Source organism: Carcharhinus amblyrhynchos, chromosome 24, assembly GCF_965287045.1.
Source record: "Carcharhinus amblyrhynchos chromosome 24, sCarAmb.v2.hapA, whole genome shotgun sequence".
Lineage (NCBI taxonomy): Eukaryota > Metazoa > Chordata > Chondrichthyes > Carcharhiniformes > Carcharhinidae > Carcharhinus > Carcharhinus amblyrhynchos.
This window is the reverse complement of record NC_137347.1, coordinates 22,150,762-22,294,940: the sequence shown is the minus strand read 5'-3', so window position 1 is coordinate 22,294,940 and position 144,179 is coordinate 22,150,762. Positions and strand designations below refer to the sequence as shown.

The following is a 144,179-nucleotide window of genomic DNA, read 5'->3' as shown; positions in this document are numbered from 1 at the left end:
TCTGAGTATGTGCAACAGTAACCTTTGAAAGTATCACAGCACAGTATACTTTCCTGCTTTGATGGTGATGAAATCTCCTTAAGAGGTTTAAGAGGTGTGGCACAACAACACAATAGTTAGCACTACTGCCTCACAGCACTAGGATCCCGGGTTTGACTCTGGCTTGGGTTACGGTCTGCATGGTCTTCCCATGTCTGCGTGGGTTTCCTTCAGGTGCTCCAGTTTCCTCTGACAGTCCAAAAGATGTGCTGATTAGGTGCACTAAATTCTCCCTCAGTGTACCCGAAAAGGCACTGGAGTGTGGCAACTTAGGCTTTTTCACGGTAACTGCATTGCAGTGTTAATGTAAGCCTACTTGTGAAACTAATGAATAAACTTTAAACCCATGGAACTTGGATTGATGAGATCTGTCCAGATGTTAACAGTAGGAACTAATCTGGGAGGAATGAAAGAGTTGGCCTCACATTCTCTAACAGAAAGAGTTTGCGGTTGACAAAAGTAACAACTAATGCTTAGTAAAGGGGTTTTTAAAATGCCTTGTGTTTTCCTTGGTTAAAACAACATTTTATTGTCAAGAAAGGACTTGTGCTTGAATTTTCCCCAGAATCATTGATGTCGAACAAATGTAGCAAGTGCAACAACTGCATTCTGCAATGTTGTGAATTAATGATTTGGATGTATTATTATTTACAAAAGCGTTATTTTATTTGGCCATTTGCAATATGAAGCAAATATCTCCATGATAATGAATACTGACATTAAGTCCAACAAATCATTCCTTACAGCTTCTCTTATTGTTGTAATTAACTGTAGAAACTCAAATGATCAAATTTTGAATGTCAGTTTGATACTGGCCCATTCACCCAGCCTATCTAGATCCCTCTGTAGACTCTCCCCACCCTCCGCACAATTTGCCTTTCCACCAATTTTGGTGTCATCAGCAAATTTCGACACCCTACACTCGGTTCCCTCCTCCAGATCATCTATATAAATGGTAAATAGCTGAGGCCCCAGCACCGACCCCTGGGGCACTCCACTAGTCACCATCTGCCAATCCAAATAGCACCCATTGACCCCCACTCTCTGCCTCCTATTTGACAACCAGTCCTCTATCCACGCTAACACCCTACCCCCAACTCCATGCCCCCTGACCTTCTGTAATAACCTCTTGTGAGGTACCTTGTCAAATGCCTTCTGAAAATCCAGGAAGACCACATCCACCGGCGCTCCTCTATCCACCGCCCTACACACATCCTCATAGAACTCCAGTAAATTTGTCAGACACGACTTCCCTTTTAGGAAACCGTGCTGCGTCTGCTCTATCAAGCAGTTCCCCTCAAGATGCCTCGCTATTTCCTCCTTAATGACGGATTCTAACATTTTACCTACAACAGACGTTAAACTAACAGGCCTATAATTCCCCGCCTTTTGCCTGGCACCCTTCTTAAACAACGGCGTAACATTAGCTGTTTTCCAATCTTCCGGCACTTCCCCGGAATCCAGCGACGTCTGGAAAATAACCACCAAGGCATCCACTATCACCTCCGCCATTTCTTTCAGGACCCTCGGATGCATTCCATCCGGTCCTGGGGACTTGTCCACAATCAGCCCCTCCAGTCTGTTGAGCACCACCTCTCTAGTAACAGTAATGTCATCGAGACCCTCCAGTCCTACCACCTTTCCATCTCTAACACCCGGCAAATTATTCACGTCCTCCTCCGTGAAGACCGAAACAAAAAAGTTATTCAAGACCTCCGCCATATCCCCGTCCCCTACCACTAAGTCCCCCTTCTCATCCTCTAAGGGACCAACGTTCACCCTAGCCAGCCTCTTCCTTTTCATATATTTATAAAAACTCTTGCTATCCTTTTTTATATTATGCGCTAGCCCAGCTTCATAGTTTCTCCTACCCTTCTTTATCAACTTCTTTGTCAATCTTTGTTGACATTTAAACCTCTCCCAATCCTCTTCTCGCCCACTACTCTTAGCTACTCTAAACGCCTCCGCTTTTAATTTAACACTTTCCTTCACCTCCTCCGTTATCCATGGCTGATTACCTCTCCTCCTACGGTCCTTTTTGGCAAATGGAATTTAATGTTGGTAAGTGCGAGGTGGTCCACTTTGGTAGGAATAATGGTAGGAAGGATTATTACTTACGTGGAGAAAAACTGCAGCAGGCGACGATGCAGAGGGACCTCGGGGTCCTTGTGCATGAGTCGCAAAAACCCAGCTTGCAGGTGCAGCAGGTGGTCAGGAAGGCGAATGGGATGCTGGCTTTCATCGCGAGGGGGATTGAATATAAAAGTAGGGAGGTCTTGCTGCGGCTGTATAGGGCGTTGGTGAGGCCGCAGCTGGAGTACTGTGTGCAGTTTTGGGCGCCGTACTTGCGCAAGGATATTTTAGCCTTGGAGGGAGTGCAGAGGAGGTTTACTAGGCTGATTCCGGAGTTGAGGGGGTTGAGCTATGAGGAGAGGCTGAATAGATTAGGCTTGTACTCGTTAGAGTTTAGAAGAATGAGGGGCGATCTCATTGAGACGTATAAGATGATGAATGGGATGGATAGGATAGAGGTGGAGAGACTCTTCCTGCTCAGAAAGGATAGTAGGACTAGGGGGCATAGCCTCAAGATAAAGGGGGGGCAGTTTAGAACAGAGTTGAGGAGGAACTTCTTCACTCAAAGGGTGGTGAATCTCTGGAATTCTCTGCCCGCTGAAGTGGTGGAGGCTGCCTCACTAAATATTTTTAAGACGCGGGTTGATGGGTTTTTGATGAGAGAGGGGATTAAGGGTTATGGGGAGAGGGCGGGAATGTGGAACTGAGCCACGACAGATCAGCCATGATCTTATTGAATGGTGGGGCAGGCTCGAAGGGCTAGTTGGCCTACTCCTGCTCCTATTTCTTATGTTCTTATACCTGACTGCTTATTTAACCACCCTCAAAATTGACACTTTCATGAGGGAACTACACTTAAATTTACATAACACAAACAATTGAAGCATGTCATATCAATGTAGGATGATTGTAAATGAGTGAAATGAATGGGCCTGTACTTTTAAGGTGGGCCTACCATGTAGAAGTGGATCAAAAAAGAGTACAGTGACTGACCATTTGTTGGAGGTACACAAAACTGTCTGTTCAGAAAGTGAATAGGGGATTTATGTTCTTTTGCTGACGTTGTCCTCTGGGACAGATTGCTGAACAATGCGACAGGAGGTCATGGCAACCAAAGGTTTGCACATGCACAATGGCACCCTCTGTTGCTGCAGCAGCCTTGCTGGTGAGTTAAGCTCCGCCTACTCAAGCTAGTGGCTGGAAATGGTCCAGCCCATTTTTCCTTCTCTAAGTTCATAAGATGTGAACCAACAAGCTTTAAGTACATAAGATATCACCAACAACCTATCCTGGCCCCCCCATGTCAACACTATAGTTAAGAAAACCCACTAAGACCTCTACATTCTCAGAAGATTAAGGAAATTTGGCATGTCAGCTATGACTCTCACCAACTTTTACAGATGCACCATAATAAACGTTCTTTCTGATTGTATCGCAGCTTTGTATGGCTCCTGCTCTGCCCAAGACAGCAAGGAACTACAAAAGGTCGTGAATGTACCTCAATCCATCACACAAACCAGCTTCCCATCCATTGACTCTGTCTACACTTTCCACTGCCTCAGCAAAGCAGCCAGCATAATTAAGGAACCCATGTACCCTGGACATATTCTTTTCACCTTCTTCCATCAGAAAAAAGATACAAAAGTCTGAGGTCATGCATCAACCTACTCAGGAACAGCTTCTTCCCTGCTGCTGTCAGACTTTTGAATGGACTTACCTTGCATTAAGTTGATTTTTCACTACACCCTAGCTATGACTGTAACACTTCATTCTGCAGTCTCTCGTTTCCTTCTGTATGAATGGTATGTTTTCTTTGTATAGTGCACAAGAAACTATACATTTCACTGTATGTTAGTACATGTGACAATAATAAATCAAAGAAAATCAAAATGAAATTTAGACTTGCCCAAGAAACAGATCTGAAACTCTCCCATTTTCACTCTAACACTTAGAATTTTTCTAATAAAATGCCCCCATTGTCCTTCAAGCCTGACATTAAAATAAAGTCCCATCTGCTATCGGTGGAAGTAAAAGCAAATCCCATTGTACAATTTCAAAGAAGAACAAAGGAGTTCTCCCCAAAGTCCCGACCAGCCCTCAATCAACATCAATAAAAAGGATTATCTGCTCATTGGCTTAGAATTTGCAGTATTAATGATTGTGAAACTGTCAGCAACTTCTGGAGTCCACACACGTGCAGTTAAATGTGGAAATCAGATATTGCTGTCAGTGATTCTCTGGTTCTCCAGAGAGGGTCCTGTTGAAGTGACTCAATGCTGCAATTAATTAGAAATCATTGAATTGACAAGAACATGTCTGTTTCCACTATTATACTTGCTATAAAATCCCTTTGGTAAAAGTTACATCTTCTTGAAAGAGATATAACTGGGTTTTTAACAGCATAAGAATGATGTAAAGCCTCTCTGGCCCTGATAATTACATTATATTTGTAGAATGTCAAACTTCCATTAAAATAATTCTATTGAAATAATTGCTCATTTTTAAAATACTTTTAAAATTGTTTCATGATGTTTCAGCTTTTAAATTAACCCCACATGTATGTCCCAATCATTAATATTGCTCACTATAAAATTTAGTTAAAAGTGAAGAGGAATCAGCGAATTTAATTTCTTTACAGATCAAACTGAAGCCAATGGCATTTAATGCCTCCTTGAACCACGGATGGGCAAAGATCGAGATGCCCCATTCCTACCCCATTCAAATGGTTAGCTGCAAGGTTTGGGGGTGGGACTCCAGGAGTCAGGTCTCCAAAGTCATTTTCTCAACGAGAGGGAGCTTCTCCATTTGCACAAAAATTCTGACCTGGGATTTCAGTAAAAATGGATGAAGATCCATCGGATCACCAAGGAAGGGGCTAGAAATCCATAAAGAACCGCAGTGAAAAGGGCAGGTGGAACATTTTTAAAGAAAATCAATTAAAGTGGAAATTTTTTTCAATGCAATCCAGCAATCCCATCAAAAAACAAAATGGGCAGTATTTTACAGTCTTGCTCGTCCTGAAACCATAAAATCCTACTCGACATGGTCCATCCCTCGCCCGTTTCAATTCCTGTGGTGGGCGTGCTGGTAAAATTCCAGCCAATATTTCAGTCATTGCTTCCAAAATGATCTTTGCGATTTGTCCTTATTCTGTCTGGGCAGCACGGTGGCACAGTGGTTAGCACTGCTGCCTCAGAGTGCTGGATTCAGTTCTGTGTGGAATTTCCATGTTCTCCCTATGTCTGCGTGGATTTCCTCCGGGTGCTCTGGTTTCCTTCCACAGTCCAAAGATGTGCAGGTTAGGTGGATTGGCCGTGCTAAGTAGCCCAGTAGCACCAAGGGGATTAGAGGATAAATACATAGTGATCGGTCTTGGGTGCAGGATTGACGGGCTGAATGGCCTCCTTCTGCACTGAAGTGATCCAAAGGGTAAATTTTTCCGGTCTGCCGGCCATGGGAATCGTAGCGGGCGAGGGGTGGATCTTGGAAAGATCCGCTGACCTTGTCGGAATTTCCAATTTCAGGCCAAGGGCAGCCGTAAAATCCCACCCCATGACTCTTCTACAATTCTGTCTCTATTCCTCACCTTTACTTTAAATGATGGCGGCAGCTTTGACTTCAGGTCTGGATGAAATCTAACTGAACTCTCTCTCTGCCAGAGGCTGCTGATATAACAGACAAGTTTGACGACATTTTATTTTTTTGCCCAGATCATCCTAGCGCCAATGATTCCTTTAATTTCCCAGCATGACCTGTGGGCTGAGTGCAAGACTGTGCAGCTTCTCATCTTGTCTTAATCGTTTCTGTTATGGTTTTTACCTCAACTTTGGCCTCTAAGTGCAGGGGATGGGTATTACTCGCTGTTACACCCCTCTTATTCTTCCCCCCGCTCTGTCCATGCCTTTCTCTCGCCAGCTTCACGTGTGTTGTTTTATTGTTATGTGTCGACATCACCCTGAGGCAGCATCTCTCCTGGGAATTTCTCTATTTTCTCCATTAATGTCTATCTCCTTCCAACATCGCCAAGGACATGATTTGTATCTTTAAAAAAAAAATGGCATGTTAAATATGTTTTAATGATTTACATTATTTTCAGTGAAATCAAAATCATATAAAATGGTCATTAAAAGTGATTTGTGGTTAGTTTTCAGAAACTGCATTATGTTAAGCAAATATTGGCGGAGACGGAGGACAATAACAAACTGTTGACCTCAGGCACTGCTGCACAGAGCAACATTTTGGCAATTTGAGCTGCAGAATACCCCAAATCGAGGGAGATAGGAAGGTCGAGATGGTTAACAGAAATACTCAGCAGGAGGGGCAGTGTCTGTGGGGAGAGAAAAACAGAGTCCAGGTCAATGACGGAGCGGCATGATGGCATAACGGTTAGTACTGCTGCCTCACAGCGCCAGGGAGCTGGGTTCGATTCCCGGCTCAGGTCACTGTCTGTGCAGAGTCTGCATGTTCTCCCCATATCAGCATGGGTTTCCTCCGGGTGCTCCGGTTTCCTCCCACAGTCTGAAAGATGTGTTTGTTAGATGCATTGGCCATGGTAAATTCTCCCTCAGTGGGATCCAAACAAGCACAGAGTGTGGTGACTTAGCGATTTTCACTACATTTTCATTGTAGTGTTAATGTAAGCCTACCCGTAACACTAATGAATAAACTTTTTTTGAACAATAAAAACTGACCTTTCATCAGAACCTGGAAAAGGTTTGAAATGTAATATTGTTATGAGGATGTGCTTCTTTTAAAAAGGATACAATTTCTAATTTTCCTTTTCTGGCTGCATTTTCTAAAAAATAAATAAATCCTCTCAGGAAAATGGAGACTGACAGACAGTTCTAGTATATAAACTTGCATCCCACCAACTGGGGTGAGAAACAAAATCACTGAACCTCCTGGGGAGCATGAAAGACCCCATCTCCTGTTGACTTTATACTATCCTGGAACTTTTCAAAAGTTTCTAAGGTGAGACATCAAAATGCAATGACTTGTAAAACAATGACTGCTGCATGCGTAGATTAAAAGAATTTCATTAGAATATACAGCCAACCAGGCACTTTAAGGGACTGTTCTACCAAGCAGAGATCAGGGATCAGAAGGCTGTACTGAATACAGACCTAAGCTGTTTGCACTCTCTGTCACACTCTCTCGGAGGTATTGTGTCCAGATTTGCAAAGTAACCATCCTGAGAAGAGAAATATACTGCAAGTGAAATCTTTTGATAATAAAATGTGAAAATCTCATCTATACAACTATACCCAGGAAGAAACCTGAACAACATGGCCATACTTGAATATACTTCATTGAATCTTGCCAAGGCACAACTAGTTATATATTCCTTTGCTTAATCTTCTTCACTAACTATAAAAAAAATCCTTAAACTATCCTCAGGGATAGGGACTTGAGTCCACTTCCGGCCTTGGACAACTGTCTGTGTGGCGTTTGCACATTCTCCTCGTGTCTGTGTGGGTTTCCTCTGTGTGGGATAGGCTGATTGGTCATGGTGAATTGACACTTAGTGTCAGGGGGATTAGCAGAGTAAATAGATGGGGTTATGGGGATAAGGCCTGGTTGGGATTGTTGTCAAGTGCAAGCTTGAAAGGCCTCCTCTGCACTCTAGGGATGCTGTGATTCTACTATCTGTACTAATAGTACACACAGTATGTGTGTGGGCCCAGGTGAACGTGTGTGATGTATGAATGATTGTTGTGATTTACCTAGTTTTTTTTTTAAGTTCAGGAAATAGTTTCACTAAACTTCTCCTGTGCAATGTTTAAGCTCAGAAAGCCTAATTCTTTACAATCTGCAAGCATTAATAGGGGTACTGGCAAAGCATAGCCTCACTAAATTCACAAAAAAAATCCCTGTTGTGGACTGGGAGAATAGTGAGTCTTTTTGCCCCTCTCCAGCTATGTCCAGAATTAGGGGAAGGTGATGGGATTCAGGGAGGCAGGGCAAGGGAACAAGAGGGCAAGTTTGTGATAGCATGGGAGACAGGTATTAAAGGGATGAAGATGTATTGGAAAAAAGATTGCAGTGGAACAAGCATAGAAACAAACAATGAGGGTTTCCCTTCTAGAGGAAGGCTGAATAGGAAAGGTAGAATCATTGCCAGCTGCCATCCACAAGCAAAAAACTCAATGGCTATTGTGTGGAAGTTGGAATCCGCCATTAGCCGGTGAAGGATCTGAGTCTGTTTTGCAGCATGAGTCGATCATTGAGAATGTTCCAAGTGCTGATTGTGGTTAAAGGAAATCAGGATGTTTACTGCACATTTGATACTAAAAGTATTAAGGATTCCGCACAGCTGTGTGTATCAGTGATAATAATGCAAATGAAGAATTGAAATGATGCTCAATTCCATTGTTGAAGGTACACACTGAACTGTAAGGTGCTTTAACTGGCATGTTCTCCCTCATTGGTTAAAAAATGCTAGAGCTGATACTGTTTTGCGGAAGTCTGTTAGAGCAGCATAATGAGATTCACTGTATCTGTCCTCCTTGTGAGCAAGTAATAGAGCTTAGAAGATGGAGTATTCACCGTGCATTGTCTGGTTAACCCTCAACAATGGTCAAGTTTTTGATTCTAATGTTGAATCTGGAAAGCTGTGAAGCATCTAGTCAAACAATGAAGTGTTATTAATCAAGATTCTGTTGAGTTTAACCGGGACAGTGTAAGAGGCTGAGGATAGAGAGGTCAGAAAGGGGAATGGAGAATTAAAATGACAGGCGACTGAAAGCTCAGGCTCACAGTTACTGGATGGAATGGAGGTAAAGTTCAGTAAAGTGGGCACCTTATCCCTTGTTGATCTCCGCAGTGTAGAGAAGACAGGACGGTGAGCAGTGAGTACAGAATGCTTAATTAAAGGAAGTACAATTAATGGCTGTTTCACTTGGAAGGAGTGTGTGGGGCCTTGAGCAGTGAAGAGGAATGAGATGAATTTGCAGGTGTTGCGCTTCCTGTATCTGCACGGACAGGGAGAAGGGAGATGATTGAGGAGTGAGCCAGGGTTTCAGAGGGAGAATCTCTTCGGAATGTCGAAAACTGGGGTGGTGGTGGGGGGAGGGAGCAAGGGTGGGGGACGGGGGGAGGGGGAGTGGAGGTGGGGGGAGTGGGAGTGGGGATGGGAGGTGGGAGGGCAGGGGAGTGGGGGGAGGGGAAGTGGGGGTGGGGAGGTAGGGATGGAGGGTGTGGGGAGGGGGAGTGGGGACGGGGGGAGGGGGAGTGGGGGGAGGAGGAGTCGCGGGGGGGGGCTGATATTTGGTGGCATCATGCCGGAGGTGCTGGAAATGGAGGGGGATGATCTGTTGTACACGAAAGCTGGTGAGGAAGAAGCTGAAGACAAGAAATCCTGTTATTGGTTTGCGAGGGAAGAGAAGGGATGAAAACAGACATGAGAATGGAGCAGAGGTTGAGGGGTCTGGCATCCATTGTGTGAAGTGGAGCAGAGGAATCAGCTGAGAAGAAAGAGGCCCTATTGGAAGCACTGATACGAAAGACTGTTGTCAGAACTGATGGAACGGAAAGTGAGAGAATGATGTAGAGTTCTTCCAGGAAATGGGATGGGAGGGAGTGCAGTCAAGGTAGCTAGGGTGACAGCCTAGCCCCAGAAATGGAGATATTGAGGAAGGGAAGAGCAGAGTCGGTGGTGGATGATGTAAAGGTGAGGGAGGGGTGGAAAGAGGCAGTAAAGTTAATGACATCTTTCAGTTCAGATTGAAAGCAGGAAACAACTTTGATACAGTCACCCATGTACCAGGAAAGGAGGTGAGGGAGGAGACACGAGTAAAACTGGAGGAAAAAGATTCCCCTTAAAAAGGCAGGTGAAGCTAGGTCCAAGATTGGTCTCCAAAGCAACACCTTTCATTTGGAGTTAAAGGCGAAATTGTTCAGTGTAAGAACAGGTTCTGCCGGGGTGAAGGAGGATGGTGTACTTGGGAACTGGATAACTCTCGATCTGAGGGAGAAGTGGAAGAGCCTGGTGGGGAATGATGATATGGAGAGATTACATACACCTGGGGAAAATGTTATCACAGGTCAGGAACCGGTAAGTGATAAGGTGGGGGAGAGTATTGGGAGAGCTGTGGGTGTAGGTGGGGAGAAACTGGAGAAAGGGTGAGAAAACCTGAGTCAAGATAGGAAGTGAACTGTTCTGAAAGAGCAGGCTGAAAAGAAAAGCCTTCCAGCGCAAGGTCATGTCATGTCTTATAAATAAACATTTTGGGTTTTTGGTTGTTCTTCCTATTTTTTTTCATTCGTTTGTGAGACATGGGTGTCACTGGCTGGCCAGCATTTACTGCCCATCCCTAGTTGGCCTTGAACTGAGTGGTTTGCTAGGCCATTTCAGAGGGCAGTTGAGAATCAATCACATTGCTGGATTCTGGAATCACAAGTGGGCCAGACCAACTAAGGACAGTAGATTTCGTGGCCCAAAGGACACTAGTGAACCAGATGGGTTTTTCTGACAATCAACAATGTTTTCTTGGTAATCAGTAGATTCTTAATTCCAGATTTTTAAAATTGAATTCAAATTCCACCATTTGCCATAGCGGGATTCGAACCCAGGTCTGCCATTCTCCCTTTTTATTCCTACTTTCCCATCTGGTCATGACCCCTTCAGATCAGTGCACAGGCATAGGTACCTGCCTTAGAGGTGTCAGAGATCTACAGGTGCTAGCAAATCTTCACAACCTTACTCAAGTGTATGTGCTCTGTCTGTCACCTTAATCCCTATGGACTGTGGAATGCATCAGAACTAAAACACCCCTGTCTCTAACCCTATGTTGACACACGCAGGAGTGAATCCTGACAAACTCTTCTTTCTCTCGATGGTTTCAACCAAGGGAAAAAGTCTTCTTTAAACTTTTCTGCTTTGATAAAAGCAATTACGAAACCAAAGCTTCTTTTTTTCTGAGCTTGTGACCTGGTTGAGTACTCATTTTTACAGCGGTATTATCCAGATACTGTTGATTTGGCACAATGGTTTATAAGATGTGTCAGATTAGTTATCAAACCTTGTCTGCCTCCTTTATACTTCTACCAATATTTTGCCTCCTCCCCCACTCCACATGCTCTCTCTCTCACTCCTCTCTCTCATCTTTTCCAGTTGTCATTCATCATGCAGTGCCTGCTCCCAGTGCCTGCCACATTGGTGGCAGTGCCTTTCACATTAAAGCCAGCTGAGTTTGTAATTTTCAGCTATTGATCGGCAAGGCTCCCATTTCCCTCCCAGCGTCAGAAAGCCCAGCTTCTGCTGACAGAGAGAAACCTGCCTTGAATGCAGGCAGAGAACAAAATGAAAGGGCCTAAGCAGTTCCTTATTTCTCTCTGTGTGACAGACATTCTGAGCTAAGCAACATGCTGCAAGAGGGAATCTTATTGATTGGGAGGGTGGGCATTTCAAAATGAATCACAACAGCTACAATGAGCAACGATAGACAGAGGTTTGTTCGTCTTAAAATGTTATTGCTATCCAGCCTTTGGTTCCTCTGAAGAACAAGTTTAGCTATCCAATCCATTCAATAATCATTTAACGGAGCTGGAATAAAATTCACTATTTTAAATTAAATTATTTAGAATTAAAGAATTTCTAAAGTGCAAAAGGAGGCCATTCAAACCCATTGAATCTACACCACCTCTCTGACAGGGAACATTACCCAGGCTCCATGCCTGTAACCCCACACATTTAGCATGACTAATTCCCCAAACCTACATATCTTTTGGACACTGAGGGTGGGATTTTCTGGCTGCACCCGCCCCTTGACTGGAAAATCCCACCCGAGGTCATTTCAGAAGGCAGTTGAGAATCAATCACATTGCTGGACCCTGGAGTCACGTGTAGGCCAGACTAGGCAAGGACAGTAGATTTCCTTGCCCAAAGGACACTAGTGAACCAGATGAGTTTTGCATGGTCCTGTCCCACCCGCTGTGGTTCCCGTGATAAGTAGGATGGGAAAATTCCACCCAAAGGGGCAATTTAGCATGGCCAATCCATCTAACCTGTACGTCTTTGGAATGTGGTAGGAAACTGGAGCATCGGAGGGAACCCACACAGACATGGAGAGAATGTGCAAATTCCACACAGACTGTCACCCAAGCCGGAATCGAACTGGGGTCCCCTGAGCTATGAGACAGCAGTGCTGACCACTGGGCTACCGTGCCACCCTGTTTCTGTAAGCTTGTATCTTGCTGAAAGAGCATGAAGGCTGAGATAAATGATTACAGGGGGTGGGGGGATTTTCTGGCTTCCCTGCCGCATGTTTCTCACAATGGGAGACAGCGTGCAGTTCATCAGCCACGGGATCATCTGATCCTACTGCTGTCAGTGGGATTTCCCATTGACTGCACCCCAAACTGCTGGGAAAGCTACGGCGGGAGTGGGCAGTTGGCAGGACCAGAAGATCCCACTAGGCTTGATCACCTGGAAAATTCAGGACAATTCGATGACCCTCTCCAAATGGGTGCAATTGATGCTGTTATAATATCCATTCATTCCATGTGCTGTGTAAACTGTGGAGATTGTAACACTTAGGGTAAAAGATGCTCCACTGCTTGTTCCATTTGTTGAGTTGGAAATGTGGAGCCCTCTTGGAGTGTTGCAATAGGTGACCAGTTCATTCAAAGGTCAGTGAACATCACTTCTTGGGAAGTCAGTTTGAGTCAGCCAGCAAGTATCCCAGACGACAGTCAAAGACAAAAGGGACAGAAATCGGTCCCACATAAGTTACGCAAAAAGAAAGCCGAGAAACAGGATCCAAGTTAAAGAAGGAACAGACTTTAAATGAAGTGGTCTCAGAAGAAGCTCTGATAACCAAAGAGGATTCAAAAGAAGTTCTGAAGGTCCAGAAGAAAACTGAAGGTTGGTGACTCTGTGCTGCAGACCCATGGGCCAAAGGTATGCCTCTGGAGCAGTGGTGTTCTGCTTGGCAAGGCCAAATATCTGAAATCATGCTTGTGAGTTAGTGGTCAGTGCACTCAGGAATCCAGGGGAACAAAATCACAGAAAGTGAGATTGAAATCATGCGAGGTTGGCTATCATTGAAGCTGTCGGAGTTGGAAAGTTTTCCAAGGCGAGATCTTCAAAAGTGAAGATTGGAAACCTTCATAAGGAAGATGGGATTTCAGTGAGATTGGTTGGCTCACGTTGTGATTAACGATCAAAAGGTGGATTGTAGAGAAATCCATGGACCCTGTTTAGGTTGTATCTGTCATTTATTGTGCAGTGTGGTGTGTTTGACCACAGTTTGCCTGTTAATTCACATATGCCTCATACTTACCCTGAATGATAGAGTATTCTAACTTGAAAGAAGGGAATTTGAAATAGTTTTATCTTTCTGAACTTGTAAAGTTTATTTTTCTTTGTTCAAAATCCATGGAATCTTATGGTTTTATTCACCTGGTAACCATCTTCAATCTCAAACTTTGTCAACTTTAAACAAAATGTTATTGTCCCTACTGAATCTCACTCACAACCTGGGGTCCAGCCAAGGATTGTAGCAGTGGAAACTGGCAGCATTCATTATCTCAACTGGGGATATGGCTAGTTTTGCGGGTGCACTGGCTTCATGCAAAACCACTCATAAATCAAGATTGAGGAAACACTATTTACACTCAACAAAACTTAGGCTAGATTTTCCTTGATCTCTTAAAGTTTAGAACTTTCTGAAGTTTTAAAATTTATTTCTCAGTGTCACAAGGAGGCTTACATTAACACTGCAGTGAAGTTACTTTGAAAATCCCCTTGTTGTCACACTCCAGCCCCTGTTCAGGTTACACTGAGGGAGAACTTAGCATGGCTGGAGGAAAACCACACAGACATGGGGAGAATGTACAGACTCCACACAGACAGTGACCCAAGCAGGGAATCAATCCCATGTTCCTGGCGCTGTGAGGCAGCAGTGCTAACCACTGTGCCACTGTGCTGCCCAGTTTGCACCAGTTTGGCTGATTTCATTCAGGTTTTGCTGATAAAACCAATGCAAATTTAAGGAAAGCTCAGGCCCCTATCTTATGTCCAGTTTTCCTAGCTAGTTCAATAACAGTGATATTTGCGATCCCTTCACATCTCACAAGCGGATTTTCACAGTAACTTCATTGCAATGTTAATGTAAGCCTACTTTTGACATGAATAAATAAACTTAAAATTCATCAGTTCCCAGGTTTTTCTGAGTTAACTGATCCCACTTCAGGCAGACAGAACTGTGCTTAGCATCTAAAGGAGGAGAGAAGATCAGGTATTCTCACCCCTCATTTGTGTCCAGTGATCCCTTTGGAAAGTGTTTACCTGTGAGTATCGGTTTGGGATGGAGTCAATGATCTGTCCCTCCCACTTAAAAAACTTCCTATTGTTCACTATTCAAGCTCACAGGTTTGGAGGAGAAACTGGGAGAGGGCAGGGCAGGCAAAGGGTTGGGGACAGGTATGTTTGTGAGTGCCTGAACACATAGGTTAATGTGTAGGTTAAGTGTGAAAAGGTTAATGTGCAGGATCAGTCGGCAGTTAGGAAGGCAAATGCAATGTTAGCATTCATGTCGCGAGGAGGGCTAGAATGTAAGAGCAGGGATGTACTTCTGAACCTGTATAAGGCTCTGGTCAGACCCCATTTGGAGTATTGTGAGCAGTTTTGGGCCTCCTAAGGAAGGATGTGCGGGCCTTGGAGAGGGTCCAGAGAAGGTTCACAAGAATGATCCCTGGAATGAAGAGATTGTTGTATGAGGAACAGTTGAGGACTCTGCATCTGTACTCGTTGGAGTTTAGAAGGATGAGGGGGGATCTTATTGAAACTTAAGGATACTGCGAGGCCCAGATAGAGTAGACGTGGAGAGGATGCTTCCACTAGTAGGAAAAACTGGAAGCAGAGGAGACAACTCAGGCTAAACGGACATTCCTTTAAAACAGAGATGAATGTTTCTGCAGAAGGAACTCTTCAAATGCAGCTAATGAAAATACAACAAAAATTACTCCAACTTACAAATCAAAGAAAGGGTTTAATTAAAAAAAACACATCATCGCTCCAAACTTGGAGTGTTACCCTGAGCCATTCCTAGCTCTCCACAATTGTACATAGTTCTTTATTTGTAGTGAATCAGCTGGTCAGCTGACTATTACATCATTCTGTGATTGGTTCTATGGTCAGCTGACCCTTATATCTTGTTCCCATTGGTCACATTACATCCAATATAAAGTTGTCACTGGTTACGTTCTAACACTGAGGAGGAATTTTTTCAGCCATAGAGAGTGGTGAATTTGTGGAACTGATTGCCACAGAGAGCTGTGTAGGCCAGGTCATCGAGTTTCTTTAAGGCAGAGATAGATAGGTTCTTAATTAATAAGGGGATCAGGGATTCTGGGGGAAAGGCAGGAAAATGGGGATGTGAAAAATATCAGCCATGATTGAATGGCAGAGCAAACTTGATGGGCCAAGTGGCCTAATTCTGCTCCTGTGTCTTAGGGTCTTACGATCTTATGAAAGAAAACTGGGCAGTAGTTTCTGGAAAGTCTTTTACCTCGTAACCTGGAAGCTGTTGTCACAGCTTCTGTTTTTGAAACATCTCCAAAAGGCTCAGTTGGGGTGGGACCACACTGGCTCTTTGAAAATGTTTGGTGAAAGGACATTTCAGCCACTGCAGGATCGCTGGCATTTTTAAAAATTGATTTATTTTTGAGTTTTGTTAGCATTGATGTCAAAGTTCTGTGAAACCATCCAAGCGATTTTTTTTGTGTGGTACAGTTTGTATTGTTAACTCGCTCCTTCCAACAACTGAGGCAAAATATGAAGCCAATGCCCCTTTAAGAGAAAAACAAGTAAAACTGTACAATAAATTGATCGCAATTCAAACTTTGTTTAATAACTGACAATTTCACCACTCTCTGTGGAAATTCAAATCATGATAACATGTTTGGTCAATACTTTAGTTTATCCAAAATATGCTGAGTTGGTGACCTGTATCTAGAAGCCATTAATTCCTTACAAACTGCAATAATATTTTTGCATTGAAATCAGGACTGCAATTTTTATTGTTTCTATCGGGGATGGTGTGAGTTGAGGCAAAGTGAAGCAGTACAGACGGTTCAGTGTGCCGTGCCACAGAGTAGGATGGTGTGCATCTGTGCATGTCGTTCCTCCACACACAATGTTCCTGACTTTGGTTCCACCACCATTCAAGAGGAACACCGGATCCTGCCCACAGGCAGCACGGAGATCCTTGGATTGTTGGGTTGGCACCTAGGCTTGCAAACCGATTTTCACCTGGGTCTTGGCATATAGCAACAAGGGATCGGTGAGAAAAGAAAGCATGGAACTGCCTTGCCAATTTCCCATTTAAAATTGGGGGGCAGTGGGTGGGGGAGACTGAGGAATATCCTTCAGAAACGAACATCAAAAGCACATAAAAAGTTGAAAAGTGTCCTAGTTCTCAAAGTATTAGGATAAGATTAATGGATTAACTGGCACTGGGCCATCTTCGATCGTGAGATACGTTCTAGCTAAACAAATGTACTTATTAGTCAAACTGCTTGTTGTCTAGTGTCACAACAATGACTGGATTAAGTCTGTCGATGGACCAGATTGCTTTGATCTGAAGTGTATGCACTTATTTTCCAAATGGAAGCGTTCATTAACCCCAGCAGGGACTGCTGGAATTTAATGGAACCATCATTTTAAACTCTCCAGGAACAATTTGCTCCTTGCAGAATTAAGATGCCATGTTGGGGTGGCACAGTTGTTAGCACTGTTGCCTCACAGTGCCAGGGATCCGTGTTCAAATCCGGCCTTGGGTCACTGGCTGAGTGGAGTCTGCATGTTCTCCCTGTGTCTGCGTGGGTTTCCTCCAGGTGCTCCGGTTTCCTCCCACAGTCTGAAAAATGTGCGGGTTAGGTTGATTGGCCGTGCTAAAATTGACCTTTAGGGCAGAATTTTACAGCCTCGCTCACCCCAAAACCATAAAATCCCACCCTGGGTCAACGGACCTTTCCATGGTCCGTCCCTCACCCGCTCTGATTCCCATGGCTGGCAGGGCGGTACAATTCTGGTCTTAGTGTCGGGGGATTAGCAGAGGAAATACATGGAGTTATGGGGATAAGGCCTGGGTGGGATTGTATGATTTGATGACTGTTCTCAGTGACATTAGCCTCAGTGAATCTAACCTACAAACAGCAAAGAAAACAGGTTCCAAACACTTGTTGCAGCTTACAGAGAATGGACCTAAGCAGCATCTAGCACCCAGGGAACTGCAGCATGACTCAGAAGCTCTTTATTCTGAACCCATTATGGCCAGTGAATCTTAGCAGCTAGATAAAAGGTCCACTGCATTCTGATAGATTTGTGAATCCACCCAAAGATTTGAAGGACCTCTGCACCCAGACGCTTGCTGCAAACTGTAGTCAGCTAAACGTCACCAGCGGACAGCCAATTTACCCATGGGGGAAGCGCTTGCAATCAAAAAGCCTTTATTAGCATGATAACCCTCTTCATAACCAGTGATTTTCAGATCATTACAGAACACAACCTCAATTATAGCATTCCAACTCTGACAGAGTCAACCAGACTCAAAATCTTAATTCTGTTTCTCTCTTCACAGTGGCGCAGTGGTTAGCACTGGTGCCTCACAGCTCCAGAGACTTGGGTTCGATTCCCAGCTTGGGTCACTGTCTGTGCAGAATTTTCTCCATGTGTCTGTGTGGGTTTCCTTCGGGTGCTCCAGTTTCCACCCCACCCCCCGACACTTCAAAGATGTACGGTTAGATGCATTGGCCACGCTAAATTGCCCCTTACTCCCCGCAGACATGGGGAGAACATGCAGACTCGGCTCAGCCAGTGACCCAAGGCATCCGGAGATGTATAGGTTATTGGGATTAGCAGAGTAAATGTGTGGGGCTACAGGGGTAGGGCTTAGATGGGATCGTTGCTGGTGCAGGTTCAATGGGCTGAATGGCCTCCTTCTGCACTGTAGGGGTTTGAAGATGCTGTCAAGGCTTGCTGAGATTTTCCAGCATTCTCTGCTTTTGTTTCAACTATAGCAACTTCCCAGTCCCTCCAAACTGTCCTTCTTTTCAACCAGTAACCAGTCGCTAGTAAAATGCTTTAATCAGACTACAAGAAGCAGTTTCATTCTTGAGAATACTACTGAGTGATAGCTGAGCAGGATGTCAACAGTTACAAGCCCCTTGCTTTCTCCTGTCTATGAAAATTTATTGATCACTTTGAACCAGCTTTGAATAGAAATATATACTTGCCGTTGCCTGGCAGTAAAAAAAAATCTTTGCCTCTAGTTTATGGAGTGAGCTCGGAATTGTATAAAGGGTGACCTTACAGTAAAAGATTTCAGTACAGTTTATGATGCATGTTTTCGCCAGTGTTTTTCAGTGCTCGGGAAAGTCTATTTGTTTGTCTTCAGTAATATAACTGATGTTATTTATCAAAGAGACAGGTTATTTGGAGAAAGAAATGTACCTGAGCTGCAATCATTAACATTTTAAAATTGAAAAATTACATCCGATGGACATATTCCGGAATAATGGTTTAACGGGAATGTCCTTTTGTGTGTTTAATCTGTCAGGCGACTGGAGTCAAAGGGCAAGAACAGACCCTGGGGTCCGAGCATTAAAGAAATACAGTCACTTCTTGTTAAGTGGAGGAACTGTTTGCCATAAAATTGTATTCACTTATCAGGACCTGAAGAAATGGGATGGTTTCTATAAGGCAAGCGGTCCCAGTAAGATTCAGTGATTAACAATCCAATTGTAAATAAAGCAATTGAAAGTCTGATAATTTATTTAAAGCAAAATATGAATTAATTTAATTAAAAATGAAAAAAAGCTCAAAAATAAATGAATCCTGCCATCATGGTGCTGAGCTTGTGTTGTTGAACTGTAGAGAGGTGGTTTGACCTCAGTAATGTCTGCCACTCATCTTCTGTCTCTCCTTCTTAGAATCTCTACAATGCAGAAGGAGGCCATTCAGCCCATTGAGCCTGCTCCGACAACAATTCGAACCAGGTCCTATCCCTGTAACCCCACATAATTTCCCTGGCACTAAAGGTGGAAATTTCCCATTCTGCCGCAGTGGGAATTGTAGTGGATGGACCATGCAAATGTCCATTGAATTCAAGTGGGATTTTCCAGTCTCGGGGCGAGTGGGGCCAGAAAATCCTGCCCTCAGGGACAATTTTAGCACGGTCAATCAACTTAACTCGCACATCTTTGGAGTGCGGGAGGAAACCGGAGCACCCGGAGGAAACCCAGACCTGCAGACACAGGAAGAATGTTCTGACTCTGCACAGTGACCCAAGCCAGGAATTGAACCTGGATCCCTGGCACCTGTGAGGCAGCAGTGGTAACCACTGTGCCATTATGCCACCTTTATAGACATACAGATGCAACTGGCTCATTGCATGGAACGGTTCCTGACTCTGAGTCCTGAAGGATTGCCATAATGAATGGAACTAGCCAAAGGAGGATGTGCCATTAGGAGATGTTAGAATTTGGAGAGGTATTTTTGGCTCACAGGTAACTTATTGGTCTTTTTTTTTAAAGATCTAGAATAGCAAAATCCACAGATAGTGAATTAAACTAAAACTGGAATTTGGTGATAATGTTGTAAATATACAGTTTCAACAAATCTTCTATTAAGTTATCCAACGCTTCGGATTCATTTTGTGTCTCCCCCATGAATGAATCTTGTCAACAACATCAACATGTTAAATCACTGGCTTTCACCTGTTCGAGAATTCTGGAATTTTGAAATCTTCCGGCTCCGACTGTGGGGAGAAGGGGGCTGGGGGCTGATGATCGTGGAGGCGGTGTGGTGGGGAGAAGCAGTCAATGATCATGGGGATGGGGGCAATGATGGGGGGGGGAGAGATCAATGATTGGGGGAAGGGAGAATGATGGGGGAAGGAGTTAATGCTCGCAGGGAGGGCGGAGGGGTTGATGCTTGGGGAAGCGGAGAGGGTAGGGAAGTACTGACTCCCATCGGTGCGGGTTGGAGGGGGGCCCCTGAGACCACTGTGATACGCTGGGGGGGGAGGGGGGGGATGTGAGGGCACGGGGGCAGGTTTACTCGGGTTATGAGCGGGTTGCACCTTAGAGATGGCACCCCGATCTGTGTGCAGAGGGGTTTGCTGGTGTGTTGAGGCCCTGTCCACTGCTTGATGGTGTGAAATATGCTCCCTTGATTTTTTTTTGGCGAGAATGTCATGTGATCTCGACAGAAAATCGATCGGTTTGTCTGGAGAAAAACACACCGGTTTCCTCACCAGAAACAACACTTTGCCATTTTATTGATCAGATTCCATCCTAGATATACAACTCCAATTTGCCCTATGGGTTTTGTGCATAGGAGTGGTCAGTAGTTTAGTTGAGTAATAATATTCCAATGGATTATTTAAAATCAGACCAGAACTTTCGCGATTTATGCTTCTGTTCTTTTCTCTTGCGCTGAATCGGTACGAAGTAAATCCAGTTTCTAAATTAGCTTTTGTCTCTGATATACAGCATTACGGGTTTATTAACACTGTACTGTGATTAAACAGTGTGAAGATAATCTTTCTCTTATATAATGAACACACAAGCAAAGGGAGGATAGAAAAACATTCCTGGTCCATTTATGCTGCCTACATGGTTGTGATAACTAGCCTGCGTATCACAATGTGATGCTTTTTGCCACCACATGATCTCCTGGGAAAGGTAAAACAGAAATAATAGAATCCCTGCAGAAAGAGGCCATCTGGCCCATTGAGTCTGCACTGACCACAATCCCATCCAGGCCCTTACCCCTTTTATCCCGACACATTTACCTGCTCATCCCTCTAACCTACACATCCCAGGTCACTAAGGGGCAACTTTAGCATGCTCCATCAACCTAACCCGCACATCTTTGGACTGTAGGACAAAATCAGAGCATCTGGAGGAAACTCACACAGACACGAGGAGAATGTGCAAACTCCACACAGCGACCCAAGCCGGGAATCGAACACAGGTTGCTGGAGCTGTGAAGCAGCAGTGCTAACCACTGTGCTACCGTGCCGCCCTGTTAGAAGCCCAAGCTAATTTTGGGGGGGTGGGGGAGAGCTACGGTATTCCTTCCTGACCCATCGATTGGCCAGGAGAGCTCTCAGGTCCTGAGATCTCTGCAGTTACCTACCTTTACCTGAGGTGACCTCTGACCTTCCGATCAGATAGAAGTCCAGCTTACATTAGAAGGGTTTCTGAAATGACCTCATGAGATGCCAGTCTGTTCCAAATGTTTACCCTTCTCTGGGAAATAGATTCACCTCCTGACTGCTAATGTTGATTTGATCTCAAACACTTGAGGTGACCCCTTGGTCCACTCCTGTGTTTCAATTGGAACAAACTGTCAATTGGATTGCAGTCTATTCCCTTCATTACCTTCTAAACCTCAACCAGATGAATTCTGAATCTATAGTTCTCGAAAGTGCAGAATCTCATCTTTTCTTCATAATTAGGGTATTTTGTACTGTGAATTAGCCTGGGAGAGATTTTTTTCATACCTTTCCAAAGCCTCAGTATCACCCAGCAAGGATCCCAAAGCTGGACACAATATTCCAAGTGAGGCTTGATCAAGAACCAAATAGCAAGAATGCAAAATGTTGCATTTTGGAGCAAACAAAGTGAAATTTATTGCTAAACTTATAAAACAAAATGGTAACCTACTGCAACAGTGCCTATATTCACCCATGCCCATTAAGTGCCTAAAGTTTCTGAATCTTCCTGACCCTCCCACTGTGTTGAGGTGTATCCCAAGATCCACACCCTTCTGCCTGAGGTGATCTTGACGGGTGTCCCCCTGGGAGAGCAATGACCTTGCGGGTCTAGGCTTGCTTTCGGGCATCACGGATGTTGGACTGCTGCCCTCCTCAATGTCAGGGGCTGGAAGTGTCACTTACAAAGCGTGGGGTGTTAGGCAAGCTGGAGATGCCCAGGGTCCCCTGGCTGGAGGGCCCAGGTTGTACTCCTGCTGATCCTCTTCCATTTGGGTCCTTATGGGATCCTATACTTCTCCATGGAATGGAGGGACAGCTGGAGTGAAATCCAGAAGTTGGATTCCCACTAGTGCCTGCGCCATGCAGTCAAAGCCCTCCACCATGGTGTGGACTTGTCCTGCCATGGAGGGCACATCCTGCACCAAGGCCTCCACTGCAGACGCCAACTTTACTATGTTAGCCTCAATGTACTGCAGTGTTGGCACCATCACTTTGGATAGAAGGCATTGGAACTCCTCCAATTGGTCATGCACTCTGAGGAGGGCACCTGGGCGATATAGGGGACATGGGGAGAACATTGATACCTCACTTGAGACTTGAGGAATGACAGTATATGTGTTGAGGATTCTCAGGTTTCTCTGCTGCCCCCAGTAGCTCAGGCACACTCTTCCTCCTCCCAAGCCAGCCCGAGGGCTCACTCCTCAAAACATCTGAGGATTCTCAGCTGGGACATGACTCCAGTTGGCTACTCCCGCCAACGCCTGTTATGATTGAGTTTGTCCTGCAATGACACAGAGAGGAAGAGTATAGGTGGGAGTGTTGACATTTAAGATGGTGATGAGGCATGGCAGGCATGAGGCTTGGGTGGGAGCTGGAGTGTGAGGAGCATAGCAGCTAGTGAGGGAACATGGTGATTGTGGGAAAGAGGGGGGATCCTGGTGCCTGGTGTCGGCAAAGGCCAAGGTGATTGAGTGAGAGGAAGGGTTGGTGATTTGAGGGGGTCCAATGGGAGACTGGGGGTAGTTCACTTACCTTGGCTGAGCAAGGAATATCATTTTGTCTTCTTCCATCACTGTTGTCCTGTTGTCTTCTGCAGTGTGTTTGCACTGACCAGGGCTGCCACAGCATCCCAAGCAGGGGCGGTGACCCTCCCGGAGCAGCGGTAGAATGTGTCTTGCCTCTGCTCCACTCCATCCAACATTCTTCTGAAAGATTCCACCTAATCACCAAGGACTAATAGTTTACCTAGAGCCCTTCAGCAGCTCCTACAGGCTGAGTGTGTGGCTATGCCAGGGGGAATCCTCACGCTACTGAATGTCACTTCCTGTGTACAGCTCATCACAATGTACAGAAAACACATCAGCTGGAATTCTCACACGCCCTGCCATCGCTGCCAATGGAAATGGAGAATTTGGCACCCAGCACTCAGTATTTGTTTAATATCATGGCCATGTCCTTGTTACTCATTACAATTTCTCCTGTCTCTGCCTGCAATGTTAACTTTCACTAACCTCTTCCTTTTTACCAGAATAAGCTTCAATAATCTGTTTTTATCTCTTGCTAGTTTACATTCACTCCATTCGCTCTCTATTGAATCCTTGGTCAACCTTTGCTAAAGTTTAAAATGTTCCTACTTCTCAGGTTTAGTACTCTGTTTAGCACTGCCAAAGCTTCTTTAATCCAATGTTATGATTAATTTCTCACGTTAGCCACTATTCAACTGATGTTCTTGGAGGATTTTTATTCCTTAGCAGAATGTAAATTGCACTACAAATAATGAATTGTCTGTGTAAGTGTTATCCATTGTTTATTGTTTAATATTGTTCCCCAATTTATTTTATCCAACTTGCCACTTAAACCTACATAACTTGCTAAGTTTAGATTTGAAAACCCTAGTTTCGTATTTACCTATACCATTCTAAAACTCAATATAAGTTTCTATTGTATAATGATCACTCTTCCCTAGGAAACACAAGGTTACTAATTAACCCTAGTTTTTTATTACACAGCAGTAAATCTAAAAGAGCTTGTTCCTTTGTTGCTTCCTTGTCATATTGATCTAGAAAATGAACTTGACCGTGTTCCACCTGCTACACAATTACTGCAAAAATAGTTTGGCCAGTTAATGTGAAGGTTCAAGTCCCCATGATTGCTGCATTATCTTCCTTACATGCACCTCTGATTTCCTACACAATCATTAGTCTCACTGTTTTCTGCTCCTTGTTTTCTCTCACCTCCACTGAAACTGATTCCGGGGTTGGGATTTTCCAGCCGCGCTTGCCCCAAAGACGGAAAATCCTGCCCGAAGTCAACAGACCTTTGCATGGTCCGTGTCTCGCCTGCTATAATTCCTGTGACGGGCGGGACGGGAAAATTCTGCTCTGCAATTTGATTTCTTTGTGGGGGTGGGGAGCTCAGATCCATTCTCTCAACTGTCTTTCCCCAATTCTTTAGTATCAGGACTGTCTATCACCACAAACCACCCCTCTCCTGCCTCACCCATGTCCTTTGCCATTTAGAAACATAGAAACCCTACAGTACAGAAAGAGGCCATTCGGCCCATCGCGTCTGCACCGTCCACAATCCCACCCAGGCCCTACCCCCATATCCACCCACTAATCCCTCTAACTATGCATTTCAGGACACTAAGGGCAATGTTTAGCACAGCCAAGCAACCTAACCCACACATTTTTGCACCGTGGGAGGAAACCCACATAAACATGAGGAGAATGTGCAAACTCCACACAGGCAGTAACCCAAGCCAGGAATCGAACCCAGGTCTCAGAATCTGTGAAACAGCAGTGCTGACCACTGTGCTACCGTGCCACCCTAACCACTGTGCTACCGTGCCACCCTAACCACTGTGCTACCGTGCCACCCTAACCACTGTGCTACTGTGCTGCCTGCCCTCTTTAAAAGTCAAGCATCCTGGGCTATTAAGTACCCAGTTTAGGTCACTCTACAACTATATCTGTGTATTGCTTATTAGATCAAATCCATTTATTTATGGATTTGTGCTATTATTTCATCTGTTTTACTGTGTATTTTAAAAAGTGTGCTTCTAGCTTTAACTTTTCTTTTTACAACACAGGATTTAATGGGATTATAAATTTGAAGTAGAACATTCCAGTTATAACCAGAGTGGCCTGGGTGTGTGTTGATAGAAATTCGTACTCATTTGGAGCTGGATTTTCTGACCTCTCCCACGGCTGGGATTCTTTGGTCCCGTGGCTGTGAACAGAGATTTGGCTGAGCTCCAAGTTTTTTTATTCATTTCTGGGACACGGGCATTGTTAGCTGACCAGCATTTATTGCCTATCCCTAGTTGCACCAGGGCAGTTGAGAGTCAACCACATTGCTGTGGCTCTGGAGTCACATGTAGGCCAGACCAGGTTAGGATGGCAGATTTCCTTCCCTAAAGGACATTAGTGAACCAGATGGGTTTTTCTGACAATCCACAAAGGGACAATGGTCATCAGTAGACTCTTAATTCCAGGTTTCTTTTATTGAATTCAAATTCCACCATCTGCTGTGACAGGATACAAACCCGGGCCCCATGAGCTGAGTTCCTGGATTAGTGGTCTAGCGATAATTACCACAAGGCAATCGCTTCCCCCGGAGCTGGATTATCCGACCCCAACTGCAGCTGGGACTGAGTGCCAAAGTCTCTGTCCTCTGGCTCACCTGATGAAGGAGCAGCAAGCGCTTCGAAAGCTAGTGGCGTTGGCTACCAAATAAACCTGTTGGACTTTAACCTGGTGTTGTAAGACTTCTTATTATCTTGCTGGCAGTGGCAGCAGGGAGTGCAAAACTGGAAAATTCCGGCAGTGGTCTTAAAGGCGAGTGTCGATACCATCAAGAAGCAGAATTCTACTGCACTTTGTATTCAGGCAGGATGGAGAACTAACTCAGGTACTGCATAGTACACGATAGGTATAAAGCTGAGTTCCTACTTGCAATGTCAATAGTAGTCTTGATGTGGGTATGCTGGCGTTGGACTGGGGTAAACGCAGTAAAAAGTCTGACAACACTAGGTTGGACTTAAACCTGGTGTTGTCAGGCTTTTTACTGTCCCTACTTGCAATGCAGTGACAGTGAATTTCACAATAGCAGCTTTCTTTTTCTACCACACTGATGTCTGTTTCTGTTCCCCATGCCTCCCACCTATATTGCCTATGTCTCCCAGGTTGCTCAAGCACTGCAGAATTATAGGCAGTTTTGTGCTATGGACTTGCATGCACAGGGGACTGGATGGAGTCAATCCAAAGATATTTTGTTTAGGAATCTTACTAAGCTGTCAGGGAAAGGAGGAAAAATATAGCATGGCTCGGACATGAAGATAACTGTTTAACAGAAAGATTACAAGTGAGAAAAGCAAAGAGGTTTTTACGTTGCACCCTACCCTGCGAGTCAGCAAAAAGAGGGGAGTAATGAGTTGTAATGATTTATAAGTAGAAAATAATTGGACTTCGTGGAGATGGATGGTAGGACATTTCACCTCTTTTATTGCAGAATTTCGTGGAATGATACAGAGTAGCCTCATCTATAACAGGGACTGCACTGTCAAGTACAAACACCGACACCTTCACAAAATGTGAGACACAAGACACAAAACCGTACAGCGCACACACTGTGAAATATAACGTATTTCCAAGGCCATTTCGGCATTTTAAAATTCTCCTTGGACTTAACCAGGTAACTGTAAAATGTTAAGCCGTGGTCTGAAAAACCCAAAGGGTCTCAGTAATGACCAGTTCAATAACTGGGGTTAGCTGGAGTGGAAGTAAATGACTGTTTTTTTTGGGGAATGATAATTAAATGTACTTGTTTTTATTTTCTCCTGCTTTGTCTTCTCCTGGATACTTCTCATCAAAAGTTTGCTTCCACTGGGGAATGAATTTAATATAGCAGCATAGATACCAGAAGCAGGAGTAGGCCATTCGGCCCTTCGAGTCTGCTCTGCTGCCCATTATGATCATGGCTAATCATTGAAATCAATACCCTGATCCCCCCTCCACCATTGCTCCCCCGTATTCCTTTAGCCCCAAGAACTATATCTATTTTCTTCTTGAAATCACAAGACATTTTGGCCTCATTTAAGGGGAGGGGCGGTCTGGGTAATAGATTCCTCTGACTAATAGTCAGGAAATAGGATTTGAGCAGATGAAAGGGATGGTCATTTTTCCCTCCTCTGCTTTTCTCCTTTGGGCCTAACCTCCTTTTGTTCATCATTGTGCAATGCTGTAAAAATGCAGAAACAGTTGAGCTCAAGTGTCAGGGGCAACCAAAGGGGTGTTATTTAGCCACCCCATAATATGACCATTACCTTGAAGAAGTGCAGAGCATTTAAAGATCAGTACAAATTGTTACGAAGTGACATTCAGTCTTGATTTTTTTCTTGAAACTATTTAATTTTATTTGCCCTGCTATTAAAATTAGGATTCTAAAATACGAAATCCATTTTGACTGGAGTCCAATATTGATTTAGACAACTGAATTGGTCTACCAATGGTCTTCAGACATTGAGTATCTCCACTGCAGCTTTTTAAATGTCAAACAATGCAATATTTCACAAATACCCCAGTGTTGTCTATCGGAAATCACCGGAACAGCATCTTTAGCCTTGTTAAACAAATGGAAAATATTGAAAAAAAACCACACAGCAGGTTGGTTAACATCCAGGAAAAGAAAAGGATTGCTTTTAATTTCAGTTCCAACCTTACAATAGCACTGGAAACTGAAAGACAAAAATGCATTTCAGAAGGGATTGGGAAAAAAAATTTATCGGCAAAGGAAATGGAAAGAGGTCATTTTTACCATCTGATGTGTGCCCTCTGCCAAAAGCGCTTGGTGTTTGATTAAGGGACTCGGTGACAGGAAGGAGGGGGACAGCAGAGAGCCACCCCTTGCCTCTGTAGCCCTCCCTTCCCCATGACCCTCAATTGGTGACCCCTCGCCTGCCATCACACACATGTGGCCTGGGATCCAGTGATGATCCCAGGCCATGGGTGGATGTTACACTGGCAGAAACCACAGCCTCCCTGGTAGCACCACTGTACAATGGAGCCATCAGTCTCTGATTGACCGACAGTCCTCAGTGGGCAGGATTTTGGCCTCTAGAGGCAGGAATTCTCTCATCCCGCCTGCCACTGGAATTCTAGTGGGGTTGGGGGGAGCAGGAGGGTGGAGAGACCATGTAAAGATTTATTGAAGTCGGGTGGGAATCTCCGGTTTTCAGGTGAGTGTGGCTGGATAATCCAGCCCAGGATCTTTGATCCCAGGTAGAGGTCTGCCACATCCCTCTCAATTGCCTCGGTGGAACCAGATGTAGCTACCCTTCCTGTAAAGAATTGACCCTAGACTGTCTCTCTGTAAAGACTGTAAAGACTGACTGTCTGTAAAGAATTGACCCTAGACTCTCTGATGAAAGGTCATTGAATTTTGCCCTATTATCTCTCACAGAGAGAAGAAATTTGGCATGCTAGCTACGACTCTCACCAACTTTCACAGATACACCATAGAAAGCATCCTTTCTGGTTGTATCACAGCTTGGTATGGCTCCTGCTCTGTCTAAGACCACAAGAAACTACAAAAGGTCTTGAATGTGCCCTAAGCCATCACGCAAACCAGCTTCCCATCCATTGATTCTGTCTACACTTCCATCGGCAAAGCAGCCAGCATAATTAAGGATCCCATGCACCCCGGACATTCTCTCTTCCACCTTCTTCCTTCAGGAATAAGATACAAAAGTCTGAAGTCACAAACCAACCGATTCAAGAACAGCTTTTTCCCTGCTGCCCTCAGACTTTTGAATGGACTTACGTCACATTAAGTTGATCTTTCTCTACACCCTAGCTATCACTGTGACACTAAATTCTGCACTCTCTCTTTTTCGAGAAATGGTATGCTTTGTATAGTGCACACGAAACAATACTTTTCTCTGTATGCAAATACACGTGACAATAATAAATGAAAATCAAATTAAATCAAATTATCCAGCCAGGCTCACCTGAAAACCAGAGATATGGGGGAGTGATGGTGGAGAAGGGAATCAGGATATTGATTTTAATGATCAGTCATGATCTTAATGAATGGCAGAGCAGGCTCGACGGGCTGAATGGCCTATTCCTGCTTCTAGTTTCTATGCTGCTATATTAAATCCATTCCTCAGCGGAAGCAAACTTTTGATGAGACGTATCCAGGAGAAGACAGAGCAGAAGAAAATAAAAACAAGTACATTTAATTATCATTCCCAAAAAAAAATACAGTCATTTACTTCCACTCCAGCTAACCCCAGTTATTGAACAGTTACTGCGATTTTCCGACATTTTCTGTTTTTGTTTCAGATTCCAGCATCCTCAGTAGTTTGCCTTGACCCTGGGCTTTCGCTGACTCTCCAGCCAGTGGTTGAGTCTGTCATCAGCACCACAAGATCCCACTCAAAATGCCCACGTTCACCGAGAGACAGATAACTGTGTAAGACCCCTCAGACTGTGCGGTTAATCCTAACTGTATATAACCATATTGAAGAACCACAGAGTGCAACATGACCGATGTATTTAGTTTGAAAAGAATTGTCCCCTTTGTCATGAACATATAGAAATGTTTGTAATGTCTGATTACTCAATTGAAGCTCTCAGAGTGCATCTTAATCTCTAGAGAAAATGTGAACACCTTTGTAATTCACTGTTATCACAATTTGAAATGTGTTTATAACGTTTCTTCCAGGGATTTTATATTTTAGCAACAAAAGTCAGTTTGAAAAAGAGACAAATATTGCCCCACACCCTGGTTCAGATGCAATCACCAGAATTGTATTCTCACAAATCATATGCACTCGAAATTTTACCATGCCTCCCCTGCAGACAGACTTGTCTCATATCAGCAGTCCCCACTGGAAACAGCAAGAGAAACAATAGAAGACTTGATGGCTGTAAAGTCATGCAATCAGACATTGCAGATCTGGGCCAGAATTCAACAGACATGAACGTCCTGTGACCGCTGCCAGCGAGAATGGAGAATTTGGTGCTCAGCCAGACCTCCATTCACAGCAGTGAGTCTGAAAAATCCCAGTCATGGGTGAGGTCAGGGAATTCTGGCCTAGGTTCCTCGAAAACAGTGTTAAAAAGCACAAAAATCAGGATGTCATTGTAGAAATAGGGGATGGGTGGAGGGGCAATTGAGTTAAAACACAGCAGCAGGGTAAGCAAAGTTGGGCTTACTTGCATTATTTTAGTCCTTTGACAAAGGGTCGTCTGGACTCGAAACATCAACTCTTTTCCCTCCTTACAGATGCTGCCAGACTTGCTGAGATTTTCCAGCGTTTTCTCTTTTGCTTTCAGATTCCAGCATCTGCAGTAATTTGCTCTCATGCACTATTTTAGTCTTTGTTTAATACTCCTGATCCTTTCAATATTCCTTCAAATGTGAACAGATTTGCGATCATGTGGTCATCATTTGTCCTGATATAAAAGGTTATTATGGCCCACTTAAATACTCTATTTCTCTACATTTCAGTAAAACATGTTTATCAAACTGCTCCCAAATGGGCTTTATTGACAAGAGAGCTCTGATATTGGTTCACCTTTAATCTTCCATACTGGCTCAGTGTAATAAAATAAGATTCTAATGGGTTCATGTAGCTTGCTAGGAATACACTATCAAGTTAAAAACTACTTGCACAGTCACAAAGTGTTTGAAGACACCAAAACAGTTAAGAAGTTGTGATGAGATTATAGCTTGTAGGAAAAATGCCCTCTTATTTCCTGTGTGCCATCTGAATTCAGGAATCTGTTGTTATTTGAACACAAACTTTAGTTAATCTTTGTAATAGAAAATTCTGAATCTAATATTAATATGGCAGACGGGTAGGGTATGTGCAGCTGAATTTGTCTATAATAGCAGTCTGGAATCAGTTGTAGCTTGTCTTAAAAGCACATGATGGAAGACACAAGTTTACTAAACGATGGCTGCGACTTTATCCTTCCCCAATGTAGGATCGTCCAATCCCACTGAATGTAATGATATTTTCTATGGCTTGCCAGTTGCACAACTGGGGAACCTGCTGTTCAATGGTGGTCTCAATGGTAGGTTCAATGGTGGGTCAATGGTGGTTTCAATGATGGGGTCAATGGCAGGGTCAATGTCATGGTCAATGGTGGTCTCAGTGGTGGGGTCAATGGCAGGGTCAATGTCATGGTCAATGGTGGTCTCAATGGTGGCTCAGTAGGAGTGGGTCCATGGGGGAAACTCACCCACTCATGGCGGGATGTCAGTTAGGCTCATCATTGAGTTAATTGGCACAAATTACCCTTGAGCCAAGCACATTTAGTGGTGGTTCTGGGATTAAGTATAAATGTCGCAGCTTTCTTCTGCACCCCCACCCCCCACCCTCACGCTCCCATCACCCCTGAAGGTTGCCAAGCAAACCCAAAAGTCCAGTCCTGCCAGAATTCTTGCTTCTTAGTACCTATAACATAATTGCCTATAATACCTCTCTACATTTCAACCTGACAAACTTACAGTCAATCAACCTAGTGTGCTTCTGACATTTAAACATCTGGAGCAGATCACTGAATCCACCTACAAAGAGCGATAGTTATATCCATGGATTCCCTACAGTGCAGAAGGAGGCAAGTTGACCCATTAAGTCTGAATTGACTCTCCATAAGAGCATCTTACCCAGGTCCATCCCCCACCCCGCCCTATCCTTGTAACTCCATGCATTTACCATGGTCAATCCACCTTATGATTAGAGTTAGGCAGAATTGTAAGTAAATGCAGAAGAATGACACAGTGGTTAGCACTGCGGCCTCACAGCTCCAGGGACCTGGGTTTGATTCCAGCCTTTCAGAGTTTGTACATTCTCCCCGTGTCTGCGTGGATTTCCTCTGGGTGCTCCAATTTCCTTCCACAATCCAAAGATTTACAGGTCAGGTGGATTGACCATGCTAAATAGCCCCATAGTATCTCAAAGTATGTAAATTAGGCTGATGAGCAGGGGTTAATGCATGGGGGTACAAGGATAGGGCAGGGAGGTGGGCCTGGGTAAAATGCTATGTTCCGAGCTGATGCAGACCCGATGGGCTGAACTGCTTCCTTTTGCACTGTAAGGATTCTATGCCATGCTGAACATAATACTTTATTTTTTTGAATGAACATTTCCACATTTATAGAAGAAGGATTCTAAATAGTTCCAAACTGCATGGGCACGTAAATGTTATCGATGCAATGTGCAGTTCTCCCTACTGACTTGTATTTAAAATAATCAGGGCATCACACATCTTTTTTTACTCTTTTAGTGAAGATAAGGTCTGTCTGCTCTCCATCCCTAATTGCCCTTGAGAAAGTGGTGGTGAGCTGCCTTCCTGAATGGCTGCAATCCATACAATGCAAGTACACCCACTGTGGGTAGGGAGGAAGTTTGAGGATTTTGACGCATCGGCAGTGAAGGAATGACATTATGGTACCAAGTCAGGACAGTGTGTGGTTTCACATGTTTGTGTCCCCATGGATGAGCTGCCCTTGCCTTTTTAACTGGTAGAAGTCACGGGTTTGGAAGGTGCTGTCAAAGATTTGCTACCAAATAAACCCGTTGGACTTTATCCTGGTGTTTTGAGACTTCTTACTGTATTTACCCTAGTCCAATGCCAGCATCTCCACATCAAAGATAAAACACACCCCAAGTAATTATGGGCCTCGTACAATTAAATTCTCTGTATGAATTATTAGTAAAGGGTTCTTTTTTGTCTTAAATCACCAATCAATTGGCAATCTTTTCTCAATCCTTCAGGTCAACAAATTGCAGCCTCAGTCAGTAGGCTGATTAACACGCACAAGTTTGCAAATCTGAAATAACAGGCCCAGGACTTCAGGGGTTGGCTCCTGGTTGGATTTGCTCAGCTAGCTATGTTCCTCTCCAGCAAACTGGTCCCAATCTTCACTTCAAGTCTTCTTCCACTTCAACTTCAACTACTTCATAATCACCTGAGATAAAACACAGAATCTTCCCATTTTGGCAGGTGGAATTTAGTACACAGAAGTGTGAAGTTATGCATTTTAGCAGGAGGGATAGCGAGCAGCAATTTAGACAAAATGGCAGAATTTTAAAGAGTGAGCAAGGAGAGAGGAATCTGGGTTCCTGCTTATTGATCTTAGATAGTGGTCGGACATAATGAGAGAATAGTTAGCATGAATAGTTAGAAAGAGCCTGGGGTGGGATTATTGTCGGTGCAGTCTTGATGGGCCGAATAACGTCCTTCTGCACTGTAGGGTTTCAGTGATTTCTTTGCAAAGCTTATGGGATCTTGGACTTTATAAGTAGAGATATTGGGTCTAAAGGCAGGGGCATTTTGCTAATCCTTTATGAAGCTCTGCTTAGGCCACTAATGTAACCAGATCTGGTCACCACACTTGTGGAGGGATGAAATGGTTCCTAAATGGATGCAGAGGAGAATTACCAGAATATCATAGAATCGTACAATGTAGAAGGAGGCCATTCGGTCCATCGAGTCTGCACCGACTACAATCCCACTGAGGCCCTACACCCATAACCCAATGCATTTACCCTAGCTTGTCCCCCTTACACGACGGGTCAATTTGGTATGGCCAATCCACCTAACCCACACATCTTTGGACTCTGGGAGGAAACCCAAGCAGACACAGGGAGAATATGGAAACACAGACAGTGACCCAAACCGGAAATCAAACCCAGGTCCCTGGCACTGTGAAGCAGCAGTGCTCACCACTGTAGAACCATGCTGCCCCAAGGTTGTTCCAGGGATGACGGACTTAGTTACAAGGTTAGATTGGAGAAATTGGGATTGTTCACCCTTGAGCAAAGGAGACTAAGGAGAGGTTTGTTACGGATGTACAAGGTTATGACAGGCTTGATAGGGTAGACAAAGAAAGATTATTCCCAATTGGTTATTGGTTAATACGAATTGGTTAATACGAAGATGAGTGGAAAAGCAAATTGTGTGGAGGGTGTGGAAAGTCTGCAGGGGGATCTGGATAGGCTGAACGAGTGGGCGAGGACCTGGCAGATGGAGTACAATGTTAGCAAGTGTGAGGTTATCCACTTTGGCAGAAATAATAGTAGGAGGGATTACTATTTAAAGGGCGAAAAGCTGCAGCATGCTACGGTGCAGAGGGACCTGAGGGTCCTTGTGCATGAGTCGCTAAAACCCAGTCTGCAGGTGCAGCAGGTGATCAAGAAGGCGAATGGGATGCTGGCCTTCATAGTGAGGGGGATGGAATATAAAAGCAGGGAGGTCATGCTGCAACTGTACAGGGCACTGGTGAGGCCGCAGCTGGAGTACCGTGTGCGGTTTTGGTTGCCGCACTTGTGCAAGGATATTTTGGCCTTGGAGGGAGTGCAGAGGAGGTTTACTAGGCTGATACCGGAGATGAGGGGGTTGGACTATGAAAAGAGGCTAAATAGACTGGGTCTGTACTCGTTGGAGTTTAGAAGGATGAGGGGGGATCTTATAGAGACGTATAAGATAATGAAAGGGATGGATAGGGTAGAGGTAGAGAGATTCTTCCCGCTCAGATAGGACAGCAGGACTAAAGGGCACAGCCTCAAGAAAAGGGGGGGGGGCAGTTTAGAACAGAGTTGAGGAGGAACTTCTTCACTCAAAGGGTGGTGAATCTCTGGAATTCTCTGCCCATTGAAGTGGTGGAGGCTACCTCGCTAAATATATTTAAGTCACGGGTAGATAGGTTTTTGACAGACAAGGGAACTAAGGGTTATGGAGAGAAAGCGGGAAAATGGAACTGATCCACTTCAGATCAGGGTGGTACAGTGGCACAATGGTTAGCATAGCTGCCTCACAGCGCCAGGGACCTGGGTTCAATTCCACCCTTGGGTGACTGTCTGTGTGGAGTTTGCACATTCTCCTCGTGTCTGCATGGATTTCCTTCGTGTGCTCCAATTTCCTCCCACAATCCAAAGATTTGTGGGTTAGGTTGATTGCTAAATTGATCTCAGTGTCAAGGGGATTAGTAGGGTAAATTGTGGGGTTATGGAATAGGACCTGAGTGGGATTATGGTCAGTACAGACCCGATGAGCTGAATGGCCTCTTTCTGCACTGTAGGAGTCTATGATTCTAAGATACAATGAAGGAATGGAAATGAATGGTTCACACTACAAGTGAACTTGCACAGATTTGATGGGCCGAAAGATCTAATTTTGTTCGATAATGGCTCTTTCGCTGGATGATTTTGTTGCAGTCAGCTCCTGTCGTATCATCAGAGGGACAGCCAGGAAGGAGGTCTGGACAATGCGAGAGAGCTCAAATTGATATACATAATTTCAGAGACAAAACTGGAGAAGTACATTTAGTTCTGATCCATTTCCTTCACACTGTCAGACTTCTACAACATAATTCATTGGACACGTTACCAAAACAAGAGCAATCTTTCAAAAATAGCAATCATTACAGCTCTGGCCCCCGCCCCATTCTTAAAAAGAAATTATCATTCTTGGTTTAATATGTTAAGAGGTTCCTGATGGTGACACTTATTTTCTTATCTTCATATCAGGCGAACCTCAGTGAAGATTTTGTTACTGTGTGCGTCTTTGTTCGCCCTTCAATTGTGCATTTCCTTTAGGGTACAGCTCATGTTCCTGCTTCTTGGCCCACTCTTACTGGCATTTTTGACTCCATTCTAATTGTTGATTTAGTTTAGATAATTGTATCATTATGAGAGAGTTCAGGTTCCTTGTCGGGTTGAATATAAAACTGAGGAAGGCATGGCTGAGTCAATCTAATTTTGTTTTTGTTCCTATTAAAACCTGATTATCAACAAATAGGCTTACTTGTCATGATAAAAATGTTTTTTGTCCATTCCATCCTACACCAGTCAGAATCCTGTGGACGTTATTCTTGTCAGAGCCAAACAGTTATGGTAGGATTTTTGGGTCTTGCAGAGGTCAGGAAGGGAAGCAGACAGTACTCGGAAATATCAGAATCGGCTGCCATGATGGTCTCCTGACTCCATTCCTGGTGTCGGCCATTTTGGTTGTATTGAGTTCAAGGCCGGAGAATTGGGCCACCTGTCCCCCCTGAGGAATCTAACCAATGAGGTTGGTTTCAAAGTCTTATTCAAGGTCGGTCATGGAGGCCTACTGGGATTTTTGAGTCAGCTTCCATGCCGCACGTGACTGGGGGCACTTTAACTGCTTGGTGGTCGGCACCCAGTGCCACACAAGGGGGCTAGTTCTCCACCCAATGGGATGACACAGTAAAATCTGGGAAATAAGAATAATGGCCTGAATTAGTCTTGTATACCTTAAAATGGAACACCAGTTTAGAACCACCCCTCCCCCATTCAAGACTTCCCCGATGCTGCTGATCCTTAGAGATGCTGTAGAGGGATTCTCTTCCCATATTGGCCCGGCTGCTTTCTGTATTTCTTGATCATAAACTTTTTTAACCAAACAGCATAGAGGACACCTCCAAATTGTAGCTCACCCTCTCAATGACTCACCTTTTAATACAGCCGGATGCTGATCTGAAACTGGAATGTCCAGGAGGGAGAGCTTGGGATTCAAAAATAGTCCTGTCTCTTGTTTCCCACCACCTCCCACCCCCCCAAAATGAAAATTAGTATTGGGGGGAGCTCTTGGTGGTTAATTGTGCACAATACAAGGACTCACCACCCCCCACACACCTGTAAAGGCTGGCTGGATAGTGATCAGGAACAGGACCCTTGGCGTATTCTCCGTCCCCAACTCCCAGATTGCATAGGTTACACAAACTTTTCTGGTATTCCTTTAAGTGTAGAAGATTGAGATGGGATTTGATTGAAGTCCTGAAAATTTGATATGGTAGTTACAGGAATATACTTCCTCTGGTGGGGAGTCAAAACCAAGAGGGTTAAGCTCGACTGTTTAAAAGGGAAAACAGGAAGCATTTATGCCACCCCAAGGTTAGTGAAAATCTGATTTTCCCTTACCATCATAAGAACATACGAATATTCAAACTAGGAGCTGGCCAATCAGCCCCTCAAGCCCACTCCATCATCCAAATGGATCATGGCTGATCTAATTGTGGCCTCAACTCCACATTCAACCCAGCCCTTTGACTCCTTTGTTGGTCAAACATTTATCAGTTGTGCCTTAAAAATATTTAATGACCCTACCTCCACCACCCTGTGAGGAAGAGAGTTCCAAAGAGTCAAGACTTTCTGAGAGAATCAAAATCTTCTTATCTCCATATTAAATGGAAGTCCCCCTTATCTTGATACTGTATCCCTCAGTTCTGGTCTCTCCCACAAGGGGGATATCCCCTCAGCATTCGTCTTCTCAAGCTCCCCAGGATCTTCTGTGATTCAATAAGATAACCTCTCAACTTTCTAAACTCCAGTGGATACTAGCCCAGCCTGTCCAACCTTTCCACATAAGAAAACACCTCCCCATCCCAACTTTCAGTGAACTATGTTGTGATCTGCTCCTAACACATTTGTATCTTTTCTTAAATGAGGAGCCCAAAGCTGCACACAGTAACTTCGATGTGGGGCAGAATTTTCCCATCCTACCCACTAGGTGCAAAGGTCCATTGACCTTGGTGAGATTTTCTGGTCTTGGGGCGAGTCCAGCTGGAAAATCCCACCTGTGGTCTTCCCAATGCTCTGTTCAATGGTAGCAAAGGTTCCCTGTTTTATATTCCATTCCCCTTGCAATAACCAACAGCATTCCATTTGCCTCCTCATCACTTGGTGTACGTGCAATGTCAACTTTTTTACTCTGTGGGTGTAGGAGGTCAACTGATGCAATCAACAGATAGGGGCAAAGACAGGTAAATGATGTTGGCATGGTGGCACAGTGGTTAGCATTGCTGCCTCACAGCTCCTGGGACCTGGGTTCGATTCCCAGCTTGGGTCACTGTCTTTGCAGAGTTTGAACATTTTCCACGCATCTGCATGGGTTTCCTCTGGGTGCTCTGGTTTCTTCCTACCCTCCAAAGATACATGGTTTAGATTGATTGCCCCTAGTGTTAGAGGGATTAGTCGGGTATACGTATGGGAACAGGGCCTGGGTGGGATTGTGGTTGGTACAGACTTGATAGGCCGAATGGCATCTTTCTGTACTGTAGGGATTCTATAATTCTATGAAGTCAAGATATAGATCAGCCAGCACATTCTATTTTTATTTCAGATTTCCAGCACCTGCCGTGTTAATATCACAGGTCTACGTGGAGCTGACAGTCATTTCAATGGTCGGGATTTTCCATCCCCACTGAGGCCAAAGGCCCATTGACATTGGTGGGACTGGAAAACAGTTATTTAAACCACTCCCCATGACCAAACTCAGGGAACTTGTAGAATCTCACTGGGAGTTGATACCTGCATGGACCAGGGATCAAATCTCTGGCCATTCCAGTGTCATGAGGTTTCAATCTGGCCCATCCATTGAACCTTGGAAGCACCATCATTGAAAGCTCTTTAATTTCCACCTTGATTGGTCTCTTCCTCCTCTTATTCCTTTCAATAGAAGACAGACTAAAAATGGGGAGGAGATATTTTAATAGAAAGAATTGTTAGACTCATGTTTCAGTCAAAAAACAAAACAGTTAGGATGAAATTAAATGAATGAACTCATGCTGTCATAGACTTTTAAGGGATAGCGGTATTGCCATTACTTGAGGGAAGTGGGTGACACAGTGGCATAGTGGTTAACACTGCTGCCTCACAGCACCAGGGACCCAGGTTTGATTCCTGGCTTGGGTCACTGTCTGTGTGGAATGTGTACAGGCTCCCCATATCTGATGGGTTTTCTCCCGGTGCTCTGGTTTCCTCCTATGTTTTTAGGGCCGTGTTGCTTAGGTACATTTACCTGAACGGCCGCTGGAGTTTGGCAACTAGGGGAGTTCCACAGTAACTTCATTGCAGTGTAACATGAGCCTTACTTGTGACTAATAAATAAACTTTAAAGTGTGTCATGTGATCCAGCCTCAGTCTCACTTTGTCCTGGAGCAGAGCACACATGCACAGCTCTGATGTCCTCAAGCTTTCTATCCCTGTGTAACTTGTACCTGTTCTTAATAAATGAACCTCCACCAATGCACAATGCCTTACGAGCACTTGATCCATTTATATCATTATAACTCACACAGGAACATGGAGGCAAATAACCCACAGGTAAGCTTAAAAAAAATCTCATAAGGGAGAAAGGAATAGAAAGATGTGCTACAAAGGCAAAATACTGGTGATGCCTTACACTAAAAGGAAAAAGGAAATTGCTGTACATGTTTAACGTTTACTCATTAGTGCCACAAGTAGGCTTATCACTGCAATGAAGTTACTGTGAAAATAGGTAGAGAGATTCTTCCTGCTTAGAAAGGACAGCAGGACTAGAGGGCACAGCCTCAAGATAAGGGGGGGGAGCAGTTTAGATCAGAGTTGAGGAGGAACTTCTTCACTCAAAGGGTGGTGAATCTCTGGAATTCTCTGCCCGTTGAAGTGGTGGAGGCTACCTCGCTAAATATGTTTAAGTCACGGTTAGATGGGTTTTTGATAGACAGGGGAATTAAGGGTTATGGGGAGAGAGCGGGAAAGTGGAACTGATCCACTTCAGATTAGCCATGATCTTATTGAATGGCGGGGCAGGCTCGAAGGGCTAGATTGCCTACTCCTGCTCCTATTTCTTATGTTCTTATGTTCTTAAAATCCCTTAGTCGTCACTGTTCAGTTACACTGAGGGAGAATTTAGAATGGCCAATGCACCTGATCAGCACATTTTTTTTGGACTGTGGGAGGAAACCGGAGCACCCGGAGGAAACCCACGCAGACACAGTGAGAATGTGCAGACTCCGTACAGTGATCCAATCTGATAATCAAATCCTGACACTGAGGCAGCAGGGCTAACCACTGTGCCACCCACATGCTCAGCAGATCAGGCAGCCTCTGTCGAGAGAGAAACAGAGTTAAAGTTTCAGGTCAATTAACAGGATTGGACGATGAGGAGAGGCAAGAGACTCGAGTGAACATGAACACCAGCCCCGTGGACCATTCAAGATGTCCTTTACTGCACTGGCTTTCCTGGCTCCATAACCTCTGTGTTTGTGGAAAGATTGCCAACTGTACAGTCCACGCCGCCAATTCACTTCTCTTTCTTTCCCTCAGGACCCTGTTGTTGGGGAACGCAGGAAACAGCTGCGGAGAGATCATTGGACTTGGATTTAAAATTCACGGACCTTTAGGAAGGGAAACAGTGTCAGTGGAGACCTGGGAGCTGATCCCCCCCCCGATGTAACCCAGCACCATCAACTCTCTGATTTGGAAATAATTCTGCTGAAATATTTATTGGGTTCAATGTGTTTGGAAGTTCTTTAGTCATCAGACAGTTTACGGATTGCATACAGAAGTAAGTGTCTCAACCGAGCTGTAGCTAATTGTGTACCTGGAGGCTTGTGTGTTGAAGCCTGCCATTGCTGACAAGAGTTAAAAAGTCTTCATTTGTTAATGCGCAGCAAAATTGTTAAATGGCGAAGTTCCTGATGTCTTTGTAAATCGGCTTCCCCTGAATGTGACAGGCATGAGGTCGATGAGTGATTTTCCTACTCGATGCGCCCGAGAGTCAAGGAAGGTCTGTGTTAAATTTCAATTTCCTGTTTGATTTCAAGCCATTTGTAAAGTGCGAGAGGCAGGGAGTGAGTGCCTCTGACACCCTGCTAACTTCATCAGGCACCAGCCGCTGCTGGGAGATGGATGGGGCAGCTAAGGCCACTGTCATAGTTAGATTAATGTCATAATCTAATAGCCTTGTTTGTGTTTGGTGTGATCTGTGGGACTCGGGGAGCTGAGCGGCCAGTTATTGGAAAGCAAGAGTCAAGCCCTGAGGGTGCAAGGACAATCACAGGCTGCTCGGACAACTCAGACCATGTGAAATGAGCTAAAACCCATCAGGAGAGGCACGCAGCCATTAACCCCTCTCTCAGCCTAGCCCACAATCCTTATACCGGAGTGACAGATGAAGGAATAGCAGCATTGGCTCCTGGAATTCGAATATCAGGGCAACGCAGTGTCAAATAAATACTTAAACACAGGATATCTAGTGGGAATCCATTAAATATAAAACCTATTCACACAATCTAGGGTGGAACTGATTAGTACAAGAGGTTTCTAGGTTCGGTTGACAGTCTGTGCTGAGTGAGCAGATCTGGGTTGATGCAGTATGGGAGTGCTTACACTTTGTTTCTCTATTTAATACGCTAAAGAATAGTCAGGCCAGCTCCTGATTGTAGTTCTTCCTGGAGAGATGTGAATGTGAATAGTGTTTGAGGAGCTGAAAGAGCTTGGCCTACACTGAAACCAAAATCCTCAGTGGATCTGACTACGTTTGTGCAGAATCTTCTTCGTCAGAAGAGTTACATTGGGCTGGAAACGTTACCTGTGTTTCAGATGCTGCCAGACTCGCTGACTATTTCCAGCATTATTTATTTCAGATTTCCAGCATCTGTGACATTAATGCCTCAAATCAATGAGGAGATGACATTAGTTTCAATGGCCAGCATTTTCCATCCCTGCCAGTGAAAGGTGCATTGATTTCATTGAGGCTGGAAGATTGCGCCCGTGGGCAGAGCTGGAAAATCCCACTCAAAGTGTTTAACAGATTTTATATACAGTGCTCATTAACTTATTAACATGCTTGAGCTCTGGCTTTGGACAGTTTGTTTCCTATACTCAGAGTCCACACCCAGGCATAACTAATCAACCACAGTGAGGATAGATCAGTCAACAGACACATATAATCAACCACAGAACAATTAAGCACAACACACAATACTTTCCTTTTATAACCAAACATACTTGCCTTTTGGGGTCTCTGTTAGTCCTGGATTCAAAGGTTGACCTAGGGAAGTCACAGCAGTTTCCCCGTTCATTCCTTCAGTTAAAATGATTCAATGACATGGAGTCCGATCTGCCGATTTAAGTAAGGGCACTCTTGCCTTATGGTGAGTGGGTGCTGCTGCTCGAAGCAGCAGGTTATAATCCCAGCCCTTGGGAAAGCAATGTGATTGCAGAAGGCAGGTCGCTGCCCTGATATGACTGCCTGCCTGTGGCGGAGGCAGGGTTCACACTGGGACCTTACTATATGGGCCCACACATGAGGAAAAGACATTTAAGGGAGAGATACTGGCTCCGTGGAATTGTAACTCAGCATTGGAGTGAAGAGAAGTGCGCACAGAACAAACCTGATCACTCGGGTTTAATATCTATTAGTAATTAATGTCTGGGAGACTGATTGTAATATGTGCTATTAAAACCATGCAAGTGTTGTAGGAGAGTCCTGATCGAAGTATACAAAATGATGAGGGATATGGATAGTGTAGATAGGAAGGAACTTTCCCTCTTAGTAGAGGGATCAATAATTGGGGGGAGAGGGGTATATATTTAAGGTAAGGGCCAGGAGGTTTCGAGGGGAATGATGAAACATCTTTTCCCAGAGGGTGGTGAGGATCTGGAACTCACTGTCTGACAGAATGATAGAGGTCAGAACCCTCACAATACTTAAGAACCATTTAGATGAGCACTTGAGAATAGATTGGTGTTTGATGGCCAGCACGGACATGATGGATGGAGTTTTACCGGCATGTCCGCCTGAGTTTCGTACAATTCCTCTCGAGGCCAACAGAGAATACCATTGTCCGAGCCTCTCCCGCCCCTGGAATCCGGGAAAGCACGCTGGTAAATTTCCAGTCTATGGGTCAAAAGAACTATTTTTGTGCTGTAAAACTCTGACATTTTTCCAGAAATAAATTAAAAGTAATCATAGAATTCCATGTGCCATGCAGCCCATTGAATCTTACCCAGGCCCAACCTCCTGCCCTATCCCCGTAACCCCATACATTTACTATACTGATCTATCGAATCTACACATCTTTGGATATTAAGGGTCAATTTAGCATGGCTAATCTAGCTAACCTGCACGTCTTTTAAATGTGGGAGGAAACCAGAGCAGCCAGAGGAAACTCACGCAGACACGGAGAGAACATACAAACTCCACACAGACCGGAACAGATACCATGAGGCAACCATACTAATGACGGCAAACCAGTGTTTTGGCCTGAATTCACTTTAAAAACATGATGAATCTCACATCTTGTTGAGCTGATACAATTAAAGATCGCTGATTTTTCTCGTCGTCCCCGAATCTCATACCTGAGCCATTCATTGAGCTGAAGGAATTGGTTCCCATTCTTATTGGTCACTGATGTGAGAATGCATCGTTGTGAAATTAAATGTGCCTGTGCATTGTGATGAATAATTAGTTAATGTGCTACACAGCATGCTGGCACCATCTGAACTGGCTTTCAGGCTGCTTAACTGTGTCCAGAGTGTATATAGCACTGTACTGGTGAGGGAGCAGGTGGTCTTCAACATTAGAAACATAGAAGGTAGGAGCAGGAGGAGGCCATTTGGCCCTTCAAGCCTGCTTCACCATTCATCACGATCATGGCTGATTATCCAACTCAATAGGCCAATCCTGCTTCCTCTCCATAACTTTCCATCAATGTTTTGCCATCAACTACTTGCTGTAGTAACGAATTCCACTGTGACTTATTCACAATTTAAATCAATTGTTTTGTAAGTGTTCTTGCCGTTAAGATGCAGCACTTGTTATTATTCCCTATTTTAAATTGTTCACAGGAATTCTGGCTAACTTTAGAATGTTCTGTTCATTATGTGGGAATGAGGACCTGTTTAAATGTTTTATCCCATCGATTATTTCAGAGTCACATGCACATGAATTCTATCGAATGCGATGGGAGATGCTTCTTACACATTTGGACTCAAAAATAATTTATGATTACACCAAACTTTCATTCCTGAACAACTCTTCTATGTAGCAGGCAGATTGGGACAGTCTGTGCTACAGTGTAACAGGCAGAATGGGATAGTCTATGCTACAGTGTAACAGGCAGAGTGGGATAGCCTGTGCTACAGTGTAACAGGCAGAATGGGATAGTCTATGCTACAGTGTAACAGGCAGAGTGGGATAGCCTGTGCTACAGTGTAACAGGCAGAGTGGGACAGTCCATGCTACAATGTAACAGGCAGAGTGGGACAGTCGTGCTACAGTGTAACAGGCAGAGTGGGGTAGTCTATGCTACAGTGTAACAGGCAGAGTGGGATAGCCTGTGCTACAGTGTAACAGGCAAAGTGGGACAGTCGTGCTACAGTGTAACAGGCAAAGTGGGACAGTCTGTGCTACAATATAATAAGCAGAGTGGGACAAGCTGTGCTACAATGTAACAGACTGAGTGGGACAGCTTGTGCTCAGTGTAACATGCAGAGTGGGACAGTCTGAACTAAAGTGGAACAGTCTGTGCTACAATGTAACAGGCAGGGTGGGACAGTCGTGCTACAGTGTAATAGGCAGAGTGGGATAGCCTGTGCTACAGTGTAACAGGCAGAGTGGGATAGCCTGTGCTACAGTGTAACAGGCAGAGTGGGATAGCCTGTGCTACAGTGTAACAGGCAGAGTGGGATAGCCTGTGCTACAGTGTAACAGGCAGAGTGGGATAGCCTGTGCTACAATGTGACAGGCAGAGTGGGATAGCCTGTGCTACAGTGTGACAGGCAGAGTGGGATAGCCTCTGCTACAGTGTAACAGACAGAGTGGGATAGCCTCTGCTACAGTGTAACAGGCAGAGTGGGATAGCCTCTGCTACAGTGTAACAGGCAGAGTGGGATAGCCTCTGCTACAGTGTAACAGGCAGAGTGGGATAGCCTCTGCTACAGTGTAACAGGCAGAGTGGGATAGCCTCTGCTACAGTGTAACAGGCAGAGTGGGATAGCCTCTGCTACAGTGTAACAGGCAGAGTGGGATAGCCTCTGCTACAGTGTAACAGGCAGAGTGGGATAGCCTCTGCTACAGTGTAACAGGCAGAGTGGAACAGTCTGTGCTACAATGTAACAGGCAGAGTGGGACAGTCATGCGAAAGTGTAACAGGCAGAGTGGAACAGTCTGTGCTGCAATGTAACAGGTAGGGTGGGACAGTCGTGCGAAAGTGTAACAGGCAAAGTGGGACAGTCTGTGCTACAGTATAACAGACTGAGTGGGACAGCCTGTGCTCAATGTAACATGCAGAGTGGGACAGTCTGTACTACAGTGTAACAGACGAAGTGTGACAGTCTGTGCTACAAAGTAACAGACAGAGTGGGATCGTCTGTGCTACAGTGTAACAGGCAGAGTGGGACAGTCTGTGCTACTGTGTAAGCAGCAGAGTGGGACAGTCTGTCCTACAGTGTAACAGGTAGAATGGGACATTCTGTGCTAGAGTATAACAGGCAGAATGGGACAGTCTGTGCTAGAGTGTAACAGGCAGAGTGGGACAATCTGTGCTACTGTGTAAGCAGCAGAGTGGGACAGTCTGTGCTAGAGTGTAACAGGCAGAATGGGAATAGTCTGTGCTACTGTGTAAGCAGCAGAGTGGGACAGTCTGTGCAATGTATAAGCTGTGTCTCTTCCTACAGTTATTCATCCAGTGAACAACTATTTGCATTTCTATAAGGCATTTAGCATCCTAAGATAAGCATGTAAACAACTGGCAGGAAGAATAACTGGTTGTCAGTTTCAGTGAGTTCCCCTGCTGGTCCATGTGATGTCTGACATCCTTCATGAGTCTCAAGAAAACTCCTAACCAAGACCATTGAGTTAGATAATGGGCTGCCCTGGCCACTGTGCTCTCAACGCTCTGCCTTCGGGTTAAGGTGCAAGCTTACCAGGCTACTAATGTTTATTGAACATAAGACAGAAGAGACAGGATCAGATGACCCAACAAATATATCTTTTTATTCCCTTGATTTGATTTGATTTATTATTGTCATATGTATTAGTATACAGTGAAAAGTATTGTTTCTTACATGCCGTATAGATAAAAATGTACTGTTCGTAGAGTACATAGTGGAGAAAGAAAGCAGAGAGTGCAGAATGCTGTGTTACAGTCAAAGCTAGAGTATAGAGAAAGATCAACTTCAAGGAAACTGTCCTTGAATTGGTTGGCAATTGATCTCAGAATTTTGTATCTTTTTCCCAATGGAAGAAGGTGGAAGAGAGTATGACTGGGGTGTGTGAGGTCCTTGATTATGCTGGCTGCTTTTCCGAGCAGCAGGAAGTGTAGACCGAGTCAATGGATGGGAGGCTGGTTTGAGTGATGGATTGGGCTACATTCACGACCCTTTCTTGTTTCTTGCGGTCTTGGGCAGAGCAGGAGCCATACCAAGTTATGATATAACCAGGAAGAATGCTTTCTATGGTGTATCTGTAAAAATTGGTGAGAGTCGTAGTGGACATGCTGAATTTCCTTAGCCTGTGTAAAAGTAGAGGTGTTAGAGTGCTTTCTTAACCCTGGAGTGTTTGGAGCTGGAGAAGCTGCCCTGAGGACTGACTGTTCCAATCACTTTCCACTGAAGTAAAAGCAGAATGACACGAATGGGATTGCAGACCATTCCGTCACTTATAGGCAAAAAAATCAGAGAAACAATATAACCCAGTCCCCATCCTCAGCCACTGACTGTATGTCTCAGAGTCCAGCAGTAACATGCACCAGAATGAGGCAGGACCATTCTGGTCTACAGTGTAACAGGCAGAGTGGGACAGTCTGCTAGAGTATAACAGGCAGAGTGGGACAGTCTGTGCTACAGTGTAACAGGCAAAGTAGGACTGTCTGTTCTAGAGAATATCCATCCCTTTGCTTGCTCCAAAAAACAATTCAAATTCAAATTGAATCCAATTCATCGTCCCCACAGGAGAAATAAACAGGATCCAAGCTGACAAGACAAGGCATTGCATCCCACTTTGAGCTTGACCTGATGCTCAATTGGGCTTTGATTGGGAAAATCCCACAGGGGGTAAACTAGTTCATTCCCCCGTGATTCTTTGGCCCAACACATTCTGTGCTGTCCATTCACATTCTGTCCCAGTACCCAATGTAAACATAGAAACATAGAAGGTAGGAACAGGACAAGGTCATTCGGCCCTTTGAGTCTGCTCTGGCATTCATCATGATCATGGCTGATTACCCAACTCAATAGCCTAATGTTGCTTTCTCCCCTAACCTTTGATCCCATTTGCCTCAAGTGCTTGGAATGAACCAGGGTGTGGTTTTAAGTGCTGGAGAAATGACATTTCTATATTAAACCTTTTTCTTCGATTTATAAGTTGCAGTAAGTTTTGTTTTATTTTATTGCTGCAACTGAAGACTTCCTTATGTTGTATCAACATACCTTATTAACAGAGTAGATAAGGCAGTTGAAATGACTCAGGCATCTGAAAGCACTGAACAAAATGCTTTTGAATGACAATGTATGCAGAACAAGGTAAACCCATTATGGTGGGAAACGGCTGCTGCTCTAAGTATCTGTATTGAGTAACTCTGATGAATAGGCTTGTGGAAGACCTGGAGGAGATATCCAGAGTTTAGAAGCTCAACATAAATAAGGCACCTTCCAATGAAATCTTTATGGTTAATGGGTGTCTGCTGAATATATGGAGGTTGGTACAGACCATAAGGACAGGAAAGCAAATACTGAAATATTTTCAGGAAGCTTTGCAACCCTTGAAGTTTAGCAGTACAATGGCCAAGTTAGCAACTTATATGGGGGGAAAAATTGAAGATAGCAGGCATGATGACAAAACTGGTGTCACATCAACACCAATTTGCCCAGTTACCCCTGATTTTAGTGAAAGGTCATGGGGTGAGACTGGCTGGAAATGTTTTCAGAAGCTTCTGTGCAAATACCAGGATGTTATTTGGAGAGAGATGGGTTAAGGACAAAATGTATGTGAACACTGAGTCATTAACGGAGTATTTTAGAGTCAGGTGTGTCTTTTATGCTCTACAACAAAAAGCTGAGGCACCCTTGGAACAATTGGTAGACCTACGGACAATTAAACCAGTTCTCAGAGTAGGCTGCACCAGTAGTCCCTGTTTTAAAACCGCACAGTGAGGATTTATGTTGATTACAAGTTGACCATGTACAGAGCAGCCCCAATAGGTAAATATCCTATCTCTAGAATAGTAGACCTCCACACAAAACTGACAGGAGGTCTCAAATATGTGAAATTGGGCTGGAGTCACATGTACCGGCAGCTTGGGCTGGTGGAAGACTTGAGGAAATCTGTTACCAAATATGCACATTATTACAATGTACGAGGTTACCTTTTGGTATTTCATCTGCATGCACTATCTTGCAGCACACCAGAATGGAAAGCCTTCTGCAAGGGATCTCAAACGTTTTTGGGTGTGATCATTTTGCCATTCAGGGCACATTGCCGATCTGATGAAACAAATTTATATTTTGACTTGACTATTCCAGCTGACCCCAGGCTGGTCTCCCACATTCTAGCCTCTGTAAACTTGAGGTCACCCAAGCCCCTGTTGCCTCTATCTTAATTCACAACAAGTGCCCACTCCCCTATTTCCCCTGTGCCCACTGGTCGACACTGGCTCCTGATCAAGCAATATCTTGATTTTAAAATTCTCACCCTTCTTTCCTAGTCCTTCCTTATCTCTTTAATCTCCTCCTGCCCATAACCCTCTGAGATATCTGCCCTCCTCTAATTATGGCATCCTGCATATCCCCAATTTTAATCGCTTCACCATTGTCACTGTGCCTTCAGGTGTCTCGGTCCCAAAGTTTGAGATTCCCTCTCTGCCTCTCCACCTTGCTTTCTTCCTTTAAAACACTCCTTAAAACTTATCTTACTGACCAAACTTTTGGCCATCCGACCCGGTATCCCTTTGTGTGTCACACCTGTTTATAACGCACCTGTGAAATGCTTTTGGACTTCTGATTACATTAATGGTGCTGTATAATGTAAGTTGCTGCTTGGAAAACAGCACATTTTGAAAGTTTGGGTCGGCATTTATAGGGAAATTGCTTGATGTACTGTTACTGTGAGCACAGATAGGCGACACAGTGGCACAATGGTGAGCACTGTTGCCTCACAGCACCAGGGTCCTGGGTTTGATTCCCAACTTGGATCACTGTCTATGCAGAGTTTGCACATTCTTCCCATGTCTGTGTGGGTTTCCTCCACGTGCTCCGGTTTCCTCCCACGGTCCAAATATGTGCGGGTTAGGTGCACTGGTCATTGCTAAGTTGCCCCATGATGTCAGGGGGTTAGGAGGGTAAATGCGTGGGATTATGGGGATGGGGCCTGGGTGGGACTGTGATCAGTGTTGACTTGATGGACTGAATGGCCTCCTTCTGCACTGTAGGGATTCTATGATTCATTGGTCCTGCTGGATATGGGAGATTTGCCCTCCAGTGCTTTCCAAGTGAAAGATCGTGGATTCAATTTGCCCATTCAGCTGGGAACGTGGAATTCCCCCCTCGCTCCGGCTCACACAAGGAGGAACTAAATGGAGGTGACATATTTCTTTACTGGAAGGAAAGTAAAGACAAGATTCACAGGGCCTTCCTCAATCTTCCAGTAGCGGAACAGGGATGCTCTCGATTCTTGCAATAGCAGATAAAACACTTCAGAAATCTTAGACAACTTTGGGTGAGTAATATATAACAACATTTGAAATATTGCTGGAGAACTGTAGTCAGCTCCACAGTTAGTGTAAAGATTAACCAGATGTGTTAAATGGGAAAAAAAATACTGCAGAGAAACTGTTGGTTCTCATTTTGGAAACATACAAAACAATTCAATGATTTGATTTATCATTTCACATGTATTAGTATATGATGAAAAGTATTGTTTCTTGCGTGCTATACTGGCAAAGCACACCATTCATAGAGAAGGATAGGAGAGGGTTCAGGATATAGTGTTACAGTTATGGCTAGGATTAGAGAAAGAACTTGTGCGAGGTAGGTCCATTCAAAAGTCTGATGGCTGTAATTGTTAACACCATTCTGATTAGTGAAGCATTCCCCCTTCTAGTGATTTACTAATTGTGGAACAAGAATTTCGTTTTAGCATTTTCCGTAAACTGGGTTCAGGTTTTTAGAACTGAATGGGTAATGTCTGGGATCCATCTCCTTGGATTATAACATGGATTAGCCACTAGATGGGGCCATAGGAGCACAGATACATTGATCATGAAGGTGAGAGATCAGATCCTTAGGCTCTGCGTCATGTGATAAAGTAACCAGCACAACAGCTAAAATTAGACAAACTGCAGCCAAACAGCTTGGAAGAACAATAAACAGTGAAGTGTGATGTTAAAGAAATTCATTCTAAATGCTCAGCAGTGAGTTTGCAAAGTGAAAATGACCCCCTGTTCAGCAACTGAATAATGTTTTATTAATGAGAGGTCACTTAGTAAAGAAACTTTCTAGGTTGAAAGAGCTGTTTCCATTGGGGGGAGGCAGCGCTGTGACACAGGAAAAACACAAAGACTCCGACAGACATCTGACGGCACAAGGATAGTATGATCTGTACATGTACAACTATAAAAAACATCTGACTGGGTTCATAGGTGTTGCTAAATCGAGACCTTTGCTCGGATTTTCCGGTGGGGTTTTCCCATTCGGCTGCAGCGAACGGGGATTTGTCTGAGCGCCCTCTTCTCTGACGTTGTTGCAGATGGGAGCATGGCGTGAACGTCCAGTAAGATTGCGCCCCTTTGTGTTTCCTAGCTCTGATGTCAAAGATCCCACGACACCATCTGAAAAAGACCAAGGAAGTTATCTCCAATGTCCCCCGCCAATATTTATCCTCCTGTCAACATCACAAAAACTGACCACCTGATCATTATCACAATGCTGCTTGTGGGATCTTGCTGTGCACCAATTCGCTGCCACACCCCCTACCTTGTTTTGCTGGATGGCCCAATTCTGCACCCACTTTCTATGTTTCTATTATACCAGTCACTACGAAAGATTAAATGTGCTCCAGTGGCTGCATAGCGTTTTGGAAGGTCTTGAGGTTGTGCAAACAGCTGGCGATAGATCAGATCAGGAAAGATTTGAATTTGTACGCACCATATACACACAGGGTAAGAACAAAGACAGAAGGAGGCAAGTTCTGCCATTCACTCAGATCATGGCTGATCCCTCCCTGGTCTCAATTCCACCTCCCCACCTGTTCCCCATATCCCTCTAACCTGTTCATTTTAAAATCAGACATATATCTATCTCCTTCTTGAACCCATTCAGTGACTCAGACTTCACCGCGCTACGGGGCAGCGAGTTCCACACATTCACCACCCTCTGCGAGAAGTCGTTCCCCCTCATCTCAGTTTTAAATCTACTGCCTCGCGACCTATACCTGCGACCTCTTGCTCTAGATTGCCCCACGAGGGGAAATATTTGGTCTACGTTTTAGTATTTTAAATATGATGCGAGGTTGTGATCCACTTATGGTTACATACGTCTGTACATGGCCAACATAGTGAAAGAGGCCGTTCCTAAGAGGGATGTGAGGGTGTGGTAGTGGTGGAGGAATCGGTACTCATTTGTAGAAAACTCTTCATTGGGCTCAGAAACTGCGTAAGTATTAACAGACTCCCCTATCTGCATCGTGTATGATGTGTAACATATTTATGATATGAGCCATCTGCATGCTGGCCAGTGTTATCTTTTACACAGTGTGTTTTGTATTTAAAAAGAAATTATCCCGCAGGCAAACTTTAACAGTTTAGTTTATAGTGTGCAATGTGATTGATGACATGTAAACATCACCGATGGATGAATTTAATAGCCGCAGCGATGGCCCCCGGCAACCCCAACACGGTCATTCCTGGGAGCTCCAGTGGGATTAAATCCCAGTCAGGCATTTACTGCCTGTCATTGGGGTACTCGGGGCCTTCAGGTCAAGGGTGCCGCCAATCAGGTGGCTGGCTGCTTTCCAGCAGCCTCACAGTGAGTGGAGCGGCCCTTGATCCCCTGGGATCCAGGTGAGTGGGGCAACCTAGTCTGGGCCACTCAGGCAAGTCCCAGGGAGAATGGTATGTGGAGAGCAACGGGGAATGTCTTCCCATGGGGATAGCACTAGTCACCAACCGGGCCTTCTGGGCACAGGGTGTCCAGGCAAGGTGGACCCTGTCCCACCACAACCTGAAGGCAGGCCTGCCACATGGCATGGGCTGCTTGCCACCAACCCCCACCCCCATCTGCTGGGAAAATACCAGTAGCAGATGATTAAGGTCCTTAATTGGCCATTTGGGGGCCTCATTTGGCGCCACGATGAGAAAGCTGTCCTCGACCTTCCCCGTCCCTGACCTAATCAGATGGAGTTGGGAAGATGGTTGCTCTCTGCCCTGTACCTTCTCATAGATTTCTCCCAGCCTGCTGCTGAGGGGGTGGGGCTTGAATCCTGCCTATTTTACGAACTGTGTTTATAATCTCTACCATCATATGTCTAAGGACAAAAAAACTAACTAGGATGGAGGAAAATAAAATCCTTCAACTTTTGCAGAATAGCTATTAAGACATCTGCTTTAGTGTGGACTTCACCTGGCCTGCCGACCACCTGTGCCAACTTGTGAGCCCATTGAGTGACCACCAAGTGCAGTGACAGACTCGAACCTTGTACAGGTTGAAAACCGTGTGACATTCTGTGCAAAAGAGTTGTGATAACATTTACCCTGTGATGGTGGCAGTAACCTGATAATAAAGGATCTGCTGGGATTAAGAACTGCTTCTGATTGGCAGGATCCCTGACCGTGAAGGCCCAGGAATCCTGACAACAGGCAGGTCAGAGTCCAATTGGGCTTTAATCCCATTGGGCTCCGAGGAACGGCCAGGTCTCTCCTGACTTTCCTTTCCGTTAATGTCAGTCTATATAATGGATGACTAATTGGATACCACCAGTTTTCTGACCCCGTACGACATCTCCCCAGGCTCCCCCTCTACAGTTAAGAAAGCCCACTAATGTCTCTACTTTCTCAGGAGGCCAAGGAAATTTGGCACATCTGCTACAACTCTTACCAACTATTACAGATGCATCATAGAAAGCATTCTTTCCGAATGTATCACAGCTTGGTATGGCTCCTGCTCTGCCCAAGACCGCAAGAAACTACAAAGGGTTGCAAACAAAGCCAAATATCCCATCCATTGACTCTGTTTACACTTCCCGCTGCCTCAGAAAAGCAGCCAGCATAATTAAGGACCCCACACACTCCGGACATTCTCTCTTCCATTTTCTTCTGCCAGGGAAGAAGATACAAAAGTCTTAGGACGTGTACCAACTGACTCAAGAATAGCTTCTTCTCTGCTGCCATCAGACTTTTGAATAGACCTACCACATTGGGAGTAATTATCCCAAAAAAAACTGGAATAAATCACACTGTTTTAATGGGAGTTTCCAAATGAATCTCTCACACTCTATGAACTGCAGAGTGCACCATCTGCGGGCATGGCCTATTCCCATGGAAGAGACTGGCAGCATTGCGCTGAGTGGGCCTCAGCGCTGAGATCATGCATGTGCAGTGGTCCCGCACTGCTGGTCTCCCAATTGCTGGCCTTCAGCCACACCTTCCCTGACCACGTAGGGGCCCAGTCCCGACCGCAACCCTCCCGCCTTGCCACCCTCCCCCACCAATCCCAGCCGCAGCGTGGCAGCGGGATCGCCCCACCCCCTTGGCACTGACCCATGCCTGATGGGTGGTGCCAAGATGCCACTTGGGAATTGTCACTTTGTCCCTTGGGCAGTGCCAGGGAGGGGGCTCAGGGTGGCACTGCCAAGGTACCAGTGCCCAGGGGGCCCCTGATTGAACCCCCTTTCACTCTAATGGGGTCAGGCTGCCAATTCCCTGAAAGTGGAGTGCCACTGTAAACTCTGCTGGAATGAAACACTCCTGATGGGGATGGGGGGGTGGTGGAGGCGAGGGGGAGAGGCTAGCGGGCCTGGAGAATTCAGTCCTGGTCCCACAAATTATATTTAAAACATCCTGTTGATGCAGAGCTGATGGTGCCAGAAATCCGACGCTGGGAGATATGCTTGGGGTCGGATGCCCAGCCCGGATCGAGCTAATTCAGCCCAGCTGAAATCTCTGGGGGAAGAATCGCCCCCTTTCGATTGATCTTTCTCTATATCCTGGCTATGACTATAACACTACATTCTGCACCCTCTCCTTTCCTTCTCTACGAATGGTATGATTTGTTTGTATAGTGTGCAAGAAACAATACTTTTCACTGTATGCTAATAAATGTGATTTTAATAATAAATCAGTGCGTGTGTTGTCTTTTGTCAGACTATCTCAAGAAGAGGAAACTGAGAAAAGAAACCAAGCTTTCTTAAAGCAAGGGGTGTTTCATCACATGGGGCAGGAATGTCATCAAACAATTCAAAGGGAGTTGAACAAACATTTAAAGAAACGTGTCTGGGGGAAGGGCAGTGATTAAAATCGATAGCTCTAAATGAAGACCTGTGCTCATTGACCCACACTGGCTTTCAGATGCCTCGATTTTAAAATTCTCATCCTCATTTTCACATCCTTTCATGACCTCACCACTCCCTGTATCTGTAAACTCCTGATGTGGAGATGCTGGCATTGGACTGGGGTAAACACAGTAAGAAGCCTGACAACGCTAGGTTTAAGTCCAACTGATTTATTTGATATCAAATAAATTGGTTGGACTTAAACCTGGTGTTGTCAGACTCCTTACTGTCTGTAAACTCTTCCAGCCCCTTGCAATATCTGTGCTTTTCCAATCCTGGTTTTGGCAGCTCTGATTTAAATCACCCCACATTCTTGACCACGCTTCCAGCTGCCAACTGTGCCCTAAGGCTCAGAAATTCCTCCCTGAATCTCCCTGCCGTCCCACATCTCACATTTCTCCTTGAGAGATTCCTTAACATCCACCTCTATGGCCAAGCATTCGGTTACCTGATCCAATAAATCTTCTTCTGGCTCAGTGTGAAATTTTGTTCCATAATGTTTCCTTTTTTAATTCATTCATGGGATGTGGATGTCACTGGCTGCCCGTCGCTTGCCCTTGAACTGAATGGCCATTTCGGAGGGCGTTTTAAGAGTCAAACACATTTACTCCTGTGAAGTATGTTGACCTTGGTGTATATCGATATATATTGGTGGGATTCTCCAGCCCCCCTGCAGTGACAGGACATGAACATCTGGAGAATTCTGACCATTATGATAATGTTGTTGAAACGCCAACACAGGTGTAAGAGTTTATATGGCAACATGATTTCAAAGATTCCATTAAAAGGGCAAAAAAAGGGGCACAGGAATACATTTACAGTAATTACTGGACTTACTTAAATTTGGAATGTTCAATTCAGTGCCGAGTTTCCAGCAATAATGAAGACCGTCACTAACAGCCGTGCACTCCTGGAAGAAGAATGTTCAGTTTCACCCAACCCTCCTCACTCCAGCTACAATGCCTGCTCTCCCTTTATCTCCAGCTCCATTTTTTTCTGTGTGAGGTGGTTTCACGTCCAGATGATTTTTGATAACAGCCAGGACAACAGAGGCCTGAAGAATTTACCCAACACCTCCCCGTCCACACTGAGACAAAGTAATAACCCCAAATGACCTTAATTTTTTTAAAATTCAAATGCCATGCTTGTATTTGGCAAATAAGTAACAACAAGTGATTATGGTGGAACTTACATTCTCTTATTGAAGTCTGCAGACCTAAGGTGTTCCACGGTGGCACAGTGGTTAGCGCTGCTACCTCACAGTGGCAGGGACCCAGGTTTAATTCCAGCCTCGAGTGACTGTCTTTGTGAAGTTTACACATTCCCCCTGTGTCTGCGTGGGTTTCCTCTGGATGCTCCGGTTTCCTCCCACAGCCCAATGATGTAAGTAGGTGGATTGGCCGTGCTAAGTTGCCCCTTAATGTTCCAAGGTATCTAGGTTAGATGGATTAGCATTGGAAATGTGTGGGGTTACAGGGATAGGATGGGGGAGAGGGTTGGGTAAGATACTGGGGAGAGTTCTCCTATCCTGCCTGCCATGAGCATTGTAGCGGGTGGCAGGCGGACCATGCCAAGGTGCATTGACCTCAGGCAGGATTCTCTAGTTTTGGGATGAGTGTGGACAGAGAATCCTGCCTGCTCTTTCAGAGAGTCGGCATGGATTTGATGGGCCAAATGGCCACTTCTACTTTAAGGAATCTGTGAGATTAAAAAGACGTTGACCAACATTCAACTGAACTAATCCAAAAGCAGAATCCTGCACTTGTTGGAATTTGAAATGAATGTGAATGTGGGAAATACTCAGCCAGTCAGGCAGCATGTGTGAAGAGAGAATCAGAGTTTCAAGACCTTTAATCAGTTCAAAAAAAAAGCCACAAACTGACCTCTCTCGTTCTCTCACTCTCTCTGTCTCTCTCTTTCCCTTTCTTGGTCAGACCGGGTGGGTGTTTCCAGCATTTTCAGTTTCTCTCTCGGCAGAATCCGTCCCGCTTTGCGGTACTGTCTCTGGATAATGGGGTGCCGGGCTGTCAGGTGGCTGGTCTGCTAGGGGACACGGTGAGTGGGGCTCAGAGTCAGAATTAGGGTAAATGGTTACCCCTCACTAACACACACAAATGGCTTGCACCAGACTGGAATTGGGAAGTGGTTTGGGAATGGGCTCTGGACTGCCTGCTATTGGTTGGAACATTACCTGGAGCCAGAAGACATTGCAGCAAAGGAAATAAATGAGGGGAAAAATGGCAATATTAACTGAAATGAAAATAATGCTTGCAGTGTAATAACACACCCTCTGCTCCAACCCTAAAGCAATTATTTTAATGCAGATGAATATCTTACATATAAATTTCCTGCAATTATCCTGAGTATAGACAGGTAAACTCTCCCTGTCAGCAAGCTAAACAATTAATGCTCAGTGCCCTCATTCCTGGATTATCACACTGCCCTGGCAGTTTGTAGATGATGTCTGCATAAAATTAAAAGGTGAGATTCTCTAATTCCTTTCGTTCCCACCGTACTGTCAGTGAGAATGGAGAATTTGGCCAAAATATTTGCCGCTACTCTTTCCCTCAAACTCTCAGGTACATAATAGAAAAGAATATCATAGAATCCCTACAGTGCAGAAGGAGGCCGTTTGGCCCATCAAGCCTGCACCGACTACAATCCCACCCAGGTCCTATCCCTGTAAAACCACATTTACCCTCCTAGTCCCCCTGACACTAAGGGTCAATTCAGCATGGCCAATCCACCTAACCCACACATCTTTGGACTGTGGGAGGAAACCGGAGCACCCAGAGGAAACCCTTGCAGACTCTAGGAGAACGTGCAAACTCTGCACAGGCAGTGACCCGCGGCAGAACTGAATCTGGGTCCTGGACGCTGTGAGGCAGCAGTGCTAACCACTGTGCCCACTCGTATAAAACGTAACAGACAGAAAGCGGAATATTCCCGAAAGGATCTTGATCCTAATGTTGGCCTCAACTATAGGCTGGAACTGGAAGTACTCAAGGTGGGAGGCCGGGTGTAATCTTCCTCAAGGTGGTAGGTCAAGAAGCCAATTTCCAGGACTGGGAGCCCAGTCCTATTAATGGGTGGAGCAGGGCAGGTGGAGGCCCAATCAATAGGTTGCTATGATGTCCAGTTGTCAGCTCTTCCAGGAGCAGTGCGTGTTCCTGAGGCAAGCTGGCGAGACTGGCAGTTCATCAACATGGAGGTGCCATCAGTTGGCTGCAGAGAAATCTGTAATTAAAGAGGGCTGGAGCTATGGGCTATTGGGGTGGAGAGGATACCCATGCACTGGAGCAACTAGGGGCATGATTATGGCCTTTGCTCCCCGTGTCATTAGGGCATGCAGCCTGCCTCCAATGGCCAGGCTCCACAGGAAGCAGGATGGGCCACTTGCATGGCAGTAAAATTCCAATGCAGTCAGATAAAGGCCACTAGGTACGTCCTCAACACTCCTAACTAGATGCCCTCCTCCAGTCAGTGAGCAGCTGACTCTGGTCATCTCCCCCATCCCCTGGGAAAGTACCAGGGATCCGGGTAGTGCATCAGGGAGAAATCCTGATGTGGCACCAACTAATTTTCCCGATCCTCCTGCTTTCAATCCCATCTCTAGAAAAATCCAGCCCCCGAGTCTCTGAAATCTGGCGTTTCTCTGAAACCCCATCCTTGTGTTTTAATTATTTTCAAGAATGTTACTTCATGTTGAATGTGTTTGCCCTTTGTCGGAACCCACAGATTGACTTAGAGTTGCTGCCATGTTTGGTTCACTTCAATGCACTGTTTCATTCGGAGTAAGAACACTGGGGAAGGTTAGGGCTGATTGGGAATGTAGCACAGGCTCAAAGCAAGAGGCCTGGGGAGCGATGAAAATTGGCTGTCAGGCCACATTAACTTTTCTGTCTGAACCACTGCTGCTGTTGACCCTGCATAAGCAGCTCGCTCCGACTAAGGTGCTTTTTATTTTAACTTCCTTCTAATTCAATGGCTGTAGAACTCTATGCAAGACCGACCAATGCTTCCCCTGCTATTTTTGCCAGTCAAATTTTTGAGGAGTGGGGTCCTTCAAAAGACTAGCTGCCTGAGTTTAATTGGTCTCATCTTTATACGAGGCAGCTAGGCAGCTCACTGAAAGAAAAGACCCCCATGTATTTAGTGCTGGGACCAGTGCCTGCCCGGAAAGTGCAGAGTATCCCACTGCTCAGATAACATGATTGGTACTAATTTTCACTTATGAAACTGATGTTACAATCGTGCTGAAGACAAATAATTATCATGAAAACAAATAAATCTAAAATTTCAGTTAGTTACTAAAATAATAGAGCCAGCCAGATTCCATGGTTTGAAACAGAAGATGTGTTACCGTACAAAAGTCAAACAAGGAAACACGAAATACTATTTTAGGTAACGTCCTAATCCTTACATCCAGGATCAACAGAATTTGAACGTGAATTAACAGGCAAACGGAGGTTGATTGTAAACTATAATTTACACAGATACAACTAAGACAAATCTTATGAATCGGCACATTGGGACTGGAGGGTTGTATCTCAGTAAATGAGAATCAATTCCGTCCACTGGCTGGCTGTTAATGAAGTGATGCTGGTGTGGGTCTAGGGGTCACTGTGATGTGGGTCTCGGGGATTCAGTAGCCTTGGCGACAGGGATATGTTGGTGGGGGCATTGGAGAAACATCCCCACACAGTCCTGCTCCCCCTGGCTAGAGGAAGACACATGTTGAGAACGCCCTGCAAGAGAGGAGGTTGGAGAGGGTGGAGAAGAAATACAGCAAAGGAAATGGCTGCTGGTGTCATATGGCCCCCACTGGAGAGAGTGAAATATAGCTCCTTGCGGATAAGCCCTTTGCAAATCTCCCCTTCATTGCTCATGTATCGTCATTGTTTCAATTTGTTCTTTATTTACTTTTGTTTTTTTTTCCCCTTTTTCCCCAAATGAATGCCCTTGCATTAGGAGAGCGAGAGAGGCAGGATATTGTTACTGTGTTACAAACCAGGGCCTTTCAGTTACCGGTTGTTGTGTATTAAACTGCTGTCACTGCCCGAGGCCAGTCATTTCATGAAAGCAGAGAATTTATTCAACTGTAACTAAATAAGATTGCCAGAGCCCCAGTCCATTTTTGAACACACTCTACCATCAGTCAGGCAGGGAACGAAACTGCTTTTAAATTGGAAAAACATAAAGAAAAAAACACTAGTGATTATTTCCTGAAGAGTATTTAAACGTTTCAGTTTTGGGGGTTTTATTTTGTGGGGTAGTGGCGGGGGGTGGGGGTGGGGGTGGGGGTGGGGGGAGCGGAATTTGGTTGGGGGCCAGTGGTTGGGGGTTGGGAGTGTGGAAGTGGGGTGGGGGGGGGGGAGGTTGGATGGGTGGGGGAGGGGGTGTGGTTGTTGGGGGTTGAGTGCCGGGCCTGGTGGAGTTTGCTTTTATACTGAGGAGAAGCTGTTCAAGGGAATCTGGCTGTCTTCCATATCCGGACCGGAATAAGATGGTGCTGTTAGCATGAAATGCTGTATGTAAGTGACTGCGTTTAATTAAACAAGATCACAGGGACTCCGAGAGAGAGCTACTCATCAAAAACATCTGGCGGGGTCCACGGGGCAGTGCGGCCTTAGAGTGTGGCTTTTCTTTAACATGCCCCGATGTGTAATATCCTGTTCTAATTGTTCCCTCCTGCCGTCACTCTGTGTTTATCCCGCTGATGAGAAGCAGTCAGGCTTTTGGAATTTCTGCTGCAGGTTGCCTTCCACGGGTTACTGTAAACCTCAAGTATTTTTCACACTGCAAAACATTCCCCATCTTGGTCTCAGCGTGTCCTGCATCGTGTCGCCAGCGACACATGGACTCCAGGGTCACTGACTGAGGTGCGTGCGGTCGATTGCAGAACACGCTGGTTGCCAGGCAGCCCCCGCGGCGTTGCGCTAACTCTTAATGAACCCAGCCGTTGGCCACTTTCCTGCAATCAGTGCAGGCGGGTCGCTAATCCCGCGCTGTCGGTCTGAGCCCAGAAACCGGCCTCCTAATACTGGGACCTGGTCAATTATATTCTCGAGAATTTTTGCTGCCTCCTGTGGGCATTTGATGGCCAAATTTGGCCTGATTTTAGATGGAAAGATTTAGCTCCCCAGCACTAAGCAGCTGTTCTGAGGGCTTCCCACAGGGACTGTCCAAAGATGTGCGAGTGAGGTTGATTGGCCATGTTAAATCGCCCTTTTGCATTGGGGAAATGACGGGGTAAATACGTAGGGTTACGGGAATGGGGCCTGGGTTGTCGGTGCAGGCTCGATGGGTCACATAGCCCCCTTCTGCACTGTAGGGATTTGATGAAAGGAAAGATTTGCCCTGTTCAAATTAGGGGCCAATTATATCACCCCGTGTCCAATCATGAAACACCTTCTGCTGGTAAACAAAGACATCCAATGCACGAGGTTGAATTTTGGTAGGACTGCTTCACACAGCAGGAGATAACAAAATATGAAACAGTTTCACTAAATCATTGATCATTCACAAACTAAGTTTCATCAAGCACAGAATAACCAATCTGAGCTTTCTCTTGAGCTTGTTACAACATTGAGGCTTAATCCAGCTTTGCCTTAATGTTCCCTTTGGCTGCTCAGTCTGGGAACATTCAGATATGTATTTGTTCCACCGTTGGGGATATTTCATCATCATTCTGGAGAATAAATCGACATCCCTTAGTTATTCCAGATTGACTCCACTTCTCTTTTGCCTCAATGGAATGATGCCCATTGCTATTATTAGCATTCTTGAAGTTGTGCTGGTTTAATAAGGAATGCAACTTTGAGGAAATGTTCACACGAAATGGCATCTGCGCAACAGCAGTGCAGGGCCTGGTGAAGTGTCAGGGCATGGGAAGTCTCAAATCAAATGCCTGATGACAGGAGGTAATGGGACAAGTCTGTTGATGTAACAGTGTGCCACAGAGTAGGAAATCTATTCATTAAAGGCTAGCAACTAATATGCTAACTGTTACAAGCATACTTAGGCAGCTGCCACTGCTATCCACTATACTCCTGCTTCTCCCATTCCATGAACGCTTTTCTCTGCATGCTCTCCATGGCATTTTCCCTGCCTTACTACTTGGTTTCTGGATGACAGTAGCTGTTAACTACATACTTTGCCCCATTACATTTTCAATATTGGACCTAGATTTTTTACGCACCCAATTGTCTTCTGATCCTCTAGGGTTATGTTTGCTCATCTCTTCTCCAGCCCATTTTAAAGCGCATCCCTCTTCTACTGAACAAGGAAGCTCAGGGAACTTGAAGCTTTGGTGCAGTTGATGCATTCACCAATTCAGAGGTACCTTGTGAAAATAAAACTTTAAGTTAATTGTAAGTTAATAATGTAAGTAGGCTTACATCAACACTGCAATGAAGTTACTGTGAAAATCCCCGAGGCGGCTGTTTGGGTACACAGAGGGAGAATTTAGCACGGCCAATGCATCTAACTGCACACCTTTGGACTGTGGGAGGAAACTGGAGCACCCGGAGGAAAGCCACACTGACATGGGGAGAATGTGCAGGCTCTGCACAGATGGTGACCTAAGCTGGGAATCAAACCCAGGTCCCTGGCGCTGTGAGGCAGCAATGCTAACTACTGTGCAACTATGTCATCTGTCTAATGTGATCCAGCTTAATTTTACTAGAGTGATTAAGGGGAGACAGCGTGAAGGTTTGTAGCTAGTCAGGAGATGAGGCATCGCATGAGCATACAAAGTCAGTGTTATCTAGGGGGATAATGGTAACATCAGGTCAAATAAGACTTTACACAGCAAATAACATTGAAGCACTCTCAGCCCTGACCAGTGAGAGAGAGATTTTCACCAGTAAGCCACTAAGCATGCTACTTGAAAAAGAAGATCTCTCTCCCTCCAATTCCAATTGTCAGTAAAGTTTGCGATGTTTCTTCATTAAGATGGAAAGTGAAGAAGTCCAATCTGAAACTAAGGGGTGGCAGGTGGCACAGTGGTTAGCACTGCTGCCTCACAGCGCCAGGGATCCAGGTTCAATTCCGGCCTTGGGTCACTGTCTGTGTGGAGTTTTCATGTTCTCCCCGTGTCTGCGTGGTTTTCCGCTGAGTGCTCTGGTTTCCTCCCACAGTCTGAAAAACATGCTAAATTCTCCCAAACAGGTGCAGGAGTGTGGCAACTAGGGAATTTTCACAGTAACTTCATTTACAGTGTTAATATAAGCCTATTTGTCACATTAATAAGTAAACTTTAAAACTAAGGTCCTCAATCTAAACAAAGGAATTTACGAAAGTATGAGGCATGAGTAGGTGAAAATAGATTGGGGAATTTCATTGTTAGGCATGGTGGTAGAGAGGCAATGGCTAATATTTAAGGAACAAATGTATGCATTGTAACAATTATACATTCCTTTCTGGCACAAAAACATGAGACAAATGACGAACCGTGGCTAACGAAAGAAATTAAGGATAATGTTAGATCCAAAGAGGAGTAATTTAAAGTTGCTCGCTGAAGTAGTTAGCCTGAGAATTGGGAGTAGTTTTGAATTCAGCAAAGGAAGGCCATGAGATTGATTAAGGGGGATAAAATAGAGTACAAGAGTAAACCTGCAAGGAACATAAAAGCGAACTGTAAAAGCTACAATAAGTACATAAAAAGAAAAAGATTAGTGAAGGCAAATGTTGGTCCCTACATTCCAAAATGGGAAAATTTATAAGAGAACAAGGGGATGGCAGAGCAATTAAGTGATTACTTTTGTCCTGTTTTCACAGAGGAAGACACAAATAACTTGCCAGAAATGCTAGGGAATCAAGAGTTCACTAAGAAGGAGGAACCGAATGAAAGCAGTGCTGGAGAAACTGATGGGACTGAATCCCCGGGGTCTGATAATCTACATCCCAGGATACTAAAGGAGGTAGCTGTAGAAATACTGGATGTACTTGTTGTTATTTTCCAAAATTCTATACATTCTGGAACAGTTCCAGTAGATTGGAGGGTGGGAAATATAACCAGGCTATTTAAAAATATGAGGGAAGAAGAAAGCAGGGAACTATAGGTTGGTTAGCCTAAGATAGGAGTAGGGAAATGCTGTAGTTCATTCTAAAGAATGTGAGGCCATGCCCCCTTGAAATTAAGACATGGCCTCAAAATAAGGAGAACAGATTTAGGACTGGGTTGAGCAGGAATTTCTTCACCCAAAAGGTTGTGAATCTGTGGAATTCCCTGCCCAGTGAAGCAGTTGAGGCTACCTCATTGAATATTTTTAAGGCAAGGATAGATACGTTTTTGAACAGTAAAGGAATTAAGGGTTATGGTGAGCAGGCGGGTAAGTGGAGCTGAGTCCATGAAGAGATCAACCATGATCGTTCTGAATGGTGGAGCTGGCACAAGGAGCCAGATGGCCTACCCCAGCTCCTAGTTCTTATAACAGGACACTTGGAAAATGTCAATGGGATAAAACAAAGCTAACTTGGATTCAAGAGAGGGAAATTAGGTTCAACAACCTACTGGATTTTTTTAAAAGCCGATACTAGCAGAATTGATGAGGGTGAACTGGTAGATATGGTGTATTTGGATTTTCAGAAAGCTTTTGTTAAAGACCCACATGAGGTTAGCATGCAAAATTAAAGCACATGGGATTAGAGATAATATAATGACATGGATTGAGAATTGGTTAGCAGAGAGGAAACAGAATGTAGGAATGAATTGGTTTATTCTGAAGTGGCAGTGGGATCTCACATGGATCAATGCTTGGGCCCCCAGCTATCCACAATTTACATCGATGATTTGGGAACTAAAAGTAATATTTCCAAATTTGCTGACAACATAAGCATATGTGGAAATTGAGTGGTGAGGAGGATGTTAAGAGGCTTCGAGTTGAATGGGTGCACAAATACATGGCAGATGCAGTATAATGTGGATAAATGTGAAGTTATCCACTTCAGTAAGAAAAACCGAATGACAGAGTATTATAGTGACAGATTGGGAAATGTTGACATACAAAAGGACCTGGGCATCCTTGTACACAAGTCACTGAAAGCAAGTATGCAGATATAGCAAGCGGATAGGAAGGCAAATAATATTTTGGCCATCATTGCAGGAGGACTTGAGTACTAGAGTAAGAATGTTTTACTGCAGCTGCACAGGGTCATGGTAAGACCACATCTGGAGTACTGTCTTCAGTTTTGGTCGCCTCACCTAAGAAAGGATATACTTAACAAAGAGGGAGTGCAGTGAAAGTTCACAGGACTGATTCCTTGGCTGGCAGGTTTATTGGATAATGAGAGATTGGGTAGACTAGGCCTGTACTCACTGGAGTTTAGGAGAATGAGAAGGCATCTCAATGACAGGGCTGAACAGACTAGAAGGAAGGATGTTGTTTCTTCTGGCTGGGGGCAGGGGGGAATGGTGCTCTAGAACAAGGGGTCACAGTCTCAGGATATGGATAAGCCATTTAGGACTGAGATGAGGAGGAACTTCTTCTCTCAGAAGATGGTGAACCTATGGAATTCCCTACCACAGAAAGCTGTGGAGGCCAAGCCACTTAAGAAGGAAATAGATAGATGTCTAGACTCTAAAGGTGTCCAGGGGTATGGGGGAGTATGTGGGAACATGGCATTGATCAACCATACTAAATGGTGGGGAAGGGTCAAATGGCTGAATGGCTTACTCCTCCTATTTTCTGTATTTCCTCAAATAATCAGATCATTGACACACAAGATTAACTATCAGGGAATGACCCCACTTATCTCTGATGCTGGATAAGAAGAGAAATCGCCAGGAGAAAAGACAAAGTTGAAGAATGTTCTGGTGATTGAAGAAAGTTTTTAATAATCAAGATTGCTTATCCCCATACTGGGTTTGGAGGATGGGTAACTTTAGACCTGGGATTTTTGTTTGACTGTACTATCTCATTGGCTAGGCTAACTTTGTGAAAATGCAGTACTTGTTGACGTTTCTTGCTCTGCCGGATGGAACAAGAAGTTTGTCCAGCTTGTTGTTGGCCTGTCTTCTGTGTTTTCAGTCAGGCTGTGTTGAATCAATGAGATAGGAAGATGGTGGACTTGATGCTGAGTACTGGGAGATAGTTGCTGATATCTGTACCCTCTGGAAGCTGAATGTTTGTAGGGCCATTGGAAGAGGCAAGCACAATGAAAAAACTGGCGGAGCAGGGGCCCCAGGGAAAACAGGGGCCAGTGAATTGTGCACCTTCTCACCCCACGGTCTCCTCTCTGCAGCTCATGAGGTAGACACTGCCATTACCACATTGGACTCCCGAACTACACCAGGCAATTCTTAGCACAATGAGCACCACAGCACAAACAATTATCTTACAAGACAGAAGGCTATCAATGATGGATAATGAGTTGGAGGGACCTTAGCACCAGGTTGCAAATTACAAACATAGGTATGAGAAAAAACCAATGCATACTCAGAATGCAGGATAGGCAACACAGTATGCACGTAGATACAAATCTGTGTGAATACGAGCGCACACATCTGGTCAGTGTTATCTTAACGCCAGCATTTCCTGCTAAAACTAAATGAGTTAACGCCAGCATTAATATGTCTTTGATTAGAAAATCAAGGCTTTAAACTCAAATTCTAACCACAAAAAAAATGATAAGCTAATATGTGGTTGAAACAAAACTAGTGAATCTGAGACTCAGTAAAATAGGATGTAGTACAGGAAATGCCATTTTCCAAACTTCTTTGCAATGATTTCAATTTGTTCGTTTTTGTCCCTCTTTAGTTTTGTAATCTTTTATTCCCCAATAGTGCAGTATACATACATTCACTAATGATGCTGAAACTAAGCCAAAGTTATACTATTGCTGGTGTTAAGGAGTAATAATAATGTTGAGAGTTTTTTACTCATTCATCGGACATGGCCAGCATTTATTGCCCATTCCTACATGCCCTTGAAACAGAGTGGCATGCTAGGCCACTCTGAGAATCAACCACATTGTTTTGGCCCTGGAGTCCAATGTAGGCCAGACCAAGGAAGGACAGCAGATTTCCTTCCTTAAAGGACATTAGTGAACCAGATGGGTTTTTCCAACAACTGGCAATGGTTTCATGGTCATCAGTAGATTCTTAATTCCAGATATTTTTTATTGAATTCAAATTTCACCATTTGCCATGGCTGGATTTGAACCTGGGTGCCCAAAACATTAGCTGAGTTTCTGGATTAATAGTCTATTGATATATTTACCACTAGGCTATTGCCTCTACAAGTAGGTTAATCTGCACTGTTGCTGTGGCTAAACTTGTTGGACTAGCTGGAGAGGTATTGTTCAGTGCTCCAAAACTCAACAGTAACTTACTTCAATGTTGCATTCATGCTTCACATTCTCTTTCCCTCATTGCATGTTCATATCTTTTATTACCTGTTTTACATTTTAACGAACGCTTTTCTTGTTTCCTCTGTTAAAGTCTAACATGTTTTGATTTTCTAGGTGAAAGACATTGAGTTTTAGTTTGAGTTGAGTTTGGTTCATAGAAAAGTTTTAAAATAGATCCATAGGGAGACAATATGATCAACATTGTTTAAATCTCCTCGGCCACGCAGACAGGATTAAAGAGCTGGTTTAGTGTGTTTTAGAGGATGTTATAAAACAATACAAAGAAAAGTACAGCACAGGAACAGGCCCTTCAGGCCTCCAAACCTGTGCCAATCATGGTGCCCTAACTAAACTTAAAAAAAACCTTCTGCCCTTACTCGGTCCATGTCCCTCTATTCCCTCCCTATTCACGCACCCATCTAGATGTCTCTTAAATGTCGCTAATGTGTCTGCTTCCACCTCCTTTGGCAGTGTGTTCCAGGCACCCAACATCCTCTGCATGAAAAGCTTCCCCTGCACATCTCCCTGAAACTCCCCCTCTCACCTTGAACCTATGCCCCCTTGTAATTGACACTTGCACCGTAGGAAGGGGCTGGATAGTTATGTCAAACTGAGTTGAACTTGGTGGGTTAGAGAGCACGCAAGGTCATGCCTCCACGTTACTTAATTGAAGAACGAGGTTGGATGTTGCGAGTTTCTTTGTCCTGCAGAAGAATACAGCTATGAAACCAGTTCCCTGCTTGTGCAGTGAATGCTGATTCATTGTACACTTTCAAGAAAAAACTGGATGTGTTTGTGGCTGGGGAGGAGATGATGTTGTACAAGCCAGAATCAATGTAGACCCTGACCTAGATTTGATCGCTTAAAGAGAATGGAGGGGAACTTGCCCAATTATTCTCTCCTAATTAGCTCGGGCTTTTGTCTGTTTTTGTTTCACCTCTCCGCAGATTGATAGGGAGTGATTTATTGATTCTGATTTGTGAGGCATGGTGGTGGGACAGGCTGGGTGGATGCTGGTCTTTTCCTATCCGACGTTTTGATGGCTCTGTGTTAAGGAGTACATTGAGGAGCCCATGTCTGAATCTGATTGTATTTGTTCTCAGTAAAGTATCTTAGAATCAAAGAACCATAAAATTGTAGAACCCTACAGTGCAAAAGGAGACTATTTGGCCCATCGAGCCTGCAATCTTAACCCCACATAGTTACCCTGCTAATCACCCTGACACTAAGGAACAGCTTAGCATGGCCAGTCAGCCTAACTTGTGCATCTTTGGATTGTGGCAGCAAACCAGAACACCCGAAGGAAACCCATGCAGATCTGGGGAACCAAACTCCACATAGACAGTTGCCCAAGGCTGGAATTGAACCCGGGCCCCTAACACTGGGAGATAACAGTGCTAACCATTGTGCCACTGTGCTGCCATAATTTGGGCAACAAAATGAACTAAGAGAGACAATGCCTTTCATAACCTCAGTTCATCCCAAAGCACCAACGAGTGAAATAATTTGTAAGTGTAGTTACTATTGTAATGTAGGAAACAAGTACTTCCCAGTCAGAGGACAGATAAGGTATTTAGAATGAGTTGGATTGCTGGCCTTGAATGTTTTCCAATGAGTGGAATAAGGTCCAGGTGATAACTCATCCTGAAGCTTCTCTCTAATCCAGAGCACCAGGTACAGCTGAGTGAATACTGGACAGAGCTGCCCAGGGATGGGCTCTATTTGTCTTGCTTTGCTTCAATGCCAGTAATAGACAATCTATAGCCAATGCTTTCCTTTTCCCTTGTTCTGGAGAGTGATCCACAGAATAGAGCAGCATGATTATATCAAAACATGAACGCTTTTAGACTTTGCTCATTCAGTTTTTTAAGGAAGTGACAAAGACCTATCCTGTTCCAAATCAATTGATCAGAACTCCTCCTGTAACAAAAAAAAACATTTTTCTCTGTAATTAACGGCCTGCTAACAAAATTACATTCTGAGGAATCAACGTTTCAAAGCCGCAATTTCATTAGCAGCTTATTAATTACAGACAAAGCAGACATTCACTTACCCATTAAAAAAGGAATTTCACCCCAACACATCTTCGCCTGGAGGCATTGTAGATAAGCATCCCTGCATCCGAGCCAGAAGCTCTGGGTTCAAGTCCCGCACACAACTTGATGGCCAAGAAGGGTGTGTTCATAATGTGGCCAATAGACTGAGTGTCAACTTGCAAGATCCTTCCAACACATCTTACTTCTGTTGTGGGCAAAGTTTTGGAAAGAATTATAAGGGATAGGATTTATAATCATCTAGAGAGAAATAAATTGATTAGGGATAGTCAACACGGTTTTGTGAAAAGTAGGTCATGCCTCACAAACCTTATCGAGTTTTTTGAAAAGGTTACCAAAGAGGTGGATAAGGGTAAGGCAGCTGACGTGCTGTATATGGATTTTAGCAAAGCGTTTGATAAGGTTCCCCATGGTAGGCTACTGCAGAAAATGCAGACGCATGGGATTGAGGGTGATTTAGCAGTTTGGATCAGGAATTGGCTAGCTGATAGAAGACAGAGGGTGATGGTTGTTGGGAAATATTCAACCTGGGGTTCAGTTACAAATGGTGTACCTCAAGGATCTGTTTTGGGGCCACTGCTGTTTGTCATTTTTATAAATGACCTAGATGAGGGTGTAGAAGGATGGGTTAGTAAATTTGCTGACGACACCAAAGTCGGAGGAGTTGTAGGCAGTGAGGATGGATGTTACAGTTTGCAGAGGGACATAGATAGGCTGCAAAGCTGGGCCGAGAGGTGTGCAAATGGAGTTTAATGCAGAAAAGTGTGAGGTGATTCACTTTGGTAAGAGTAACAGGAATACAGAATATAGGGCTAATGGAAGGATTCTTAGTAGTGTTGACGAGCAGAGAGATGTACATAGCTCCCTGAAAGTTGGCACCCAGGTTGATAAGGTTGTTAAGAAGGCGTACGGTGTGTTAGCTTTTATTGGTAGAGGGATTAAATTTCGGAGCCGTGAGGTCATGTTGCAACTCTACAAAACTCTGGTGCAGCCGCACTTGGAGTATTGTGTACAGTTCTGGTCGCCGCATTATAAGAAAGATGTGGAGGCATTGGAAAGGGTGCAGAGGAGGTTTACCAGGATGTTGCCTGGAATTGTGGGAAGGTCTTATGAGGAAAGGCTGAGGGACTTGATGTTGTTTTCATTAGAGAGAAGAAGGTTACAAGGTGACCTTATTGAGTCATACAAGAAGATCAGAGGGTTAGATAGGGTGGACAGTGGAGCCTTTTTCCTCGGATGGTGATGGTTAACACGAGGGGACATAGCTTTAAATTAAGGGGTGGTAATTATAGGATGGATGTCAGAGGTGGGTTCTTTACTCAGAGGGTAGTAAGGGCGTGGAATGCCCTGCCTGCAGCAGTAGTGGACTCGCCAACTTTAAGGACATTCAAATGGTTAGTGGATAGGCATATGGATAACATTGGAATAGTTTAGCTTAGAGGGTCATTAGATTGGTTCCACTGGCCGGCGCAACATCGAGGGCCAAAGGGCCTGTACTGCGCTGTAATGTTCTATGTTCTAACACGCCAATGGCTGGTGGTAAGAACAGGAGAGATTCCTACTCAGTCACAATTGATGTGGAGTATCAAGTTATAAGCACCTGGCAACAGACTAGCGATCTGTTCCTGGGAAAATCTTGTTATGGGAACAGATGAAAATCTGCCTTGTGCACCATTAGATACAGGAAGAAAAACAATATCTTTACCATGATGTTTAGCTTCTATTAGGTTTACTAGGGACACCTAATGGCAGAACATTGCTACCACTCCAAACTTGTATTAAATTGACAAACTACATTACAACTCAATAGTGTTTAAAGTTTAGTGCCACAAGTAGGCTTACGTTAATACTGCAATGAAGTTATGTGAAAATCGCCTAATCACCACACTCTGGCACCTTTTTGGGTACACTGAAGGAGAATTTAGCATGGCCAATGCACCTAACCAGCACATCTTTCACACTGTGGGAAGAAACTGGAGCAAACCCACACAGACAGTGACCCAAGCCAGGAATTGAACCCAGATACCTGGCACTGTGAGGCAGCAGTGCTAACCACTGTGCTGCCCGCACTTGGACATATGGACACATTAGAAAAATCTCTAAGCAAAGAAACTGAAATGTGAGAAACAGTCGGGATTTTACTCTTACTGCATTCAGTAGCTTCTCATTTTAATTTCAGAATGGGTAACGAAAGGTGCTGCCTTCTGCTCCAACCAAGATCGACTATTCCTTTCTCAATTGATGAGTGATATTTAATCTGGATAAATTTGGAAATGTCAGTGTTAGAATAATTTCTTTAACAAAAAGACAGGAAATATCTATCACAAAGAGTAAGATGTCTTCCTGTTTCATTGCGATACTCAACAATATTTAGTAGGAATGTAAATATTAATTTAAATACCATTGACCTCAGGCGGGATTTTATGAGGCCGTAAAATCCTGCCCTGTGGGATCAATGGGTGGAGCGAACAAGTAAAATTGCGTTAGAGCCAAGAAATCAGGATCAGGCTGGATTTCTTGGCTCTTGCGATTTTATGAGAGCCAAATTTCTGGTGAGATCAACCTCTTGCCCATTTATTTAAATATATTGAAATGTTAATGTCAATCGTCCAGGCTTGCTTGCCTTTATGGCCTTGCTGGGAGAGGTTCTCTCAGTGAAGAAAACACCCGCTCCCCACGAACAGGATGTTTTCCAGGGCAGGGCTGGAAGGGGCAGCCTGGTCAAGAGCAGGGGGGCTCGCTGCCAGTCCGTCGTGGAATCAGATTGGGAGGGAGGGACACAATCGGCCTGGATGAAGTGGGCTAGATGTGGGGCTCACGATTGGCCTTGGGCCCCATGATTGTGGGGGTGGGGGAGTTTGTTGGGGCTGCCTGCAGCAGCAGAGGCCTGACTGCTCTCTCTCTATCTATCAGACCTCTGCTGCTGAAAATTGCACATGTGCAGCATCAGAGGTCTGCACATGCACAGTAGCTCCCAGGCTGGCTGGAGAATTAAGCCCAGCCCTCTGCCTGCAGCAGCTGGAAACAGTCTAGCTCATATTTCCAGTGACTAAGTGCGTAAGATTGGTCATCAAAACTCACCCAAAAAATGGATCAGGAACGCTCCCATTTTCACACTAGCAAGAATCATTCTCGTAAAATTTCGGCCATTGTGTGTTATTTTGCTCAATGGAAGTGAAGGTATAACTGCAAGGAGCAGAGTGTCAGACAGGTAAACACTTGTTCATATCCCTATTTGTTACGTATCCTTTTCTCTTTAGAAATAATAATTCAATCCAGTCAATTTCCTGCAATCCGCAAGACTCATTCAAAAGCACGTTTGACACTTGAAGAGATTCAGCCATGAATCAGGAGGCCAGTAGCTGATTGAAGGCACTATGCAGGTGTCCTTTTCACAAGTGAACCAGCTTTTGTTACAGGCACACAGAGGAACCCAGTACACATTGCTGTAATGAGCAATGTGTAAGTTGCTGGTTCCGATGCACTTACATGCATACGTTGGAGATTTTCATCTCAGCAGCAGTGTGGATTGATATTGTATGTTTTCTGATACTTCAGCATTGTAAAATAGTTTAGCAAGGAGAGATAGGACATTATTTTGCACACTCATTTGAGCCATCGGCGCCTGAGATCTGTGACTCCTCAGGTAGTGTTGTCTCATTGTTGCATTTTGGAAGTACTTAACTTCCAAAACTGCTGAGAACAGCTTTTTGAAGATAGCAATTTTGCCCATCAAGCATATTTTATTCGAGGCAATGGTAGAAGGTTCTTGATTAGATGCCCTTTTTTCTCCTCGACCCCCACTGAACAATATCTCTCCAGCTAGTCCAACAAGTTTAGCCACAGCAACAATACAGGTTAACCTACTTATTTCCCAAATAAGACAACTCCTGCTAGAGTACAGTTCTACACATCGTGCACCCTAAGTGTTATTCCTTTTGTGTATGCTTGGACTATGATTACTGATAAGTTTTTCTAATGTGGAGGGTAACACATTGAAGTCCATTGCTATCCTTGTGACAGCAATGCAGCGTGGTGGCACGGTGGTTAGCACTGCTGCTTCACAGTGCGAGCATCCCAGGTTCAATTCCAGCCTCGGGCCACTGTCTGTGAGGAGATTGCATGTTCCCCCCATGCCTACATGGGTTTCCTCCAGGTGCTCCAATTTTGTCCCACAGTCCAAATATGTGCAGGTTAGGCTGATTGGCCATGCTAACTTGCCCCTTAGTGTTGGGGGATTAGCAGGGTAAATACATGGGTTTACAGGGATAGGGGCTGGGTGGGATTGTGGTCAGTGCAGGCTCGATGGGCCAAATGGCCTCCTTCTACACTGTAGGGATTCTATGTACACTTCCAGTAGCAATCAGTGGACATTGATTAGGACAGTTCTTATCCACGATGCTTAGGTTAACTATTCAGTCACAGCTCTGACCATTGTTCAATTCTGGGAGCTTACTGTTTTCCCCTGGCCAGAGTGTAAAACTAAAGGACATGGTTTTAGAATACGGATCATTTTGGTGCATGAGCCATGGAGAAATTTTGTCATTCAAAGTATGGTGATGTCTGGAATTCTTTATCACAGTGGGATGTGGTTGAAAAGTCATTGCATCTAGACAGAGAGATACAAAGGAAATCAAGGGCGATGGGGATATTTAATAGCCCAGCAAGGTCAATCAGCCAAAAGACTTCCTGCTCCTATTTCCTATTTTCTGGATCAGTAGCACACAATGTTTGCTGTTACCCACTAAATGACAACCTTTGACTTCTTAAACGTGAGTTTATAGATGGAGCCACTCAGTTGGTAAGATTATAGGATTGATGTTATTTACAAATTGTGAGATCGTGGTTAAAGTTCATTCATTTAGGATTGGACTTTGTTAAATATCAGACTCTCAATCTCAAGGCAAAAAACTAAATGGGCTAATAGTTGGTGAAGGCCCTATAAATTAACCACTCATGCTGTTTTCCTTTCTCCACTGGTCTGTCAGAGAAACTGGATGTATCCATCACACATTATAGCTACAGTGCAGAAGGAGGCCATTCAGCCCATCAAGTCTGCACCGACCACTACCTCAGCAAGGCCCTATCCCCATAACCCCACATATTTATCCTGCTAATCTCCTGACACTAGGGTTAATTTAGCATGGCCGATGAACCTAACCTGCACATCTTTAGACTAGTGGGAGGAAACCGGAGCACCTGAAGGAAATCAATGCAGACACGGGAGAATGTGCAAACTCCACACAGACAGTGACCCGAGCCGGGAATCGAACCAAGGTCCCTGAGGCAAAACTGCTAATCACTGTGCCATCCATACACATTGCTGGGAGGTTTTGGAAATTGAGAAAAAAGGTTTCCCCCAAGGCACAGTTATTGAGTACATAACTGAATCACACAGGAAAGCCTTTAAGTTAATTTCTGGTCTCCATTATGTGATCGTAACTGGACCAACTCAATTGACTCGGTTTAATGGTAGGAAAATCTCAAAGGTCCGCTCTCTGGGTGGAGGTTGGGTGAAAACCCAGTTCAGCTCAGCTCCTGTTCCCCCCATGGTTGAATAGGTTGCTAACACTCACTATCAAGACACACATATACACAGTCAGCATCTGGACATACCAGATGGTGCACTGGGAAACATTTCCCCAGCAAGAAGACAATGCTTTGAGATGAGGAGGGGGGAAAGTTGGTGAGGGGGAAAAAAAACTTAAATTGTTTAAAATGATAATTTACAAAGATCTTGTGGCTTCCAGTTGGAGAGGTCAAATCGCAGCCAAGAACAGTGGCAAGCAAGATCACTTAAGAAAAGGCACCATGCGGTAAAACATGGACTAGGAATATTAAAGCACTCGTCTATAGGCATGTAGCATCATTTCAGAATGGGATTGTTTCATATCTCAACCTTGGCTCACTCCCAATCTGTGTGGACCTAGTTTTAATTCTTTAGTTAATTTTGTTCTGAATTAAAATAACCTGTCAGAGTGTCACTTCAAGATGATTTCTCATCAGGAATAAGTTGGAATGTTTTGCGCGACACCCAATATTTGAAGCCGTTCTTGCCCTTGTACACTCTCTCTCCCTCTGCCTATCTGTTCACAGATGTAAATAAAGCCACATTGTGTTGAAGCCAATTCCAGCAAGGCTATCAGATGGCTGGATCTATTTGAAAGTTTGAGTGAGAATGACACGTGGAATGTGTTGGTTCATGTATGTTAGAGTCATGTTGGTGTAGCTTGGGGCAATGTCCGAACCCCTGACTGTTCTATTGTGTTACAGACAGACGCTCACAGGGTGTGTACCACCCCATATGGAACACATTCACGACAGTTCCAATCAGCACTGCAGCCGTTACAAATCAGTGCATTACTGCCATCACTTTGACTAGCCCTTCATTGTCTGTGGGACACAGGGTCATTCACTGCCTAATGTCACTGTATCACATAATGGGATAGACTGGGACTTCCTTCCCTGGTGCATAGGAGGATGGGGTGTGACCTTATAGAGGTTTATCAAATTATGAGGCACATAGATAAGGTGAATGACCAAGCTCTTTCCCCCAGGATAGGGATATCCAAAATTAAAGGGCGTAGCTTTAAGGTGAGAGGGGAAAGATTTAAAAGAGACCTGAGGGGCCACTTTTTCACACAGAGGGTGGTGAGTATATGGAATGAGCTGCCAGAAGAGGTGGTAGAGGCGGGTACATTTGGACAGGGACATGGATAGGAAAGATTCAAGAGGATATGGGCCAAATGGGACTGGTTCAATTTAGGAAATCTGGTCGGCATGGACAAGTTGGGCCGAAGGGTCTGTTTTTGTGCTGCATATCTCTGTCTCTCTAGCAGCTCGAAATGCCTGAGGTGTGCATTGTGTAACAACTATAGACTTTATTTAAAAATTAAATGTGCAGGTAATCACTCAAAAAGTTGAGAAGTAAAATTACATCAATGGATTAGATCTAGTACTATTTCTTGGTAGCCAGAGTTAGAGGGTCTTGTCAGTTCAATTCAAGAAATATTGACACAAACCTGATAAGGTGATCCTTTAGTAAAATATATTTGATCATTTTTGTTACAAGAGGCCACTATTTCTTAACTCGTATTTGAAAAATTGACAATACTTGTAAACCACAGGAACAATATGGTTGAGGGAACACGGCTGGGGCATTTAATACAGTACAGCCAGCATAGAGGTTTGGCCTCTGATGGCAGGATAACCAGATTATTTGAGGTCTCATGTTGTTGGGTGCAGCCTCCAATGAAGCAGAGGTTCATTTTGCTGGTTACAGTAGAAGGCTGTCTGGCAGTCTCTGCTTGGACAATCCCATGGGTCAGTGTGCAGGTTTGTGGCTCAACTCATACAGCCAGATGGACTTTAGAGGAAGAGATATTAGCACCTGATTGTAGTTTAGAACATAGAACAGTACAGCACAGTACAGGCCCTTTGGCTGTCGATGTTGTGCCGAGCTATGTCTGAACCCAAGATCAAGCTATCCCACTCCCTATCATTCTGGTAAAGACATTGTTCAAATGTCCCAATCTGCTTATAGCTGATATTCCTTAAACTATAGTTTACATTTATAATTCTGCCTCTATTCAGCAATTTCATCATTTTGTATTGCTGTCCGATGGGCGGGGAAAGCTGGTAAGATCTCAAGATAGTTGAGAAATTAGGTTTGCACCGATCCGTGGCAAGGGCCGGGATTGGTCCCTGAACCCTGCGTTAGTCGGGAGGAAGGAGGGGTAGGCATGTGGAGGTGGAGGGCTCAGATGGCAGGTGGAAGGAGGTGATTGGCATGTGTGGAGATGGAGGAATGGGACAGTGCGTGCAGTGGGGAGAGCGATCGATACAGGTGCGGGGCTGGGTGGGGGCAGAATGGATAGGCTGCGGAGTCCAGTGGTAGCTGGGGGAGACAATGACTGGCTGACAGATCTGTGTTCCCAGAACACAGAGATCTGACCAAGTGCAGTGGCGCTTTCTGCTGCTAACTGCTGGCTTTCAGTGAGCCCCGTCCCTCCTCCTGCTGGCAGGAAACAGATTTTGCTTAATTTCTTTCACAAAGTGAGGTAAGATTCCATTTTTTACTCACCCAAAAAAAGTGCAATTCTCTCCCGTTTTCACACTTGTTTAACAGTTAGAATGTTTTTGATAAGATCATTCCCGCAATATTATATATCTAGCTGCGTACATCTCAAGCTATTTCTAATGATATACACAATAGCATTTCTACTCATGTACACCTGCTATGTTGTAGATAGTTTGTTTCTTTAATTAACAGTAATGCTTTCATTTATATAATTCCTCATGCTCAAATGATGCAAAGTTCTGAGAAATTGGACAGTTCCTTTCCAAAACAAGTTCCAGGTGACCATCATGTTCATGAGTCACGTTGACACTTCCTACCTTTTGGGGGCAGTGATATCAACTCAAGGTGGATTCTCACCCACTGCATGAGGTGACAAGTTTACTTTCTGAGTAAAGAAAGTCCTTTGGCATCTCATGTAATTCCGCAAATACGTAAATTAATCAGATATTTCCTGATTGTCTCTAACCCAGCTAACTCATACAGTGTACTGATGCAAATTCTATTTCACTGTTTTAAAGGCCTCAATCAATTTCCACCATCTCTTCAAGCCTGTTGTGGTAAAAGAGCAATTAAATGAGATATCGGTCTCGTAGCCCTTCTCTGAAATTGTCCAGGGATTTTGCATTACCCAACGTGTGAGGAGACAAAAACCGAGGAGCATAATCTTAATGAATCTTAACCAAGTATACACCGTATACTACTTTTTCTTTTGTATTTTAGCAATTCACGCTACTTTTGCTGTAGTTTAGGGATATTGATTATGAACCTTTGAAAGTTCAACTGCAAATACTTTATAATCAACAGTATTTAATTCTGAATTCTGTGTAGTGTATGCATGTTGGCGTGAGCCTGATTCCTTTGAATGTAACTTCAGTTATCTATATTTTGTCAGATTTGGGCCCATTTCATTATGAGGCCCAGATTTTTTACGGTGTTAACATTGATCTTATTGTTTTTAACATCCACAAGCCTGTGGTCAATGCCCCCACTTTTGTTCAGATTATTAATGAAAAGTCTGAGGAGGAACAACGTGAATGTCATTCCCTGCAGGATTCCTGTACGTGGCATCAGTGCCGTTAATAACAATCCTCTCACTTTTGGAATGCAGCCAACCCAAGATTTACCCAGCCAATCCCATTACAGGGCTCCATCTTATTGAGTTGTGTCACACTCTGTCAAAACGATTTGTGGCAATTCAGGAATACGCTGGTCAACCCACATCCCTTAGCCCAGCAAAATTTCCCCGGGAGATTCAGACAGGCTAGAAAGAATGTCTTTTCTGGAAGCCATGTTGAAAATCATTAACAACTCCTTCTCTGGCCAGACAGAGTGCCTTTAATGATACCTGCTAACACCCAGGGCGGGATTTTCCGACTGCACTCAGCCCAAAACCAGAAAATCCCGTTCCAGGTCAATGGACCTTTGCATAGCCTGCTCTCTGCCCTCCAGGATTCCCATGGCAGGCAGGGATGGGAAAACTTCCCTCCCCCCCAACCCATCCCCCCACCACTATTTGTGCCAAATAATAGTTTACAAAGCCCTGACACTGTCAGAATTTTATGATGCTACTCATCCGAGAACATAAAATGGAGAACAGGTCAAACTTAAAGTGTCTTTCATAACTCAAAGAATTTTAAGCACCAGCAACAGATTTTGAAGTTTATTTATTAGTGTTGTATGTAGGCTTACATTAACACTGCAATGAAGTTACTATGAAAATCCCCTAGTCGCCACACTCTGGCACCTGTTCGGGTACACTGAGAGAGAATTTAGTATGGCCAATCCACCTAACCAGCACGTCTTTCGGACCGTGGGAGGATACCAGAGCGCCCGGAGGAAACCCATGCAGATACAGGGAGAACGTGCAGACTCTGCACAGTGGTCGAAGCAGTGAATTGAGCCCGAGTCCAAGGCACTGTGAGGCAGCAATGCTAACCATTGTGCCCCTACCAATATTTACAGCACTTTGTGTGGCTCACTCATCTTGCCACCAGAAAACCCATTGTGGGGTGACGAAGCGGGGGGTGGGGGGGGTGGGGGGGGGGGGATGCGGGGGAGTGGTGGGGCAGAAGATCCTGCCATTTTCTGGCTGGAAAATCCTGGCCACAGTCATGGAGACGTTGGGAAGTAAAAAATGAAATTAGTTTTGAATTATTCTAACGAAGAGCCAGCATTGACATGACGGACTGAGTGGCCTCTTTCCATGTGGTGATAGTCTGTGGTTCTATAATGACAAAGGCACAGATTCCTCACCGTGCTTTGGCAGAGCAGTCCTCTCGCGAATCTTTTACTCTGATAGCTGTTCAAATTTGCACGTTAAAATCTTGAAGGGATGACGGGTGACTGGATTAAAAATCGTTTTTCACTTTTGAGAGAGTCGAAGAAGAGGAGAAAAGTTTGCTCTCGCTGGTGATAAATATGTAATATATTTACAGCTTGCTTATAAAACTGTCTGATCAGGAGTCCAATGTGTACTGAATGATAAAAAAGAACTAAAGCAGTAGTGACAGGACAACCAGGAGCGAGTGGTTCGGTTGAGATGGAAATGTTTCATGAGGCAGCACCTTGGGAGAAAAGTAGCGACAGTGACAAATCTGTTGCCCAGGACAATCGATAATCCAGGCTGGTTATCCTCTATAAACTGTTCTGAACGCCAGGCTGGGCACATTTGCTATAATTACCTTGTCAAAAAACTGCAGCCCCGCTGTTGACTGCTGTATCAGTCAGCCTAGGGATGATTGACAGCTGGTTTACATGGGGGTTGCTGTGATTGACAGCTGTTTTAGGTGCTGCCACAGGCTGATTCCAACTCCCACTGCCACCTCATTCAGCCTGAGCAACGCTTGTCGCTGCAGGAAAATCTCACAGCCGTCAACACACACACCGAGTGATAGGTTGCCTGCGGCGACGGGACTCAGCGACGACTATATTTGGTCAAGCAAGTTTTTAATTTTAAGAAGGAGGCAAAGTCAAATTGTTTAGAATCTCGGGCTCCCTTACTGGGGGGAAAAAAAAACTTACGGACAGCAAAGAAGACGGTGACCAATAGGACCTTTGGGCTTGTCAGAGGCTGCGGTTAACTTTCTTCTCCATCAGTAACTGCATGTTAGCTGTAAGTGCTCAAAAAATGTACCATAACACCGTGACCTTTTCACTTAGTCGCCTGCAGGCCTTCTGGAAGAGGGAGAAAAAAGTTCACTCTGAAGTCTTTTTGATCTGTCAGTGATGCATCAACATTTTACTGAATCCCAAACAAATCCACAATTCGCTTGCAAACTGAATGTCACTTTGCCACCACTAGATGTCAAGAGTGCATTATCGTGATGAAGCCAATTAGAGACATCCAGTGGCAGACCAGGGTACTTCAGCATATTGTTCAGAACATATCCGATGTACGAAACTTCTTCCTTCAAGCACTTTCCAGTCATCTCCTTGATTTGGTCCATTTTACAATATTATGCGCTTTCTCACTTCAAACATTAGCAGGATATCAAAAAAACTTTCAAATCCCAGGTGCAGACTGCGCTTGGGTTAAAGAAATATTGATAGAGCTACATCAGTCACTGTGTGCTACAGTGCATGCTTTCTGCATCTCAGACATAAGCAAAATAGAATGATTGACAAAGAGAGGATCTTTGGCCGGGTTTAACCTTTAACACCCCCCCCCCCTCCCCGCCCCCAGCTGCTGGGAACTTTCCCCACCAAAAGTCAATGGATTTTTGGCTGTCCCACCACATTCCCCAAGGAAAGATCTGGCCTTTGATGTAAATTTCCTGTCTATTTTCTTTCTCATAGCATCCCTTCTCATTTTGGGCATTTAGGTCAGAAGCAACCCTGGAAGTTATAAGTGCCTGGTGTGGTAACTGTTGCCGGATTTTGCCTCTGGATTTTAAAACCTATGAGATGTTGTTTGGAGAAGTTTAGCTCTGAAATTATGCGAATGGAGGGATTTAGAACTAGATATATTTACAGATGCTGTGTATAGCCATTAAAGTAGTTAAGTGTATTTCTTGTTGACTTTTATTGGTGTGTGTTTTACTGCTTAATAAACATTGGTATAGTTTCAAATCATCAAACCATCTGAGATGTCCTTCACCATTGTGCACCTGGGATATTAACCTGATGATTTATTCCTAGACTTCTGCTAATAGTACTTTGTAACTGACTGCTGGGAGAGTGTCAGTCCAACTGAATCTGTGTTGATTGTCAAGAACACAGCCAATGTTAAAAGCTAAGGTGTTCCAAATGCCAAAAACAAAGCTTGAAATTCCTGCTCTCAATGCATTTTGCAATTTGGTACAATGCAAGGAAAGCTGCGAAGGACGTCTCAGGCATTTTAGTGATGATTTTTAAAGAAAATCAATGTTTATTAAACAGTAAAACACACACTGATGAAGTCAACTAGAAATACACTTGACTACCTTAATGGCTACACAGTGTATCCATAAATATATCCAGTTCCAAATCCCTTCATTCTCATAACTTGAGAGCTAAACTTCCCCAAACAACATCCCATAGGCTTTAAAAACTATAGACAAAATCCAGCAATAGTTACCATACCTGGCTCTTGTATCCTTCAGGATTGTTTCTGACTTAGGATAGAACTACTAGTTTCTCAAACAGGTTTTTCTTCAAGCACAGCTTGTTGGGAATTGACACAACTTCTCCATGTGGGCTGCATTCTCAAAAACAGCTAGCTTGCACCGTGTGAACTTGCCCCGATGTACAATTTTTCCCTTTTGATCTTCCCTTATCCGAACTAACCTTCTCAAAGGTTGCTCTTAATTACCTTCACTTTGTGAATTCACCTCTTAGAATATAACTGTGATGTTCACACCTCATCACTTCCTTTTGAACTTCTAATATCTTAAAACCTTGATATTCTATTGTCTGTTGTTACCACCTTGCCCTAGGTAAACATGTGTTTACAGTGTGGCTAGACTTATCAACATTTCAAAACACTAGTTGCCCCAACCCAGATAACCTGTTCCCATTACAGTTTTCATTTTTTAACGTTTTTTATTTAAACATGTAACCACCAGAACACATTCCCAATTACTAGACTTCCTTGTTTTTCATTCAATCATGATTGCCTAACATTGATTCTCCAAATAACGTGGATTTGTAATAAAAATATCATTAATGTGACTTCCCCAGCCTGCATCATGGTCCTGTCAGAAATTATTGGCTGTTTTATTAGAAATGTAAGTAGGACTCGGTCAATAACAAATCTGTATTTATTTATGTAAATAATTCTATTAATAAAGTACCAGGAGACTACTCTCTTGCCTTATATTCCTAGCAGAGGGTATTGTGATGCGACACTGCGATTATAGACAAAACTCAATATTGTAAGTGCTCCTCCATCCCAGGAGTACAACATTATCAGGCATGATTACATCTTGAGGTTTCCATCTACAGGTAAGTATATATTTTAAATGTTCCAATTCATAAATTTTAACACAACGTCATTCAGAAGGAGATATCTTCCTTGCTAACTCTGGGAAAAAAAAATTTTACTTGAAGTTGAACAATTTTGACCCGCTGAAATCAAGGCTAGTTCTTAAGGTGACACAGTAGCCTAATCCTTACTGTCCCTGTGTGCAAAACACTGGATATATGTATATTTGCCTCTATGTGAATGAATATGGTGGGTGCTCAGGTTAGGTATGGGTCCCTACTGTCAGATAGAGATGTACAACACAGAAACAGCCCTTTATATCAACTTGTCTATGCCGACTAGGAGTCTGAACCAATCCAATTTGTCTGTGTTTGGCCCATAACCCCTTAAACCTTTCCCATCCATGCACCTGTCCAGATGTAGTTCAATGTTGTAATTGTACTCGCCTCTTCCACCTCCTTAGTCCATGTATACAACTTCCTATGTGAAAAGTTGCCCCTCAGATCCCTTTTAAATCTTCTGCTCTCACCTTAAACTAATGCCCTCTAATTTTGCATTCCCCTGTCTTAGGGAAAAGACCTTTGCTATTCACCTTATCTATGCCACTCCTGATTTTATAAACGTTTATAAGGTCACCCATCATCTTACGTTCCAGGTGAAAAAAGTCCCACTTCTCCTCATAATACAAACCTTCCATAGGTTCGTTAGCATTCACTGTCAACCCTAATCCTAATCTCCACTTGAGTGATAACAGATCATCATAGACCATAGATCATTTAGTCAGGGAGTCAAAGGTTGGAAAGTTCCTTGGAGCTGCCACTGCTCAGCTGCAATAACTTTGCTCCAAGTACAATGAGAACTCCAGGAGTTCTCAAGAAGCCTTTGACGCTTCTTCTCTCCACTCATCTTAGGATCCAGTTTGTTGACAGCTCAGGAGGGAAAAGGAAATATATCATAGTGCATGATTACATTTGAACATCCTGTGGCTATTACTCTGTAATCTGATAGTGCATTCGTAAATTACTTAAGGAAAATATGAGAGATTGTTTACCCTGACTTGTCAAAACTGTGGAAAACTCCAACTTGATCCTTTACTTAGAACCCCTACAGTGCAGAAAGAGGTCACTCAGCCCATTGAGTCTGCACCAACAATAATCCCATCCAGGCTCTATTTCTGTATCCACTCTGCTGGTCCCCCTAATACTAAGGGACAATTTATCATGACCAATCAACCTAACCTGCACATTTTTAGGTTGTGGGAGGAAACTGGAGCACCTGGGGGAAACCCATGCAGGCATGGGGAGAATGTGCAAACTCCACACTTAGAAATAATTAAAAATATCATTGAGTTTATCCTTGTGATTTCATTAGAACTTTGTTGTCTGTTTTTCTACACACACACACAGACAGTGGCCAAAGCTAGGAATCGAACCCATGTCCCTGGCGCTGTGAGGCAGCGGTGCTAACCACCATGCCACCCCAATCATCATTCAGGTGTAATGAGTGAACAGTTTGACTTCCTTTACAGATTAGATTTTTGAACAGGAACTGACTCTCAACCAAAATTGGTCTCAAGGGTATTTAAGCTTTCCTTTGCCACTATTTAATTTAAACATTGGTTCATTGGGTAAATTCCAGTAATGAGGAAATGACAGTGAAACAAGTGGGTCTTGAGTGGGGTAATCTACAATGGTTAATCATCATACTTTAGAATAATGCAAAACAAAAGTGTTGGATTAGTGTTATTCCGGCATGTCGAGCTTAATGTTTTAAGGTCAAACGTTTCTGTCAGACGAATCTAAACTGTAACCCGATGGGCTCTGAAAGAGTTTATCAACTTTCCAATAAAAAAGACACATTTTTCCTCTTCAAGGAAATGACTTCCATTGTTTTTTTTTAATGAAAGACTGCATGAAGAATTGGAGGAAAGTGCAGAATCAAAGAATATTTGCAGTGTTTAGTATTTCAGTAAAGCAGAAACAGATTGCTATTTTGCTATTGCTTTAGTTGCCAGAATGATCTTGAGGTCACCAATGGGTTCAGCTGTCAGTTCTTGCCAACTTAGTTGGTTTAAGGCTATAACAATAGAGGAGGAACTACTGTACAAAATGTTTGTATAGTTTGAAGAACGGCTGATTGTAGCTGAATGTGGCTGCCCTATCACCCTTCGCTCAGTATTGTTTAACCCTCATCTCCTACTGCTTCCCTGTAACCAGCAGCTGTTATTAAACACAACCCCTTCTTTCTGCTAGCAGACTACAGCAGCCCAACGATTCATATCACAACTCTTCAAAGATCATTCATTTAATTAGTCACAGGTAGGCTTGCATTAACACTGCAATGGAATTACTGTGAAAATCCCAGAGTCGCCACACTCCGGCGCCTGTTCAGGTACACTGAGGGAGAATTTAACATGGCCAATGCACCTAACCAGCACATCTTTCAGTCTGTGGGAAGAAACTGGAGCACCCAGAGGAAACCCACGCTGACAAGGGGAGAACGTGCAGACTCTGCACAGACAGTGGCCTAAGCCGGGAATCAAACCCAGATCCCTGCCATTGTAAGGCAGTAGTGATAACCACTGTGCCACTGGGCTGCCCCCACAGTGATAATAGACTATCAGCTATTTGCTGATAGCAGGCCTAAGTGTCATCTTTGTTCATCTCAGTCCCTAGTAGTTCTTTGTCACTTTAGTTATCTATCATTTGAATTAACTCATTTTGTTGTACTTCTGTGAGCATTAACAATCGGCTACAGAACGTATACGGTGGAGGTCTGTGAGAGCTGAGATATATCCCACTGCTCGGAAGTTGTAGGACATACATGTGGAAGGCCCCTTCTCTCTGTAACAAACTGACTGTCACCCTGCTCTCTGCACACACGGCTCAGGTGCAGATCAACCAGCGAGCACTCCAGAGTTAATCACAGCCAAGACTGACAGCTGCAGTCTCTCACTTGGGGCTCCACAGGAATCAAATGATTTCTAATAATGGGTATGAATGATTCCATACAGCCCTGCAGCCGGAGGGAAAGACTCCTGCCCTCCAGACTGGCAGCCACTTGCAGTTCCTCAACTTTGTTGGGCATGGGGGCTGATCCTGAACTCTAGACTGATGGGATTCACAACTCCTAACCACCAACATGACTGCAGACTGTCTAACTTCATTTCTACATTGCTCTTCAGCCCACTCAACCAATCACTGTAAATGTCATTGCTGCCACAGAAGTTTCCAGACAGACTATGCTGTGCTGATTGTATGTTAAAACTCTGGCCAAACCACGGAACATTAAATAATGAATAAATTTACGTAGATCTGCTATCCCTGGATGCTATGATGCTATCCTATAGAACAGAATTCCTACAGTGCAGAGGGACGCAATTCAGCCCCTCAAGTCTGCACCAACCACAATTCCACCCAGGCCCCATCCCCATAACATTTACCCTAGCTAGTCTCCTGACATTAAGGGGCAACTTAGCATGGCCAATGCACCTAACCTGCACATTTCTGGATTGTGGGAAGAAACTGGAACACCCAGAGGAAACCCTTGCAGACACAGGGAGAGTGTGCAAACTCCGCACAGACAGTAACCTAAGCTGGGAATTGAACCCAGATCCCTGGCACTGTGAGGCAGCAGTGCTAACCATTGTGTCACCGTGCCGCCCCAATGTTTTATTTTACCATATGATATGGTACATTTGCTGCAGAGTGATACTTTCCAAAGTTTTTAATTTTTTTTGTTATTTTTCTCAGAACCAAGTTTAAAACCAGCCTATTTATTTGGTAGTAAATCTGTTTAGCATCATTATTGATCAAGATATCAAATACATTTCAATAGAGGCAATGTCCTTTCGATGTATTTATAACAATCCTCTTTGCACACTGTTTAAAATGTACGCATTAAGCTTGACTTGAAAGGTTGCAGTACATGCACCATTTTGTTAATAGTTTGAGCAGCTCTAGTCTAAAGATATTGATCTGCAGTAGTTCCGGGAACTTTTTCTATTAAATCTATCTCCAGTACGTTGAAATCCGAGAATGTTTCCACATTTTTTTTTTATCTGATCCACACAATGATTGACTTCAAATTATGTAGGTTAACAACAGTTCAGTGAACCTGGAGCCAAGTGAGAACAAATTTCTATTCAGTTCTTCACGTAACTGAAGTTCCAGCAGCACTCATGAAGTAATAGGAGGTAGATTAATTTTCCACACACACACACACACACACACACACACACACACGTGTTTCAGCAGGACAGTTTAAAGGGGCTCTTGACAATTGTTTGCAGATCAGAATCTGCAGGGTTCTGGAAGCAGGCTGCTTGTCTCATGTCCTGTCTGAGAATGAATGGGTACATAATGGCAAATAGCCCCAAAGAGAACTGGAAAAAAATGACAAAGAAGCCAATAATATTTACTTACAATATACAAAAAAAACAGCCTTACAAAAAAAGAGTTAACCTTTCATCCTTTTACCATTGATCTGCCCCCACTAATGTTGCATACCATATTGATAGGCAGGCCTGGGCTTGTTAATCTGCATCCACTGATTCTTGTGGGAGGGGCAGGCAGGAAGTTGCCTCCCCGGCCGTTACCTCATGGGGGTCGAAGGTCCGTGTGCCATATTTAAAGGACACCCAGGCACCTATCTCTTCCATCTTTGCCCAACCATTACTTCACTCTTCCCCACTAACCCTTCCTCAGTCATCCTGCAAGTCACTTGCATTGGCACCAACTGGTCTCAACTGTAGGTTGGCATTTATAGATACCTCCTAAAGAGGACAATGCCAAGGCAACTTAGTGTCATTATTGGAAGGAGTGTACCTCGTTAGGAGTGCACCACTTCTGTGCAGATGTAAAAACAAGCATTCTAATTTCTCGATGGCAGGGAATTTAATTTGGAGGAGGAATCTAATTCCAGCAAAGTGGCCTTTTAATGATCACACATGACTTGCTAATAAGTGAAACAGGGCCTCCTGACATAGTTCATCCAGAGGTTCAACACTGTATTTAAAACCCCTCTTTAAAGTCCAAGAGAACAGGATTCCAAAAGTTTTACAGATGCAGCACAGAAAGCATTCTTTCTGGTTGTATCACAGCTTGGTATGGCTCCTGCTCTGCCCAAGACCGCAAGAAACTACAAAAGGTCTTAATGTTGGTACCTGCAGCTATCTCTTTAATTCAGAGTCCCTTCCTTTGCACATTGCTTTAACTTTACTTAACAGGGCCTTATTCCTTTGATGTCACAGTCCTCCTGGACCATTCCTCTGTCCAATTATCTAGTTTTTGGATCTTTTTGTTCTGTAGTTTGGAGTTGGCTTTCTGCCCTAGTGCATTGTCCAGCCTGTTCTGGCAATGCATATAGAATGCTCCTTGCCTCTGGATTACCCAGTTCAAACTAAAACTTAATACTTCTATTTTTAGTGTGGGTCTCTGGTTGCTAAGTAACAGATCAGTTTTTTTAAAACCTTTCCATTGCTTTAATGTTGTAAAATATTCATTATAATACAGGAAAAGTTTAAAGTGAAACTAAGCCTACAGGCTTTCAGGCCATCTACATGAAGCTAAACTGAAATTTTAATCCCTTTTTAACACACAAATAGAGAAACGCCAATTAAGCATAAACTTGTACCGCACTCCTAACACATTGGCTGGAATTTTCCCATTTCACCCACCATGGGAATTGGAGCAGGCAAGGGACAGACCATGGAACGATCCGCTGACTGCAGGCAGGATTTTCTGGTTTGGAGGCAAACGAGGATAGGAATTTCCACCCACCCTGTACTAATATAAATCACTTAAACTATCTCTGTTTTCTATTCATCTGTGCTGTGACACAAATATTGTTTGTGCAGAATTTTCAGAGAACATACTCAATCTCACTCTGTTTTTGGATGATTAATTCATGGTATTTGGTGTCACTGGCTAGGCCAGTGTTTATTACCCATCCTTAATTGTCCTGCTTACCTGACTTTCTTCAGAATCCTCAGATGTAAAAGACCAGGAGTTGATTTGTCAACTTTAAGTTTGAGGAACTTCCTTCAGAGCGTTTCTCTTTGAATAGCAGCTTTTACAATTCCAATATCCACCTGTTCTTGTGAAAATCAGGACAAGTTTATGATTTATGATTTCTCCTTCACTGCTGATTTTAGAAATTACTATTCAGTAGGGGGGGGGCTGGTGGTATAGTGATATTGTCACTGGACTCGTAATCCAGAGACCAATCATGGTCTCTGGGTTCAAATCCCATTTGAGTTCAATAAAAATCTGGAATTTCAAATTTAACGATAACTGTGAAATCATTGTCATTAAAAACCCATCTGGTCCACTAGTATCCTTTAGGGAAGGAAATCTGCCATCCTGGCTCCAGATCCACTGCAAAGTGGTTGACTCTTAAATGCCCTCTGAAATGTGCAGTATTGGGGGGGGCAATAAAGAACTGTCAAATTGTGGTTAAGAAGGGAACCTGCAGCCACTCCAGTACTAGTCCCACCATCTTCTCAGGAGCTGTGGTGGGCAGATGAACTTAATTTGACCGGAGGCAAAACAATAAGTTTTCCAACAACGGGATAAACCATGCGAATTTTGTTCTAACACTTTTCAAATCGGATTAAAGAAGTGTTTCTTTATGAAGCATATTGGCAAGCCCTATTTTCACTTTTTAGCATTTCTTGTATGCTAATTAAAAGGCCCCCTTGCCAGGATTAAGTTTGCCTTCCAAGTTAAGTTCCCAGCCGGCAAGAACTTTCAGTTTTAAGACTATATATAAGGGACTTGGCTCTGCCATGATTCTTGAGGTCCATAGATGTTGGGGACCTCACATAACTTCACTTGAGTGCCATTAGTGAAGGTTACGCCAAGGCTGGAAAGAGAGGCAAGCGAAAGTTGGAAGGATTGGGGGCTAGGTTGCAGGGGTGGAGTGAAGGCTGGACAGGGGAAGTAGGCTTATGGAAATGCCGGGGAAAGTGCCTGGGGAAAGAAGGAGAATCTCTGGGGAATTGGTGAGCGAATGGCTTATAGGGCTGGATCAGTGGTGTCGATAGTGGGGTCCTGGGTGGGGAGAACTCAGGTGGTAGGAGGGAATAGTCAAAGCGGGGAGTAGGATGCAATAGAATGGCAGGTCCTGGGTGAAGGTTTAATTTAATAGGTCATGGAGGAGGACAAGACAGGTGGCTCAGATAACAGGAGGAGCAAGGTCAGGGTGGACATGGGGTCAGCAGCAAGTGTTGATTCAAAGAGGAGGAAAGGCATGTGGAGGTGAATCATCATAGGATCCAGAATAATTGGGAATGGTTGAAGAGTGACAGGGGGGAGGGGATTGGTGATATTGAAGGGTTTATGGCGATGGGGGAGAACAGGGATTGTAAAAGACGTGGACCAAGTTTGAAAATCGACATGCGCTATTTTTCCAAAATGTCCTTGACTGTGCGGTTAATTGGTGAGATCCCTCGAGGTGGGAAGAGGGTCTTTTCAGGAGGGTGGAGTTCAAAACCCATGCAAATGGTCAACTGAAGAGGCACACTAAAATTAAAGCAACTGGATGTCAAAAGATGTTGAGTTGCATTCTGCTGTCTGTGGTCAAACCTGTTTTGTAACAGGTTTGTTCCTGGATTTTACAGTGTTGAGATCACACCCACATGTCAAACTGCTGTTTATACTCTGCCATTTGCCATTGATTGCAGTCAGAGGCAGGATGAAGGGAGGGAGGGAGGTGAATACCCCCAAGAAGCCCAGCTGGTGGAGGGTAGGCAACTCACTATTCCAAACCTCCATCCTCCCAGATGATTGACAAGCGATTATCATAGAATCCCTACAATGCAGAAGGAGGCCATTCAGCCCATCGAGTCTGCACAAAACACAATCCCACTCAGGTGCTAACCCCTTAACTGCATATGTTTACTCTGCTGATCCGTCTGACACTAAGAGGCAATGTAGCATGGCCAATCAACCTAACTCACACATCTTTGGATTGTGGGAGGAAACAGGAGCATCTGGAAGAAACCCACACAGACAGTCACCCAAGGCCGGAATTGAACCCAGTTTCTTGCACTCTGCTCACCACTGTGCCACCCACTACGTTGCCAAGGCAATGAGAGGGTAGTGGAGATGAACGCAAATGTGGCCGAGTGAGGCTTCTTGCACGTAGCTCTCATCACCCTTGTGAAAGAGCAATGTTTCGATATGCATTCATATATGAACAGGAAGAACACCCATCTTTTGTTCTCCAGGATGTCCTTTACCTGGAAGGGATGGGGTGAGAATGCCTTGTCTAGACCAAGGCCAGATGAAGTGCTTAGCACTAGCCTGCTGGTGATAAGATAGAGGGAAACCAGTAAAGGATATGCTCATTTAATGTATCATTCACACATTCATTAAGATGTTGATGATGCAGGCTGCAGGCAACCTTGCCTTGGCCATAGCTGTCATCCAGATGAGAAGAAGGAGGGCCTGTCACCAGTTAGCACAAGTGCCTGGGCAGCAAGGGGCAACGGGGCCTCTACAAGGTCAAGGGGTTGAACCATTGCAATAGCTGGTGTTGGCCTGACCATGGGTCTATCACCAGCTATATTCTTATCTCAAGAGCATTGAAAGGCATCTGCCCTTCTGTCCTTGGACATGGTTGGTCATGTCTATGAGCTTCTCCAGTCTGAGCTGTGGCAGCAAGGACCCTGGGGGGATGGTGCAGAGCTCTTGGTTTGCACTGAGTGAAAGCCACATCACGCCAGGTCCTTTAATCCCATGAGATAATAGTGGGGTCGGTGACTTCCTGCGCACCCTATCCTTGAAATTTGCCGAGTTCCTCATAATTAATGAGCTCCAGTGTGAGATGGTGTGGGCTCACCCACCCTGCTGCCCAGAGGGAATCTTGCTGCCTCTTCTGCCTATCACCAGACTTAGTTTCCCCAATGGAAAATTCCACTCAATGTGTATATTTCATTGCCACGAATTATTTATAGATTTCTCCTCATTCTTCTTTATTGAAATGTGACTGGCTGACTGCCCATCATTTTCTGACAGAAATCTCCTACAGACTTGAGTATTGCTCCCACATACAGCCATGTGGCGAAATGCATTTATTGTGATTGAATTTTAAGAAAATGGTGCATGATTACAACTTTGTCTGTGTGGAGTTTGCAATTTCTGCGTGGGTTTCATCCAGGTGCTCTGGTTTCCTCCTACACTCCAAAGATGTGCAGCTTAGGTTGATTTGCCATGCTAAATTGCCCTTTAGTGTCGGGGTGGGTTAGCAGGGTAAATACATGGGGTTACGGGGATTGGGCCTGAGTGGGATTGTTGTCGGTGCAGGCTTGATGGACCTCCTTCTGCACTGTAGGGATTCTGTTCTTCTTCTTCTGTTCTTCTAGACTGTGATTTGTTGTTATTGACAAAAGAGCTTTGTCTATAAGTGAAATAGGTTTACAGAATGATGGATTGAAGACTCACCATGGCTGGGATTTTCCGGTCTTGCTCTCACTGAAACCGGAAAACCCTGCCCGAGGTCAACAGACTTTTCCATGATCCACTCCTTGCCTGCTCCCCTTCCCATGTTGGGCGGGATGGTAAAATTTGTCCCATATAACTGAGTGTCTCTGATCTGCAAACATTTTGCAGAGTTGTCTTGACAACAGGAATGACTGCACTCTGTCCATTGTCAGATGTTGTGCATTGTGCCACAGTTAATGTAACGGAGAACTGCTGGGTGGCCAGAGATATGCTTCAGTCTCTGAGCTGCACTTATTTATTCTCTGTCAGATTGACTTCCTTGTAAGTTAAGTTTATTCAAGTAACCAAATATCTCTTGGGCAAATGTTTAAATCAGTGTCAGTGTCCCTTCAACTCATTACTTGAATTATTTTGCCTTGAATTGAACAGTTGTAGATGAAAGGTTCCTGTCTCTTGATCTGTGTCAAGAACTCTGCTGTCTCTCCCTGTCAATTATTTCTCAGCCAGAAGCCCCACTTGCTGTCAAACCACGGCTGTGTATCATGTTTTCCAACTCCTCCTGACCCTGCCTTACTTTCTCAGTGCTGGAAGAGAGGGTTGAAGTTGTTTTGGCGCAGTCGTTTCAATTACATTCTGCGTTGGGAGCTGTAGGTGCCTCCTGCAGACAATTGGTGATTGTTTGTCAGACAGAAACTCTCATTTCGTGCGAGTGCACAGCCACAGTGACACTGTATCTGAAACCAAATCTTGTTAATGTCTCTGCGGTATTAGGCGGTTGGGAGGTGGTAATGTTGTCTGACGGGAGTGTTTCTGAGGTGATTAACCTTACTCTCTGAGTCCCAGGCTAATGCCTTTGGGCATTGCTTTTCCACCTGAGATTCTGGCACATTGCCTGTGCAGCTATGAAATCTCAGTGTCACCTGCTCTCAGAGCAACAGTAAAGCATCCTCAGATTCTTAATCAACTTCATCCTGACAGGAGGACAGGGAATCTTCTAAAAATAAAGATATAGTTGTTAGCACTGCTGCCTCACAGCACCAGGGACCCCGGTTCAATTCAGGCCTTGAATGACTGTGTGGAGTTTGCATGTTCTCCTTGTATCTGTGTGGATTTCCTCCGGTACTCCGATTTTCTCCCACAGTCCAAAGATGTGAGGCTTAGGTGGATTGTCCATGTTAAATTGCCCCTTAGTGTCCCAAGATGTGTAAGTGGACTAGTTATGAGAAATGTGTGGGGTTATGGGTAGAGGCTAGGGGAAGATACTGTCAGGGAGTTGGTGCAGACTCGATGGGCTGAATGGCCTCCTTCTGCACTGTCATGAGTCTATAATGTATGGTTCTATATCCATTTTAAAATCAACAAAATCCAGGCTCACCACTGAGCACTCTTTCATTTGACTTTGTTGTCTAAAGCACTGAATGAGCCAAAGATATTTTGCTTTATCCTATTGACTCTGCATTTAAGCAGGTTTGATCCAGTGAATGTCTCAGATAAGGTATTATAATACATTAGGGTGAACAAGATAACAACACATTTTTAAAAACCATGAAGAAAACTGTGCGCGTATCATCAGATTTTATATGAAATGTTTTCTACTTCCAAAAGAAAAAAATTAAAATTGATACAAAGTATTCAATTCCTATAAAATTAAACAATATCCTGAAGCAGACAAACTAATTTATTGTAAATAGTTTGTTAAATAGGTTATTGTAGGTACATATTGTTATGCAATTACAAAAAGGCTTTGGATTCATTGAGATTTGAGATACGTAGGCCAGGATTTTACGGCCTCATTCATCTCAGAACCATAAAATCCTGCCTGAGGTCAACAGATCTTTCCATGGTCCATCCCCTGCCCGCTACGATTCCCATGGTGGGTGGAAATTCCAATCTCCCCCTCCCTTAAGGTTTTTGGGATGCGCGGATCATAACCATTCCTTGACCCAAAAAGAATGCTTCGATTAGCAGCATGAGTTTATTAAGCTCAATTAGCACACCCAAAATTGATACTTAACAGCAGCAGGAGTTGTAACAGTGCACTCTGGTTTCTACTCTCCAAAGTCACTGGGACGTTGTCTTCTGGGCTATGCTCTGTTGACCCTAGCCTTGTCTACTCTTGAGGTATGCCAAAAATATCTCCCCTTGTGGAGAGACTTGGGGGCACAGTTTAAAAACAAGGAGCCTCCCATAGAAAATGGAGATGAGAAGAATGTATTTCTTCTGAGGGGGTCAGGAATCTGTGGATCTGTTCTCTCCAGAGACCAGTGGAGGCAGGATCATAGGATATTTTTATAGTGGAGCAAGGTATTTCTTGATTGACAAGGGAGTCAAAGGGGAGAGGAAGGAGAGTGAAGTTGAGGCTGCAATAAGGAGCCATGATCTTGTTGAATGGAGGAGCATAACTGAGGGGCTGAGTAGCTTACTCCTGATCCTAATTCATACGTTTGTGTTCATTGTTCATATGTCTTGACGTGTCCTTTTTTTTTCCAATTGAGGAATGCTCCACATGCCATATTAGGCTATTGGTAACTCTGGTCAGAATGATTAGTCTGGAATTATCTCCGGAATGATTGGTCCGGACTTAGCTCGTTGGTTGTCCCTAATCATGCCTTGGAGTATAGAGCTCCAAAGCATGATTATGGACAACCAATGAGATAATAGTCTTGTTCTGATTGGCTCATTTGCCTTCTCAAATCCCTTTTAAATCCTGTGTGTTTGAACCTGTGTTTGCCAGTCACAATGTAGTTGCCAGCTTTGCTGACCCCCTGGAGATCCTTCATGGACACCTGAGGGTCAGCAAAACCCCTGATCTGGAAGGTCATTTACCATCCTGATTTAGAAATATATTACCCTTCCTTCACTATCCTGGGTCAAAATCCTGGAACTCCCTTCTTAACTGTGGGTGTATATACATCTCAGGGACTGCAGCACTTCCAAGAGGACAGCTCACCACCATCTTCTCAAGGGCAACTAGGGACGGGCAATAAATGTTGGTCAAGCTTGCGACACCCACAACCCATATAGGAATAGTTTCTTTTAAGTTGGTAGTTTAATGGTGATGGGATATATTTTCAGTTCCTGGCAGTTTAATGATGGTATCAGTGAGTGAATACATGCTTCTGGGTGCTTAGTGATGATACCAGTATGTGGGTACCCAGCCCAACCTGTACCAGATGGGCTGCAGCCATTCGTGAAAGCTGCTGATGGGCAATTGGGCAACAAATGTTGGCCTTGCCAATGGAATTCACATCTCTTGAAAGAATAAGAGAAATTCTTGGCAGTTTAATGATGACACTGGTCTGCATGTACCCAGCTCCTGACAGGTTAATGGTGAAACCAATATACATGTATCTAGTTTCTGGCAGTTTAATGGTAAGTAACAAATCCACATCAGCTTAGAGAGGAGGGGTTAGATGTCCACATTGTTGTTTTAGTAAGGCTTATATAGTTTGTCTTAGTAGCTACAGTTTCATCAATTCTCATGCCAAACTCTCAATCAATATCCCCTCAACTGTCCATGTATCAAACATTTGTCAATCTAGTTTTATCTCAGTGCAGATGCACAAATTGGAAATCTAGTGAACACACGATCTACTGTGTGACTTTTTTTGCATACTGGATAACGTTAAAATGTTCCAGTTCATAGTTTAAACTTAGATTCAGTCACCAAATGACTAAACCAATAGCTGCTCCTTCTAGGATCAGACAGGAGTCTCCCCTAGAACTGTCCAAATGTTGAAGAAGAGGACTATTCAATTCTCAGAGATCAGGAGAGCAACTTTTTAACATTAACATCTTTTCAAATGCTGGTGATAAGTTTACAAGCGCGGACTGAGCTTGAAGACTCTTGTAAAATGATGCCTTCTGCCCTGAAGCTCTTGAGTCAAATAAAAATGTTTTGGAAAATGAACTCTTCTCTTCAATAAACTTTAATCTTCTTCACTTGTCCATGTGCTGGGGGCACGAGATTAAATGTTAGAAGATAATACCTGAACTGAAGGGTGAAGACAGCGACTCGAGTTAATAGAAATATTGTTAACAAAGATAACCTTTTATGGAAATTAATCTCTTAATTGTTTTTGAGTCTATTTAAATGAATGCTGGTGCGTTTTGTTTATCTGATGATTTATTTTGGACCATTGTGTCCCAATTCAATGTTTGGAAAGACATTTAGTGCATCATAACCTGTCTATTCCTTTAATTTACAGCACAAGCAACCCGTGCAAGTCCAAAAGCGATCCACTGTTCCTCCGTGAGCCTGTGCTGTGCCTGTCAAAATTGAACTGTTCAACCTGTGTTTGAAATCAGACCCCGGTGATGTCTCGGTGGGACAGGGGCAGCTCAGGTTTCCTAACAAGGTGTTTTCAAAGGGAGCAGCCTTGAAGATAGGGTTCAAGGTATATGCCCTTCGGGGCATTGCTCTCTCACCTGTGCCTGTCTCGCTCCAATTGCACAGCGCTGTCATGTCAGCATCACCTGTGATCCAATCCCCCAGGGGGATAGGCTCACTCCAGAGGACCAGATTTTCCTCTGTTGCAATTGAAAAATTATACGTGCATGGGTGAGAATGGAATGCCAGCTAAAAAAAAGTTATTCATTCATATTTAATGGCACTGAGAGGAGTACACTACCCAATAATTAATTCAGCAAAATTGCCCCACAGTGAAAGAAACCTTACTTGTTGCTTTAGTTTAAGTTTACTTATTAGTGTCAGAAGTAGGCTTCTATTACAACTGCAGTGAGTTTACTGCGAAAGTCTCCTAGTCACCACACTCGGGCGCCTGTTCGGGTACACTGAGGGAGAGCTTAGCACGGTTGATGCACCTAACCAACACCTCTTTCAGACTGTGGGAGGAAACTGGAGTGCTTGGAGGAAACCTATGCAGACATGGAGAGAACGTGTAGACGTGGACAGGGACCCAAGCTGGGAATCGAACCCAGGTTCCTGGCACTGTAAGGCAGCAGTGCTAATCACTGCCACCATGCCGCCCTTGTTGAAGGAAAATCATGAAGATCTCTTGCAGAATTGGGGTGGGGAAAGTGAAAATAAAAGTAAAAAGCAAGTACTGGACTCCAGATCATTGGTTTGAATGGGATTAACTGAGATTTTGAAGAACAATCTCTCCTGTAGAGGAGGATGAGCAAGGGATTATATAGTAAGAGGGAAAGAAAAAGAGTAAATTTACTCAACAGTTCACCTGCTTGAAATGGCTTCAGTCGGTCCTGTCCAAACAGCACACTGTTGGTAATGAGGCAGCTGCCTGACTGCTATTTTGTTTAATGAGTGTTTCTGAAATCCATGCTGCTTTTTCCTCTTATCTTTTCACAATTTGATGTTTGCCAGCCCTGCGTTAAAGAACCTGAGGCTCTATCCGTACTTCCCTGTTCTACTGATTCCCATGTTTCTTTGTTTAGACTGCTTCCCTTACCCAATCAATCGCTTTGTCTTTTTGTAGTCTTTCCGTTTGATTGTTTACACATTGCTTCATGGGAAAATCATTGGGTACAAGCTGAACTTCAGCAACAATCTTCTAAAACCAGCACCGATTTGTAAATGCTTAGAACTGATTATACAAATGCCTACTAAATATTAATGAGGGAAAGTGAGAGGGATAGAGAGAGTGGAAGATAGGAAGAGATAGCAAGGGAGTAAGTTTTAAAAAGGAGGAAGCAAGAGGGGGATAGAGACGGGGAGATAGAAAGGGAGGAGGGGAAAAAAAAAGGGTGGCACAGTGGTTAGCACTGCTGCCTCACAGCTCCAGAGACCTGGGTTCGATTCTGTTCTTGGGTGACTATCTGAGTATTGAGTTTGCACGTTCTCCCCGTGTCTGTGTGGGTTCCTTCCCACACTCCAAAAATGTACTGGTTAGGTGGATTGACCGTGCTAAATTGCCCCTTAGTGTCCCAAGACGTGTAGGTTAGATGGGATTAATCATGGTAAATGTGTGGGGTTCCAGGAATCGGGTGGGAGAGAGGATTTGGGTAAGATTATCTATCAGAGAGTTGGTACAGACTCGATGGGCCGAATGGCCTCTTATGAACTATAGGGATTCTATGATTATAGAGTTATTACTTGTGTGTCTCTATTGCCTATGTAATAAGGTTAAAAACATACACTCTGTATCATTTACACTGCACTCACTCTCAACTATGTTTCATTTTATTTTTCTTTAATTCTGTCTCTTGTCTCTTTATGTAGCGTCTTGGTAAATATCCACTCACATTTTCTGCTATCTTTATTACATTATCACTATATTTGTGTTACATTTATGACATTGTATTATCATTCTTGTTGGCATTGTGTATAGTTGAACGTATCACCTGCCATTGTATTAGGTCCAGGTCATGTTACTTTATAAGCATTCACTTTGTTCTTTGTTGTGTTGGATTCAAGCTCTGTCGCCTCTCATCCTAAAGTGTCTCTGGATATCTGTATAACAGTGTGCCTTTCACTCAGCTGTCCATCTTTCCTCTCCCTTTATCTCTTTTCTCTGCTGCTTTGTATGACTCACGCTTTCCCTTTCTCACAGGGACAAGTTCCCTGGTATTAGGCCCCGTGTTGGAAAGGAATCTCAGCAAGACATTAGCCCAACATACTGGGTGTGGTTGTTGTCCCATGATATTCTGATCCCTAGCTAACTCTGTGTGGTGATCCCCTGCCTGTCCTGTTGGATGTCACTGAGAGCTCACGGCCCTACGTATGGAGGGGATTTCGGAAGGGCAACAAAGTGGCCCCCTTACCAACAGCACCCCCTCTCCATTCTTGCACTACTGCAGCCATTATTGACATGCTGGATTTGGGATGACTTTTGAAAGTATGTAAAACCATGTTGACCTTGTAAAAATGGAAATGTAGCTGGCAACAACAACTTGCATTTGTATGGGGCACCATCTCCCACATTCTACCCTCCATAAACTGAAGGTCCTCCAAACCTCTACTCCCATGTCTTAACTCATGTCAAATCCTGTCATGCCTGTGTTTGTTGACTTACATTGGCTACCTTTCGTGCAATGTCTTGATTTTAAAATTCTTATCCTTCTTTTCGATTCCCTCAATGGCCTGATCGCTCCCTATCTCTGCAATAACCCTCAGGTTCACAACCCCCTGAGATATCTGTGCTCCTCTCATTCTGGCCTCTTGAGGATTCCCCAATTTCAGTCACTCCACCGCTGGTGGCTGCGCCTTCAATTGACCAGGGTCTAAGTTCTGAATTACCCCCCGACCACTTTATGCCTCAGGATGTTTATTACATTAAAGGTACTGGATAAATATAGGTTGTTTTTGTTGTAAACCACCTCAATGTGCTTCAGAAGAGCATTACCACAGAATTACCGAATTTTTATGGTGCCAAAAGAGGCCATTTAGATCTCCAAATGAGCATTGTGACTTAGTGTCTTTCTCCTACCTTTTCCCTATATCATTTAAATAATCATCCAATGCCCTGTTTAATGCCTCGATTGAACCTGTCTCCACAACAATTCCAGGTAGTACATTCCAGACTTCAACCACTCGTTGTGTGAAAGGTTTTTTTCTCACAGTGCATTTGCTTCTTTTTCCAATCACTTTAAATCTGCGTCCTCTTGTCCTTGATCCTTTTACGAGGAGGACAAGATTTGGCATTGGGCCACAAGGCAATAATAGAACAGGTGACCAAAAGCTTGGTCGAAGAAGTAGGTTTTGAGATGTGACTTAAAGGAGGGTAGAAAGATAAAGAGGCTCTGGGAAGAAAATTCCAGAGTTTAGGGCCCAGGCTACTAAAGGTAAGGCCATCAATAGTAGAGTGAAGAAAATCATGATTGCTCAGCAGGCCAGAATCAAAGGTGAACAATGACCTCAGAAGCTTAGCAAAGAGCACACAAATAATGTGACCTTCACTGAGAGCAACCATTATAGAATCATAGAATCCCTATAGTGCAGAAGGAGGCCATTTAGCCTGTTGAGCCTGCACTGACAATCCGACCCAGGCCCTATCCCCATAACCGCACATATTTACCCTGCTAATCTCCCTGGCATTAAGGGGCAATTTAGCACGGCTAATCCACCTAATCTGCACATCTTTGGACTTACAACATTACAAGAATAAAATCACACTGGGCTAAGATATTTTATATTGTGCAACTGTTGGCTGTTCAGCATTCTTCAATCACTTTCCTTTACTTATTTGCATTTTGTACTGAAGAGCAAAAAATATTAAACTGAACTGAACTAGTCATACAAAACTGTGCCTACAAGAGCAGGCTTGGAATTCTGCAGCGAGTAACTCATCTCCCTAACTCTTCCCCACCACGGCACAAGTCAGGAGTGTGATGGAATGCTCCCCACTTGCCTGGATGAGTGCAGCTCCAACAACATAAGAAGTGCAACACCATCCAAAGCAAAGCAGTCCACTTGATTGGCACTTCATCCACAAACATTCACTCCCGCCACCACTGATGCACCTAGAAGATGTACTCCAAGAACTCACTGAGGCTCCTTAGACAGCACCTTTCAAATCCATTACCCCTAGCATCTAGATAGAAGGACAAGGGCAGCAGGTATATGGGAACACCACCACCTGGAAGTTTCCCTCCAAGTTGCTAACCATCCTGACTTGGAAACATGTCGCTGTTCCTTCACTGTCATTGGGTCAAAATCCTAAAACTTCCTTCTTAACAGCACTGTGGGTGTATGTACATCAGGTGGTTTGCAGTGGTTCAAGATGGCAGCTCAACCTTTCCAAAGGCAATGAGGGATGGGCAATAAATGCTGACCTAGCCAGCAATGCCCACATCCCATAAATAAAAACAAAATTTGGTGAGATTTTATTCAAAAGCATCCAATTGCAAGGGATGAGGCAAAGAGAAGTCATTTGAAGGTTTCCTCTCGCAGACAACAAATTAAAGAAAATGCTTAAAGAAATGAAAATGCCATTCTAAAATTCAAACCAGTAAATCTTCTGAGTATAATTCCCTTTCCATATAAATGTGACCATATTTGTGGATGGTGCCCTAAAGGTGTTGATGCTTATAGTGAGGCAAAAAAGATTTGCCTTGGTTGATATTCAAAGGCACCTTCTCCAGTGAATAGTGACCAAAATGCCTGGGAGGGAGAACTGACAGGGTGATTTCTCTCTCCAACACCCAGAGGACCAAGCTCCAAATGTGGGAACAAATGGCAGACCTGAGGAAAGGTGTTAAGATAATGCTGTCCAGCAGATTTTTACTGCAAGTGTCTCTCCCAAGTAAGCCACTGCAAAGTGTGTACACAGAAGTTGTTATTTCTGTGCTTCTCCAAAGCATTATAACAAGCTTGCACTTCTTGTTTATTTAGCATGTATGGCCACTTAACGATGTGATATATGCACGCTGGATACAATTTACATTTGGAATTACTGTTCCATTGAAATATTAATGGTCTGGACCCAAAACCGGAGTTCGGGGAGAGCCCAGGATCGTTTGAGATTGCTGTTTAGATGGTGAGCCCTCTGAGGGCCCTCCTTTAGTTTAAGTGTATTTATTAGTGTCAGAAGTAGGCTTACATTAACACTACAATGAAGTTACTGTGAAAAACCCTGACTCGCCACATTCCGGTGCCTGTTTGGGTACTCTGAGGCAGAATTTAGCATGGCCAATGCACCTAACCAGCAGGTCTTTTGGACTGTGGGAGGAAACCAGAGCACTGGGAGGAACCCACGCAGACACTGGGAGAACATGCAGACTCCACACAGACTCAAGCCGGGACTCGAACCCAGGTTTGTAGCGATGAGGCAGGAGTGCTAACCACTGTGCCACCGTGCCACCCTTGCCTCCCTTTCCAGCTGCCAATTGATTCCCTTAAGAGGGTGATTAATGCCCACTTACAGGCCTCTTCCTGCCATCGCTGCTTTTCAATTAGCAGAGTGTGGGCTGGTTGCCACATGGGAAACTCAAAAAATATCTTGCAGGCTCTTACTGGGGAGTCCCTCACGGTCAGGCACTCAGGTTGGAGTCTGTACAGTGTAAGCTCTGATCAAATTATTGGGCAATGGAAGAGGAGCGGACCACCATGGATAAACCTTGAATTATTTTTGCAAACTATAGAAAAGGAAGAATACGTTCCGGGAATCCGGAGAAATAATTTGACTGCAGTCATTCCAGGATCCCAAACTTTGCGTTCTATTGTCTGAGGAAAGCTTCCTTCACCAGCCCAGCTTCACTGAGGAGCTGGTCATAAAATGATTGCACGTTCTCAGGCCTGACCTCCCGGCAAATGGCTATGAATGCAATTGCAGCTGCAAACTTTTATGTCTCGGGTTTATTATTGCAGGGCACATGAAGAATATCCATTAATCGCCCGAGCGTAGATGCATCATACAAATGAATGATACAATTAGTTTGGAAAAGTATCCTTTGTCCTGGCTCAGGACAGAGGATACTTTTCCAAACTAATTGTATCATTAATTTGTATGATGCATCTACGCTCGGGCGATTAATGGATATTCTTCATGTGCCCTGCAATAATAAACCCGAGACATAAAAGTTTGCAGCTGCAATTGCATTCATAGCCATTTGCCGGGAGGTCAGGCCTGAGAATGGATGCCAGTGTTGGACTGAGGTAAACATGGTAAGAAATCTCACCAGGTTAATGTCCAACAGGTTTATTTGGTAGCAAAAGCCACTAGCTTTCGGAGCGCTGGCTGCCCCTTCACCAGGTGAGTCAGCATAAAGATGCTTCAGATAAAGGAAAGAGAACAACTCAGATGAATCCTCATGGGATTGAGTTTTGGGAGCAGCTCTCCACCATTCACCTCCACAGAAATTCGAATTTTGTTCAATTGCAGCGACTAAAAAGAAAAACAAACCCGGACTCCTAATGAAACAAACCAGGTGTAACAAATAGGAAAACTAAAGCAGTTAAAGTACAAAGTTAAGAAGCAAAACTGAAGTAGAAAACACACTTAGTAGCCCTGGAAGGCCAGAACATGTTACCCAGAGTTACCAGTTTTATATAACTCAGTATCCAAAAAGCATGGAGAAAACTGCTAAGATAATAGAATGCATTATTATCACTTTGAGAACCAGAATGATACCCTGTCATATTTCTTGTGTAGCATCCACAGTGCTAACATACGTCAGCTTGGAAAATTGCACTTATTGATGATTGCACAAGGGATGGGGAAAGGCATACCTGACCAATTTTTAGGCCCCTGTTTGCTGACTTTTTACAGATTGGATGCCCAAGAAATAATTGACTTGGAACAGAGAACATTATTCACTTTGACAACAAGTGGAAGTACAAAGTTCCCAGACTCTACGGGTTGCTGTAAATGATCTTAATCTTGGATTTCCCTGCATATAAATACCAAGTACTTTGCAAGTTCCAAGCATCAATCCATGGGCCTGTTGCAATTACAGGGCAGATGTGGGAGCAAAGCATTTGACCTTATTGTCCCTGGCTAGTCCTAAGTATCATATTCCTAGTTTTAATTAATTTTTTCCTCTGTAACAGTTGAATGAGAACAGACCTGGGCTCAAGTACGAATCCATCCACAGCTAAACAGCTTGCTAATGCAGAGACCTAACCATCAGGAGTGCCCAGTTGGGAAAGGAACAAACAGCTGCTGACATCTGGACCCATGTCCCACTTACTATCTGCATGAGAGGAAGAGGGCAAAAAGGAAAAATAATAAGCACAAATATTGCAGTGATATCAATATCACTTTAAATAGTTGACTGTAAAATAAATTGTCCTGTATCTGCATTCCTGAAAGTATTTAAAGCAAGTCTTATGTAGCGAAGTTTACAGATCCCCTCACATGATGCATAGCACAATGTCATAATTCATCATTCCAACATGCGTACGTTAACATGTGATATATTTGCACCCAACCAACAGATAAGAATCTTGAATAAAAAACACTCATGACTGAGGAGCAGGGGAGAGACTAACACGTCAATGCTACTTTCAGATTCTCTCTGGTCCACGTCACAACACACACTAACCCCAGTAAACAAATTAACTACAGGAGGCTGTCCTGTGCTGCCAAACACTACCTGCCTTCTTTCCAAGCCTTATTTACAATTCCCATGGGATATTATTGCCTCCGCCTCCTATTTGGAATTGAGATCTTAGCTGTCAAACAAGATGGTCCCTGCTCTGTCAAAGAGCTGCTTCCAAAATCAAACCATTTTGCAATGATACATCTGCTGTGTTTTGCGTCCTCGCTCATCCCAAAACCGTAAAATCCCCCTTCATGGACCTTCCCGTGCTACGCCCCTTGCCTATTCCGATTCCGGTGGCAGGCTGGTAAAATTCCGACCATATTGCCAGAATATCAAAGTTGGATCTGATTGCAGCATTGCATTCATCTAGTCAAACTCCTGGCTTATTTTGGCTCACCACCAATAACTTGCATTTGGATAGTGCCTTCATCAAAACACATCACGGAAGAATGAAGAAAACTGAGTCAAAGCAGGAGACATTAGGAAGGAGTGCTTAAAGCTTCGGTCCAAAGAAGAGCCTCTTAAAGAAGATGGAGGTAGTAGAAATTTAGAGGGTTTTAGATAAAGAATTTTTGAGTAGCTGGAGTGGCTGAAGAGACAGCTGCTAGTGTTCGAGGTGAGGGGTAAACAGAGTGCAACAGATAAATGGAGTGCTGAGGGAGATGAAGTTTTAGGGCTGGAATAGGTTACAGGGAGAAGGAGGAGAAACATTGGAGAAAATAAATGCCAAGAATTTCACACTTGACACAATGACAAATTTTGTTATTCATTCGTGGGACGTGGGCATCGCTGGCTGGCCAGCATTCATTGCCCATCATAGTTGCCACTTAAAAACTGAGTGGCTTGCTAGGCCATTTCAGAGGGCAGTTGAGAGTCAACCACATCACTGGAGTCACATGTACCAGATAAGGATGGCAGATTTCCTTTCCTGAAGGACATTAGTGAGCCAGCTGGGTTTTTCTGACAATCGACAATGGTTTCAAGGGCATCAGTAGATTGTTAACTCCAGATATTTTTTATTGAATTCAAGTTCTACCATCTGCCATGGTGGGATTCAAACCCGGGGCCCCAGAACATTGACATGCTTATGGATTAATAGTCTAGCGATAATGCCATTTGGCTATTGCCTCCCCTTGAGGGCACAACATAGCTCAGCAAAGGTATAGGGATGTTGGGTGAGCAGCATTTGATGCATGATAGGATTTACAGAGCAGAGTTTTGGGTAAACTGAGTTTTTTGGCCAGTAGAGGGTGGGAAGCCAGCTAAGAGAGCATTGAGACTGTTGACTATGGGGATCATGGAAGCATGGGTGAAGTGTTGCAGTAATTGAACGCTCAATGAGGTAATTTGTTAGTGGTCGTGGGAGCTAAGTACTACTGAAATGAGTTATATTGTCATTCAACAATGGCCCAAAGATTGTTCAAGACAACACACCAAATAGGTGGGAGCCAATTTTCTATATTTTTGAATAATTTAGGGTAGTGCCTTGTTTATTATGCTTCTCTCTGTCTTGCCTGTGAGGAATTTCATCCCATAAAGAAAGTATAGGAGTGATGAATCGGGTGGTTTGGTGTATATAGTTACTTTGGGGCATTCAGTTATTAAGCCTCTTGAACTCTTAACTTCTCTCTGCTTTAAGACCCACCTTAAATCCTACCTCTTTGAAAAAACTTCTGTTCATCCCTGCAATCATCTCCACCTTTAGCTCAGCATCATTTATTTAATAACCTCATTGAGGCTTTGGGATCATTATTTTCCTGCACTATAGCTGCTGTCTAAATGGAAGTTGTCGTTGCACACTATCCATAAAATCTTCCAAAAAATGGCCGAGTGTTGGTCCTGGCATAAAAGTCAGTGTATTATCCTCCTATGGTGCCAGCATGTTTTCAGACCGAATCTTATGCCTCATTAGTAATAAATTTTGTGCCCACAAGGTTAGCGGTTAGCACTGCTGTCTCACAGCGCCCAGGACCCGGGTTCAATTCCCGGCTTGGGTCACTATCTGTGTGGCACATTCTCCCTGTGTCTGTGTGGGTTTCCTCCAGGTGCACTGGTTTCGTCTCACAATCCAAAGATGAGCAGGTTAGATAGATTGGCCATGCTAAATTGTCCCTTAGTGTCAGGGGGTCTAGCTAGGGTAAATGCATAGTGTTATGGGGATAGAACCTGAGTTGGATATTTATCAGTGCTGACTTGATGGGCCAAATGGCCTCCTTCTGCACTGTATGGATTCTGTGCAGTATCATGCCACGCTTGCAGTGTATTCCATCTGATTTGTCCAGCCCACAATGACTTAACTGCTGCAAACACTGAGGAGATTGAGGCGCCGGAGTGTGGCGACTTGGGGATTTTCACAATAACTTCATTGCAGTGTTAATGTAAACCTACTTGTGACACAAATAAATAAATATATTTTACACATAACACAATATACCCAATCCTTGCCCATATATTACCTGCAAAACCACATCCTTAATCCATGCCCATACATTATGGCCAACTCTATATCCTCAATCTTTTTCCATGCCCCTATACTGCCCACAATACCATATCCTCAATCCATACGCATATATTACCCCAATAACATATCCTAATCCATATCCATATATTACCCTCAAAACCGTATCCTCAATTCATGTCCATATATTACCCCAAATAGCATATCCTCAATCCATATCCATGTATTACTTCTGACAACATGATCTCTAACCTTGTGCAGTGATCTTTTATGCAATGCCTTATTAAATGCCTTTTGGAAACTCTCCAGCTCCATTGTGTTATGGATCTGTGCACTGGATCATTCCTAAAATGATTTTAATAACGGCAGTTGGATTATGTTAAAGGTGGATGATAGGAATGAGACTTGATCAAACTCTAAGTGTAGGATGGACTATATTTTGCTGTATTTTTACACTGGGGGGGGGGGGTAATGAACAAGATGCAATACGATGGCTGTGTGTTGAATGCTACCAAGGTGAACATGGAGTGGAACTTTGTGTAAGGAGAGGGCTAGAGATGGCCTTTGGTGACCGCTGGACTTTGCTGATTCTAGCTGGCTGGCAGCATTCAAGTTTGATAAAGATATTGAACTAAGATGGTCTAGAAGAAAAATCTCTTCCATATGAAGAAACAATTAATTTACTTTCTACCAGATAACACAACCGTGTGTTTATGTGTTAATAGTGGATCAATTAAAGTCCATCCTCATAAAGCCCATGATATAATACACTTTGGATAAAATGAAAATGCTGCTGGTATACTAATTGTTGTGTGCGGCGTACCAAAGGTGTTTGAGTCAAGGGAACCAAAGCTGAATTGCTCTCAAAGAGCTTAAATATGGTTTGTACACAGTGGTGTATCAAATAAACTTTACGAGAAGCTGACGTGGAAGAGAATGTGAAAATTCAACTGTTCACCCATGACAAATTCTCCCTATGGAAGTTCACAAAGGAGGTACTATGCCTTCTTTGCTGATGTAAGCAGTGACATTTTACAACTCTTCAGTTGTCTTCACGTGAGAAGGCTTAGAGGGATATGGGGTATGTATGTATCAGCTGAATCTGTGGCTGACATTCCCTGAAAAATTGAGATTTTCATGGTCAGCCCTCTATCTATTTATAGTCTCAGTGGATGTCTCTTGGCACCTGGATCAAGCCTCGCAAACACAAAGCTGCCTTTCAGCCGGTCATTGTGGCAGCAGATTGCTAACTGCCTTTTTCCAAAATTTAGGGAATAGCAGCTGTGTTTGAGGTACTTTTCACCATTCAGGATTGCAGTGATCTTTGTGTTGCAGCTGCATCTCATTCTGGCCACTGAATGGTGTGACCGTTGGATCTGTGACACTCCGATATGACCATTGTACTGGTACTGCATCATTACCTGCCCCACATAACACTGACATTAAACTGCTTCATTCTATTTGTCCTGAACTTGTGTCGATCTCCCCCAGAGACGGGAAACATGAAAAGCTGTCCTCCAACTGGGTGGCACGGTGGCACAGTGGTTGGCGCTGCTGCCTCACACTGCCAGGGACACAGGTTCAGTCCTGGGTGATTGCCTGTGTGGAGGTCGCACCTTCTCCTGTGCCTGTGTGTGTTTCCTCCGGGTGCTCCGGTTTCCTCCCACACTCCAAAGATGTTCAGGTTAAGTGGATTGGCCATGCCAAATTGTCCCTTAGTTTCAGGGGGATTAGTAGGGTAAATACGTGGGGTTATGGGGATAGGGACTAGGTGGGATTGTTGTTGGTGTGAGCTCGATGGGCTGAATGGCCTCCTTCTACACCATGGGGCCGTAAGACAGTGTGAGTGGAGAGAGGGATAATCACTGGTTAAAGAGGTGCGAATTGTCTTGATGTGGAGATGCCGGCGTTGGACTGGGGTAAACACAATAAGAAATCTCACAACACCAGGTTAAAGTCCAACAAGTTTATTTGGTAGTAAAAAGCTTTTGGAGTGCTGGATGCCCCTTTGTCAGCTGAGTGGGAGTTCTAGTCACAAACAGGGCATATAAAGACAATGATTAAGCCAGGACAGGGATTCTATGATTCTATGGACATGGTGCACACAGAGCACATACATAGATTCCTGAGTTGCAGTTAAAACAGTGTAATTGTCCATTAACGGTTCACTTCTGTGTGCTTATGCTCTGATGTACCTGTCCTGGTTTGTACCATCCAATAAAAAAGCGCAGAACTACGGACCTGCTTACACTTTGAGACAATCTAGCAGGTAGAAACTTTTGGAGGGGAATCTGACAACAACCTGCTAGACTTTCCTCAAAAGATTGATAAAAGCCCTAGAGAAATATCTCTTTATTTCATTACTACAAAGCTTCATTCACTGCTCTTCGAGTAATGTTTTGGTGTGTAGCATAAGGGTCTAGTATAGAAAGGGTTAATGTGGGATAGAGACCTGTACTGCCCACACTGTGATGTAAAGGGACACATGTCCCAAGTCTAGACAGCAGTCTTGTAATGGACAGAGACGTGTGTGGAGACAAGCATGTAGACAGCTCCTAGCTTAGAGCTTATATTGTATACAAGAACATGGTTACTAATAGTTAATAAATATTTATGATTAAACTATACAGGACTCAGAACCTCTTTGCGAGAACTAGCAAACGCATAAAATCTTACAACAATCAGGAGAATAACAATGGAATTTGCCCATATGTATCTCCAGCTATTTCTCCTGTGACACTACCAGATATCTCATGGTTTGAGTCAGGGCAATCAATCAGCCTCAAAGGATGTTGAAATGGAAATCCCAATTAACGTTAGAGGGAAGATCATTTCTGCCAGGGTTCTCCGCCCTTGCACAGTAACAGAAGATCAGCAGAAACCTAGGGGAAAAGGTATGAGTCCTATGTTTGTCTCAGATGGTTACTTCACCAGGATGTGCACAAATGAAAACCTGTTCTTGAAGGGTTAAGATGCAGATGTCGATTCCGGGTTATATTTAATTTTTAATTAAAAGATGTTTGCTGAAAGGAAAAATCGGCTGGGGCCCCCTCTCTTGATTGATCTCTGGTTACCCCTGCTGTGGAACATGTGTGAGCTTCACCAGAGTCTCAGATGGGACCTGAAATTTTGGATTTCTCCACATGTTGTGGAGATTTAATTCCACAGGATGCACTTTTAAAAATGTTGACAGGATCTTTGCCTGGTTGTTAGCCTCATTGACCGACTTGGCTTTCAGTCAGGCAGAGAATATTCCGGAATAGGCTATTGCTGTAATAAGAAACCTCCACCACTACTGGAAGCATGGCAGAGGGTCTGATCCTTGATCTTGTGGTGGTGGGATTCTGATTTCAGGATGGGAGATGTAAGTGGGTGTTTAATCCAGTTGGGAGGACAGATTCAAATGTGACAAGATAGCCTGAGGGTCTGATGGTGGGGTCCTATCCCACAGAAGCAGGCAAGCTTATTCATTTGGGGTATAGCACTTCTAGTTCCACTTGGCCCACAAGCTGTGCCACAAGTGACCTTTTCTAGAAGCTTTGTTCATCTCCCTTTAGCTGTTAGGTTTCCCAAGGCCTGGGCAACTCAGCTGGCCAGAGTTAAACTTGCAAGAGAAGATAACTATGAAATTTTATTATTGTAATTAAGTGGCTAACCAGCCTGATCTCTGTACCACCTCCATTAAACCGGTGAGTGAGTGAGATATAATTGGTCTTGAGATTTTACCTCTCATCCGACCCCAACCTTACCATTTTGTGGGGGAGAAGGGGACAAAATTCACCTTTGCTCCACATATCAGTGCAGTTTCTTTTCTCCAACCCAGGTAAAGATAAAAATGAAGGCCAACAACAATGCCCTCCACAAGTGAATAGTCTTGCAAACTTTGGGATTAGAAGAGTGAAGTGTGCTGTAATGGGCGGCACAGTGGTACATTGGTTAGCATTGCTGCCTCACAATGCCAGGAACCAGGGTTCAATTCCGGTCTCGGGTCACTGTCTGTGTGGAATTTGCATGTTCTCCCTGTGTCTGCGTGGGTTTACTCCAGGTGCTCGGTTTCCTCCCACAGTCCAGAGATGTGTGGGTTAGGTTGATTGACCATGATAAATTGCCCCTCAGTGTCATGGGGGTTAGTAGGGTAAATACATGGGCTTACGGGAATAAGGCCTGGATAAGATGGTTGTCAGTGCAGGCTCAATGGGCTGAATGACCTCCATTTACACTGTAGGGATTCTATGATTCTATGGGTCATTGCTTTTAATAGAGCAGATGAAAAATAGGGAGAAAATGTTTTCATTTACAGAGTGTTAACTAATAATCCTGATCCTAAATTGCTGAGGTTGTGTTTTTGAAATGACCATAGGTTAATGGGATCTGTGCTTATAGTGAGCTGTTTATTCTGTGAGTCGAGCAGTGCTCCTCACACGGTGTTAATCAGCTCAAATAATTCCATATCTATATTAAGAGACAATTCTGCACCTTATAACAAGATAGCTAAAGTGTTGATTCTTTCCATGTTGAGTTTGATGGAGGATTGTGCTCAGTCTGCAGTTTAAAATTATTTTTCAACTTTGTATTAAATTATACATGTTGCAAAGCCAAAATCAGGAGATTGGTGTAGGCACGGTAGATAAAACTGATTTCCAAACACAAAGACATTGTTACTGTATAAAAATAAAAAAACCTACCACAAAGAGGAGACAAACAAATTAAATATGCATGTTCCTTGCGTTCTGTTCAAATCCACAGGTCAAAGGGCCAGATGGGTTAATAGTATATCCTCTGTCCTTGCTGACACATTTGTAGATGTCATAACTCTGCCTATCTCAGACTTGAAGGGATCTCTCTCTCTGTGTCAGCTCCGAGTGCTATCTATAAGCTGTGATGGTGCTCTGAAAGTTCAACACAATTATATATCGGTTATCAGCTTCTGAAAGCATAGTCTTTCTTCGCTGCAATGTTCCAAAATGGCACAGTAGTTAGCACTGCTAACCTCGTAGTGTCAGGGACCTGGGTTTGATTCCCAGCTGAGATCACTGTCTGTGAAGAGTCTGCATGTTCTCCCTATGTCTTTGTGGGTTTCCTCCAGGTGCTCCACTTTCTTCCCAAAGTCCAAAAGATGTGCTGATTATGAGGTGTTAAATTCTCCCTCAGTGTACCTGAACAGGCACTGGAGCATGGCAACTCGGGGATTTTCACAGTAACATCATTGTGTTAATGTAAACCTACTTGTGACACTAAGAAACTTTAAACGTATTTGGAACAATATAGGAGACATTTTCTGTGCTTTATTGCAAGGTTCCATCAGATTCTGAACCTGTACAGCAGCCTCTGAAACGTATCAGCAATTTTCTTATCCTATGAAGGAGCAGTGCTCCGAAAGCTTATGATTCCAAATAGACCTGTTGGACTTCAACTTGGTATTGTAAGTATTGGTAAAACATTAGTGTGAGTTATTTATTCGAAGATGAGGCTATATGGAGAGAATATTCACTGGAAGGTTAAGTATAGCCCTTGAGGTTTCTTTGGAGCCTTCGCTTGTTAGGGCAGATCAGCTCCTGGCATGTTGGGCAGTCCACATGTCTGTTAGAGCATTCCAACAAGTTTTAAACAGTTAGCCTTGTTACATAAGAACATAAGAATCAGGAGAAGGAGTAGGCCATTTTGCTCCTTGAGCCTGCTTCGCCATTCAATAAGATCATGGCTGATCTTTTTGTGGGCTCAACTCCACTTACTTATCAGCTCACCAGAACCCTTAATTCCTTTGCTGTACAAAAATATGTCTATCCTTGCATTAACTGCCTCAAATGCTTCACTGGGCTGTGAACTCAAATTGTTACCACGAAGGGGAAACCTAATCAGCAGTCGCAGGTGTACTAATGGTGGGGGGAGGGGGTGGATTTGTGCCTCTGTGATTATCAGGGGAGAGAGAGGGCCATGTCAAGCAGCCATCACTGCGGGGCGTGATGAGGGGGCCATGTGCCGGGGAAGTGGGGATGGGGTGGGTAAGGGGATCAGTAATGTTGGCAGGTGCGCCCCACTGTCTGTGGGGGGAGGGGGAGGCTGTATCTAGCCCTGGGGGGGTTCTGTCAGCCGGGTTGTTTTTTTATTTGGCTTTCCTGCGCATGTGCATTTGGTGGCTCTGATCTGGGCTGCTAGCTGTCTGGCGAATTAGGCCCAGCCCAGCCCACTGCCTCTAGTGGCTAGAAATGGTCTAGCCCATATTTTCAAAGACTGATTGGGTGTGAAAACTCACCCGAAAAATAGATCAGGAAGACTCCCATTTTCATGCTAGCCAGAGACTTAGAAAAATTCTCGTAAAATTCCGCCCTCATCGCTGGGATTCATTATACTCAAGTGTCACTGGTTACACCAGTTATTTTATATTGTGAACATCACAGGTCCAATGATCTCAGTCCTACAATTTATAGCAACATTAAGACAGTGACAAGGACCAGGGACCCCGAGGAGCATCTTTGGAAACCATGGCCACAATTCTCCTAAAAAAAAAGTTCTACATGCTGAATTTGTGGGAAAGCTGGTGTAAATCATGATTGTTTTTCAGTGGGAGTTCACAGTAGAATCTCCCACACTCTGTGCAATGTAGAGGCCACAATTGTGAATATCATTAGATTTCAGGGAGCAGGGCCAACTCCCACCCCGAGCCCCGAACTGTCAATGTCCCATTTGCTGGCCGGCTCGATCACTGGACAGCCCAGGAGCACCTGAATGCTGCCTCCCAAACCCCCCCTACAGCTCGATCATGGCACCCCCATCCAGCAATGACAATCCCCCACACCCCCCTCGCTGATCACTCCCCCCCAGCCCACCCCGATTGCTGGCCTCACTCCAGCCCTGACCGATCCCCATGCAGAGTGGCAGAAGAGCCCTGCCCCCTTGGCACTGCTCCATCCTCCCCCCACCCCGCCCCTACTCCCTCCACTCTCTGGCATGTTCCTCCATTGCTTTGATTTCCTCCTCCTGTTCAAAACTCTCTCTGAACCACTTTTACTACCAGCTTTTACTACAGTCAAATTACACCTCTCCTTTAAGAGGTGCAGTCAATAGCTTCAAGAAGCTCAGTCTAGTTTTAATAGTTGTTCGCATAATCACAGAGATCAGTGGACAGGGATGAAGCTTGTGTGCAGTTGGAATCACTAATATCTGCTAATCGCACATTGTGGCCAAAATCTTCCATCCTGGTGCACGGCTGGGATTTTGCCGCTGAAAGCGATGGACTTTTGGCTGGAATGCCAAATTTTCCATTCTCGCTTGCAACCTGTCCCACCAGGGACCAGGCCAGAGAATCTCACCTACACTGTGCCTGCTAAGAATCTTAATTTCAGTTCCTAGTGTCCAGTCTCACAAGGCTTAGAACATCTTAAAAAATATTAAAATTTTAATATAATGCAAAATGGCACACACCGGAAACATTTGATTTGATTTATTATTGTCACATGTATTAGTATACAGTGAAAGGTATTGTTTCTCACACGTTATACAGACAAAGCATATGTTCATAGAGAAGGAAAGGAGAGGGTGTAGAGTGTAGTGTTACAATCATAGCTAAGGTGTAGAGAAAGATCAACTTAATACAAGTTGGTCCATTCAAAACTCTAATGGTAGTAGGAAAGAAGCTGCTCTTGAGTTGTTTGGTACGTGTCCTCAGACTCCTGTATCTTTCTCCCCAGAGAAGAAAGTGGAAGAGAGAATGTTCGGGGTAAATGGGGTCTTTGATTATGCTGGTTGCTTTTCCGAGACAGTGGGAAGTGTAGATGGAGTCAGTAGATGGGAGGCTGGTTTGCGTGATGGCCCGGGTTTTGTTCATGACCCTTGTAGTTTCTTGTGACCTTGGTCAGAGCAGGAGCCATACCAACTTGTGATACAACCAGAAAGAATGCTTTCTGTGGTTCATTTGTAAAAGTTAGTGAGAGTCATAGTGGACATGCTGAATTTCCATAACCTCCTGAGAAAGTACAGGCTTTCTTAATGATAATGGCAGTGTGGAGGGACCAGGACAAGTAGTTGGTGATCTGGACACCTAGAAACTGTTGACCACTTTGTCCCTGTTGATGTCGACAGGAGTGTTTATCAGTGCTGCTGAAGTCAGTGAAATTTTTGACTGGCTTGCCACAACTGCCATGGCGGGACTGAAAATTCCCAGCCTAATGTCTATAATGTGATGTGGGAACTGGTGGACCCTAGGGTTCATCCCAGTGACCATGTCTGCAGTAAGTGCAGGTTGCTGGAGGAGCTCCAGCTCAGGGTAAATGAGCTGGCCTCTGAGCTACAGACACTGAGGCTCATCAAGGGGAGAGAGGGTGCCATTGTCAATGGGGCGCAAGTGATATCCACCCCCCCTAGACTGGCTAACTCTAAGGGTCAGGGACAAGAGGGGGCTACTGGGAAGAGGAAGGGGGGTGAGGAGCGGAGGCCTCAGCCTCTTAATCTGCATAACAAGTTTGAGGTTCTTGCTTCCAAGTTGGACGAGAACGAGGCAGGTGAGGTTGGTGAGCAAGCTGCACACGGTACAGTGCTGCAGCAGGACATAGGCAAAGAGAAAAGGAAAAGGAACGTAGTAGTTATTGGGGATAGTGGGGTGAAGGGTATTGACACTGTCCTTTGTCACAATGACAAAGTGCACAGAAGGGTGTGTTGTCTGCCTGGTGCTCGGGTACGGGATGTCGCAGCTGGGCTGCAGAGGAACCTGGAGTGGGAGGGTGAGAATCCGGTCGTTGTGGTACATGTGGGTACCGGCGACGTAAGCAAAATGCAGACTGAGGATCTGGGGAGGGAGTATGAAAAGCTTGGAATGGAATTAAAAAGTAGAACCAACAAGGTGGTTATCTCTGGGCTACTGCCTGAACCGTGTGCAGATGGGCGTAGGGTTGACAGGATTAAGGAAGTGAATGGGTGGCTCAGGGATTGGTGTGGGAGGAATGGGTTTGAATTTATGGGGCATTGGCACCAGTATTGGGGTAGGTGGGACCTGTTCGGGAGGGATGGGGTTGGTCTGAACCGTGCTGGGACCAGAGTGCTGGCGAATCGAGTAAAGAGGACTGTAGACAGGGCTTTAAACTAATTAGGGGGGGGAGGGTGTGAGGGTAGGTGACCTTACGAGGTCTAAAGTTAAGGAGAGTGTACATGTAAGGGAAGAGGCCGAGGATGTCCCAATAATAGAGGGAGTAGGGGGCGTGAGTATAGTTGGTGGCGTTGCGGCAAATAGGGTCCAGTTGAAGGCTGGGATGAAAGCACTTTATCTGAATGCACGAAGCATTCGGAATAAAGTGGATGAGCTGATGGCGCAGATCGACACAAATGGATACGATCTGGTGGCCATTACAGAGACGTGGCTGCAGGGTGACAGGGACTGGGAGCTGAATGTACAGGGCTATCAAGTGTTTAGGAAGGATAGACAGGAGTGAAAAGGGGGGGGCGTAGCTCTGCTGATTAAGGATAGCATCACGGTGGTAGCAAGGGATGATATTGGAGCCAAGGAGCAGAGGGTGGAATCGTTGTGGGTGGAGATTAGGAACAGCAAAGGGAGGAAGACGCTGGTGGGTGTCGTCTATAGGCCCCCGAATAATGATCTGGAGATGGGGCGGGCTGTTAACGCGCAAATAAGTGCGGCGTGCAGGAATGGGACGGCCGTAGTTATGGGGGATTTCAATCTGCATATTGATTGGTCGACCCATGTTGGACGTGGGGGGCTCGAGGAAGAGTTCTTGGAATGCTGCCGGGATAGCTTCCTCGAACAGTGTGTGTTGGAGCCGACGAGGGAGCGAGCTATCTTGGATCTGGTGCTATGTAATGAAGCGGGTAGAATTAGGGACCTTGTGGTGAAGGATCCTCTTGGGGAGAGTGATCATTGTATGGTGGAGTTTCTGGTGCAGATGGAGGAGGAAAAAGTGGGTTCCCGGACACGCGTCCTTTGTTTGAATAGAGGGAAATACGGTAGGATGAGAGAAGAATTGGCGAATGTGGACTGGGAGAGCGCGTTGGAGGGAGGGTCTGTTAAGGAGCAGTGGAGGATCTTTAAGGAGATCTTTCTTGGTGCTCAACGGAAATTTATTCCGATGGTCAAAAAGGATAGTAGGAGGAGAGGTAATAAGCCATGGATAACAAAGGAGGTGAAGGAAAGTGTTAAACTAAAAACGGAGGAATTTAGAGTAGCTAAGAGTAGTGGGCGAGAAGAGGATTGGGAGAGGTTTAAATGTCAACAAAGATTGACAAAGAAGTTGATAAGGAAGGGTAGGAGAAACTATGAAGCTGGGCTAGCTCTTAATATAAAAAAGGATAGCAAGAGTTTTTATAAATATATAAAAAGGAAGAGGCTGGCTAGGGTGAATGTTGGTCCTTTAGAGGATGAGAAAGGGGACCTAGTGGTAGGGGATGGGGATATGGCTAAGGTATTGAATAACTTTTTTGTTTCTGTCTTCACGGAGGAGGACGTGAATAATTTGCCGGGTGTTAGCGATAGAAAGGTGGTAGGACTGGAGGGTCTTAATGACATTACTGTTACTAGAAAGGCGGTGCTCGACAGACTGGAGGGGCTGATTGTGGACAAGTCCCCAGGACCGGATGGAATGCATCCGAGGGTTCTGAAAGAAATGGCGGAGGTGATAGTGGATGCCTTGGTGGTTATTTTCCAAACGTCGCTGGATTCCGGGGAAGTGCCGGATGATTGGAAAACGGCTAATGTTACGCCGTTGTTTAAGAAGGGTGCCAGGCAAAAGGCGGGGAATTATAGGCCGGTTAGTTTAACGTCTGTGGTAGGTAAAATGTTAGAATCTGTCATTAAGGAGGAAATTGCGAGGCATCTTGAAGGGAATTGCTTGATAGAGCAGACGCAGCACGGTTTCATTAAAGGGAAGTCGTGTCTGACAAATTTACTGGAGTTCTATGAGGATGTGTCTAGGGCGGTGGATAGAGGAGAGCCGGTGGATGTGGTCTTTCTAGATTTTCAGAAAGCGTTTGACAAAGTGCCTCACAAGAGGTTATTGCAGAAGGTCGAGGGACATGGAGTTGGGGGTAGGGTGTTAGCGTGGATAGAGGATTGGTTGTCAAATAGGAGACAGAGAGTGGGGGTCAACGGGTGCTATTCGGATTGGCGGATGGTGACTAGTGGAGTGCCCCAGGGGTCGGTGCTGGGGCCTCAGCTTTTTACCATTTATATAGATGATCTGGAGGAGGGAACCGAGTGTAGGGTGTCGAAATTTGACACCAAGATTGGGGGAACGGCAAATTGTGCGGAGGGTGTGGAGAGTCTGCAGAAGGATCTAGATAGGCTGGGCGAATGGGCCAGGAAATGGCAAATGGAATTTAATGTTGGCAAGTGTGAGGTGGTCCACTTTGGTAGGAAAAATGGTAGGAAGGACTATTACTTACGAGGAGAAAAACTGCAGCAGGCGACGGTGCAGAGGGACCTCGGGGTCCTTGTGCATGAGTCGCAAAAACCCAGCTTGCAGGTGCAGCAGGTGGTCAGGAAGGCGAATGGGATGCTGGCCTTCATAGCGAAGGGAATTGAATATAAAAGTAGGGAGGTCTTGCTGCAGCTGTATAGGGCATTGGTGAGGCCGCAACTGGAGTACTGTGTGCATTTTTGGGCGCCGCACCTGCGCAAAGATATTTTGGCCTTGGAGGGAGTGCAGAGGAGGTTTACTAGGCTGATACCGGAGTTGAGGGGGTTGAGCTATGAGGAGAGGCTGAATAAACTGGGCTTGTACTCGTTGGAGTTTAGAAGAATGAGAGGAGATCTCATTGAGACGTATAAGATGATGAATGGGATGGATAGGATAGAGGTGGAAAGACTCTTCCCGCTCAAAAAAGACAATAGGACAAGGGGGCACAGCCTCAAGATAAAAGGGGGGCGGTTTAGAACGGAGTTGAGGAGGAACTTCTTCACTCAAAGGGTGGTGAATCTCTGGAATTCTCTGCCCGTTGAAGTGGTGGAGGCTGCCTCACTAAATATTTTTAAGACGCGGGTTGATGGGTTTTTGATAGGAGAGGGGATTAAGGGTTATGGGGAGAAGGCGGGAAAGTGGAACTGAGCAGCGACAGATCAGCCATGATCTTATTGAATGGCGGGGCGGGCTCGAAGGGCTGGATGGCCTACTCCTGCTCCTATTTCTTATGTTCTTATGTTCTTATGTTCTTATGTTCTAATAATTTAAAGATTTAATGAACTTCTAAGCCTTATTATCCACTGCAGAATTCAATGCAAAGTCATTAAAATATATGCATCTCACTATGTGATCTGCCACTGATTGAATTTCTGCTCACAATGGTGGGATAATTTAATCTGAAAGTGGAGGCAACAGCGAACCAGTTAAACTCAGATGACCTGTTGAGGGGTGGTGACCATTATTACAAGGCTACAAGAATTGAGAATGCTGTATTTCTAAAAAAATCTCAGCAAACACTTTGGGCAGAATTTTCCCATTCTGCCCGCCATGGGAATTGTAGTGGGTGGGACACAGACCATGCAAAGGTCCATTGACCTCAGCTGGGATTTTCCAGTTTTTGGGGTGAGTATGGCTGGAAAATCCTGCCCTTGATCCCCTCTGAGTTTCGTGGTGTGAACTGACTCCATCCAGTGCTAATACACAAGGGCGGAACGGTAGCACAGTGGTTAGCACTGCTGATTCACAGCTCCAGAGACCTGGGTTCGGTTCCCAGGTTGGCTCACTGTCTGTGTGGAATTTGCACATTCTCCTTGTCTCTGCGTGGGTTTCCTCCGGGTGCTCTGGTTTCCTCCCACAGTCCAAAGATGTGCAGGTTAAGTTGATTGGCCATGCTTAAAAAAATTGCCCCTTGGAGTGGTGAGATGTGTAGGTTAGAGGGATTAGTGGGTAAATATGTAGGGGTAGGGCCTGGATGGGATTGTGGTTGGTGCAGACTCGGTGGGCCGAATGGCCTCCTTCTGCAGTGTAGGAATTCTATGAGATGACCTTGAGTATAACTATAAGAATCTCATGTTAAACAGTGCGTATTAGTAAATTGGAGGTGAAAGTCAGGAGGTGGATCAGCTGGATGTGATCCCACACTTGGGTACACGTTGGCATTGCCAGCATTCTGCAAAGAGCTCTTGCCACTTGCTTCTGCAGTCAAAGAAGGTGGGAAAGACAGGGAGAGAAAAGTAAGATGGATGAATCAACGCAGAAAGATCTTTGTGCTTGTGTAGGAGACTGAGCACAGATCTCTGCAATACTGAAAATAAGTACTCCCCTCTGAGTGCAAGATTAATGCCAGCTCTTCAACTTGGTCTCATGTGCTTTGGGACTGAATCCTGATATCTAAACAAATTAAATTGTTTGCACTCGGCAGCAGGAAGCTATTAATTTTCTCACCTCTTACAGAGCTGAGTGGGACAGTTTGTTCCAGCGATGGCAGGCACATTGTGGCGTGTTCTTACTACTAGTATTTTATAATGGCCAGTACGCTTGGATTATCAAGCGATTTGATGAATGGAAACTGGAATCTAAAAGGGGATAATAGTCAAGATACGTGAGTAAAGAATTTGCAACAATTTAGTGATAGAAATGGAATCTTGCAAACAAGAAGTCTGGAACTGGGAAATATGAGTGGATGTGACTGGCATGACACAGGTGTGAATGGAATTTAAGTGTGAATGAAAGCCAAAGGTGGGATTAAAATATTTTTTGTGGGCTGCCACAGTTACACCTAGGCGAGGACATGATCTGGGTTAAATTTCAGTATTGCTGAGGAGCTGTAACTGAGACAATTAAATACTAACATTAGACTCCATTCTGCATAGAGAATTATGACTCATCTGAACAGAGATATGGATAACTCATAAATAGATCAGTAACTTGAATTTTGTAACCGATAGCAACATCACGCTAATAACCTTTAACTTATATTGTTCCATCCTTCACAGTAATCCAAAAGCAGAGGATAGAAGAGCTGTTCCCTGAACCTGCACAGGCTGTGCTGGGATGTTGCTTGATTTCACACCCCGTCCAGCTTGGGCTTCAGCAAGCGGGGTCGGGGGAAAGATACTTCCTCTACGTGGAAGCACCATTTCAAAATCCTGGAATTGTCTTCCGAGCAGCACCGTGGGTGTACCTACACCACATGGACTGCAGCGGTTCAAGAGATCCCCACCACTTTCTCAAGGGCAATTAGAAATGGGCAATAAATACTGGCCTAGCCAGCGAAGCCCACATCCCATTAGTAAACAAAAATAAAGGTGTAACTCTGCCTTCAGAGGGGGTTGCTCAGGCCCTGATGGTAACTCTGGTTACTGATTCAGTTGTGCTTTAAGCCACAGGCCTAACCCAGGACTTTTCTTTAGTACACTTTTCTTGCCTCTTTGAGAACTCATAATTGTCTAGATCTTGATGAGGCTCACGGTGCTTTGTCAGCTCACCCCACTTCACTGGGCTTACAAGAGAATGAGAAAATCCCCTTCCATGGGTACTTTAGGGAAAAGCTCTCTCAAGCCCACTCATTCACATTGTTTGGATATTAAGGTCCACCTTTTACAAGGCTTCTCAGGAACTCCCAGAGGTTGAGAGCAATACCAAGTTACAGTGACATAAAAGCAGAAGGAATTTTCGGGCTGCAATATCACAATTAAAGGCTATTTGTCCAGGAGGGGATTGTTGTTCTGCTTTTGATGAAAAGAGTTCAATTTTGGGATTTTGCAGGTTAATTCACAAAGAACAGACTTGTACTGTAACACTGAAAAAGACTCAAGCAAAATAGTTTAAAAGGGATTGACATGATAATGAGTATGCCAATAAAAGTCATTCTCAGAATGATCTGGGAAATAGGACCTTGTTATCTGATTTCAAAAATTTCTACTAGGCATTTACACATAAGATGGAGGAGCTACCTTCATATGGTGGCACAATGATTAGCACTGCTGCCTCACAGCGCCAGGGACCTGGGTTCAATTCCCACAGCCTTAGGTGGCTGTGTGGAGTTTGCATATTATCCCTGTGTCTGCATGAGTTTTCTCAGGATGCTCTGATTTCCACCCACCCTCCATAGATTTGTGGGTTAGGTTGATTGGCCATTCTGAACCCAAATCCCATGCACATATCTTGGACACCGACCTTCTCCACAGTCTGTCAATTTAACCAGTCCTTTAAATGATCAACATTTTGTGTTTATTGACAAACCCTTAAAACCCTTTCATACCCTTAGCAGTCTTTCAAACAAAATTGAGGAAATGATGTACATTACATCTTCTAACCTTTCCCCTTGCACTCCCCCCACCCTACTTCATCCCCCTCCCACCCTTATCTCTCTCTCTCTCTCCCCTCTCTCTGTCTTCAGGTGGCATGGTGGCACAGTAGTTGGACACTGCTGCCTCACAGCACCAGGGACCTGGGTTCAATTCCAACCTCGGGTCACTGTCTGTGTGAAGTCTGTACGTTCTCCCCGTGACTCCGTGGGTTTCCTCTGGGTGCTCCAGTTTCCTTCCACAGTCCAAAGATGTGTGGGTTATGTTGATTGGCCATGCTAAGTTGCCCCTTAATGGCAGGGAGATTAGTAGGGCAAATACGTGGGGTTACAGGAATAGAGCCTGGGTGGGATTGTTGTCAGTGCAGGCTCGATGGGCCAAATGGCCTCTTTCTGCACTGTTGGGATTCTATGATTCTATCCCCCTTTCTCTCTCTCTGCCTCACCTCCTTTCTCTCTCTCTCCCCATATATGCTCCAAATAATTTGTGATATATTTTTGGATTATCTGTAGGTTTTTTTGATTATACTGAATATCAATACTAGTGTATTTGCTATCTGTATTCTTAATTTGGGAACCATATATATTAATGTGACTTATGGTGTCTTTAACACATTCATTAAATCGCAGGTTGTGATCTAAAAGGAAGACATTAGAAGTATCAAAGCGTACACTCACTGTCCCCATTGGTGCCAAAGTGAATTCAGTGTCACTACCTCTAGTGAGGGGAAAATGGGAAACTCGCGGGTTTGAATCTCTTGGGTGAGTTATGAATTATGCAGTGATAACCATTTATATTACAGTAGTGTAGAGTATGGAATCTGCCTGCGTTTCTGTTTGCAGCTGAATAGAGGAAGTGACAGGATATTGCTCTCCTTTTTGCCTCAGCGTCAGTTATTGAATTCAGGAAGCGTAACATGTCCCGTCAGCATCAATGGAGATGAAGTGCAAAGGGTCAAGTGCTTCAACTTTTGAGGTGTCCAGATCACCAACAATCTGCCCTGGTCCCCCCAGCATAATCAAGGACCCCACGCACCCCAGACATTCTCTCTTCCACCTCCTTTTGTCGGGAAAAAGATACAAAAATCTGAGATCAACTGATTCTTCCCTGCTGCCTTCAGACTTTTGAATGGACCTACCTTATATTAAGCTGATCTTTCTGTACGCCCTAACTATGATTATAACACTACTTTCTGCGCTCTCTCCTTTCCTTCTCCCCTGTTGTACTCAGTGAACAGTATGCTTTGCCCGTATAGCGCGCAAGAAACAATACTTTTCACAGTATCCCACATGGCAATAATAAATCAAACCAAATCAAATCAGTCACTGCTTCAACAAAGGGGACTCGGGGAGGGGACAGGGACTTAGAAAGGGGATGAAACCCAAGGGGGGAGGTATAGCAAATTGTAACTGTAACCCCTGATGGTGGGGCTGACCAGGTCCATGTGGAGGCTTTGTTTCCCCACGTGGAGCTCAGCTGTTTGCCTGCTGCCCAGCTCCATGGCCTGTCCTAGCAGCTGCCTGCAGCCAGCCCACTGCTAAAGCAGCGCCACATCATCTCTAACCCCTGAGTAAATGATAACCATCAGCTCCCATTAGTGTTCATTTGTACTTAAAATTGTCCCTCCAACCATAGAAAGAAAGTTCTTCACGGGCTGAAGCCCCTCTTTAATATACACACTTAAACACTTAAACCAATTACCAGCATGCGTGAATGGGCTTTTCTTCTGCTGCTTGAGTACAAAGCAAACTTGCAATAAGATTAGTTAATTGCTATGTAAACCATTTAGCCTCTCTGGTTTTGCATAGATTTAGGATCAATGTGTCTACAACTCAATTTCCTCATACACTGTTATTAAAATCTTTAGCTCAGATGTCACAATATAATGATGTATTCATAGCCACTCATCAAGAAAGTGACCTAACATTACCAGTACCTCCCGCCCCCACACACATGAATCAACTTACATCTAATTGCAAGGATGATTTGCCAATGTTAAGTTCTCCTCCCTGAACTTTAAAGGTTGGTTTTTGGGAGTGTTGGGGGGTGTGGTCCTGTTGTTTTTATTGAGATTTTCTGCTTACCTTTCAGATGGAACGGATGTCAGTCAAACCCGTGCACAAGTTAATAGGACAGCGGAGAGCTGCTACATGCTGTTGTCCAAAGATGCAGAATTTCTGCAATTTTCTAGAATTCGCTGACGCAACAAAGTCAGCTGGGATACAATTCAAAAAAGTGACCCAGTAAAAATTCCCAAACCATCCAATCAGAAAGTGAGTATTACTTTTGGAGATGTACTATATTCAAAAGGTTTCGCCATGATGTGTCGTGTGCAATGTGGAATATTAATCGTTAATTTCATGGCTGGTTTAAAGTCTTGGATTGTTTTTAAAAAGGGAAAGAAGCAGTTAGAACTGGACACTATTTAAAAATGGCTGCAGGAGTCACCTTACCTGCAAATTAGCCTCTGAAAATGGATTACCAACAGTCACTGCCTGCCAATCAGGAAAAGACCCATTTATGCCAACCCTTTGCTTCCTATCTGCTAGTCAGTTTTCTATCTCAAGACATTACCTGCAATCCCATGTGCTTTTACATAGTAGTCTGTTATGTGAGACTTTGTCGAAAACCCTCTGAAAGTCTAAATAAACCACATCCACTGATTCTTCGCGATCAACTCTACTAGTTACATCCTCAAAGAATTCCAATTGATTTGTCGAGCATGATTTGGGAATACATGCTGACTTTGGCTGATTATACTACTGCTTTCCAAATGCCGAGTTATGAAATCCTTGACAATAAACTCTAGCAATTTCCCCAGTACTGACATTAGGCTCACTAATCTTTAGTTCCCTGCTTTTTTTTTCATCTAGCCTTTTTGAAAAGTGGGCTTACGTTAGTTACCCACCAATCCATAGGGACCCGTCCAGAGTCCAAAGAATTTTGGAAAATGACCCCCAATGGATCTACTGTTTCCAGGACCACTTCCCTAAGTACTCTGCGATAAAGATTGTCATGATCTGGAGATTTATCTATCCTCAATCCCATCAGTTTCTTCAAAACCATTTCTCTACTAATGCTGATTTCCTTCATAAAACTTGTTTCTCTCAGAACTTCTGGTACATGTCTTCCTTTGTGAAGATAGAGGTAATTTTCAAATCTAGTTCCTTGGCCGTTTCTTTGTTCACTGTTATGAATTCTCCCATTTCTGACTGTAAGAGGCCATTGTTTTTGTCAATCTTTTTCTCTACCATTGACTGAGCGGTCTGCAACACAAAAGAGAAGTAGACCATCAAACTTCATGACTCCAGAAACTGCCAGGAATAAGGAAGGACTGACAAAACCAATTATGTAAGGAAGGTGCCAAGGAGACTCTAACTGTTTCACTGGCATCTTGAGAGTTTTGACAATAGGAGATTGAAGCACCTTCATTAATATAGGTAGCCCTCCATGTTGTACCAGTAGCCACCTGATCAGAACCCACCTGATAAGAACTCACTTGTAAAAATGTATGATTATCAGCTTGTCTGTTGGTTACAGCAAGAGGAGTATGCAAGAGGTCACCAGTAACATCCAGAAGAGGACTGCAGAATGTAACATTGTCCCTCTCTCTCTCCTATTCTCATGTTTGGGACCCTATCTGTGTTATATCTTTTAGAATATGTCAGTATGGAGGATTCGATTTCCTGAAGATTCCTCTTCCTGATTGAGGCAGACTTACAACTCCACATAATGTTCTAGATGACCTTCAGCTATGAACATAGTATAAATCCTTCACTTGGGCAACCAATACACCACTACCCAGTGTGAGCAAGAATTGAAAATTCCGCCTCTGGTGTTTCAATCTTAGGCTGCACACAGTAGTTTTAAATAAATAGTTCCATATAGCTGTGAAAACTTCTCCAAGTCGCATGTCTCCCATAACAGGGTGGCACAATGGTACAGTGGTTAGCATTGCTGTCTCACAGCACCAGGGGCCGTGTTTGATTCCAGCCTTGGGTGGTTAGGTGCATTGACCCGAACAGAAGCTGAAGTGTGATGACCATGGGAATTCCACAGTAACTTCATTGCAGTGTTAATGTAAGCCTTACCTATGACTAATAAATAAGCCTTTTCTGTGTGGAGTTTGCACATTCTCCCCATGTCTGCGTGGGTTTCCTTTGGGTGCTCCGGTTTCCTCCCACGCTCTAATAGATATGCAGGTTAGGTGGATTGGCCGTACTAAATTGCCCCTTGGTGCCCAAGTTGTGTTGGTAAGGTGTGGGCTGTGGGCCAGCATAAGATGCTGAGTCAGTGCAGACTTGATGGGCTGAATAACTTCCTCCTGCACTGTAGGGATTCTATGTCCCTAAAGTGCCAAAAAGAGATCATGTTATGTCACCTAGTTTGGAATATAAATTAATTGTACTGTTCTAATATCAACTTTGGTATCCACAAGATACAATACAAGCATTCTGCATATTTCAGAAATGTAAATTTATGGTCGGATAGAGAGTTATGATGTGGGTGAAGCAGATAAGATGCTATTAAAAGTTATCAGAGACCTGAAATTTAATTTTTTTACTTACTCCTCTATTCTACATCTGACCTATGAAACAGATACTTCCAATGTTAGCCTTTGGTGTAATTATTCGAATGACTCCACCTTCTGTCACCTCCCTGTCCCCAAGGGAATTGTCATCATTTCCTTTAAGAGATTAATTAAATTTAGCTTTGGACCCAGGGAAGCTTGAATGTCAACTGAGAATTACCTAAGCCTGGGTGCTGATCCAGAATCCATCTACTGTAGTAGCAGAACTGCTGTTTGCACTCTGTCTTAATGTGCCGCACTGAAGTGGTTTGTCAGCCTTCAAACTTACATGCCCCATTTCCTTCAAACACCTACAATAAAGGCTTTCTGTAAATTCCTAACGATGCGTGTCAAAAAGGGAAGCAACCATTACAACCACCTGAGGAGGGGTGAAATGACCCCCAGATCCTTCTGTTCCTGGCCTGACCATAACATGAATTTTTGTGTGAAAACTTAGCCAATTCTGTACGAGTCTCACTATTTACACTTTCAGATTGTAGAGAATTAGCTGGACAGGTTTTCTTAGGTTAAACAAAGAACACGACAAGTTTATCGAAACTATTTCCCAAACTAAAAACGAGATAAATCACCACCACCATTCATATGTCACATTCCTCTGGGCCCAAACACACACATCCCAATACAGATAGCAGAGCAAGAGGACAGATAGACTTATCGAATTATTACAGAATTATTACAAATAAAACATAGGAGTGTACGGTTAGCTGTTCTCTGACTGCTCTTTACATGGCAATTCCATGCTGCAGCTGTTTTGTTCAGTTGTCTTCCTGGGTGTATTTGTAGGGAACTGATTTCCATATTTTATTCCAAAAGATCTCAGTTTGCAGTAGATTTTTCTTATCAGGATGCCTACTTTACAAAGCCAGGTAGAACCTCCGAGACAGAGAGAGGCAGTGAGGGCACACAGCTTCATATCTGTCTTCAGCATAGCACTGACATTTTGTTCTCTCTGCCCTGAATCTAAAGGAGTCCCCTTAAGGAATCTTGCTGCCTATAGATTCCATGTATTAGTTCATGTCTAAACAAAGAACAAAGAAAATTACAGCCCCCCAAGCCTGCACCGACCATGCTGCCCGACTGAACTAAAAACCCCTACCCTTCCGGGGACCATATCCCTCTATTCCCCTATTCATGTATTTGACAAGACGCCCCTTAAAACTCACTACCATATCCGCTTCCACTACATCCTCCGGGAACGAGTTCCAGGCACCCACTACTCTCTGTGTAAAAAATCTGCCTCGAACATCTCCTTTAAACCTTGCCCCTTGCACCTTAAACCTGTGCCCCCTAGTAATTGACTCTTCCACCCTGGGAAAAAGCTTCTGACTATCCACTCTGTCCATGCCTCTCATAATCTTGTAGACTTCTATCAGGTCACCCCTCAACCTCCGTCATTCCAGTGAGAACAAACCAAGTTTCTCCAACCTCTCCTCATAGCTAATGCCCTTCATACCAGGCAACACCCTGGTAATTCTTTTCTGTACCCTCTCCAAAGCCTCCACATCCTTCTGGTAGTGTGGCAACCAGAATTGAAAACTATATTCCAAGTGCGGCCTAACCAAGATTCTATAAAGCTGAATGAGACCTGCCAAAATTTAAACTCAATGCCCCGGCCGATGAAGGCAAGCATGCCGTATGCCTTCTTGACTACCTTCTCCACCTGCATTGCCACTTTCAGTGACCTGTGTACCTGTACAAAAAATCCCTTTGTCTATCAATACTTTTAAGGGTTCTGCTATTTACTGTATATTTCCTATCTGTATTAGACCTTCTAAAATGCATTACCTCACATTTGTCCAGATTAAACTCCATCTGCCATCTCTCTGCCCAAGTCTCCACCTGATCTACATCCTGCTGTATCCTCTGGTGGTCCTCATTGCTATCTGATGCAGCAGTTATTGTTTCAAAATGGGCAATTGGGTTTTGATGTCTTATATAAGAAACATTTGAATAGTCTCAGGATGGTGTGAAGTCAACAGGGGATGGGGTTTTCATACACCCCAGGAGTTGAGTGTGTTTTTCTTTATTGGACGTGATGGAGTGCAAGATTGTTCGGACTGCCATAGTCTGGACAGTTGTGTATTGTCTGTTGAACGTGGTCCAGTGTTTCTCTTTCAAAAATCCAGCCTGAGAAAGAAAAAAATAAAACTATATCTTCAAAAAACACACATTTATAACACTGATGAAAATGTAACTACGATGATTTATGATGATTGTCCCTTTAAGGGCAACACAGCACATTAGGGTCAGCTGACTTAGAGGACTAATTGGGATTGAAACTGGGTAATCACCTAGGAGGAGGGCATTGTAAAACACTAAATGACCAAATGATGGGCAATGAAAGATTTGCAACACTTTGACAGGGACAGACTCAACCAACAATGAAGCCAAAAAGGGTTTAGCAGAAGTTAAGACAAACGGAAATGAAGGTTCTATTTGTAAAATGTCTATGTCCAGAAACAACATGATGGATTCACCTTGGAAGAAACTCAGAAATTAAAGACTTCAAGAGAAACCAGGAACTATTGAACATAAAGAGGAATCAGCAAATAGAATAAAAGCTCTAGGGAAGACTTTAAAATAACAAAATGAAATTACCGACAGCAAACGTTTTTAAAAAGTTGCAAAAATTAACGAAATGAAGTTAAGAAGAAGGAAAAGTTAATGAGACAATATAGAATAAATTGAACTCCGTAAAACAGCAGCCACAAAATAAAAACAAATCTAATGGAGAATTGAATCACGAGAATAAGAGCTTGAAGAAGGTAGCCTAACAATGAGAAATTTACTGAAGAGGTAAAAATATTGAAATTGACAGCAGAAACAGCAATTCGGAAGAGAAAGAAACTGATTATATGCCAGAATAAGATTGCTGAATTCATAGAATCCAACAGCGCAAAAGGAGGCCATTCAGCCCATCACATCTGTACCAACCACAATCCCATCCAGGCCCTATCCTCACAACCCCAAACAGTTATCTTAACTAATTCCCCTAACACTGAGGAGGAATTTAGCATGGCCAATCCATCTAACCTGCATAGCTTTGGACTGTGGGGAGAAACCCATGCAGACATGGAGAGAATATGCAAACTCTGCACAGACAGCAGCTCAAGCTGGGAATCGAACCTGGGTCCCTGGTGCTGTGAGGCAGCAGTGCTAACCACTATGCCACCATGCCGCCCTATCCCCTGAATTGGTCATGTGAATGGAAAAAGGGCAACACTGTATGGAAGAGCTCCATTCAAGTCCACATTTAGTACATTGTTAGACCCTATCAGTAAAAGTGTTTATGTTTGGACACACAAGTCTCAAGGTCTTATCAATAGGCGATCATTACTGTAACAATAAAAAACCCATATTCCTTATGTAATATGACATGGTGTCATTACATGAAACTTCAATAGTGGATCAGGTTGGATCCCCAGAATATTGCCCCTGTGACTGGATTCCTGTCATACCCAGCAAATGGAGGGACGGACAGATCATTTGTAAACATCTGGACCACTTGAGGAATAGAGAGATGTTGCAGCAGTCGGTGTTGCCATCACAAAATGTTTTCAAACCCATAAGAACCAAAGCATCTGATCGACCTGTTGTAGACGGAACTGAAATCTTTGTGTATAATGAATTGCCTGTGCCAGAAGAAGTCCCTGCTCCTGTTAATGTCCACCTTGTGAAAGCATCTCAGAATACAGAATTATGCCACTCTACAAGCAACAGAAAAACCCCACAAAGACTCGATTTATTGAGTTTAGGACTGAGTAACTTAGTTATTGAAGATTGTCATAAATGATTTAAAAAGGGAGCGATGTGGTGATTTGTGATGATTGTCCTTTTATTGGTGACACAGCAGAAGAGAGTCATCTGGGTCGAGGGACTAATTGGGAATGTATAGATAATCATCCCAGGAAGTGGAGTCCTCTCAGAGGCAGAAGTAGAAGATATGTAGGGAGTGGAGCAGCCAGTGGCCCTTGTACAGTTTTTCTTATGAATAAATATCTTTTATATTTCTAATGGAATCTGTGAATGTGCAACGTAATAATTTCAATCATAACATACTGAAATTTACATATGTAAATTGTTGATTTCTTCCCTATCTAATTTTGATATTAAAATTTTGTTACACCCCTTCAAGGTTTGTGAGAAGACTTGTTGTCTTGAGATGGCTTTTTTAAACACTTCTGCCATGTTCATCATTTCCCATTTTCACTCTTTTCATGCATACATTTTCATTTTCAGAACAAAGTCAAGGGCCAGAATTTTATCATCATCCACACTGGTGGGATTTTCCCATCCCACCACAGTGAACGGAAATTTGGCTGGTGCCAAATTCTCCAACCTTGCTGCAGTGAGAGTATGACATGGACGGCTGGTAAGATCATGCCCAAAGTTTAGCTTCTACCTTAATACAATCATGACTATTTATTTTATTGTCAGAAAATTTAAAGGGAAAGGGTAAATCCTTTTGTGGGTTGCTTTCTTCAAGATCAGTGGTGAATGCAATGCTTGGCCATCGATTTCAATATCCAGCCCTGGAATAACCTTTTTTTTGTGTGATATGGTTCATTTTATTACCACATTAAAGGTCTGTCTTTGAATCAATGGCAAATTTTGAGATCATATCATAGAATCATAGAATCCCTTCAGTGCAAAAAGAAGGAATTCAGCTCATCAAGTCTGCATTTAACTCTCCACTTGAACAGATTACTTATGTCCATCCCTCACCCTACTATGTAAACCCATTCATTTCCAATGGCTAATCCCCTTAACCCACACATCTTGGGGCGCTAAGAGGCAATTTATCAGGGCCAATCCATCTAACTTGCACATCTTTGGATTATGGGAGGAAGCTGGAGCATCCGAAGGAAACCTATGCTGACATGGGGAGAATGTGCAGACTCCACACAGTCACCTAGGCTGCAGTCCAACCTGGGTCTCTGGTGCCGTGAGGCTGGGCTGGACAGCCCATGTGCTCCATTTCAGTCGCAGTGAACGATTGCACTAAAAGACTATTAGGTGGCACAGTGGTGAGCACTGCTGGGTCACAGTGCGAAAGATGTCTGATTAGATGCATTGGCCAAGCTAAATTCTCCCTCAGTGTACCCGAGCAGGAGTGTGGCGACTAGAGGATTTTCACAGTAACCTTCCTTTGCAGTGTTAAAGTAAGCCTTCTTGTGACACTAATAAATAAACTTTAAACTTTGTTAAATCTAGGCCAACATACAGCTCAATCAGCAGAAAATTCATACTAATGGAAGCATCATGATAGCAAAAACCAAGATTCCAAGCTTGCCACTATAAACAAAGTGTCCTGGCTGAAGCTCCATTAAAACTCAAGTTCAAACTCTTTGAGAAAAGCACTTGTTTTGGCCAGGCTTCACAAGGTTATGTTAATGTGGTTCAACTTTGTACCTTCTTTTTAACTGCTAAATTGTCAGAGAAAAAATTCTTGCTAAAGCAACTGTTTTAAGCCCTCCCTGCTAGGAAGGTTCTAATGTCCGTGCAAGTTGAAATAAGGATTTTGTGTCCATTATGATAATGAAGTCTTACAATATGTTCATGTTCTTGCTTGGAATGTTCAGATCGCACAGAGAGCCATTATTCGCACCAGTGAATAATAACTTGGCAGTGGCAATTACCACTGGCCTTGCCCAACTGATGGTTTCAATATTGAAGCTCTGAGCATCGTTGTGGAGGGAGATAACATTTGCTTAAACAAATACTCCCACAGGATATGACCTGGATTTCATTGTTTTGCTCTTCCTTTTTAGGTGAACGCACCTCCCGGGACAGATACACGGGGTGGCACATCATTCTGCTTCTTGGATCATCGGTCTACGATCCTCAATCCTCGACTGCTCCAACGCATGAGGAAAGTGGGGCAACTTTATTTATGGCCACCTGTGGTCTGTCATTCTGTTCCACCCAAACTGAAAACCTGCAGGTTTACAACTATCTGGCGTGGCATACAAATACTGGACGTGTATGTGTACATAGGACAGCAGCCAGAAAATAGCTCACTGTGCATGTTCAGCATTTGAAGTTTGGGATTTTCATTTTTTTTTCTTCAAGTATCAGAATTTTCATCCAATTGAATAGTTGTGGTTTTGGTTTTGGACTACACTTTGGCACTCACTCTCAACAGCCCAATTATGCAATTATGCATCTTGATTTTTAAAGAGAGGTGCTTAGGTAGGAAGATGCTATCTTGCTCCACTTTGCAGGACCGAGATTCGTCAAAGCAGTGATTCATTCAAAGCAGTGATTCATTCCCTCCAGCTTAGGACTGTCCAAACTGACCATGGGTCTGGTAGAACTTCAACCGGAAGACAACTAAGGAATCACCAAATCAATTTTCTTTAATGGGAGCCTTCCAATTTTCTCCACCCCTTTTTTGCATCTTTCTCTGCGCTCATCAAACCTTCCTGTTGTAAAGAATTAAACTTTATTTCTCTTGTGCCTTTCATGACTTCAACTGCTCCCGAATTGCTTTGCAGCCAGTCGGTATTTTCTGAAGTGTGATCAGTTTGGGGCAAAGTGCAAAGGGTGTGACCCGCAGTCAATGATATGGTTGCTGTAATTGGAATTGTATTTTTGCTCTGCTGGTTAATATTAATGGCGGACTTAGTATTTTTGGAAGAACTTCATTAAATGCCTCAGTCGGAGTTGACCACTCGACCTGGCCATATTTCCCAGCATTGCAACACTCTGATGACTCAAGCAAGGGATCCAACCATCACATTCTTGAGCAGGGTATATCAAAGATAGAGTTGAATGCTGGTAATTGCTATTGTCAGAGGTTATACCAGGACAATGCGGGATACTGATTCAACAAAGCGACATAGTAGTAATGTCGCTGAATGAGTAAGCCAGAGCCCAGGCTAGTGCCCCTGGGGTCAAGGGTCTGAATCCCACCATGGCAGCGGATGGAATTTAAATTAAGCAAATAAAATCTGGCATTGAAAGCTAGTTGCACCAATGGCGACCATCTCACCTGAAGAAGGAACGACACTCCGAAAGCTTGTGCTACCAAATAAACCTGCTGGACTTTAACTGGTGCTGTGAGACTTCTTACGGACCATGAAACTGCCGTTAATTGACCTAAAAAAAATCTGGTTCACTAATGTCCTTTTGGGAAGGGAACCTGCTGTCCTTATCTGGCCTGGCCTACATGTGGATCCAGACTCATAGCAACGTTCTTGATCCTTAATTGCCCTCTGGCTTGCTAGGTCATTTCAATCAGACAAGGACATTTAGGGATGGGCAATAAGTACTAACCCTGCCAGTGACACCCACATCCCATGAAAGACTAAAGGAAAAAGTAAAGTTCAAAAGGGAAGTCCAGTAAAGAATCCCTCATCATTCAATTTTGCCAATTTTCAGTGAGTATTGTAGCCAGTAGAATAAAGTTGGTAAGCAGTGAAGTTGGCACAGAATTAATCTGATCTTATAAACATCATTGGAGCTCAGAAAGAGGTTTTCCCCACACATGGAGCTGGGATACAGGCAGCTGCACCCTGAGGATATCAGAATCTGTTGGCAACCATCAGACCAGCTATCCTACTGTTTAGTGGACAAACAGTTTCAGAATCCTGTACAATAGCAACAGCTGAAATGTGCTTCCACGAAGCTGGCGATTTCTCAGGGCAGCTGCGTATGATAGGCATCTGGCCCTCTTCCTCAGAGCACCATGTGGATAGTGCATAGCGGGTGGCACCATGTTGCCAGGCAGCTAGTGAAAAGATGTAATCAACAGTAGCTCACCCCCAAAAGCAGACTGGCATGAGAAGAGGACTATCTCGAGGAATCGACGGCTTATTGAGATATTGGCAGTTTGGTAACATCTAAGAGAGTCCGTAGATTAGAAGAAGGACTTAGAGATCCAGGAAGCGCAGTGTGAGGATGCAGGAGTACAGCTTATGCTCACTTCTGAATTTCTTGTTATAAGAGAAAAGAATATGTCTAGTCAGTCATAGAAACAATAATGTAAGGTAAGCGCTGCTGCCTCACAGCACTAGGGACCCAGGTTCAATTCCAGCCTTTGGTCACTGTCTGTGTGGAGTTTGGACGTCCTCCCTGTGTCTGCGTGGATTTCGTTTGGGTGCTCCGGTTTCCTCCCCCAGTCAAAAGATGTGCAGATTAGGTGGATTGGCCAAGATAAATTGACTCTTAGGCTGGAACTTTATCACCCTGCCCGCTACAGGAATTATAGATGGGCAGACGATGGGAATGTCCGTTGACCTTGGATAGGATTTTATGGTTTTGGGATGAACAAGGCTGTAAAATAGCAGAGCAAATATGTATGCTTATGGGGATAGGGCCTGGGTGGGATTGTTGTCGGTGCAGTCTCAATGGGTTGAATGGCCTCCTTCTGCATGGTAGGGATTCTGTGATACCCCTACCATGATTGAAATCAATTATTTAGGACACGGTATTAAGAGTCATTCCTGGTCCTTTTGATTCGGCCCAATAAATTAGGAGGTAGACTGACCAAATGAACAACTGAGAAAGCTTTATCAGAGATTTTGATGTGAAATATGGTTATGGATAGCTGGAGTCACAATCTGCTACATTTCCAGAAGCATGTGCAGTGCTGTAAAACTGAATCTCAGGCGGTCTGAACTTGGACCCTGCAGGATGCATACCATCTCCAATCTGTTGACTTTTTTGACTTTCATTGGTGAAAGGGTTAACGCGCTGTTTCTCCTACACAGTGTGTTCCAAACAAGTTAGGGCTGGTTCAAACCTTCTCCGCAGGAGTGTTTAGGAAATGCTATTAACAACTAATCGTTTCACAAACTCTGAGAACCTGCCTTACAGTCAGACAAACTGCAATCAGCTGGGCTAATTTATAATGAAATAATTTATGCTAAAGACTTTCCTGAGTGTTAATGGCCGCTGGATATACCAGCCTGATTAACATTAATGTGACAATAATTTCTGAAAATTCCATGCTCTTTCTGATAAATCCGGGAAAAATTTCCACCTTCAAAACAACAAAAACAAAATCTGGATGCCATATCTTATTGAAAATGTCATGATTTGACAGTAAAGTCTTGATCCTCTAACTCACAGATATTTGGCTTTTGTTTTTGGCATCGTTGCTATCTCAGGTACATTTTGTCTCTATAATCAGCTTCCATATCTAACTTCTGCTTTCTGGTTAAAATGCCTGAAGGCTGGTTGCTGCTTTGCCTTCAAAAGAATTAGGTGTTTGTTGGCAAGGTTGGAGTGAGATACAAATCTATGTACTTGCTCTTTGATCTGTGTAGGGTTGGGAGATTGAGCGGAGGAGGTCCGTAATATGGAGAAATAGGGGACATATCCTACCTGTTGATTATGGCATCATGGAACATAAGAACATAAGAACATAAGAACATAAGAAATAGGAGCAGGAGTAGGCCATCTAGCCCTTCGAGCCTGCCCCACCATTCAATAAGATCATGGCTGATCTGTTGTAGCTCAGTTCCACTTTCCCGCCCTCTCCCCATAACCCTTAATCCCCTCTCTTATCAAGAACCCATCAACCCGCTTCTTAAAAATATTTAGCGAGGCAGCCTCCACCACTTCAACGGGCAGAGAATTCCAGAGATTCACCACCCTTTGAGTGAAGAAGTTCCTCCTCAACTCCGTTCTAAACCGCCTCCCCTTTATCTTGAGGCTGTGCCCCCTAGTCCTACTGTCTTTTTTGAGCGGGAAGAGTCTCTCCACCTCTATCCTATCCATCCCATTCATCATCTTATACGTCTCAATGAGATCTCCCCTCATTCTTCTAAACTCTAACGAGTACAAGCCTAGTTTATTCAGCCTCTCCTCATAGCTCAATCCCCTCAACTCCGGTATCAGCCTAGTAAACCTCCTCTGCACTCCCTCCAGGGCCAAAATATCCTTGCGCAGGTGCGGCGCCCAAAACTGCACACAGTACTCCAGCTGCGGCCTCACCAATGCCCTATACAGCTGCAGCAAGACCTCCCTACTTTTATATTCAATCCCCCTTGCTACGATCGGAGAAGAAACTGAAGAGACATTAAGAGCTGTGACTGAAGATCATGTGATATATTGCTCTAGACCTGGTCAAAGACTTTGGAACAAATGTATTGTAAAAATCTTCAGGAGTAGGGAAATGTGTAAGTAAGCAAGAACATTAGCAGTGACACAGCCAGAACATTTGGTGATTCATTTGATTGTTGGTGATATTGTACATAATCTCAAAAAGCCCTTATTAGCATAAAAACATAGAAACTAGAAGCAGGAGTCGGCCATTTGGCCCTTTGAGCCGGCTCTGGTATGCAATATGATCATGGCTGATCATCAAATCCAATATCCAATCCTGCCTTCCTCCCCATATCCCTTGAGTCCTTCAGCCCCAAGAGCTATATCTAATTACCTCTTGAAATCACACCATGTTTTGACCTCAACTACATTGTATGGCAATAAATTCCACACATTCACCACCATCTGGGTGAAGAAATTTCTCCTCACCTTAGTCCTAAAAGATTTACCTCATTTACCTCTTACCCTCAAACAATGACCCCTTGCTCTGGACTCCTCCAGCCCCATCCCCATCGGGAACTTTCATCTCAATATATCTTGTCTGACCCTGTTAGATTTTTAAAAGTTTGTATGAGATCCCCTCTCACTCTTCTAAACTCCAGTGAGTATAAACCTAACCAATTTAGTCTCTCCTTATATGACAGACCTGCCATCTCAGGAATCAGCCTGGTAATCCTTTGCTGCACTCCCTCTACAGCAAGGATATCCTTCCTCAGATAAGGACACCAAAACCACACACAGTACTCCAAAGGTGGCCCTATATAATTGCATTATATTTTACAGATCAGAAACAGATAATTTACCCCTAACAATTGAGTCAATGATTGCGCACCATGCAAACCTCCTCCTCCTTGCTTCATTTCAACCGCACTCTCATATCCTTCTATTCCATTCTCTGTTATGTGTTTGTCTATACTGTAGTCCCATTTAGTGAATCATCACATTTACTTCAACTACTTCTGGAAGTTGCAAGTTCCATGTTGTAATCTCTCTCTGCATAAGGAAGTTTCTACTGAGTACTCTATTGGATTTTTTTAGTGACTGTCTTTGTTTACAGTCCCTAACTTTGAACTTTCACACCAATGAAGGTACCTTTTCCACATTTGTTAGACCCTTCATTATATTAAAGAAGATAGGAAGGAAGATATGCATCTCCACAAACTTGGCTACTTTACAAAATTATTATTTTATTTTAAAAATGGACAAAGACTTTACCGTGATGTGCCTGACTAGCCATGCCTCATACCTGAAAAATTTCTAACCTTTGGATAACCTGCAGGAATCTCATTGTCTTTAAAGAGCCTCTAATGACCCTTGTGATTGCAAAAAAAGGAAATGCACCAATGCCCTTTACAATTAGAAACACAGAAAATAATAACAGGGATAGACCATTCAGCCCCTCAAGCATGCACTGCCATTTATTATGATCCTGACTGATCATCAAATTCAATATCCTGATCCCCCTAAAGGCTCTGACCAATGGAGGTGCTATGTCTGTCAGGTCAGAAAGGAACCCTGGCTCCTCTATTCAACATCTCAAGATCCCAGTCCTGGAAGAAATACACTTGCTGTCCCAAAAAGTGGGAAGTATGTCACATGGCCACTCCAAGCTGCTAGAATCTGTAATATTGCCATCTGGAATTTAACCCAGGCAGTCTACCATTTTAACATCCAACAGGTATTAGCAGAAAGAGCTCTGTCCAGGTAAGTTACCTGGCCTTCATCTACACTGTCTACTACTAGAACATCACAACTCCTGTATTGGTGCCTATATGACAAATTCACCTCTGCGTGCACCCCTTTCTTTCCTTTATCCCTCTTTTATTGTAACAGCGAGCATTGCAAAATCCCTTCCTGTGCTTTGTGTGTGTACAATAAACCAACACCCTTATTTTTCCCTCTCTTTAGTTTGCTGCTGAGTTATTAATAGAGGATCAGATCACTCCAAAACTGAAGAGTTGGGGAAAATGTGCCACTGCTTATAAAAGGGGAAATCGAAATTCAAAAACGCCCCTCCGTTTGCAGACAGATTGTGAGAAGAAAAGTCAGGCCTGTTTAAATTAATCTGCCTTCTGTACATAACAGATCTCCATCAAGTAAATTCTGAACTCTGTTTTATCTAGCAAAAACTCCATTATATTCAGAGTTGTTATACCCTTTCCATTCTGATGTTACAGCAACAGGACAATGGCTACAGAGTACGAGGTGGTTTTCTTTCTTAGATTAAGCTTATCACCCTATAATGACACAATGTGATAACATTGTGGTTGGTCCAATTTCATTTACCAAGGACAGAATTTTGCTGCTGTTTACCTATGTCCAGCTATATGAACACGGGAATGTAATTGCCAGGAATGAACAGAAGTTAAAAGGCCAACAAATTAATCCTGTGTCCCTGAAAGTGATTTCTTTACCGTTAGACTGTCATGGTGAATATTGTCAACTTCAGGTGATCCCATATCAAATCAACTCAGGGATTTCAGTGTAGAAAACTTCTTCACCATCATTCTTATTGTTTAGAACTACAACTAAAAACAAGGTATATATCTTGATGCCAGTGTAAAATCTTCCTTAAACAACTTTAGACTCAACAGGTAGATCCCGTGGCACAATGGAATGCCACCTGGAAACAGCAGGACATGAAACACAGCTCTGTTTTTGTCCATAAATTTCTGTTCAATATTTTCTTGATTTTATATAGCTTTTGTTTTCCTCAATCAGGTATGCCAATATGAAACAAGCAATAAATGAGGGCAGGTTCGGAGTCAGACTGTTGGTGAATGGGAATTCAGTGTTGCAGTTCTTGGTGTCACACTAGGATGAGTTCTTCCTGTAAGATGGGACTGGCAAAGTTTCCTCCTCCCTCTCTCTTCCTTCTCTTCTGCCTCCTCATGCTTTCTCTCTCCAACATATAACTCATGGCAAGGACTGTGCCTTCATGATAGAGCGAGGTTATGTGGCATGCAACAGAATGCCATCACTATTATTGCCCGCTCTGATAATATACTGCAGGGCTGCCTCCAGAGCTGTCCGGGTAGAGGAAGCACTGTTTCAGCGTGCCAAAAGTCTTCTACTTTGTGTACAACATTGTTTTCGTTGTATACATGTTGTATACATGCTATACAAGTGTGCATGGCATGCACACCAAAGTCATCATGTTGCCAACAACCACCTTTTGGTTCGCTGTGGTGGCTTAAATGCAACTGGCATAGCCAACTTCTGCAAGAAGAAGACATCACCAGTGCTGCCATAATACTGGACATTGATTCGCATCCACATTTAAACATGGACGTAGAGGGTGTGGAACCCCTTCTAGTTGCTGCATAAGGCAGAGCTGACATGACGTGCCTCAAAATGAAGTACACGTGGTCAATAGCTCTCTGTACCGTGAGGATGCCTGCAATCTTAACAAGGCCATGTGTTAGCTCCATCTGCTTGACTTGGGAAAGAAAGGATGGAATGTAGTTAACTGCCATTGAGTAGAGAGCTGGCATGACCTTCTTCCTCACCTGCTCTGAGATTGTAGTTCTGACCTCAGCAGGTGACAGGTTTCATTATCCCTCACTTGGTTAAGTTCAGCGATTAGTTCCCTCAACACCTTTGGCAGGTATGGCATCCTGCTAAGAACCTTCACAGTGCCAAGAACCAGGGTTGAATTCTGGCCTCCGGTCACTATTTGTGTGGAGTTTTCATGTTCTCACCATGTCTGCGTGGGTTTCCTCCGGATGCTCCAGTTTCCTCCCACAGTCCAAAGGCATAGGTTGATTGGCCATGCTAAAATTGACCCTAGTGTCAGGGGAATTAGCAGGGTAAATGTGTGGGATAACAGCAATAGGGCTTGGGGGGGATTGTGGTTGGTGCAGTATGATGGGCCAAATGGCCTCCTTTTGTACTGTAGGGAATTTATGAACCCTTCTCCACCACCACCTCCTCCCTCTTCCAACAGTTTGTGCTGCTCTTTGTGACCTCTGGTCACTTATCCTGTATTCAAAACATACTTGACACAGCCTACCATTGGGAAAAACTGGTTTATCGCAGAGCTTATTAATCAGCAAAGAGTCTTTCAGCACCTTCCACATCACTCCCTGTAGACTTTAACAACTTGAAACAACCATAGAAAACACAAGCACTTATAGAATTATAGCAACAGCCACAAGAAATCAATTAACAGCTAACCTGTAAATAGTTGATGATTGAGCTAAATAGTACTGGCAGGGTTTCCTTCCTGATGCTGAATGTTTGTTTAGCAGTAGAGGTTAAGAATGAATGTTGTTTTAAGAATGAATGTTTTTGAATTCCAAAATAGCACTGCAGGCATCAACTCATTGATGTCATGACCTACCTGCTCTGTATAGCTACAGGAAAATGAAGAATCATCACCTATGTACTGTCACGCAATTTGTGGCACGGCGACACAGTGGTTGGCACTGCTGCCTCACAGTGCCAGGCACCCGGATTCTGACCTTGGGTGATTCTGTGGAATTTGCACATTCTCCCTGTGACTGAATGGGTTTCCTCCGGGTATCCGGTTTCCTTCCGCACTCCAAAGATGTGTGGGTTTGGTGGATTGGTCATGCTAAATTGCCCTTTGGTGTGTAGATTAGAGGATTAGCAGGGTGAACAAATATTGGGGTTATGGGGATAGGGCACAGGGTGGACCCAGTTAAGACATCTGTATAGACTCAAAGGCCGAATGGCCTCCTGCAGTGTCAGGATTCTATAAACAAGTGACAATGGCTGGAACTCGGAGTGGGCCAGGGTCCGACAGTGGAAATCTCCATTGACCTTGGGGGGCACTTTCTGGTTTCACCCAAGCGAGGCCATATGATCCCACCCAGTGGGTGCCATGGGTACCATTTCGGAGCTCTCAGAGCACTTGTAGCTCCCAAAAACTAAGAACTAATGAGTCTCCAATATTTTGGGAGCAAATGCATGATCATTTTTGGATTCTGAACATTTAAACCTGCTCCATTTGCATTTAAAAATTGCTCAACATTCTTAACACCCTGGGCACTTTGCAAACCAGAATTTGACACAGTCGTAGCTTCATATTCCTTGTGGTGTCAAACGTGGCTGGGCCAGCATTTATTGCCCATTCCTAGTTGCTGTTGATAAGGTGGTGGTGAGCTGCCTTCTTGAATCGCTACAATCCATGTGCTGTGGGTTGATCCACAATGCCGCTGGGAAGGTCATTCCAGGATTTTGACCCAGCAACGTCAAAGGAATGGCAATATTTACAAGTCAGGATGGTGAGTAGCTTGGAGGGAAACTTGCAGGTGGGTGGTGTTCCTATTTATCTACTGCCTTTGCCCTTCTAGATGGAAGTGGTTGTGAGTTTGGAAGGTGCTGTCTAAGGATCTTTGATGAATTGCTGCAGTGCATCTTGTATATTGTAAACACTGCTGCTACTGAGCATCGGTGGTAGAGGGAGTGGATGTTTGTGAATGTGGTGCCAATCAACTATGTAAAGTTGAGGTGGATTCCTCGTTCAGTCAAGTTGGAAGTCACTTTGCAGCCAAGGTAAGGTTGTATGCTCTGGTTTTATGATATTGTAATTAGTCAGATTTGTGATGTGGGCTCACTGCACTGAGGGTGAACCACAGCTGATTTTGCAATGTAATCTCTGCCCCTTATCCTGAACTGGTTACAGGTACTGCAAAACCTTGCTCAGAGGGTTTGATTGAGAATACACTAGGCTAGGGATTGTTAAAACCGGTGAGGCAATTGTTCTTAAAGTGCTGCAGCCCCTTAAGGGGGGAGTTGTGGAGGATAGCAAAAAAGTTGGGTGAGATTTTATGGCCTTGCTCATCCCAAAACCAGAAAATCGTAGAGTCATAGAATCCCTACAGTACGGAAGGAAGCCATTCAGCCCATCAAGTCTGCGCTGACAACAATTCCACCCAGGCCCTATCCTTACAACTGCACGTAATCCCCCCGACACTAAGGGGCAATCCCACCCAGACCTGTTCCTCGTAACCACAAGTATTTACCCTGCTAATCCCTCTACCTACACATCTTGGGACACAAAGAGGCAATTTAACATGGCCAATCTACCTTACTTGCACATCTTTGGACTGTGGAAGGAAACCGAAGCACCTGGAGGAAACCCGTACAGACATGGGGAAAATGTGCAAACTCCACACAGACAGTGACCCAAGGCTGGAATTGAACCCGGGTCCCTTGCGCTGTGAGGCAGCAGTGCTAGCCACTGTGCCAACGTGCTGCCTGAGGTCAACAGACCTTCCCATTTGCCCCTTGCCCATTCCATTCCCTTGGCGGGCAGGGCAGTAAAATTCCGATGGTTATCTAGTTGTTCACATCAGTGCGGCAGAGTTTTGTTGACAGCATTGCTCCCTTTGATACTGATGAATGAGAGACTCTGGTGCGGGGTGTGATCTATAGGAGGTAGTCTTATTTGTGGTGAAGGCCACTTTTTAGCAAAGGCTCAGATGGCAGTCACTGAGAAAGGGTTTGTTCACCACCTGCTTCTTCACACCTAGCTGCAATTAAGGCAGCAACAATCTGTTTTCAGGAAGAAGGCATAGTTAACTATACTGCTTGTCCCCAAGCAAATCCCCACTTCTAGCTCCAATTTTTTAATGGAACATCAACTATTGCACTAAATTGCCACCCTCTCCAGGAAATGACACTTATCACTGCGAATAGCCCTTTTCCAGATTCCAAGTCACTCAGCCTAAGCTGCATGAGATACCCTTCTGTGGCTAAAATTGGCTGATGAGAATTGCTGAGATTACACTGAGGCATTGAGGCTGAAATCCTTATTTTTTCATGGTTGCTAACATCAGCGACAGGCTCCCGTTTCCCCTCACCCAGCCCTATGCCCAGCAGCTGATCTCCTTTCAACAATCACCTATCGCTGTTCCTTCTCCTTAAAATGACGTGGTGACCATGGTTCTTCTTGGGTAGCAGCTATTGGTGATGCTCCTGTGAAGAGGATCTACTTGAATATTGTTGAGTCTGAAGACCATGGGGGTTGATGCCAAGGACATTGTTCCCCTTATGGTTATCCCATAGGAAACATTGCCACCCAATGGTGGCACAGTGGTTAGCACTGCTGCCTCACAGTGCCAGGGACCCAGGTTCAATTCCAGTTTTGGGTGACAGTCTGTATGAAGTTTGCACATTCTTCCTATGTCTGCATGGGTTTCCTCTGGGTGCTCCAGTTTCTTCCCACAGTCCCAAAGATATGCAGGTTAGCTGGATTAGCTATGCTAAATTGCCCCTTCAGGGAGGATAGCAGAGTAAATATGTGGGGTTATGGGGATAGAGCCTGGATGGGATAGTTGTCGGTGCAGGCTCAATGGATCAAATGGCCTCTTTCTGTACTGTAGTGATTCTATGACAGCTGTGTGTCTGTGCAGCTGACACTACCTCTCCAGAGGAGAAATGACGCCCATACTATCCCTGACAACTATAGCAATTGCCACTTAATTGCAATGAGGTCATGGTGGGGCAGTCATGTGACTTTACTTTTGGCTCCAAACCCTTGTTTGCAAAATCAGACATTCTAAAAATTGGATGTCGGAGATTGGGTACCTGACCAGCGGCCATTTCATGTGATGGTTATATGGGGTCTCACCAAATTTACCCTGGAGCCTCAGTGCATCTTTTATGGCTGTTTGTCTGCCTTTTGCCGCAAAAACAAAGAGTGTATTATTTTTCCGACTAGCCCAATGACAGCCTGTGACTGGCTCTAAGAATAGCCCAGAAGCAACACTATCATTATAAATAATCCATTGACAACAGTATCACATGAACATCTCTGACCTTGAAACTAATCCTTTAATCCTTACCCTGAGCTTTTCTGACTTTCCCTGCATTCCCACCTCCTCCCGTTTTCTTCAGTGTTTATTTGTGTCAGTTTTGGTTCGAGTCTCTTTGCTCCTGCAAAGTTCAGTTAACATCATAAATGCTACAATTATGATGACAGGTAGCTGAAACCTTGCACCAGTTTTCAAGTAGCTTCAGATGTGATTGATAGCTGGACCGCTGGAAGCAGGAATTGTGAACAAGATTGTCGAGAGCTTGGTTAACCCACCATGGTGAAGGTATCAAAACTGGATCAGAACATAAAGGAGATCCACCTTTTTGACAGAAAGCACAATGTACACGAATTTTATCCCAGATCTGCCCTATGACCTCCCTTTGGGATTTGGAATCCTCTGCACCGTCCCCTGAGAGCAGCACACAGAGGCAGCCAGAGAAGTCAATGTTTCCTATCATTCTTAATGCCATTACACGGTCAATTGATGGATGGTGTTACTTAGGAAGGGGTGAGCTGTCAATGATAGTGCTGTTTTGTCTCTGCACTCTGAGATAGAGTGTCCTATCACAGTCACAGCGCTCTATCTACTGCCCT

General features: G+C 44.0%; 1 long non-coding RNA gene across 1 annotated transcript; it reads left to right on the top strand.

The window, feature by feature from the left end:
* The first annotated feature begins 59,612 nt into the window (after positions 1–59,612).
* Positions 59,613–121,897, top strand: LOC145357898 (uncharacterized). The gene is made up of 3 exons (XR_013889385.1): positions 59,613–59,724; positions 62,972–63,114; positions 121,785–121,897. It is a non-coding gene; the product is annotated as an uncharacterized LOC145357898 (long non-coding RNA).
* Positions 121,898–144,179: the final 22,282 nt, after the last annotated feature.